At 49.2% G+C, this 121,896-nt stretch overlaps 3 protein-coding genes and 1 non-coding gene across 6 annotated transcripts; 2 read left to right on the top strand and 2 right to left on the bottom strand.

The window, feature by feature from the left end:
- Nucleotides 1–1,268: 1,268 nt before the first annotated feature.
- NPAS1 (neuronal PAS domain protein 1) lies at nucleotides 1,269–47,769 on the top strand. Of its 2 annotated transcripts, XM_060176976.1 has the most exons (12): nucleotides 1,269–1,937; nucleotides 3,205–3,392; nucleotides 3,772–4,007; nucleotides 26,194–26,267; nucleotides 26,483–26,572; nucleotides 32,424–32,598; nucleotides 33,753–33,865; nucleotides 33,962–34,119; nucleotides 40,491–40,597; nucleotides 40,869–41,016; nucleotides 41,903–41,997; nucleotides 47,031–47,769. In XM_060176976.1, exons 2-12 carry the CDS (start codon nucleotides 3,268–3,270, stop codon nucleotides 47,477–47,479), a joined length of 1,770 nt encoding a protein of 589 aa, XP_060032959.1. In that variant the 5' UTR covers nucleotides 1,269–1,937; nucleotides 3,205–3,267; the 3' UTR covers nucleotides 47,480–47,769. The 2 variants fall into 2 exon arrangements, with proteins under 2 accessions (XP_060032959.1, XP_060032967.1); XM_060176984.1 differs by lacking the exon at nucleotides 33,753–33,865 and having other exon boundaries at nucleotides 33,962–34,109.
- Nucleotides 47,756–52,446, bottom strand: TMEM160 (transmembrane protein 160). 2 transcript variants are annotated; one of them, XM_007535655.3, is made up of 3 exons: nucleotides 52,200–52,444; nucleotides 50,574–50,666; nucleotides 47,756–48,091 (listed from the first exon to the last, which is right to left on the bottom strand). In XM_007535655.3, the coding sequence occupies exons 1-3, from the start codon at nucleotides 52,405–52,407 to the stop codon at nucleotides 47,832–47,834; spliced, it is 561 nt and encodes a 186-aa protein (XP_007535717.1). In that variant the 5' UTR covers nucleotides 52,408–52,444; the 3' UTR covers nucleotides 47,756–47,831. The 2 variants fall into 2 exon arrangements, with proteins under 2 accessions (XP_007535717.1, XP_060032984.1); XM_060177001.1 differs by lacking the exon at nucleotides 50,574–50,666 and having other exon boundaries at nucleotides 52,200–52,446.
- A 2,998-nt stretch (nucleotides 52,447–55,444) lies between these two features.
- ZC3H4 (zinc finger CCCH-type containing 4) lies at nucleotides 55,445–103,493 on the bottom strand. The gene is made up of 14 exons (XM_060176929.1): nucleotides 103,282–103,493; nucleotides 81,630–81,849; nucleotides 81,200–81,310; nucleotides 76,596–76,818; nucleotides 75,109–75,260; nucleotides 72,295–72,394; nucleotides 72,073–72,212; nucleotides 71,421–71,525; nucleotides 69,920–70,031; nucleotides 69,390–69,499; nucleotides 63,193–63,545; nucleotides 62,675–63,003; nucleotides 59,601–59,852; nucleotides 55,445–58,784 (listed from the first exon to the last, which is right to left on the bottom strand). The coding sequence occupies exons 1-14, from the start codon at nucleotides 103,476–103,478 to the stop codon at nucleotides 57,262–57,264; spliced, it is 3,927 nt and encodes a 1,308-aa protein (XP_060032912.1). The 5' UTR covers nucleotides 103,479–103,493; the 3' UTR covers nucleotides 55,445–57,261.
- On the top strand, nucleotides 93,116–93,222 carry LOC132537164 (U6 spliceosomal RNA). The gene has a single exon (XR_009548627.1). It is a non-coding gene; the product is annotated as a U6 spliceosomal RNA (small nuclear RNA).
- Nucleotides 103,494–121,896: the final 18,403 nt, after the last annotated feature.

Raw genomic sequence — 121,896 nt, 5'->3', positions numbered from 1 at the left:
GCAGGTGGGGACTGGGTACTTGAACCCAGGTCCCTGCACACAGTAACATGTGCACTTAACTGGATGCACCACCATCTAGCCCTGTTCTTGGACATTTTTTATGTGCCCCCTCCCTTCCTGAGCTCAAGGACATAGGGCACTATCGTGATCCCCACTTTCCAAGTAATGAAACAAGGACCAAGGGAGCCGAGTCCTTGGTCTAACATCACCTGAGCTACTGATGCTAGAATCTGTACCCCCAACTCACTTGGGCCAAAGCCCAGTGCTCTCCTGTAACTGCCACAACCAGTGACCACACACTACCAGCAGACAACACTCCTCTGCCCACAAAACCCCACACCAAGGCCAGCAGGGCACGGGGCCGGGTAGTGGCACACCCAGGTAAAGGCACATAGTAGGAAGTGCAAGGACCCAGGTTTGAGCCTCCAGCTCCCCACCTGCAAGGGGCACATTTCACAAAAGGTGAAGTAGCTCTATAGGTGTCTCTCTTTCTCTCTCTCTCTCTCTCTCTCTCTTTAAGATTTTGTTTTTATTTATGAGAAAGATAGGAGAGAGAAAGAACCAGGCACATGTGCGATCTCTGGCACATGTGCGGCCGGGGATCGAACTCAAGACCTCATGCTTGAGAGTCCAAAGCTTTATTACTGCACCACTTCCTGGACCACTCTCATCTCTCTATCCTATACAATTAAAAAAAAAAAAAAAAGGAAAAATGACCTCCAGGAGCAGTGAATCAGTAGTGCATCCACCCAGCCGCAGTGAGAACCCTGAAGGCCAACAAACAGAGCCACTAAGGCTCTAGAGAAGCCTTGGGGGTGTGGAGCGTGTGGGGAGGGTGCCACCCCAAGCTCTTTTCTGCCCTGAAAGGGGAAAGTTTTGTCTGCTTTTTTCCAATACAATTATCACAGCCTGCACAGTGATTCTACCTGCCTGGTGGCTATTTTTATTTTTCTTTCTTCCTTTTCTGATAAAGGGGTGAGAGAGAAAGAGAGACACAGGAAGGGACCAGGCGGTGGTGCATCTGGTTAAGTAGACACATAACAGTGTGTAAGAACCTGGGTTCAAGCCCCCAGACCCCACCTGCAGGGGAAAACTTCAAGAGTGGTGCAAGAGGGCTGCAGCTGTCTCTCTGTCTCTTTCCTTCATTACCTCCCATCCCCTTTCAACTCCTCTGTCTCTATCCAGTAATAAATATAAATAAATAAATAAATAAAATTTAAAAAGAGGCATGGGCTTAGACATTAGTGCCTCGTTACAATGCACCAAGACCTGGGTTCAATCCTGCAGTGCTGCAGGCGTCTCTCTTTCTCCCTCTTTGCTTTCGATTTCTGTCTCTATCCAATAAATCAATAAATATATGAGAGAGAGAGAGAGAGAGAGAGGAGAACACTGCAGCACTGTTTCCACTGAAGCTTCCCCCACACACGCGTGGGGACAGGACTTAACCCTGGTCCTTGTGCATGGCAATGTGTGCGCTCAACCTGGTGTGCTACTGCCTGGCCTCGGTCAAAGAAATGTCTAGAACAAGTGAATTGGCGGCCTGGAGGGTGTGGGGTGCCCTCTGCTCCGTGAGGTGCTGGGCAGGCCGTGGGTTCTCGGGAAGTTCCTGTCGGTGGGGTATGGAGAGAGTGCAGCATCTGCACTGTTCCTCTCTGGGACACCCTCATCCCAGGTTCTCGCCCTGGCGGGAGAGGATCGGAGCCCCAGATGCTGCAGCCGTGCCGGCTGGGAACCCTCCACTGTGGAACTGGAGGGGAGCAGGCGCGCCAGGCTGCGCCGAGGGGCGTGGTCTGGGTGGGCGTGGTTTGCGGAAGCCCCGCCCCTCCCCGCCGCCGAGGTGCCCAGGTCCGCCCGGGGAGCCAGCGCCACAGCCCGCGCCCGCCCGCCCTGGGTCTATGGGGCCGCCCCTCCGAGCAGCCCTGCCGGTCCGCCGCCAGGTAAGTAGGCTGGGGGTCCTGCGAATGGGGGACCCCATGGGGAGGCTGGCATGGCATGGGGGTGCTGTGCGTGGGGGACCTCAAGAAACTGGTATGGGAGTCTTGTGGGTGGGGGGCCCCTAGAGGTTGACATGGGGGTCCTGCGGGTGGGGGACCCCTGGAGACGGGCAGGGGAGTCTCGCGGGTGGGGGAGCCCTGCAGGTTGGCATGGAGGTCTTGAGGATGGAGACCCCTGGAGGTTGGCAGGGGGTCCTGAGGATGGGTGGCCCCTGGAAGTTGGCAGGGGGTGTCTTGCCGGTGGGGGACCCCAGAGGTTGGCAAGGGGGTTGCAGGTGGGGGAACCTCTGGAGGTTGCCATGGGGGGGTCCTGCGTGTGGGGGACCCTCGGAGACAGTCGGCAGGGGCGCACCAAGAAGTCCCGGAACCCTCAGGAATTCTGCGGGCGAGAACTCGGGTGTGTCAGGGCGGGAGGGGGGACTGCAATGCCGGAGCGCCGGTATCCCGAGCAGTCAGTACACGGGTCCTGCAAGAAGAGGGTGAAGTGAACCCCAACCGCTCGGGGAAGCCGGTGGAGTGGGGGTGGGGGTGGGGGTGTCTGTAGATCGGAGGGTCCTGAGGGAGGGGTGACATCCTCAACTCCTAGTCCTGGAAGAAATGAAAGAAAAGGTGTCCTGGGTCTAGGGGAACAAGACAGCTGGACCCCCCCACCCCCATCCCCACCACCCGCATGTGGGGTTCATCCTGGGGTCCCCCGCCAGGTCTCCGAGGAGGAGGAATGCGTGGGCGCAGGGCGCAACCCCCCCCCGGGCTGGGAAGCGTCTTGGCCCGGGGCTGGGGGCGCGCCTCTGCGGGCTCTGGGCTTGGGGGGGTCGTGCCGGCCAGGGGGGTGCAGGGCACCCCGGGGTGCGGCGGGCAGAGCGGCCGGGCGGCTTGGGCATGCTTTGCACGCAGCCGGGCGGCCGTCGGATCCGTATGCGCGCCGCGTGGCCCATTGGTATGCGGGAGCCGGCCTGGCGCGGGCGGCGGCGGGCAGAGCGGGGGAGGCGGCGGCGGGGCACGTCCTCCGCGGGCGGAGGGCCGCCTGCACCCTGGAGCCGGCCGGGGAAACTGAGGCACGTCACGCCCAGCCCCGGCTCCCCGGCTGGGACCACCCCCCCTGCCCCCTGCCCCGCATGGGCCTCAGTTTCCACCCACCCCCCAAACCCCGCAACCTCCCCCGGCTGTGCTCCACCCACCCAGCCTGGGGCTCCTTTCCTCCCTCCCTCAGCTGCAGGCGCGGCCCGGGAGCCCCGCAGGCTGCCCTGAGCCCTCCTGAGGGCGCCCGGCGGACATGGCGACCCCCCTGCCCGGAGCCAGCGGCGAAGACCACGCCACGCGAGGGGGAGATCACGGCGGCTGCAGTGCCCCCTGGGGCTTCCTGCCCGGGCTGGCGGTCAAGGCCCCTCCGGGACCCTGGTGAGCCCGCCCTCTCTGCCCTGAATGAGGGGCACCCCCCATCCCAGTCCAGCTCCCAGCCCCCCCCCCCCCTGCTTTTTCATCTCTCCTCGCTTCCACGCCCCGCCCGAGATTCTGCCCCACCGCCCCAGACACACTCCCACTTATACCCCAGGACCCCGGTGTAGCCCTCACACCCAGGTTGGATCCCCTACCTCCAAAGTGCTGCACCTACTTCCACCGTCCAGTCCTATCCCCGAGACTCCTCCAGGAGGGGAGGCTTCTCCTTCCCCAGCCCCGCTACCAGCCCACCGAGTCAGGGCCCCTAGCTCCATTTCCGTCCCCCCCCCCCCAGCCCCCCTTCTCCTCCGCCAACACCTTCTCCACGCCGCCCGCCCAGTTTGCAGGCGCAGCGCAAGGAGAAATCCCGCAACGCGGCGCGCTCGCGGCGCGGGAAGGAGAACCTGGAGTTCTTCGAGCTGGCCAAGCTGCTCCCGCTGCCCGGGGCCATCTCCAGCCAGCTGGACAAGGCGTCCATCGTGAGGCTCAGCGTCTCCTACCTCCGCCTGCGCCGCTTCGCCGCGCTCGGGGCGCCTCCGTGGGGGCTGCGGGGTGCAGGGCCGCCCGCCAGTCTGTGTGAGTGCACGGGGGGGGGGGGCTCGCCTTGGGAGGTGGGCGGAGGGGGGTCCCTAGTTATCCAGCTCCACAGTCCAAATGCAGCACCCGGTGCGGCAATGCTCTCTACCTCAGTTTACTAGTCTGTAAAGTGGGCAAACGAGGGGTCCGGGCGGTGGCACAGCGGGGGTAAGCGCACATGGCGCCAAACACAGGCCCAGCATAAGGATCCTGGTTCGAGCTCCCGGCTCTCCACCTCTAGGGGGTGTCGCTTCACAGGCGGTGAAGCAGGTCTGCAGGTACCTATCTTTCTTTTTTTTTTTTTTTTAATTAAATTTTTTTTAAATATTTATTTATTTCCTTTTGGTTGCCCTTGTTTTTATTGTTGTTGATGTCGTCGTTGTTGGATAGGACAGAGAGAAACGGAGAGAGGAGGGGAAGACAGAGGGGGAGAGAAAGATAGACACCTGCAGACCTGCTTCACTGCCTGTGAAGCGACCCCCCTGCAGGTGTAGAGCCGGAGGCTCGAACCCGGGTTCTTACGCTGGTCCTTGCGCTTTATGCCACGTGCGCTTAACCCGCTGCGTTACCACCAACTCCTGGTGCCTGTCTTTCTCTCCCCCTCTCTGTTTTCCCCTCCTCTCTCCATTTCTCTCTGTCCTATCCAACAGCAGCAAGAACAACAATAACAATAACAACAAGGGCAACAAAAACAGGGAAGGGGGAATGGCTTCCAGGAACAGTGGATTCATAATGCAAGCACCAAGCTCCTGGAGGCAAAAAAAAAAAAAAATGTACCCTCAATTTATAAAGCCAGGACTCAGCTTCTGGACTGACTATGCCCCCTCCCCACTCACAGCTCAAGATCCTGGGCCTTGGGGTCAGTGTGGAGCCGTGGTAACAATAGGGCATGAGTTTGAGACCCCCTAGGTTCAGTCCCCAGCACCACTGGAGAAAGAGAGAGAGAGACAGAGGGAGAGAGAGAGAGAGAGAGAGAGAGAGACAGATTACCGTGTATAAAGGGACCTGGAGTTCAAGCCCCCAGTTCCCATCCATAATGGGGGTCTGCAATGCTGCAGGTATTTCTGTCTCTCCCTCTCTATCTCCCCATTTCCTCTCAGTTTCTCTCTGTCTCTACCCAATAGATTATAAATTAAATAAATAATTTTTTTAAATAGGGCTGCAGAGATAGCACAATGGTTCTGCAAAAAGACTCTTATATCTGAGGCCTGAACATACCAGGTTCAATCCCCAGCACCACTGTAAGCCAGAGCAAAGCAGTGCTCTGGTTAAAAAACAAAAATGAAACAATGTGGTCTGGGAGTTGGCAAGTGTGTCAAGCATGAGGTCCTGAGTTCAATCCCCAGCAGCACATGTACCAGAGTGATGTCTGGTTCTTTCTCTCTCTCCTTCTCTCTTCCGCGTTGCAGCCCGACACTGTCCTTCTCATTAACAAATACAATCTTTAAAAAATAAAATAAAAATGAAATAATAAACTAAAATGACTAAATCTTGAGAGAAAGAAGAGGACTGAGAAGCTAGCAGAGTGACTGTACAAAAGACTTGGCTCCAAGGTCCCAGGTTTAAACCCAGCACCATCATAAGCCAGAGCTGATCAGGGCTCTGAAAAAGAAAGAAAAGAAAGGAGCAAAAACAGGCGATGGTGCACCTGACAGAGTACACATTACCATGCTGAAGGACCTGAGTTCAAGGCCCTACTCCCCACCTGCAGGGGGGGCACTGCTGGAGCGGTGAAGCAGTACTGTAGGTGTCTCTCTTTCTCTCTCCCTCTCTATCTCTCGCTCCCCTCTCATTTCTCTCTGTCTCTACAAAAAATAAATAAGTTCTAAGAAAAGAAAAAAAAAAGGAGAGAAGGAAAGAGAAAGGCAGGAGGGAGGGAGGAAAGAAGAAAAAGGAAAAAGAACCCAGGGGAGTGCCAGATGGTGGGACACCTGGTTGAACACTCACTTTACAGTGAGCAAGGACCAGGGTTCAAGCCTCTGATCCCCACCTGCAGGGGCAAAGCCTCATGAGTGGTGAAGCAGGGCTGCAGGTGTCTCTCTGTCTCTCTCCCTCTCTATTGCCCCCTCCTCCCTCAATTTCTGTCTCTACCCAATAATAAATAAATATTTAGGTGGGTAGATAGCATAATGGTTATGCAAAGAGACTCTCCTGTCTGAGGCTTCAAAGTCCCAGGTTCAATCCCCCATACCACTATAAACCAGAGCTGATTTAAAAGAAAGTAAAATAAACTAGATTTAAAAAAAAGATTTTGTTTATTGGTGGCCAAGTGATGGTGCACCTGGTTAAGCGTTCACATTAATTACAGTGCTCAAGGATCCAGGTTTAAGCCCACAAGCAGGAGTCTCTCTGTCTCTCTCTTTCTCTATCTATCTCTCTATCTTCTCCTCCCCTCTCAATTTCTTTCTGTCTCTATCCAATAATAAATAAATAAAATATTTATTTTATTTATTAAATAAATTTATTAAATATATTTTATATAAATAAAAATTTAATATAAAATATAAAATTTTAATATAAAAATATAAAATTTTATATTAATAAAATTTATTAAAATATAAATTTATATAAATAAAATAGTTTTTATTTGTTAATGAGAAAGATGAGGGGCCGGGCGGTAGCACACTGGGTTAAGTGCACATAGTACAAAGTACAAGAACCTGCACAAGGATCCAGGTTCGATCTCCCCTCTGCAGGGGGGTTGCCTCTAAAGCAGAGAAGCAGGTCTGCAGGTGTATGTTTTTTTCTCTCCCTCTCTATCTCCCCCTCCCCTCTCAATTTCTCTCTATCCTATCCAATAAACTGGGGGGGGGGCAGGGAATGGCTGTCAGGAGCAGTGGATTCATAGTGCAGGCACTGAGACCCAGTGACAACACTGTAAGCAGAAAGCGCAGTGGGTTAAGCGCACGTGGCGCAAAGCACAAGGACCGGCATAAGGATCCCAGTTGGAGCTCCCGGCACTCCACCTGCAGTAGGGGGTCACCTCACAAGCAGTGAAGCAGGTCTACAGGTGTTTGTCTTTCTCTACCCCTCTCTGTCTTCCCGTCCTCTCTGGATTTCTCTCTGTCCTATCCTACAACAATAATAACAAGTGATAAACAACAGTGGCAACAAAAGGGAAAAAATAGCTTCCAGGAGCAGTGGATTCGTAGTGTAGGCACCGAGCCCCAGCAATAACCCTGGAGGCAAAATAAATGAATGAAGAAAGAAAGAAAGAAAGAAAGAAAGAAAGAAAGAAAGAAAGAAAGAAGAGAAAGAACCAGATGTCACTTTGGTACATGAGCTTCCAAGGATTGAACTCATGCTTAAGAGTTCAAAGCTTTATCCACGGCACCATCTCCCAGACCACAAACCAGTACGTTTTTTTTATCTCTACACCCCCACATTTGTAGCAACAAGAACCCCAACACCTAAGCCCCCCAAAACACAGGAGATCAGGGCTGTGGTGACACCACAGGGAACAGAGCCCAAGAATCTGAATCGGGTCTAAAGGGCAAGAGATGCTCCCCCACCCAAAACTAAAGGTCCCCAAAGAGCCCCCAAGGAGGATGACAAGTGGTGGCGCACCTGGTTAAGCACACACATCACAGTGTGCAAGGACTTGGGTTCAAGCCCCTGGTCCCCACCTGCAGAGGGAAAAGCTTCACAGGTGGTGAAGCAGGGCTGCAGGTGTCTTGTCTCTTTCCCTCTCTATTGCCCCCTCCCCTCTTAATTTCTCTTTTTCTATCCAATAATAAATAAAGTTTTTTTTAGGTGTCTGGGCGGTAGCACAGTGGGTTAAGCACACGTGGCACAAAGCACAGGGACTGGCATAAGGATCCTGGTTTGAGCCCTCAGCGTCCCATCTGCAGGGGGGGTCGCTTTGCAGGCGGTGAAGCAGGTCTGCAGATGTCTATCTTTCTCTCCCCCTCTCTGTCTTTCCCCTCCTCTCTCGATTTCTCTCTGTCCTATCCAACAACAAGAACAGCTACAACAATAACAAGTGCAACAAAATGGGGAAAATGGCCTCCAGGAGCAGCGGATTCGTGGTACAGGCACCAAGCCTCAGCAATAACCTGGGATATATATTTTAAGTTTAAAAAAAGAGCCCTGAAGGACTCTGGAGTCTGAATTCTCAGTTGGGGAGAGGGGGTAGCAGACAGTATGTTGGAACAGCAAGACTGAGAGTTTCAGAATCTCCTGTCAGGGTCCTGTCCCAGCTGGAACCCTAGCTGGTGGTCATGCCTCCCTGTGAGTGTTTGGAAAACTGGGAGCAGGTATCTGAAGACCCAGGGAGTGTGTGGTGTGGAGATGGAGATTCACTAGCTCACCTGGTAGAACAGACAGTTTCCCAGGCGTGAGCAACCAGGTCCAAGCCCTTCAGCCACCACATGGGAGCACCGAGCAGAGGAAGCTTCATGAGTGATGTAACAGTGCTGGGGTGTCTCTCCTCTTTGCTCTGTCTCTCACTATCTTTTTAAAAAATGTTTTAGTATTTATTTATTTATTCCCTTTTGTTGCCCTTATTGTTTTATTGTTGTAGTTATTGTTGTTGTTGTTGTTGATGTCGTCATTGTTGGATAGGACAGAGAGAAATGGAGAGAGGAGGGGAAGACAGAGGGGGAGAGAAAGACAGACACCTGCAGACCTGCTTCACCGCCTGTGAAGTGACTCCCCTGCAGTGGGGAGCCAGGGGCTTCAACCGGGATCCTTCCTCCGGTCCTTGCACTTTGCGTCATGTGTGCTTAACCCACTGCACTATCACCTGACTCCCTGTCTGTCACTATCCAAACAAAAGAAAAGGAAAGGAGGGGTGGTCTGGGAGGTGGCGCAGTGATAAAGCTTTGGGCTCTCAAGCATGAGGTCCCAAGTTTGATCCCTGGCAGCACATGTGCCAGAGTGATATCTAGTTATTTCTCTCTCCTCTTTTATTTAAAAAATGTTTCACTTTTTAAAAAAATTTTTATTTATTTACTCCCTTTTGTTGCCCTTGTTGTTGTTTTATTGTTGTACTTATTATTGTTGTTGTTGATGTCGTCGTTGTTGGATAGGACAGAGAGAAATGGAGAGAGGAGGGGAAGACAGAGAGGGGGAGAGAAAGATAGACACCTGCAGACCTGCTTCACCACTTGTGAAGCGACGCCCCTGCAGGTGGGGAGCCGGGGGCTTGAACCCGGATCCTTATGCTGGTCCTTGCACTTGGTGCCACGTGCACTTAGCCCGCTATGCTACCGCCTGACTCCCTCATTTTTTTTAAGGTGTTTTTTTTAAATCTTTATTTATATATTGGACAGAGACAGCCAGAAATTGAGAGAGAAGGGGGTGATAGGCAGGGAGAAAGACAGAGAGAGATCTGCAGCCCTGTTTCACCACTCACAAAGCTTTCCTTTTGCAGGTGGGGACCAAGGGCTCAAACCGGGATCTTTGCACACTGTAACATGTACGCTCAGCCAGGTGCCCCATGACTGTGGATATTAAGCACTCCAAGTTTAGTGCTGTTCGGAACCCTGACCATAGAACAGGAAGCCAGCTAGCTAGCAGGCAGGAGAGACAGCATAACAGTTGTACAAAGAGACTCTCATTCCTGAGGTTCCAAGGTCCAGGGTTCAATCCCACGCACCACAATAAAGCCAAAGCTGTTTAGCACTCTGACAAAATATTGGGTTGTTGGGGTGGGGGTGCCAAAGTGGTGGTTGAGTACACGTGTCACAGTGCACAAGGACCTGGGTTTGAGCCCCCAGTCCTCACTTTTAGGGGGAAAGCTTTGTGAGTGGTGAAGCAAGGCTGCAGGTGTCTCTCTGTCTCTCTCCCTCTGTCTTCTTCTTCTTTTTTTTTTTTTTAAGAAAGAAGCATTTTGGGTAGGGGTAGATAGCATAAAGGTTATGCAGAGACTCTCATGCCTGAAGCTCCAAAGTCCCACACCACCATAAACCAGAGCTGAGCAGTGCTGGGGTAATAAAAATAAATAAATAGGGAGTTGGGCAGTAGCACAGCAGGTTAAGCGCAGGTGGAGCTATGCACAAGGACCGGCATAAGGACCCCGGTTCGAGCCCCCGGCTCCCCACCTGCAGGGGAATTGCTTCACAGGCAGTGAAGCAGGTCTGCAGTCTTTCTCTCCCCCTCTCTGTCTTCCCCTCCTCGCTCCATTTCTCTCTGTCCTATCCAATAACTACAACAATAAAACAACAAAGGCAACAAAAGGGAATAGATAAATAAATATTTAAATAAATATATATATATATATATATATATAGAGAGAGAGAGAGAGAGAGACATCTGCAACACTGCTTTACCACTAGCAAAGCTTTCCTGCTGAAGGTGGGGGCCAGGGCCTAAAACCTGGGTCTTTGTGCATTGTAACATGTGCATTCAACCAGGTGTGCCACCACCACCACCACCACCCCCATCTCCCTCTATCCTCTCAGTTTCTGGCTGTCTCTATCCAATACATAACAATAAGGATAATTTACATTTTTAAAAAATATACTGGCCTGTCAGAAAAGTCATGAGGCATTTTGGCATAGAAAAAAAGAGAGTTGGGCAGAGGGTAGATAGCATAATGGTTGTGCAAACAGACTCTCATTTCTGAGGTCCCAGGTTCAATCCCCTCCACACCACCATAAGCCAGAGCTGAACAGTGCTCTAGGAGAGAGAGAGAGAGAGAGAGAGAGAGAGAGAGAGAGAGAGAGAAGGAGAAGGAGGAGGAGGAGGAGGGATAGGAAGAGCAGGAGAAGAAGAAGGAGAAGAAAAGAAAGAAAAGTAGAGAATAGAGAGAAATCCGCACAACTTTTCTGATGACTCAATAAGAAAAACAAACGAATGAATGAAGCCAGGTAGTGAAAATCTCTGATCTGGACAGAATGACAGGCTCTGTTCCCAGCCACCCAGATACCATCTGTGGGGAAATGAACAAAGAAACATGCCCCAGAACATGTCAGGATATAGACTCTGTGAAACCAACTTACAGGTGCCCACCTGCTTCTGTTCTTCTTCAGACCTTAGTGTGATGGCTGCAAAGGCGGGTTCTGACTTCCCTTTAGAATCCGGTCTCAGCTGGCCTAAACAGGGCACCCTAGAGTAGCAGCAGAAGGCTTACCCCTTTGGGTGGGAGTCAAAGGGCTCCAATTCCCTTCCTACCCCAGGTCCCCCAGAGAAGAGGGTGTGTGGGGAGTGGGGGGTGGGGGAGAAAATAGCATTGATTAAACTTGCAATAAATCACCATTTAAATTTAAATAATGCGGCTTCCCAGGCGGTAATTAGGCGAATTGACTGGCGCCAGAGAATGCGGCATTAGCACCCTGATTACAGCCATTACCACGAACAACATGTGCGTGTCGGGGATAAACATCTTGTCTATTGTCCCCAGGCAGGAGGGAGGGAGGGAGGGAGGGGAAGTGGAGCGCCCAGAGAACCCCAGTATCCTGCCTCCCTCACCCCCCGCCCCCACACACACCGACTACCAGGATAGACTATCCCAGTGGGGAAGTGGCGGGTTTCGAAATCAAAAAGATGGGAGGTGTGTGTGTGTGTGTGTGTGTGTGTGTGTGTGTGTGTGTGTGTGTGTGTGTAGAAATATGGGGGCAGCAGGGTGCCAGGCGGTAGAGCAGCGGGTTAAGCTCACGTGGTACAAAGCGCAAGGACCAGCATAAGGATCCTGGTTCGAGCCCTCCACTGCCCACCTGCAGGGGGGTTGCTTCACAGGCAGTGAAGCAGGTCTGCAGGTGTCTATCTTTCTCTCCCCCCTGTCTTCTCCTCCTCTCTCGATTTCTCGCTGTTCTAACAACAACAGCAATGGCAACAATAACATTAACAACAACAAGGGTAACAAAACTGGGAAAAAAGGCCTCCAGGAGCAGTGGATTTGTAGTGCAGGCACCGAGTTCCAGCAATAACGCTGGAGGCAAAAAAAAAGAAAGAAAAAAAAAAAAAGGAAACAAAGAAAAATATGGAGGCAGCAGAGCAGATTTCATGAGATCCCCCCTGTACCTCTCCCCCAAGACTGGGAAGTTGGGAGGGTGCTCTTTCTCCCAACAAGGATCCCCCCAACAAGAGACCCAGCACTTGGTGGTATAGATGACAGTTTCTCTTTTTAATCTTCTCATTTTATTTATTATTGGATAAAGACAGAGAGAAATTTAGAGGGGAGGGTTAGATGGCAAGAGACAGAGAGACACCTGCAGCCCTGCTTCACCATTTGTAAAGCTTTTCCCCCTGTAGGTGGGGAACAGGGACTTGAACTCAGGTCTTTGCGAACTATAATGTGTGTGCTCAAGCAGAGGCACTACCACCTTCACTAAGTATCCTCACTAAGTCCAGAGAGCCAAGCCAAACCCACACCACACACACCTCCTCAGTCCCACCTCAGGGCCTTTGGGTGCTCCAGGAGAAACGCCCTTGCTCGGGATGGCAGCTTTGCAAGCAGGCCTTCCCTGGTCAACTCTGGTAAACACCCCTGTCTCAGTGCTCCCTGCCTTCTTTTCCCTTTTTTGTTTCTTTGTTTCATTGCATTTAATTATCTTCACCTGACAGTATATCAATATACACTCTTTCTTTCTTTCTCTCTCTCTCTTTCTTTTTTTTTTGCCTCCAGGGTTATTGCTGGGGCTCGGTGCCTGCACCATGAATCCACTGCTCCTGGAAGCCATTTTTCTCCCTTTTGTTGCCCTTGTTGTTGTAGCTTTGCTGTGGTTATTATTGTTGTTGATGTCGTTTGTTGTTGGATAGGACAGAGAGAAATCGAGAGAGGAGGAGAAGACAGAGAGGGGGAGAGAAAGACAGACACCTGCAGACCTGCTTCACCGCCTGTGAAGTGACTCCCCTGCAGGTGGGGAGCCGGGGGCTCAAACCAGGGTCCTTACTCCCGTCCTTGAGCTTTGTGCCATGTGCGCTTAACCTGCTGCGCTACCGCCTGACCCCCCCCCCTTTCTTTTTGCCTCCAGGGTTATCACTGGGCTCAGTGCTGGCACTAGGACTCCACTATTCGTGGTGGTCATTCTTTCATTTTATTTGATAGGACAGAGAGAAATTGAGAAAAGAGAGGGAGATAGAAAGGGAAACAGAGACTTGCAGATCTGCTTTACCGCTTGTGAAGCATCCCCCCCGCAGCTGGGGAGCGGAGGCTCAAACCCAGATTCTTGCACATGTCTCTGTGCTTAGTACTCTGTGTGCTTCTCCTGGTGCACCACCACCAGGCCCCCTCAGTGTATATATACCTATCTGTGATGCTGGGGGTCAAACCCAGAGGCTCATTCATGCTTGTGCTATGAAGGGACAGCAGGTGCAAAGGCCCCGAGGCAGGCAGGAACTATCTTGTTAGCTGCCTTCCTCAATGAGGCCAGGAGCCTGGGGAGGAGTGGGCCAGGCAGACTGGGGGGGGGGGGGGTCAGCCTGAGTGAGTAGGGAGGGTAGACTGGGGCCCAAGCCAGGCAGGGGTAGAGATTCAGGCAGGAAGGGACCTGCCTAGACTCAATCAGGTGATGTAGTGAGAGTGTAGGGAAAGAGATGTCAAAGTCAATGGCAAGATACTTCCTGGAAGGAGAGAAGTGCCAACAAGGTTTTCAGGCATTACTGAAGAAGGCAAGAGTGCTAGAGGCTGTGCCAGGGAGTTCTGTGTAATCACAGCCCAAGATACTTATCCAGAGGGGCTGGGTGGTGGCACGCTGGGTTGAGTGCACAAATGTGCAAAGGACCTAAGTTCAAGCCCCCTGTCCTTACCTGCAGGGGGGGAGCTTCACAAACAGTGAAGCAGGGTCATAGATTTCTGTCTCTATCCTCCCCCTCTCTATCCTCCACCCCTCTCGATATCTCTCTGACTCTTTTATCTAATAAATAAAATATATATTTTTTAATATTTATTTTATTTATTTATTCCCTTTTGTTGCCCTTGTTTTATTGTTGTAGTTATTATTGTTGTTGTCATTGTTGGATAGGACAGAGAGAAATGGAGAGAGGAGGGGAAGACAGAGAGGAGAGAAAGATAGACACCTGCAGACCTGCTTCACCGCCTGTGAAGCAACTCCCCTGCAGGTGGGGAGCCGGAGTTCGAACCGGGATCCTTATGCCGGTCCTTGTGCTTTGAGCCACCTGCGCTTAACCCGCTGCACTACAGCCCGACTCCCATAAATGAAATATTATTTTTAAAATATATATTTACCCAGATGACCTGACACCTGTATTTCTTTTATTTATTTATTTATTTATTTATTTAATTTATTCCCTTTTTGTTGCCCTTGTTGTTTTATTGTTGTGGTTATTATAGTTGTCATCCTTGTTGGATAGGACAGAGAGAAATGGAGTGAGGAGGGGAAGACAGAGAGGGGGAATAGAAAGACAGACACCTGCAGACCTGCTTCACCGCCTGTGAAGCGACTCCCCTTGCAGGGGCAGGTGGGGAGCCGGGGCTTAAACCGGGATCCTTATGCCGGTCCTTGTGCTTAACCCACTGCGCTACAGCCGGACTCCCACACCTGTATTTCTTAGAACAAGTCTGGGACCGAGCATGTGATGGTCTTGATTGAACAATGGCATGGGGCAAGAAGAAAACTCTCCCAATAGAACACATGTGTTTTGTTTTGTTTCGCCTCCAGGGTTATTGACGGGGCTTGGCACCTACACTATGTACGAATCCACTGCTCCTGGAGGCCATTTTCCCCCCATTTTTGTTGCCCTTGTTGTTACCCTTACTGTTGGTGTTATTATTGTTGTCATTGCCCAGGGAAGTGCGGTTGGCATCATGTTAGCACCTGGAACCTGGTGGCTGGTGGCTGAAAAAAAGAGTTAACATATAAAGCCAAACAAATTGTTGGCTAATCATGAACCTAAAGGCTGGAATAGTTCAGCTGAAGAGCTGGGGGGAGGGAGGGTTGTCTCCATTTTGTAGATAGTTAGTAGGTTTATTTTAGTTATATTCCAAAGAGCCCATGACTATACTGGTTTTTTTATTTTTATTTTTCCTGGGTCTGACATCTGATATGCAGGTGGATCCAAGTTATTGTTTGAGGAAATGATGTCATGGCTGGAGAAAGGACCAGAAAGCTGGATCAGGGATGAGAGTAGCTCCCAAATATGGGAAAGGTTTATAAATATTCTACCAGATGTGACATTGCCTGGTCCCAATTTGATTTATTTATGTATTAACGTAAGAATAAGAACCAGAGAGCTGGGGAGACAGCATAATGGCAATGCAAAAAGACTCTCATGCCTGAGGCTCTGAGGTCCCAAGATCATTGCCCTGCATTAGTCAGAGCTGAGCAGGGCTCTGACAAACAAACAAACAAACAAACAAACAGCAGAGCCGCACTCTGGCACATGTGGTGTCAGGACTGAACTGAGAACCTCATGTTTTTACGCCCAGTGTTTTATCCACTGTGCCACTTCCCTGGCCTCAGAACACACGTCCTGTAGCATGTAAGGCCCTGGGTTTGAGCCCTGGCACCACATGCAACAACCAGGGGACTCCATGGATAGTGGAGCAGCCCTGCGGTATCTCTCCTTGTTCTGTGTCTATCTTTCCCTCTCCTTCTCAAAAATATATGGAATAGAAACTGGGTCCTGGGGCCGGGCGGTGGCGCACCTGGTTAAGCACATATATTACAGTGCGCAAGGACCTGGGTTCAAGCTTTCCCCACCTGCTGAGGGAAAGCTTCACGAATGGTGAAGCAGGTTTGCAGGTGTTTCTCTCTTTCTTTCTCTATAACCCTCCTCCCCTCTCAATTTCTCTCTGTCTTTATCCAACAATAAATAAATAAAGAGTTTAAAAAATGAGAGATTCCAATACTATAAAAAGAAGGAGGAAAGAAAGAAAGAAAGATAGATAGATAGAAAAGGAAGGGAAGGGAAGGGAAGGGAAGGGAAGGGAAGGGAAGGGAAGGGAAGGGAAGGGAAAGGAAAGGAAAGGAAAGGAAAGGAAAGGAAAGGAAAGGAAAGGAAAGGAAAGGAAAGGAGGGGCGGGCAGTGACTCGCCGGGTTAAGCACAGACCCAGAGGCTACTCTGCAGTATCATGCATGCAGGAGGGACTGGACTTATATCTCAGCATAAAAGGAGAAAAATAAGGGGGCAGGCAGCGGTACACTCAGGTGACCACATATGTTACAGAGCCCAAGGACCTGGGTTCAAGCCCCTGCCTCCCACCAGCAAAAGGAAGTTTCATGAGTGGTGATGCAAGCATGCAGGCGTCTCTCTCTCCATCTCCTTCTCCCCTCTCAAAATTTCTCTGTCCTACCCAATAAAAATAGGGAGGAAAAAAAGTGAACATGGCTGCAGGGATCACTGGATTCATCCTGCAGGCACCGAGCCCCAGTGATAACCCTTGTGGGGAAAACAAATTAATATTTAAATGTTTTTCTAAAAATAAAACAACAACGACGACATCAATCATAACTACAACAATAAAACAACAAGGGCAATAAAAGGGAATAAATCAATAAATATAAAAAATAAACAAAATCTTTATAAAAAATTAAAAGATGAGGGGCTAGCTGGTGGCACACCTGGTTGAGTGCACATATTACAATGCGTGGGGACCCAGGTTCAAGCCCCCAATCCCCACCTGCAGAGGGGAAGCTTTATGAGTGATGAAGTAATTCCCTCCCCCTCTCTCTCTCTCCCTTCCTCTTGACTTCTAGATGTCTCTATCCAATAAATAAAGATAATAAAAAAGATGGCAAACAAATAAATTGGCATGGTGGTCCAGGTGGTGGCGCACCAGATTAAGCAATACATACTACAAAGTCGAGCCCCCACCCCCCACATTCAGGGGGATGTTTCACAAGCAGTGAAGCAGGTCCTACAGGTGTCTCTCTTTCTCTCTTCCTCTCTATCTCCCCCTTCTCTCTCAATTTCTCTCTATCCTATCCAATAAAATGAAAAATGGCTGCAAGAAGCAGTGGATTTATAGTGCAGGCACCAAGCCCCAGCAATAACCCTGGAGGCAAAAAAAAAAAAAAAAAAAAAAACAACCGCAAAAATTGGCATATCTGAGGAACCAGGTACCTATTGTGTACCTGACTGTGGTGTTTTACACAGCAACCCAGTCTTTCTCTCTCTCTCTCTCTCCTTCACTACATTCACTACAAGATACATTTACTTATGAGAGAAGGAAAGAGTGTGTGTGTGAGAGAGAAGATGAACCAGATCTTCACGCTGGTACTCATGCTTTATAGAGTTAAATGCCTTATCCACTGAGCCACCTCCCTGGACACTCAGGTGAGCTGCTGGTCCCACCGCCCCATCCCCACCCCTGGGTCCTCCCTTGAATGTTGACAACTACTGGAACAGCCAGGTGCTAAGAAAACAGCCAGGTGCTAAAATGAGTGGAGGTAGATAACATAGCATAATGCTTACGCAAAGAGACTCTCATACCTGAGGCTCCAAAGTCCCAGGTTCAATCCCACCACCACTAGCCAGAGCTGAGCAGTGCTCTGGTAAAAGGGAAAAAAAAAACCAAAAAACTCAGCCAGTGTTTAGTGATTTAGTGAGTGACGGAACAGGCCCCAGAGTTGTGGAAGGCCACTTGCCGGTTTTGGGGTTAACAGGAGTTGAGGCATGAGGTAGGGAAGGGCCTGGGGCAACAGAGAAAGCAGAGGAGACTGTAAGTAGCTTCAATCAGTGACAGGAAAAGAACCCATGGAGCCCCCCCCACCCCAGGAGACAGAACCAGTGAGGTAGGGGATGGGGACAGCAAGTGGCTGTGAACCCTCCCCCTCCCCCTCCGCAGATCCCACCTAGTACCCGTGAACGCTGCTAATTGCAGCCGTTCTGACCTGGGCTGATCCCCGGGGAGGGAAAAAGAAGGAATTAGCAGAAATGACAGGGGAAAATTGCAACAATTAGCAGGCGGCATTGTTCCCGCCTGTCACCCGGCTGCGTCTCCTGGGAGGGGTCCCCATCCACAGCCCCCTCCTCCGGGTTCGCGTTCAGGAAGCTCGGGGCGGGAGCGGCGAGGGGATCCGGGCTCTGAGCTGCAGGGAGGGTTGGGGGCTCGTCTGGGGGGAGGGGCTGGGAGGCGGGGCCTGGCCACAGCTGGGGAGGGGGCGGGGCTCGGCCGCCTGGTGTTTTGATGGTCTGGAAATCACAATAGTAATCACGCCATTAATCCCGATCGCACTCCCCGCTTGCGAGCACCTGCTGAGCACCAGGCCTGCGCTGGGCTGGGTTTCTGGGTTCAGCTCACTGAATGCTCACCCAGTGGGAGGAAACTGAGGCACAGAGAGGGGAAGGGAGGGGCCCCAGGGAGGCAGGAGGCGCCAGGTTTCCACACCAGCTGGGCCCTTCGACCTAGGGAGTCTGGAGCATAGGAGCACGGGGTCCCTTAGGGGAGAAGGTGTCACTCCCTTCTGTCTTCACTTCGGCGCCATTTGGCTTCAGTTTGTGGGGGCTGGATCAGGGCTCTTGAGTCGGTTTCTTTCTTTTTTAATATCTTATTTTAAATTTAATTAATTACTTTATTTTCCCTTTTGTTGCCCTTGTTTTTTATAGTTGTTGTCGTTATTGTTGTTATTGATGTTGTTGTAGGATAGGGCAGAGAGAAGTGGAGAGAGGAGGGGAAGACAGAGAGGGGGAGAGAAAGACAGACACCTGCAGACCTGCTTCACCACCTGTGAAACGACTCCCCTGCAGGTAGGGAGTTGGGGTCTCGAACCAGGATCCTTAGGCTGGTCCTTGTGCTTTGCACCACGTGCACTTAACCCACTGTGCTACCGCCCGACTCCCCTTTTTAATATTTTTATTTATTGTTGGATAGAGACACAGAGAAATTTAGAAATGGAGGAGATAGGGAAAGAGACAGAGGAACATCTGCAGTCCTGTTTTACCACTCATGAAGCTTCACCTCTGCAGGTGGGGACCAGGGGCTTGTGCACTTAACCAGGTGCACCACCACCTGGGACCCTCTGAGTCTCTGTTTCTTTTTTTATATTTATTTTATTTATTTAGTCCCTTTTGTTGCCCTTGTTTTTTTTTTATTGTTGTAGTTATTATTATTGTTGTTGTCGGATAGGACAGAGAGAAATGGAGAGAGGAGGAGAAGACAGAGAGGAGGAGAGAAAGACAGACACCTGCAGACCTGCTTCACCGCCTGTGAAGCGACTCCCCTGCAGATGGGGAGCCGGGGTTCGAACCGGGATCCTTGTGCTTTGCGCCACCTGCGCTTAACCCGCTGCGCTACAGCCCGACTCCCGAGTCTCTGTTTCTATCTTATCGAACACTAATCCTTCTGCCGCTGTCTTTTCCTGTATCTCTCTCTGCCTGTCTCCTTTTTCTGTCTCATTTTTTCTTTTCTTAAAACAAACCATTTAATTAATTAATTAATTAATTAATTTTGAATAGAGAGAGAAATTGAGAGGGAAGGAGGATATAGAGAGGGAGACACCCGCAGCCCTGCTTCACTGCGCTTGAAGCTTCCCCCTGCAAGGGGGCTTCAGGGGGCTTGAACTGGGGTCATGTGCGTGCATGTCAGGAGTGCTACCGCCCAACCCCCTCTTCTCATTCTTTCTCTCTCTGACTTTTCTCTCTCTGTGTGTCCCAATCTCTCTGTGTCTATATGCTTTTGTAAGCGCTGCTGAACTATGGCTTACTGTGGTGCTGGCACCTTCGGTGTCTCTGGCAATATGACTTTTTTTTTTTTTTTTTTGCTTCCAGGGTTATTGCTGGGGCTCGGTGCCTGCACTGGGAATCCACTGCTCCTGGAGGCCATTTTTTCCCTTTTGTAGCTCTTGTTTATCATTGTTGCTATTATTATTGTCGTTGCTGTTGCTGTCATTGTTGCTGGATAGGACAGAGAGAGGAGGGGAAGACAGAGAGAGGGAGAGAAAGACACCTGCAGACCTGCTTCACCACCCATGAGGTGACCCCTCTGCAGGTGGGGAGCCGAGGGCTGGAACCGGGATCCTTATACCGGTCCTTGTGCTTTGTGCCATGTGTGCTTACCCGCTGCGCTACCGCCCGGCCCCTGGCATAAGCCTTTTTGCATAGCCATTATGCTATGTCCCCAGCCTTGTCCTTTCTCTTAATTTTTAAAAAATTAAAAAATATATTTATTTATTCCCTTTTGTTGCCCTTGTTATATTGTAGTTATTGTTATTGATGTCATCATTGTTGGATAAGACAGAGAGAAATGGAGAGAGGAGAAGAAGACAGAGGGGGGAAAGAAAGACACTTGCAGACCTACTTCACTGCTTGTGAAGTGACTCCCCTGCAGGTGGGGACCAGGGGCTTGAACCTGGGTCCTTGTGCATTGTAAGATGTGCATTCAACCAGGTGCACCACCACCTGGCCCCTTATTCTTCCTTTCTGAAGATTTACATTGGGGGAGGCCAGTAGGGCCGTGGGTTAAGCGCACATGGATCAAAGCTCAAGGGCCGGCATAAGGATCCTAGTTCCAGCCCCCAGCTCCTCACTTGCAGGGGGGTCACTTCACAAGCGGTGAAGCAGGTCTGCAGGTGTCTTATCTTTCCTCTTCTCTGGCTACCCCTCCTCTCTCCATTTCTCTCTGTCCTATCCAACAACAGGAGCTATGACAACAATAACAATAACTACAATAAGTGCAACAACAAGGGCAACAAAATGGGGGAAAAATGGCCTCCTGGAGCGATGGCTTCGTGGTGCAGGCACTGAGCCCCAGCAATAACCCTAGAGGCAAAAAAAAAAAAATTATATATTTTTTTATGAGAGAGAGTAAAAAGGAAGACAGAACCAGAGCATCACTGGCACATGCAATGCCAGGAATTGAACTCGGGACCTCACACTTGAGAGTCCAACACTTTATCCACTTCCTGAACCATGCCAGATTGTTTCCTGCAGAGGCCACATGCAAATATGCGTGCGTAAACACACACACACACACACACACACTTCCATTCTCAACATGGGAAGCTTCCAATTCCTCCACATTTATTTTCTCCAGCACTTCTTTGCTTTTTGTTTTAACCATCCTAGTGGGGGTGAAGTGGTCTCCCATTGTGGTTCCGATTTGCATTTTGCTAATGACTAATGCTGTGGAAACTCTTTTCATGTGTTTATTGGCCATTTGTATCTCTTCTTTGGAGAAATGTCTATTCAAGTCCTTTTCCTCCTTCTGTGAATTGGTTGTGTATCCTTTTGTTTGTGAGCTGTGAACATCCCTCATGTCCCATTCTCTATTCCTTCATATATTTCTCTGTCTCTCTCTGCCATTTATTTACTTTAAAAAATATTTTATTTATTTTATTTTTACCAGAGCATTGCTGGGACCTCAGAGCCACAGGCATGAAAGTCTACGGCATATCCATTATGCTGTAGCCCCGGCCCTTATTTATTTCCAAGATTGATTTATTTATTGGTTGAGTGCATGTTACCATGTGCAAGGACCTGGGTTCGAGCCCCTACTCCCCACTTGCAGAGGGGAGACTTCATGAGCAGTGAAAGACTGTAGATGTCCCTCTGCCTCTCTCCTCTATCTACCCCTTCCCTCTCAATTTCTCTTTCTCTCTCTTTTAAACACTCACCCCAACTTAGGTTCTTTATTATTATTATTATTATTATTATTATTGGCTAGAGACGAGAAATTGAGAGGGGAGGGGCCAGGTGGCGGTGCATCTGGTTGAGCACATCTGTTACAATGTGCAAGGACCCTGGTTCGAGCCTCCAGTCCCCACCTGCAGGGGGAAGCTTTGCAAGTGGTGGAACAGTGCTGCAGGTGTCCTCTGACTCTCTCCCTATCCTACCCTTTCCTTCTAGATTTCTGGCTATCTCAATCCAATAAATAAATTTTTTAGAAAAATTAATATAAAGGGGAGTTGGGCAGTAGCATAGCAGGTTAAACACAGGTGGCGCAAAGTCCAAGGACCGGCGTAAAGACCCCGGTTTAAGCCTTTGGCGCCCCACCTGCAGGGGGGAGTCGCTTCACAGGTGGAGAAGCAGGTCTGCAGGTGTCTGTCTTTCTCTCCCCCTCTGTGTCTTCCCCTCCTCTCTCCATTTCTCTCTGTCCTATCTAATAACGATGACATTAACAACAACAACAATAACTACAACAACAATAAAAAAAACAAGGGCAACAAAAGGGAAAATAAATATAATTAAAAAAATAATAATAAAAAGGAGCGGGGGATAGAGTGAGAGAGACAGAGAGAGAGAGAGACATCTGTAGCCCTGTTTCACCACTTGTGAAGCTTTCCCCTTGCAGGTGGGGATCATGGGCTTGAACCAATGTCTTTGCGCACTCTAGTGTATGTGCTTAACCAGATGTGGCAGCACCTGCCCCCCCCATTTCTCTCTATGAAATTAAAAAAAAAAAAAAAAAAGCCACCAGGATTCCTTGTACTGGCGTTGAGTCCCAACTGTTGTTTTCGCCGGGCTATGTTGTTTTCGCCGGGCTGAGCTTCACAGGCGGGTAACAGACGACCAGGGACTCATGGTTGAGCTGTAGGCAGTATCTCTTTATCCATGCAGGACGCAGCACAATCTAAGCTGAGCTAAGCTAAACTAACCACTACACACAACAATCTTGTCCTTATAAATATACTAGCCCAGTAGGGTGGGAACAGGATGCGACGCAGAGAGGGTGGAGAGAAAAGTGACTGGTGAAAATCAGTGTGAGACAAGGAGAGGGGGCGGAGCAAAAACATATCATGAACCAGTGGGGATTGAACCAATGCCCTGCAGTGGTTATGTAAATAGAATACAGTGGTTATGTAAATAGAATACAGTGTTAAGCAGGGGGTATTAAACCAATGAAACAGAAGGGGTCTCATAAATACCAACACCAGCAATAATCCTTGTGGGGAAAAAATTATGTTGAGGTGACAGCCTAACTCACCTGGGTGGTGTGCCTGTTGTGTCCTGCCTGTAACCCAAGTTCAAGCCTGGCCCACACTGCACTGGATGTAAGTGCTGCGGTTTCTGTCCCTGTCTCTGTGTGCCTCTCTCAAAATACTAACTCTGAGCAGTGGAGCTACAGTGACCACAAAAAAGCAAGATTATTTATTTATTTGTTGATTGATTGATTGATCGATTGCCTCCAGCTGGGGTTCGGTGCCTGCACTACGAATCCACTGCTCCTGGAGGCCATTTTTTCACCCTTTTGTTGCCCTTCTTGTTGTAGCCTCGTTGTGGTTATTATTATTGCCATTGTTGATGTTGTTTGTTGTTGGATAGGATAGAGAGAAATGGAGAGAGGAGGGGAAGACAGAGAGGGGGAGAGAAAGATAGACATTTGCAGACCCCCCCAAAAATGGGGTATTTCTGCAAAGATAAAAACACATCTATTCAATTTTTCATAGCACTGAATTCTTTTTATTTATTTATTAGATAGAGATAAAGAGCAATTTAGAAGGGAGAGGATGATAGAGAGGGAGAGAGACAGAGAGACCCCTGCAGCCCTGCTTAACCCCTTGTGAAGTTTTCCTCTTGCAGGTGGGGGCCCAGGGCTTGAACCTGGGTGCTTGTACATGGCAACATGTGCACTCAACCACCTGGCCAATAGCACTGAATTTTTTTTTTTTTGCTGTTGTTTCCTACTCCATTTTTAAAATTTTTATTAGTGACTTAATATTGATTTACAAAATTATAAGATCATGGGTATATTTTCACCATCACCTGAGTTCTGTGTCCCTTTCCTTCCATTAGAAACTGTAGTAATTGTACAGGGGTAGATAGCATAATGGTTCTTCTTCTAGCGTTTGCCCTTCTTCCGTAGCCAGTCAACAGCATCAGGTTGAAAGGTGTCAGGAGCTGCTTGTTGCTGGCTTTGAAAGTGACTGGGATCTATGTGGATTCAGTCGGCTAGGAAGGATCGTCAGTTTCCCCAATGAATGGGTACTCACGGGACGCACCACGAGAGAAGGTCGATCCAATGCATCCCAGCATAATGGTTATGCAAACAATCTCCCATGCCTGAGGCTCTAAAGTCCCAGGTTCAATCCCCTGCACCACTAAAACCAGAGCTGAGCAGTGCTCTGGTAAAAAAAAAAAAAAAAAAAAAAAAAAAAGATACTGCAGTAATTCTCCCAAGGTCACAGATAGATAAAGGTTGGCTATTATTTCTATAACTATTTATCTATACTTATATATGTATATGCCCATTTTTTTCTATGGCGCTGCCTACTTTTCCACTCTTAAGTCATACTCTGAGTGTTTTTCCTTTTTTTTTTTTTTTCCTTTCCCCTATTCTCTCTCCGGGTCTTGATAGAATTGGAGTTCAGAGACCTCTGGTCATCTTCTCCTAACATTTACTCCTCTGGGAGTACCAAAATACTTTTTTTATTTCCTCCAGTGTTACCGATGGGGCTTGGTTTAATTATTATGAATCCACTGCTCCTGGAGGATTTTTTTTTTTTTTGACTTCAGGGTTATTGCTGGGGCTCAGTGCCTGCACCATAGACACCGCTCCTGGATGCCATGTTATTTCCCCCTTTTGTTGCCCTTGTTGTTGTAGCCTTGTTGTGGCCATTATTTTTTTTGTTGATGTCGTCATTGTTGGATAGGACAGAGAGAAATGGAGAGAGGAGGGGAAGACAGAGAGGGGGAGAGAAAGACAGACACCTGCAGACCTGATTCACCGCCTGTGAAGCGTCGCCCCTGCAGGTGGGGAGCCGGGGGCTCCAACCCGGATCCCTACGCGGGTCCTTGCACAGGTCCCTGCGCCATCGCCTGACCCCCCCCCCCCAGGCCATTTTTACCCCATTCTATTGGATAGGACAGAGAGAACTTGAGAGGGGAGAGAAAGACAGATAGGAAGAGAGAAAGATAGACACCTGCAGAACTGCTTCACCACCTGTGAAGCAAACCCCCTGCAGGTGGGGAGCTATTGTACTTTAAGCTGGTGCGCCACTGCCTGCCCCCTCCCCCAATTTTTTGTTGTTGTTTTTTTGTCGGATAGAAACAGAGAGGAGTTGAGAGGGGAAGGCAGAGAGGGAGAGAGACAGCGACACCTGCAGCCCTGATTCACCGCTTGAGAAGCTTTCCCCTGCAGGTGGGACCATGGGCTTGAACCTGCAACTTTGAGCACTGCAGTGTGTGTGCTTAATCAGGTGTGCCACTGCCTGCTCCCCACCAAAAAAAAATTCTTTATGAGGTACAGAAGGTGGGAATTCTGGGTTCTGTAATTGCTTCTCCGCTGGACATGGGCATTGGCACCCCAACTTGTTTCTATCTTTCCCTAGTGACCACTGAATTTTTTTTTCCCTCCAGGGTTATTGCTGGGCTCGGTGCCTGCACCATGAATCCACCGCTCCTGGAGGCCATTTTTCCCCCTTTTGTTGCCCTTGTTGTTGTAGCCTCGTTGTGGTTATTATTATTACCATTGTTGATGTTGTTTGTTGTTGGATAGGACAGAGAGAAATGGAGAGAGGAAGGGAAGACAGAGAGGGGGAGAGAAAGACACCTGCAGACCTGCTTCACCGCCTGTGAAGCGACTCCCCTGCAGGTGGGGAGCCGGGGGCTCGAACCGGGATCCTTATGCCGGTCCTTGTGCTTTGTGCCACATGCGCTTAACCCACTGCGCTACCGCCCGCCCCCGACCACTGAATTTTTTAAAAAAATATTTTAGAGGGCTGGGTGGTAGTGCAGTGGGTTAAGTGCAGGTGGCGCAAAGAGCAAGGACTGGCTAAAGGATCCAGGTTTGAGCCTCCAGCTCCCTATCTGCAGGGGGTCGCTTCACAAACAATGAGGCAGGTCTGCAGGTGTCTCTTTCTCTCCCCTTCTCTGTCTCCCCCACCTCAATTTCTCTCTGTCCTATCCAACAACAACAGCTATAACAACAATAAGAACTACAACAAAGGCAAGAAAATGGGGAAAAATGGCCTCTAGGAGCAGTGGATTCATAGTGCAGGCGCCAAACCCCAGCGATAACCCTGGAGGCAATATATATATATATATATATATATATAATTTATTTTATCTTAATAAGAAAGACAAACAGACAGATATATATATTTGTCCCCCGGCTCCCCACCTTCAGGAGAGTCACCCCTTCGGGCAGTGAAGCAGGTCTGCAGGTGTCTTTCTCTCCCCCTCTCTGTCTTCCCCTCCTCTCTCCATGTCTCTCTGTCCTATACAACAACGACGACACCAATAACAACAATAATAGCTACAACAATAAAACAACAAGGGCAACAAAAGGGAATAAATAAATATTTTTTTAAATAGATTTGTAAACTGGCTCCCTGAGGACTTTCCCATGAGGCCTGAGGTGAGCCAGGCCCCCCCACCCTGTCTTACACTCCCTCTCTCCAGCCCCCAGCCGCTGTGCCTCCGTGGCCCAGGTCTCCGAAGTCTTCGAGCAGCACCTGGGCGGACACATCTTGCAGGTGAGGCCCTTTCCCCGCTCCTGCTCCTTCCTGCCACCTGGTGGCCGCTCCCAGAAGTACACCCGTCTCTCCATTCACTGGGGTGTATGGGAACCCGAGACCAAAAGTTGGGCGGGTTTCCCCACCTCCTTGCCTGCTCCCCTCTCCCCAACAATCCACCCGCGGCGGAAGCCCAGTTGTCAGCGCTCCTTTCCTCCCTCATCTCTCTCCTCTAGTCCCTGGATGGCTTCGTGTTTGCCTTGAGCCAGGAAGGAAAGTTCCTCTACATCTCAGAGACGGTCTCTATCTACCTGGGCCTCTCACAGGTAAGGGCCCCGCACCTCCCCGGCTGGCTGGCCCGTGGCCACCCATTCTCTTTCCAGGCCTCACCGTTCCGGCACTGCAGGGCGGGCTCTGTTTCCCAACGGGTGTTCCAAGGAACCCCATGTGGCACCCGAAACAGCTCATCCTCAAAGTGGAGGGGGGAGGAGGTCAATAAAAGTCACAGGACAGGGGCCAGGAGGTGGAGCACCTGGTTAAGGCTTACAACACAGTGCACAAGGACACAGGTTCAAGCTCCTAGTCCCCACCTGCCGCGGGAAAACTTCAGGAGTGGTGAACAGGGTTGCAGGTATGTGTCTCTTGCCGTATCTTCCCCTCCTGTCTCAATTTCTCTGTATATACATATCCAATAATTAATCTATTAAAATTTAATTTAAAAAGTCACAGAGGCCGGGCGGTAGCGCAGCAGGTTAAGCGCACATGGTGCGAAGTGCAACGATCAGTGTAAGGATCCCGGTTTGAGTCCCCCGCTCCCCACCTGCAGGGGGGTCGCTACACAAACGGTGAAGCAGGTCTGCAGGTGTCTATCTTTCTCTCTTCTGTCTTCCCCTCCTCTCTCTGTCTTCCCTTCCTCTCTCCATTTCTCTCTGTCCTATTCTACAACAATGACATCAATAACAATAATAACAGTAACCACAACGATAAAACAACCAGGGCAACAAAAGGGGAAAAAATAGCCTCCAGGAGCAGTGGATTCATGGTGCAGGCACCGAACCCCAGCAATAACCCTGAAGGCAAATTAATTAATTAATTAAAAAAATAAAGGGCAGGGGTACGGTAGATAGCATAATGTTTATGCAAACAGATTCTCATGCCTGAGGCTCTGAAGTCCCAGATTCAGTCCCCTGCACCACCATAAACCAGAGGTGAGCAGTGTTCTGGTTAAAAGAAGAAAAAAAAATGTATGTCACAGGTCAGGGGTTGGAGAGCTAGCTCAAGGGGCAGGGTGTCTGCATTGCCGTGTACATGACCCAGATTCAGCCCCAGTGCTGCACAGGAGGTGCTGTGAAATAGAAGAAAGTTTAGTGTTGTGTGCTGTGGTGTTTCCCTGTGTGTGTGTGTGTGTGTGTGTGTGTGTGTGTGTGTGTGTGTGTGTGTGTGTCTTTCTGTCTGTCTGTCTCTATCATCAGAGCACCATTCAGCTCTGGCTTAAGGTAGTGCTGGGGATTGAACCTGGAACTTTAGAGCCTCAGGAAAGAAAGTCTCCTTGCATAACTATTTGTAGCATTTTTTCTATTCTCCTAAAAAATGTGCTTGGGATCTTGATGGGGATAGCATTAAATTTGTAGATGGCTCTGGGTAATATATTCATTTTGATGATGTTAATTCTTCCAACCCATGAGCATGGAATATCTTTCCACTTCTTTGTGTCTTTTTCAATTTCTTTGAGTAGTGACTCATAATTTTCAGTATACAAGTCTTTCACTTCTTTGGTTAGGTTTATTCCTAGATATTTTATTGTTTTTTTTGCTATAGAAAAAGGAACTGATTTCTGGATTTCAATTTCTTCTAACTTAGTGTTTGCATAGAGGAATGCCACTGACTTTTGAATGTTAATTTTATAGCCTGACACATTACTGTATTGCCTGATGATTTCCAAAAGCTTCTTGCTAGATTCCTTAGGTTTTTCCATGTATACTATCATGTCATCTGCAAATAAGGAGAGTTTGACTTCTTCTCTTCCAATCTGTATTCCTTTAATTCCTTGCTCCTGCCTGATTGCTATGGCAAGAACTTCCAACACTATGTTGAATAGTAATGGTGATAGTGGGCAGCCCTGTCTAGTACCTGATCTGAGGGGAAATGCTTCCAGTTTTTCACCATTGAGTATGATGTTGGCTGTAGGTTTGCTATATATAGACTCCACTATCTTCAGGAATTTTCCATCTATTCCTATTTTTTGTAGTGTTTTGATCATAAAGGGATGTTGTATTTTGTCAAAGGCTTTCTCTGCATCTATTGATATGACCATGTGGTTTTTGGTCTTGCTTTTGTTGATGTGGTGGATCACATTGATTGATTTACGTATATTAAACCAACCTTGCATGCCTGGGATAAACCCCACTTGGTCATGATGAACAATTTTTTTGATATACTGCTGTATCCGGTTGGCTAGAATTTTGTTCAATATTTTCGCATCTATGTTCATCAGAGATATTGGTCTGTAGTTTTCTTTTTTGCTTGTGTCCCTGTCTGCTTTTGGTATCAGGGTGATGTTGGCTTCATAGAAGCTGGCAGGGAGTATTCCAGTGTCTTCAATCTTCTGGAAGACTTTTAAAAGTAGAGGTATTAGTTCTTCTTTGAAAGTTTTGTAGAATTCATTTGTAAAACCATCTGGTCCAGGACTTTTATTTTTGGGAAGATTTTTGATAACTGTTTCAATTTCATTAGCTGTGATGGGCCTGTTCATGTTATCCACTTCCTCTTTACTTAGTTTTGGAAGTTGGTAGGTATCTAGGAAGTTATTCATTTCTTCCAGGTTCTCTAGCTTGGTGGCATATAGTTGTTCATAGAAGCCTCGCATGATATGTTGAATTTCTGCAGTGTCTGTTGTGATATCTCCTCTTTCATTTACTATCCGATTTATTTGGGTCTTCTCCCTTTTTTGTTTTGTGAGTCTGGCTAAAGGTTTGTCGATTTTGTTTACTCTTTCGAAGAACCAACATTTACTTTCATTGATCTTTTGTATGGTTTTCCTATTCTCAATGTTATTTATTTCTGCCCTAACTTTAGTGATTTCTGTCCTTCTGGTTGCTTTAGGGTTCCTTTGTTGTTCTTCTTCTAGGTCTTTAAGATGTGCAATCAGGCTGTTTATTTGTGCCTTTTCTTGTTTCCTAATGTGTGCTTGTATAGCTATGAACTTCCCTCTTAGGACTGCTTTAGCTGTGTCCCAAATATTTTGATAGCTTGTGTCTTCATTTTCATTGAACTCTCGAAACATTTTGATTTCTTCCTTGATTTCCTCTTTGACCCAGAAGTTGTTAAGAAGTGTACTGTTGAGCTTCCACATTTTGGCACTGTTACTAATCTTTTGTTGATTGTTAAGTGTTAGTTTAATTCCACTGTGGTCTGAGAAGATGCTTGGGATGATTTCAGTGCTCTTGAATAGGCTGATGCTGTCTTTGTGGCCTAACATATGGTCTATCCTTGAGAATGATCCATGTGGATTTGAGTAAAATGTGTATTCCAGTTTCTTGGGATGAATGACTCTGAAAATGTCCAATAGTTCTAGTTTATCTATCTCTTCATTTAGCTCCCTTATGTCTTTACTGATTTTCTTCCTGGATGATCTGTCAAGTTGAGAGAGTGGGGTGTTGAAGTCCCCTACTATGATTGTGTTACTGTTAATATATTGCTGTAGCTCTTTCAGTAGAAGTTTGATGTATTTAGATGGCTTCTCATTGGGTGCATAGATATTAATAATTGTTAAGTCCTCTTGATTGACTGATCCTCTGAGCATTAAGTAGTGTCCATTCCTATCTTTTTTAATCTTATCTATTTTAAAGTCTATCATGTCAGATATGAGAATAGCTGTTCCTGCCCTTTTTTGTGGGCCATTGGCTTGAATGATAGTTTTCCATCCTTTCACTTTAAGTCTGTGTTTGTCTTGTTGCGTTAGGTGAGTTTCCTGTAGACAACATATTGTTGGGTTGTGTTTTCTGATCCATCTTCCTACTCTGTGTCTTTTAATAGGTGAATTCAGGCCATTCACATTTATTGATATCAAAGATTGAAGATATTTTAACGCCATTCTTGTAGAGTTTTAGAGTGTTTTGATATATGTTCTATTTGTGGTGGTCTGGTTGTTTATAGGAAACCTTTCAGAACTTCTTTCAAGGCAGGCTTGGTGATGGTTGCTTCCTTCAACTGTTGCTTGTCTGAGAAGGTTTTGATGCTTCCATCTAGTCTGAATGACAATCTAGCAGGATATAGTATTCTTGGCTGAAAGCCTTTCTCATTGAGCACTCGATAGATATCTTGCCATTCTCTTCTGGCCTGTAGTGTTTGTATGGAGAAGTCTGCTGCTAATCTTATGGGTTTTCCTTTGTAGGTGACTCTTTGTTTTTCTCTTGCAGCCTTGAGGATCCTTTCTTTATCCTTATTCCTTTCCAATCTAAGTATGACATGTCTTGGTGTCTTTAGGTCTGTGTTAATTCTGTTTGGGACCCTCTGGGCTTCTTGAATCTTTATGTCTTTGGTGTTGTCTAGACTAGAGAAATTTTCAGCTATTATGGCCTGGAGAACGCTTTCTTCCTCCCCTTCTCTTTCTTCCTCTGGTAAGCCAATAATGCGTATATTGTTTCTTTTGAAGTCATCCCATAGGACTCTGTTGTTGTTTTCAGCATGTCTTAATCTCTTTTTGAGATCTCTTACTTCTTTTTTAGTTGTCTCTAATTCATCCTCAATCTTGCTAATTCTGTCTTCAGCCTCATTGATTCTATTCTCTCTGCCCTCTACTGCTTTCTGGAGTTCATCTATTTTGTTGCCCTGCTCTGATACTGTTTTAGCTTGTTCAGCTAGTTGCCTTCTTAGCTCAGCAATTTCAGCTTTCAGCTCTCTAATAACCATGAGATTATTAGAATTTTCTTCCATATTCTCATTTGTTGTTCCTGCAGTTCTGATTACAATTTTTTCAAATTCTTTACTCACTCCTGTTATTATTTCCTTAGCTAATGTTTGGATGTTGAACTCGTTGTTTTGTGCTTCGCCCTCTGGAGGACTTTTAGCTGGACTCTTGTCCTGGTTCGAGTCTCCATTATTTTTTCTTGTTGTTTTAACCATTTTATATAAGTTATATGAGTTGGAGTTCAGTGGTGTAAAAGCCTTTTTTTTTTTTCCCCTGTAGGCTATGGTAGCCTGAGGGCTTTTAAACTATCAATAGGCTTCTTGGCTTAATCAATGACTCCTGACCAAGAGATAAAGCAGGGTGTGGCAGAGATAATCCAGTGGTTATGCAAAGAGACTTTCACAGCCCTTCAGCTATGCCACCGAGGTGTAGGTCTTCTCCTGAGTTTCCCGGTTAGATCTCTGTCCCCTGGTGTCCCTCCCTGTTGCTGCTCCAGATTCTGAGGGTAGTAGCAATGGAGACTCAGAGTTGTACTTGGTGAGTCTCTGGGGAGTCCTTTCCTCCCTTCAGCTGTCCCCTTGTTGGTGGAGCAGACTGGAGGTGGTGTCTCCACTGACAAACTGTCGAACTGTTAGCAGTCACTTAATCTCTCCTTAGGCCCCTCTCTCCTCTCTGTCACCAGCCACGCGTGTTTGTACTCACGGGTGATTTACTGGGTGTCTTGTTTCGGTCCGGGTGGTCTCCTTTGGTATTCCTAGTTGATCCGGGAGAGGAGAGGAGAGGAGAGGAGAGGAGAGGAGAGGAGAGGAGAGGAGAGGAGAGAAAGCGATCTGCTGCTCGTAGCTCCGCTTCCGGAAGTCCGGGAATAAATATTTTTAAAATAATAAAAAATAAAATATATATTAATCTATATGGGGGGTGGGCAGTGGCACAGTTTAACCCACACATCACCGTGTGCAAGGATCTGCGTTCAAGCCCCCGGTACTCACCTGCAGGGGGGAAGCTGCCCCAGCGGTGAGGGCAGTGCCGCAGATGCTTCTGTCTCATCCTCCTCCCCTAGTGATTCTGCAAAAGGCTTTCATGCCCGACGATTTGAGGTCCAAGGTTAAATCCCCCGTACCACCATTTATCCAGAGCTGATGATTAGTTCCAAGGCTAAGTAAATAAACAAAAAAATGTTACAAAAAAATCAGAACACAAGTCCACTGGCAGAGATGCTGCAAATCAGGCGGCTCACCGGTGCCTGCACTTCCCTCCATCGCCGGCAGGTGGAGCTGACGGGCAGCAGCGTCTTTGACTACATCCATCCCGGGGACCACTCGGAGGTGCTGGAGCAGCTGGGGCTGCGCACGCGGGTGCTCGGGCCCCCCACGCCGCCCTCCGTCCCCTCCTCCTCTTCGTCTTCCTCCTCCTCCTCTTCGCTCACGGACACTCCTGACATTGGTAACCCCAAGGACCTGGAGGAGTAGATCAGGGTCTCAACTCATCGCCTTAGGGTCCTACAAAGCTCCTTTTTATTTAATTTATTTTTTTAAGTTTTCTTTTTAATTTTTATTTTCCCTTTTGTTGCCGTTTTTTTTTTTTTTGCCTCCAGGGTTATTGCTGGGGTTCAGTGCCTGCACCATGAATCCACTGCCCTGGAGGTTTTATCATTTTTTTTCCCTTTTGTAGCCCTTTTTTTTAATTGTTGTGGTTATTGTTATTGTTGTTACTGATGTTGTTGTTGTTAGATAGGACAGAGAGAAATGGAGAGAGGAGGGGAAGACAGAGAGGAGGAGAGAAAGATAGACACCTGGAGACCTGCTTCACCGCCTGTGAAGCGACTCCCCTGCAGGTGGGGAGCTGGGGCCTTGAGCCGGGATCCTTATGCCGGTCCTTGCGCTTTGCACCATGTGCACTTAACCCGCTGCGCAACCGGCCCTTGTTTTTCATTGTTGTTGTAGTTATTATTGTTGTTATTATTGATGTCATTGTTAGATAGGACAGAGAGAAATGGAGAGAGAAGGGGAAGACAGAGAGGGGGAGAGAAAGACAGACACCTGTAGACCTGCTTCACCGCCTGTGAAGCAACTCCCCTGCAGGTGGAGAGCAGGAGCTCTAACCGGGATCCTTCCTCCTGTCCTTGCGTTTTGCACCACGTGTGCTTAATCGGCTGCGCTACCGCCAGACTACGATTTTATTTTTTTTTAATATTTATTTATTTTTGAAAGGATGAGAACCAGAGATAAAGTTCACAGTCCAGTGTGTGTGTGTGTGTGTGTGTGTGTGTGTGTGTGTGTGTGTGTGGTGTGTGGTGGGGAGGGGTGGCTGACCTGTTCCCAGTGTTGTCCCCAGATCTGATCAGTGCTGGGGTGCAGGCATTTGACCCAGCCAAGAGGCCAGGGAGGGCTTCCTGGAGGAGGAGACATTTGATCTGAGACTTAGGGAGGGAAACTCACAGCGCTAACAGCAGGAGGCAGTTCTTGCCAGTCTGACACCTGGTGAGAAAGGCCCAGCTGGCTATGGCCTAACCCCGGCTGGGCCAAGCCTGCTGTACAGGATGTGGGTCTGTATGTCCCCTCCAGGAGTCCCTAAACCTCTTCCACTCTCTGCTGCAGAGCTCAGCTCCACCGGCCCTCCCTCCTCCCGGGCCCAAGAGTGCTCCTTCTTTGTCCGCATGAAATCCACCCTCACCAAGAGGGGGCTGCACGTCAAGGCCTCGGGGTACAAGGTAGGGCGTCAACTGCTGGACCACTGAGGCCTTACAGGTGTGTGTGTGTGTGGGGGGTCAGTGTGCTGCATTCCTGCCCCACTGCCACCACCGCAGGTCATCCATGTGACTGGGCGCCTCCGGGCACACGCACTGGGGCTGGTGGCCTTGGGCCACACGCTGCCCCCCGCCCCGCTGGCCGAGCTGCCCCTTCACGGACACGCCATCGTTTTCCGCCTCAACCTGGGGCTCACCATCCTTGCTTGTGAGAGCAGGTACCCGGGGGTGGGGGCCGAGGAGGGTGGAGAGGCACCCAGGGGCAGCCTGGGGGCTGGGGGTGCTGGTGGGGAGGGGGCTTTGGAAATGGGAGAGGGGCTGGTTCCTGAGGGCCACGGCCTCTCCCAGGTTCCCTTCTGCAGAGACTGCCCCTGCCCATTCCTTTTCTGCTTTCTGGTGGGCATCCCTTAAAGGGGAAGGAGATTAAATAGTGAAAGGGGGGATAGGGAGAAAGCATAATATCTGTGCAAAGAGACTGTCAGGCCTGAGGCTCCTAAGCTCCAGGTTCAATCCCCAGCAACACCATAATCCAGAGCTGAACAGTGCTCTGGTAAAAAAAAAAAAAAAAAAAGGGGGGGGGGACCAAGTGGTGGTGCACCTAGTTAAGTACAGGTATTACAGTGCATAAGTACACAGGTTCAAGCCCCTGGCCCCACATGCACAGGGAAAGCTTCAGAAGTGGTGAAGTAAGGCTGCAAGTGTCTCTCTGTCTCTTTACCTCTCTGTCTCCCCCTCTTTCTGTCTCTATCCAATAATACATTAAAAAAATGTTTAGGGGCCAGGTGGTGGCACACTTGGTTGAGCACACATGTTACAGTGCAAAAGGACCCAGGTTCAAGCCCCTGGTTCCCACCTGTAAGGGGAAAGCTTCATGAGTGGTGAAGCAGGGCAGGGCTGCAAGTGTATCTCTGTTTCTCTTCCTCTCTATCTTCCCCTCCCCTCTCGATTTCTGGCTGTCTCTATCCAATACATAAAGATAATATTAAATAAAAAAGAGTTTAAATTTTTTAAAAAAAATTTAGAGAAATATGAGAGTCAGGCAGTAGCGCAGCAGGTTAAGCGCAGGTGGTGCAAAGCACAAGGACCGGCGGAAGGATCCCGGTTCGAGCTGCAGGGGAGTCGCTTCACAAGCGGTGAAGCAGGTCTACAGGTGTCTGTCTTTCTTCCCCCCCCCCCCCCCCGGTCTTCCCCTCCTCTCTCCATTTCTCTCTGTCCTATCCAACGATGACATCAACAACAACAATAACTATAACAGTAAAACAACAAGGGCAACAAAAGGGAATAAATAATATTAAAGAGGGAAAGAAAAAGACAAGAGCCCCCCCTTCCACCATATTGGCTGCACTCTCCAGGCCCCCCCAAACCCACCCAATGGTACCATCTGCCTGAATTTCCTAGTCACCCTAGAAGGTAAACTTTTAAAACTATTATTATTATTTTTTATCAGAACACTGCTCAGCTCTGGTTTATGGTGGTGCGGGGGATTGAACCTGGGCTTTGGAACCTCAGGCAAGAGAGTCTCTTTGCACAACCATTATGCTATGTCCCCTCCTTTTTTTTTTTTTTTTTTGCCTCCAGGGTTCGGATAGGGCTCAAGCCTGCACTACAAATCCACTGCTCCTGGAGGCCATTTTTTTCCGATTTTGTTGCCCTTGTTGTTATTATTGCTGTTGGGTAGGTCAGAGATAAGTCGAGAGAAGGGGAAGACAGAGAGGGGGACAAAAAGATAAACACATGCAGACCTGCCTCACAGCTTCTGAAGTGACCCCCTTGCAGGTGGGGAGCCGGGGGCTCGAAGCAGGATCCTTATGCCAGTCCTTGCCCTTCGCGCCATATGTTCTTAACCCACTACACTACCGCCTGTTTCTCCACCTTTTTTTTTTTTTAACCAGAGCACTATTCAGCTCTAGTTTATGGGGGTGCTGAGGATTGAGCTTCAGAAATGAAAGTCTTTTTTTTTTTTTTTTTGCCTCCAGGGTTATTGTCAGGGCTCAGTGCCTGCACCATGAATCCACTGCTCCTTTCCCTTTTGTTACCCTGGTTGTTTTACCATTGTTGTGGTTATTATTATCGTTGTTATTGATGTCATTGTTGTTGGATAGGACAGAGAGAAATGGAGAGAGGAGGGGAAGACAGAGACGGGGAAAGAAAGATAGACACACCTGCAGATCCGCTTCACCGCCTGTGAAGCATCTCCCTTGCAGGTGGGGAGCCAGAGGCTCGAACCGTGATCCTTCAGCCGGTCCTTGTGCTTTGCGTCACGTGCACTTAACCCACTACACTACCACACAACCCCCGAAAGTCTTTTGCAATACCATTAGGCTGTCTCCTCAGCTCCAAAGCTTATTTCTCTTTCTATTTATTTATTTATTTATTTATTTATTATTAGATACAGACGAGAGAAATTGAGAGAGAAGGGGAGATAAAGAGGGAGAAAGAGAGAGGGACACCTACAGCCCTGCTTCACCTCTCATGAAGCTTTCCATCTGCAGGTGGGGGCCAGGGTCTCGAACTCAGGTCCTTACGCACTGTGATGTGAGCACTTACCTAACCAGGTGCACCACATCTTGGCTCCTTATTTCATTCTTTTTTTTTTGTAACTATTTTTTATTCTTTTCTTCTTTTTCGTTTCATTTATTTATCAGATAAATAAAAATTGGGAGAGGAGGGACAGATGGAGAGGGAGATAGACACCTGCAGCCCTGCTTCACCACTTGTGAAGCTTTCCCACTACAGGTGGGGACCAGGGAACCTGGGTCCTTGAACACTGTAGTATTGCATTTAACCAGGTGCACCACAGCCTGTCCCCTTAACTATTTTTTAAAATCCTTTTTTAAATTTTATTATTTATTTATTTATTATTGGATAGAGACTGAGAGAAATTGAGAGGGGAGGGAAAGATCAAGAGGGAGACAGAGACACCTGCAGCCCTGCTTCACCACTCGTGAAGCTTTCCCCTGCAGGTGGGGACAGGGGCTTGAACCTGGCTCTTTATGCACTGTAATGTGAGCATTTAACCAGGTGCAACACCACCTGGCCCTGGCTTATTTTCTTTATTAATAAAAAAGAACGTGGTTTGGGAGGTGGCGCAGTGACTAAGGCATTAAGACTCTCAAGCATGAGGTCCTGAGTTCAATCCCCAGCAGCACATGTACCAGAGTGATGTCTGGTTCTTTTTCTCCTCTTATCATTCCAATAAGAAAATAAATAGGGGAGTCGGGCTGTAGCGCAGCGGGTTAAGCGCAGGTGGCACTAAGCGCAAGGACCGGTGTAAGGATCCAGGTTCCATCCCCCGGCTCCCCACCTGCTGGGGAGTCGCTTCACAGGTGGTGAAGCAGGTCTGCAGGTGTCTTTCTCTCCCCCTCTCTGTCTTCCCCTCCTCTCTCCATTTCTCTCTGTCCTACCCAACGACTGCAATAATAACAACAATAAAAAAAAACAAGAACAACAAATGGGAATAAATAAATATAAAAAAATTTAAAAAAAAAACAAAGATTAAGAAAAATAGGGAGTCAGGCAGTAATGCTGCAGGTTAAGCGCACGTGGCACAAAGTGCAAGGACCGGCACAAGGATCGTGTTTCGAGCCCCAGCTCCCCACCTGCAGGGGAGTCCCTTCACAGGCGGTGAAGCAGGTCTGCAAGTGTCTGTCTTTCTCTCCTCCTCTCTGTTTTCCCTTCCTCTCTCCATTTCTCTCTGTCCTATTCAACTACAACAATAACTACAACAATAATAAAAAACAAGGGCAGGGAGTCAGGCGGTAGCGCAGCGGGTTAAGCGCAGGCGGCGCTAAGTGCAAGGACCGCTGTAAGGATCCCAGTTCGAGCCCCCGGCTCCCCACCTGCAGGGGAGTCGCTTCACAGGCGGTGAAGCAGGTCTGCAGGTGTCTATCTTTCTCTCCCCCTCTCTGTCTTCCCCTCCTCTCTCCATTTCTCTCAGTCCTGTCCAACAATAACGACAGCAATAATAACTACAACAATAAAAAAAAAAAAAAAAAGCCAACAGGGAGTCGGGCTGTAGCGCAGCGGGTTAAGCACAGGTGGCGCAAAGCACAAGGACCGGCATAAGGATCCCGGTTCGAACCCCGGCTCCCCACCTGCAGGGGAGTCGCTTCACAGGCGGTGAAGCAGGTCTGCAGGTGTCTTTCTCTCCCCCTCTCTGTCTTCCCTTCCTCTCTCCATTTCTCTCTGTCCTATTCAACTACAACAATAATAAAAAACAAGGGCAGGGAGTCGGGCGGTAGCGCAGCGGGTTAAGCGCAGGCGGCGCTAAGTGCAAGGACTAGCGTAGGGATCCCAGTTCGAGCCCCCGGCTCCCCACCTGCAGGGGAGTCGCTTCACAGGCAGTGAAGCAGGTCTGCAGGTGTCTGTCTTTCTTTTTTAAAAAAAAATTTTTTTTTATATATTTATTTTATTTATTTATTCCCTTTTGTTGCCCTTGTTGTTTTATTGTTGTAGTTATTATTGTTTTTGTCGTTGTTGGATAGGACAGAGAAAAATGGAGAGAGGAGGGGAAGACAGAGAGGGGGAGAGAAAGATAGACACCTGCAGACCTGCTTCACCGCCTGTGAAGCGACTCCCCTGCAGGTGGGGATCCTTATGCCGGTCCTTGTGCTTTGCGCCACCTGCGTTTAGCCCGCTGCACTATAGCCCGACTCCCAGGTGTCTGTCTTTCTATCCTCCTCTCTGTCTTACCCTCCTCTCTCCATTTCTCTCTGTCCTATCCAACAACGACAGCAATAGTAACTACAACAATAAAAAAAAAAAAGGGCAACAAAAGGGAAAATAAATAAATAAAATTGGAGCCCAGGAGAAGTGGAGTTGTGCAGACACCAAGCTCAAACCAATATCCCTAGTAGCAAATAATAAGTTAATTAAAATCTGAAGAAAAAAAAGACTTTGGGGTGCCACGTGGTGGTGCACGTTACAGTGCTCAAAGACCCAGGTTCGCGCCCCCAGTCTCCCGTGCAGAAGGAAAGCTTCTCAAGTGGTGAAGCAGGGCTACAGGGCTATCTCCCCATCTTCTCAATTTCTGGCTGCCTCTATCCAATCAATAAATAAAGATTTTTTTAAAAATAAGGGGGTCGGGCTGTAGTGCAACGGGTTAAGCTTCACACATGGTGTGAAGCACAAGGACCTTCATGGGGGTCGCTTCACAGGCAATGAAGCAGGTCTGCAGGTGTCTCTCTTTCTCTCCTCCTCTCTGTCTTCCCCTCCTCTCTCCATTTCTGTTCTACCCAACATCAATAACAACAATCATAACCACAACAACAATAAAATAACAAAGGCAACAAAAGGGGGGGAAATAGCCTCCAGAAGCTGTGGATTCATGGTGCAGGCACTGAGCCCCAGCAATAACTCTGGAGGCAAATAAATAAATTAGACTTTGGGGGTCACATGGGGGCTCAGCAGGTTAAGTGCACATAACAAGGACCCACACAAGGATGCAGGTTTGAGCCCCCGTCTTACCGGCTGCAGGGAGGATGCTTTGCACGCAGTGAAGCAGGTCTGCAGATGTCTATCTTCCTTTCTCCTTCTCTATCTTCCCCTCCTCTCAATTTCTCTCTGTCCTATCCAATAAAATGGAAAAATTGGCCACCAGGAGCAGTGAGTTTGTAGTGCTGGCACTGAGTCCCAGTAATAACCCTGGATGAAAAAAAAAAAAAAAGCCTTACTGGGGCCAGGTGACAGCACACACAGTAGGCTGCACACTACAATGTGTGAAGTCCTGGCTTTGAGATCCTGGCACCACATGGGAGCACCATGCAAAGGGGAAACTTCACAGCTGATGGAACAGTGCTGTGGGGTCTCTCCTCCTTTTCTTCTGTTTCTTTCTCACCCTCTATGAAAAAGAAAAACAAAAAAACAGGCAGTGGCCCAGTGGATAAAGCCTTGGACTCTCAAGCATGAAGTCCTGAATTCAAGCCTTGGCATCTCATATACCAGAGCAATGCTCTGGTTCTCTCTTGCTCTCTCATGAATTAATAAATAAAATGTTAAAAGAAAAAAAAAGTCGGGGTGGGGGTTGCTGGGAGGTGGCAAACCTCGTTAAGTGCATTTAGTACCATACCCAGGAACCTGGGTCTGAGCCCCTGGTCCCCATCCTGCAGGGGGGAAGCTTCACGAGGGGGGGGGAAGCTTCACGAGGGGGGAAAGCTTCACGATCGGTGAAGCAGGGCTACAGTTATCTTTCTCCCTCTCTATCTCACCCTCCCTTCTCAAGTTTCTCTCTGTCCTACTGAATAAAATAGAGAAAAAAACTAAGTCCACTGAGGATGGTGGGACTGTGCAGGTACAAGGTTCCAGCGATAACCCCGGAAAAAATTTTTTTTTCATTAATGAGAAAAGGCAGGACATGGGCAATGCACACCCTGTGCTCCAGCTGCTGACCTGGCCACCCCCACCCCCACCCAAGCTGGCAAAGGAACATTATACCTCCCACCCACTCCACCAAGAGGGAAACTGAGGCCCCAGTGCTCTAGGGTTTGGGCCCTAGATGATTCCAGTTCCACGCCTGCCTCATTCCTCCCTCCCCATGGCCTGGGGATCCCCGCTCCCCTCCTCTCTCTCTCTCTGTGGCCCCCATCCTCAGAGTCAGTGACCACATGGACCTGGGGCCCTCGGAGCTCGTGGGGCGCAGCTGCTACCAGTTCATCCACGGACAGGACGCCGCCAGGATCCGCCAGAGCCACCTGGACCGTGAGGACCCCAGCACCACCCCCTTACCCCAAACTGGACCCCTGGGCTGACCTGCCAATCCTGCTGGCCATGCCCCAAGTTCACCCAATCAGGAGAGGCAACAAAGAGACCCTCATGGCGGGTGGGGTCTGCACTCACCCTCGGTCGAGCAGGTGTATCCATGCCTCAGTCTCTCTGACTCTGGTTTCTACCTCTCTCTTGGCTCCATCTCCCCTCACCTCTGTTGTGGCCCTGCTGACCGCCCCCCCCTCCATGCCCTGGCTGGGCACAGTGCTGGACAAGGGCCAGGTGGTGACCAGCTACTACCGCTGGCTGCAGAGGGCTGGGGGCTTTGTGTGGCTACAGTCTGTGGCCACTGTGGCCGTGAACGGGAAGAGCCCCGCGGAACGCCATGTGCTGTGGGTCAGCTATGTGCTCAGGTGAGACAACACCTCCAGGACTCTATGGGACACCATGAACGGTATCAAGGGGGAGGGTCTAGGCAGTAGAGCCATGCTGAGGGGCCACCATAGAAGAGAAATTGAGGGAGTCGGGTGGTGGGGGAGCGGGTAAGCGCACGTGGTGCAAAGCTCAAGGATCGGAGTAAGAATCCCGGTTCGAGCCCCCAGGTCCCCACCAGCTCAGCAGTAGCTTCACAAGCAACAAAGCCGGTCTGCAGGTGTCTCTCTTTCTCACCCCTCTCTGACTTCCCCTCCTCTCTCCATTTCTCTCTGTCCTATCCAACAACGACAACAATAATAACTATAACAATAAAAAAACAAGGGCAACAAAAGGGAATAAATAAATAAATGAAATAAATAAATAAAAATAAGAGAAATTGAGCCGGGGAGGTGGAGTGCATAGGTGAGAGCCTGATTTTGATCCCTGGTGAAAGGGAAGGAGAAAGGGAGGGGGTGGTAGTGTTAAGCACATATATCACCAGGAACAAGAATCCAGGTTCAAGCCCCTGGTCTCCACACACAAGGGGGAAGGAATACATCAGGAATGGTGGAGCAGGGATGTCAGTGTCTCTCTTTCTATCTTCCTTTTCCCTCTCCATTTCTCTGTTCTAACAAGAAAGAGAATCAGAGGGTAGACAGCATCATGGTTATGCAAAGAGACTCTCATGCCTGAGGCTCCAAAGTCCCAGGTTCAGTACCCTGCACCACCATAAGCCAGAGCTGAGCAGTGCTCTGGTAAAAATAAATAAACTAAATAAATAAATATGAGAGAGAGCAGCCCCAGAGGTGGCTGTGTGTGTATGGAGGTGGGGGTGGCAGGATAAGGCCATCTTCCTTGTCCCAGCCCCATCTGCCTTGTTCCCAGCCAAGCCGAGAGTGGCCACACACCCCTGGACGCCTTTCAGCTCCCAGCCAGCATGGCCCAGGACGACACATCCAGCCCAGAGCCTGCAGCCACAGGTAAACCCCACCTATACCCCCCACACTGCTAGAAGCTTCCCTGTGCTCCAGATCCAGTGTTACTGGCTTCGTGTAGCTATTTTCATACTCGGGAAATGCTTCAGCCAACAGAGAAGTGGATTTCCAAGCCCTCAGCTCTGGGTTTGAGCCCTGGCATCCCATGATGGGGTGGTGCTCTGGGCTCTCTCTCAGGAAATTAACAATTTTATTTCATTTTATTTAATTGTTCCCTTTTGTTGCTCTTGTTGTTTATTGTTGTTGTAGTTATTGTTGTTATTGCTGTCATTGCTGGATAGGACAGAGAGATGGAGAGAGGAGGGGAAGACAGAGAGGGGGAAAGACAAGACACCTGCAGACCTGCTTCACCACTTGTGAATCAACTCCCCTGGAGGTGGGGAGCTGGGGGCTCAAACCAGGATCCTTGTCAGTCCATGCACTTTCTGCCATATGCACTTAACCTGCTGCCCCACCGCCCGGCTCTCCCCATTTTATTATTTTTTTTAATATTTATTTTTCCCTTTTGTTGCCTTTTTTTTCAAATTGTTATAGTTATTGTTGTTGTTATTGATGCCATCATCATTGGATAGGAAAGAGAGAAATGGAGAGAGGAGGGGAAGACAGAGGGGGGGAGAGAAAGATAGACACCTGCAGACCTGCTTCACCACCTGTGAAGTGACTCCCCTGCGGGTGGGGGGTTGGGGGCTCAAACCAGGATCCTTGTGTCATTCCATGCACTTTCCACCATATGCGCTTAACCCGCTGCCCCACTGCCCGGCTACCCCCATTATATTATTATTTTATTTTTTATATTTATTTTTCCCTTTTTTGCCCTTGTTTTTTTTTATTATTTTATTTATTATTGTTGTTGTTATTGATGTCATCATTGTTAGATAGGACAGAGAGAAATGGAGAGAGGAGGGGAAGACAGAGAGGGGGAGAGAAAGACAGACACCTGCAGACCTGCTTCACCGCCTGTGAAGCGACTCCCCTGCAGGTGGGGAGCCGGGGGCTTGAACCGAGATCTTTACGCCAGTCCTTGTGCTTCGCGCCATGTGTACTTGACCCGCCTTGCTACCGCCCGACTCCTATTTTTTTGTTTTATTTTGTTGCCACTAGGGTTACTGCTGGTGCTTGGTGCCTGCATGAGGAATTCACTGATCCCGGTGGAATGCTCATTTTCCTTCTTTTAAAAAATTTTTTTATTTACTAATATTTTATTTATTTAATGGATAGAGACAGAGAGAAATTGAAAGAGAATGGGAGACAGAGAGTAAAAGAGACAGTTGCAGCACTGCCTTGCCATTCATGAAGCTTCCCCCCTGAAATGGGGGTATGGGGACTTGAACCCGGGTCCTTGCTCATTGTAACATGTGTACTCAACCTGGCCTGACATTGTCTGACCCCATTCTCTCCCCTTCCCCCTCTTTTGCTTTCTGTTATTTTATTGTCACCAGAGTTCTAGCTGGGGCTCAATGCCAGCACCCCCCCCCCCCATTTTTATTAGAGAGGATAGACAGAATTTGAGAGGAGAGGGGGAAAACAGAGGAAGAGAGAAAGTGAAACACTTGCAGACATGCTTCACCACTCATGAAGCGTCTCCCTGCAGATGGGAGTGGAGGCTCAAATTGTGCAAGGTCAGATGTGTGCTCACCCCTTTTCTTCCTTTCAAAGAGAGACTGAGAGATAGAGGGAAAGAAGGAGAAACCTGCAGCACTGCTCTACCACTGTTAAAGCTTCCCCTCTGCAGGTGGGGATGGGGACTTGAACTCGGGTCCTGATGCATGGTAACCGGTGTGCTCCACCAGGTGTGCCACAGCCCAGTTCCAGAAAGTTTATTTTTATTTTCCCTTTTGTTGCCCTTGTTTTTTTATTGTTGTTGTAGTTATTATTGTTGTTACTGTCATTGTTGCTGGATAGGACAGAGAGAAATGGAGAGAGGAGGGGAGACAGGGGAAGAGAAAGACAGACACCTGCAGACCTGCTTCACCACCTGTGAAGCGACTCCTCTGCAGGTGGGGAGCCAGGGGCTCGAACCGGGATCCTTATGGTCCTTATGCTTCATTCCAAGTGCACTTCACACTCCCCCTTTAATATTTTAAAATATTTATTTCCTTTTGTTGCCCTTGTTATTTTATTGTTGTAGTGATTGTTGTTGTTATTGATGTTGTTGTTGGATTGAACAGAGAGAAATGGAGAGAGGAGGGAAAGACAGAGAGGGGGAGAAAGATAGACACTTGCAGACCTGCTTCACCACTTGTGAAGCGACTCCCCTGCAGGTGGGGAGCCAGGGGCTCAAACCGGGATCCTTATGCCGGTCCTTGCGCTTTGTGCCAGAGCACTGCTCAGCTCTGGCTTACAGTGGTGCAGGGGATTGAACCTGGGACTTTGGAGTCTCAGGTATGAGAGTCTGTTTGCATAACCATTATGCTATCTACCCTCTGCCCTTCCTTCCCCCCCCCCCCAATTTTTAAATTTTTTTCTATTTTCCTTTTGTTGCCCTTGTTTTTTATTATTATTTTATTATTGTTGTTGTTATTGATGTCGTCATTGTTAGATAGGACAGAGAGAAATGGAGAGAGGAGGGGAAGGCAGAGAGGGGGAGAGAAAGACACCTGCCGACCTGCTTCTCTGCCTGTGAAGCAACTCCCCTGCAGGTGGGGAGCCGGGGCTCGAACCGGGATCCTTATGCTGGTTCTTGCACTTTGCGCCACATGCGCTTAACCTGCTGCGCTACCGCCCGACTCCCTTCTGGTTGCATTCTTTGGGTACACCATGAGCTAAAAGAACATATAACAAACTCGGGCTGCATACACATGCTACAGTGACTAAGGACCCAGGTTCAAGCCCCCACTCCCCACCTGCAGGAGGGAAGCTTTACAAGTGGTGAAGCAGGACTGCAGGTGTCTCTTTTATTTCCCCTTCATTCTCAATTTCTCTGTCTATATAAAAAAATACTAAAGTCCGGCGGTAGCACATCGGGTTAAGCACATGTGGTACAAACAACAAGGACCAGCCTTAGGATCCCACTTCAAGCCCTCGGCTCCCTCCCTGCAGTGAAGCAGGTCTGCAAGTGTCTGTCTTTCTCTTCCCGTCTTCCCCCTCCTCTCTCCATGTCTCTGTCCTATCCAACGACAACATCAATAACAACAATAATAATAATTACAACAAGGGCAGCAAAAGGGAATAAATAAATATTAAAAGAATACTAAAGTCAGGCTGTAGTGCAGCGGGTTAAGCGCATGTGGCACAAAGCACAAGGACCAGAATAAGGATCCCCACCTGCAGGGGTGTCGCTTCACAGGCAGTGAAGCAGGTCTGCAGGTGTCTATCTTTCTCTCCCCCTCTGTCTTCCATCTCCTCTCCATTTCTCTGTCCTATCCAACAACAACATCAATAACAACAATAATAATTACAAGGGCAACAAAAGGGAATATTAAAAAAAAAAAAATCTAAAGTCAGGCAGTAGCACAGCAGGTTAAGTGCATGTGGTGCAAAGCACAAGGACCAGCATATGGATCCCCACCTGCAAGGGAGTAGCTTGACAGGCGGTGAAGCAGGTCTGCAGGTGTCTATTTTTCTCTCCCCCGTCTTCCCCTCCTCTCTCCATTTCTCTCTGTCCTATCCAACAAAGGGTGACATCAATAACAACAACAACAATAAAACAAGGGCAACAAAATGGAATAAATAATATTAAATTTTTTTCTTTAATATTTATTTTCCCTTTTGTTGCCCTTGTTTTTTATTGTTGTTGTAGTTATTGTTGTTGTTATTCACGTCATCATTGTTGGATATGACACAGAGAATGGAGAGAGAGAGGAGGCGAAGACAGAGAGGGGGAGAGAAGGATAGACACCTGCAGACCTGCTTCACCACCTGTGAAGCAACTTCTCCTGCAGGTGGGGAGCCGGGGCTCAAACCTAGATCTTTACGGCAGTCCTTGCGCTTTGCCCAACTCCCCAAAAAATTGTTTTTTAAAAAATACTAAAACAAAGAGGGGAAAATAAATAAATCAGGGGTGTGGGGATAGATGACATAATGGTTATGCAAAGAGACTCTGGGGTCTGAGGCTCCAAAGTCCCAGATTCAATCCCCCACACCAACATAAGCCAGAGATGAGCAGTATTCTGTTTAATATATATATCAGGCCAGCCAGTTAGCCAGTTAGAATCACACATGAAAGCAGCTCTAGGTTCACTCCTGGGTCTGGGGGGGGTGGGGGGGGGCGGGGAGAAAGCAGCATTCAGGGTTAGAGAGACAGCATAGTGGTTCTGCAAAAAGACTCTCATGCCTGGGGCTCCAAAGTCCCAGGTTCAATCTCTGGCACTACCATAAACCCATAAACCAGAGCTGAGCAGTGCTCTGGAAAAAAATAAATAAAAGTAGAGTCCTCTCCTCAGACACCACAGTTCTCACCCCATTGAAGGCTCTCAGGACCCTGAGCATACAGGAACATGTTCCCTTTTTCTTTTAATATTTATTTTTTTATTCCCTTTTGTTGCCCTTGTTGTTTTATTGTTGTAGTTATTATTGTTGTTGGTATTAATGTAGAGAGAAATGGAGAGAGGAGGGGAAGACAGAGAGGGGGAGAGAAAGATACTTGAAGACCTGCTTTACCACCTGTGAAGTGACTCCCCTGCAGGTGGGGAGCCGGGGGATCGAACCAGGATCTTTAAGTCAGTCCTTGCTTTTTGCGCCACCCGAGCTTAACCCACTGAGCTACCACCCGACTCCCAACATGTTCCTTTTTAATGGAAGAAAGTTCTAGCGAACTTGTGAGTCTGGACTGTGCTTTGACACACTCTGACACTGGGGCCAAGGCTTATGTTGGGGATGTTGTGTGTGTGTGTGTGTGTGTGTTTGGGGGGATGTTAAGTAGCACCCCAGCTTCCAGCTCCCAGGTGCACCCCCTTCCTCTGTTATAACATTTGTAACATTCCCAGATGCCACCAGACCAGTCCTGGTCACATAACCACAGGGCATAAGTTGCCCCAGTAGAAACCAAGCCCCTATGGTACCCCCATCTCCTGCTCCAGAGCCCCAGCCACCAGTGCCAGAAAAGCAGGCTGCTCCTCAGGACAAGGACAAGGCCCCCCAGAGCCGAGCCAAACGCATCAAAGTGGAGGCAGCCACCCAGGAGACGAAGGGGGCTGAGGACAGTGAGGATGAGGAGGAGCCACCCAGGCCAGAGTTCACGTCTGTCATCCGGGCTGGGGGCCTGAAGCAGGACCTGGTGCCGCCCTGGGGTCTGGGGGTCCCAGGAGCACCGTCACCTTCCCTCCTCCACCCAGGCTTCCTGCCCCCCATGGTGCGGGGCCTGTGCACACCTGGTGCCATCCGATATGGCCCCACGGAGCTGGGCCTCATGTACCCCCACCTGCAGAGGCTGGGTCCTGGGCCCCCCCTCCCGGATACCTTCTACCCCACCCTGGGCCTGCCCTTCCCTGCATCCCCGGGCACCAGGGTGCAGCGGAAGGGGGACTGATGCGGGGGGGAGCCCCCCGCTGAGCTGGACTCTGGAATATGGGGGTGAGGGTGGGCAAGGGGGCGGGGGTTGTCTGCCCAGTGGCCCATCTGGAGAATAAACACCTGCTTGCCCCCCACACACACTCTGGACTTAGTTTCTGGGTGCTTAGAGGTCCTGTCTCCGGATTCTGGGTGGTATCACCTGACATGGAGAGGCCCATCCCCACCCCATCCCCTCTTCTCCCACCCCCTTCCCACCATCATCAGCAACAGGAACCATCACTCGAACCATGGAGCCAGGGTAGGGTCAGGTTTAATGTCCAGGTCCTCAGACCCTCGGGCCGGCTGCGCCAGGGTCCAGCTGCTCACACTCACTCCGGGGGTGGGCGGCCCGCCTCGTCGGGGCCATCGGCTGGGCCCTCGTCCTCCGGCACCAGCTCCACGTCCAGCTCCAGCTGGCCCATGTAGAGGCCCACGGCACAAGCCCACAGCAGCCCGGCGGCCAGCACAGCACCTACGCCTGCCGCCGCACCCCCCAGAGACAGCTGCATGGGTCCTCGCAGTGCCGCCAGGCCCACCATGTAGGAGGCACCGCCCCACACCACGCACAGGCCGCCCAGCAAGAAGAAACCTGTGGGGAAAGGAGCTAGGTCAGCCCAGGGGCACTGAGCACAAATACAAAAAAAAAAAAAAAAAAAGGAAAGGTGGGGTGTGGACAGCATAATGGTTCTGCAAAAGAGTCTCATGCGCACAGGGGTCCATAGCACTAATGGTGATGCAAACAGACTCTCATGCCTGAGGCTCTGGGGTCCCAGTTTCATTCCCCAGCACCACCATCAGCCAGAGCTGCTGTGGTCTTTCTCTCAATTAAAATCAATAAAATTGGCAGGTGTGTAGATAGCATAATGGTTATGCAAACAGACTCTCATGCCTGAGGCTCCAAAGTCTCAGGTTCAGTGCCCTGCACCACCATAAACCAGAGCTGAGCAGTGCTCTAGTAAAAAGAAAAAAAGAAAAAACAAGTTTAAAATCAATAAAATAAGTGGCACACCTGGTTAAGTGTACATATGCCCAAGGACCCGGCTTCAAACACCAGTCCCCACCTGCAGGGGAAAGCTTCACAAGCAGTGAAAGAGGTCTACAGGTGTCTCTCGGACTCTCCCTCTATCCCCTCTCCCTCTCAATTTCTGTCATATCAAATTTAAAAAGTTTTAAAAAGCACTTTAAAAAAAGTCATTAAAATATATTTTAAAAAGAGGGAGGGGCCGGGCAGTAGCGCAGCAGGTTAAGCACACCCAGCGCAAAGCACAAGGGCCAGCTTAAGCATCCCAGCTCATGACCCCAGTTCCCCACCTGCAGGGAGGTCACTTCACAGGTTGTGAAGCAGGTCTGCAGGTGTCTATCTTTCTCTAGCCCTCTCTATCTTCCCCTCCCCTCTCGACTTCTCTCTGTCCTATCCAACAGCAGCAACAACAAGGGCAACTAAAATGGGAAAAATGGCCTCCAGGAGCAGTGGATTCCTAATGCAGGCACCGAGCCCCAGTGATAATCCTGGAGGGAAAAAAAAAAAAAAAAAAAAAGAGGGACAGGGGTAGATAGGATAATGGCTATGCAAACTGACTCTCATGCCTGAGGCTCTGTCAAGTCCTAGGTTCAATCTGCCACTCCACCAGCCAGAGCTGAGCAGTGCAGCTCTGGTAAAAATAAATAAATAAATAAAATAAATAAATAGAAGAGGATGAGAAGGAAGATAGCCAAGTGGGTGGTGCCTCTGCCGGGCCGTGTGCACAGAGTCCAAGTTTGGGCCCCTCAGCACACACACACACACACGCACACGCGCGCGCGCGCGCGCGCACGCGCACACGCACACACACACACGCACACACACGCACAGTTTGAGCCCCTCATCACACACACGCACACGCACATGCACAGTTTGAGCCCCTCATCACACACACACACACACGCACACGCACACACGCACAGTTTGAGCCCCTCATCACACACACACACGCACACACACACACACACACGCACAGTTTGAGCCCCTCATCACACACACACACACGCACAGTTTGAGCCCCTCATCACACACACACACACACGCACAGTTTGAGCCCCTCATCACACACACACACACACACACACGCACAGTTTGAGCCCCTCATCACACACACACACACACGCACAGTTTGAGCCCCTCATCACACACACACACACACACACGCACACACACACACACGCACAGTTTGAGCCCCTCATCACACACACACACACACACACACGCACAGTTTGAGCCCCTCATCACACACACACACACACACGCACACGCACACGCGCACACGCACACGCACAGTTTGAGCCCCTCATCACACACACACACACACACACACACACACACGCAGTTTGAGCCCCTCATCACACACACACACACACACACGCACAGTTTGAGCCCCTCATCACACACACACACGCACACACACACGCACACGCACAGTTTGAGCCCCTCATCACACACACACACGCACACGCACACGCACAGTTTGAGCCCCTCATCACACACACACACACACACACACACGCACAGTTTGAGCCCCTCATCACACACACACACACACACACACACGCACAGTTTGAGCCCCTCATCACACACACACACACACAGTTTGAGCCCCTCAGCACACACACACACACACACACAGTTTGAGCCCCTCAGCACACACACACACACACACACGCAGGACATAGGTAGGTCAAAACTAACATCATCACAGGGCAGAAGAGGTATAGGGCTGAAGTTTGAAAATGGGTTTGAAAACAGTGTCTGAATGTCCGGGGTCAAATGAGCAGGCAGAAAGCAAAGACAGGCTTTGAGAGATGGGAGCTAGCCCCCATCCCCTCCTCACCCCCACCCATCTTTTAAGTGAGAAAGCTGATGGGCAAGATCACCTCACTCAGGGGGGGGTCAAGTTAGTGTGTGATGGGAAAGAGTGTGATGGACTCTTGGCATGGGGTGAGGCATCCCCTGCTGGTAGAAGAACAGGGTCTACCTTTACTAGAGGGGGGAGGTTTCCATAGCCAGAGAGGGTGGGCGCAACATGGTCTATACTCACCATAGGCAGCTTCCCGCCCCATGTCACTCTGCATGAAGGAGATGACACCTATGCCTGATGCCAGGAGGCCATTTCGGAACCAGGAGAGGAAGGCTGGGGAGTGGGTGTGGGAGGGGAGAGAGGAGGAGAGTCAAGCCCTGGTCCCCATCAACCCTGAAGGTCAAATGGAGTCGATTTCCTCCTCACCTTGCTCCAAATCCCCACTTCCTCTCTGCAGGACCCCTACCCCAGAAAAACCTCTCACCCGACTCCCATTCTGAGCCCCAGTCCAGACAGCCTGCAGAAGTGAAGGAGAGGCGCTGGGGAGACATAGAGGTTCTGCAAAAAACTTTTCATGCATGAAACTGAGGTCCCGAGTTCAATTCCCAGCACCACCATCAGCCAGAGCTGAGCAGTGTTCTGGTCTTTCTCTCATTAAAATAAATTTAAAAAGGGGCGGGGGAGACAGCATAATGGTTATGCAAACAGACTCTCATGCCTGAGGCTCCTAAGTCCCAGGTTCAATCCCCCGCACCACCATAAGCCAGAGCTGAGCAGTGCTCTGGTATTTCTCTCTCTGTGTGTATTTCTCTCACTCTGCATCTCTCTCAAAAATAAAATTAATAAAAAATTTTTTTTAAAGTGTTTTAAAAAATTAATTAATTAATTAATTAAAGAGAGCCCCGGCTCCCCACCTGCAGGGGAGTCGCTTCACAGGCGGTGAAGCAGGTCTGCAGGTGTCTATCTTTCTCTCCCCCTCTGTCTTCCCCTCCTCTCTCCAATTCTCTCTGTCCTAACAACAGTGATATCAATAACAATAATAACTACAACAACAATGAAAAAAAAGGGCAACAAAAGGGAAAATAAATAAATATAAAAAATAAATTAATTAAAAAAAAACTTTTTTAAAGGAAGGTAGGTGAGAGAATCTGGGTCCCAAATTGCAGGAGCTGGGATCTGAAGACAGGAAGATACCTCCAGTCTTAAGAGGCCTTCTGCATCAATTACCCCCCCCAACCCCCCACCACTTGCTCCTCTGACCTCCTGAACTCTTGACCCATCCCAGCCTTCTCCTTGGGTTAACTCAAACGCCAGCACCTACTACCATTTGCTGGCTGGCACTGCTTTCCATTCAAGCCCTCAGTGTGGCGTTAACAGGTTAGCGGGGCGACCGCCTCGCATCCCCAGCCTCATCCTATATGGAGATGACCCTGATCAATCCAACTCGCCCCTCCCCACCCCACCCCCCCTTGCTGCCTAGATCACTTCGCGCTCCAATCCGCCGAGAGCTTTCCTTCTATTGGTCGCCCCTCGGCCAATCTGGAGCCCACCCCCCAACTTTGCCGGAGGGGGATCCACGCTCCCGCCTTCCGCAGAGCGGCCCCTCTCCAGCCACTACGCGTGTCCCACTTCGCAAGCACGGGTGCGACCCCATCGGCCTCTTGCAGTCCCTCCCGCACCCCACTCCCCGGGACCCGCACCCCCACTCTCCCCGATGGGGAGCCCCCAAGCCCTTCTCTGCAAACAGGCTGGGCTCTTGCAGCCGGCGTTTCCACGGAAGCGCTGCCCCCTCCGGAGCCGCACCCCCAGATCCCGCTTGCGGAGCCCCTCCTCCCCACCCGGGTCGACCCCAGCCCCGCTACCAACCTGTCTCATGCGCCTTCCGGAGGAGCCAGGCGTCCGCGCGGTCTAGTTCGGACACCGGGGGTGGCGAGGCCCCGGCGCGGGGGCCATGGCCGGGGGCGAAGGACCCCCGGCCGCCGCCACTCCGGGGCCGCGGAGGCGGCAGCAGCGGCCCCCGGAAGCGGAGTCGGGCCAGGCGGGCGGCCCGAGCCCACCACCAGCCTCCTCCCATGGTTCGCACTAGGGCCGCCGCGTTCCGCCCCGCCCCGTGGTCGCCTGTAGGCTGCACTGAACGTCACTCCAAAGAATCACGTCACCCATTGGCCAAGAACAAGCCACTCGGGCCCAGTGCGCAGTGCCCATTGGTCGGTGTGGCGGTGAATCCCGCCTCTGGCATCCGTGCCGGTATTGAGAATTCCACTTCACTTCAGTCAGAGGACTACGACTACCAGCGCTCATTGTCCCCGGGGAGAGTCGGTTATCAGGAGCCGTAGGCGCGATGTCTGCCGGGATATGTAGTTTTTGTTAATTCCTTTAAACCCTAAATCCAATGAACACACCCCAAACTTGGGGCGCTTTACACAGAATCTTTGCGAAATTTCGGACAGCCTAGAGGAGAAAAACATTTTTCTCACCAGTAATCCCGTCACTGAGGGAGCCAGCAATATTGTGTCTTGATTGTATTTTGAAATCTTGAACTTGGTACAAAACTTTGCAAAAATTTACTTGTAAAATATTATTTTGCAAAAGGGTAAAATGCACAGTAATTCCCTCCCTGTCCCCCGGCCCACAACTTTCAACAGTAACTAGCAGTGATGGGCAGGAGTAGATATAGCATAATGGTTATGCAAACAGACTGTTATGCCTGAGGCTCTAAAGTCCCAGGTTCAATCCTCCCACACAACCATAAGTCACAGCTGATCAGTGCTCTGGTTAAAAAAAAAAGTTCCCAGTGATGTAATATAAGAACGTTTACAAATGGGAACCTTTACAAAAGGAGATGGCTCACCCGGTAGAGCGCACAATTTACAGTGTGCAAAGACTTGTTGGAACCCTCACCACCACCACGTGGGAGCGCCATTAAAATGGTGGTGGAACCACCTGGCCCTTACAGGATAATGGTTATGCAAAAAGACTGTCGTGCCTGAGGCCCCCAAATCCTAGATTCTATCCCCTGCACTACCATAAGCCAGAGCTGAGCGGTGCTGTGATATAAATAAAAAAGAAAGAGAGGACTTGAAGTGGAATCTGCTCTGAATTAGAGGTGGTTGTTTCTCAGGGCCTGGCTGTTGCAGACGCAAGTGTGTTACTGAAATTGTTTTTTTTTTATTTATCCAGAAAAAAAAAAGTGGTGGTGGAGCAGAGCTGTGGTTTCTGTCCTGGTTCTGTCTCTGTCATTCTCTCTCCTCTGTCCTTCACCCTCTATCTTAAACTGAAAAGCAATTAGTGGGGGCCGGGTGGTGGCACACCTGGTTAAGCGCACGTTACAATGTGCAAGGAACCAGGTTGGAGCCCCTGGTCCCCACCTGCAAGGGGAAAGTTCTGCAAGTGGTGAAGCAGTGTTGCAGGTGTCTCTCTTGCCTCTCTCCCTATCACCCCTTCCCTCTTGATTCCTGGCTGTCTCTATCCAATAAATAAAAATGATAAAAAAAAAAATTTAAAGAAATTAGTGTACTGGGAGAAATGGAATGTGCAGAGCTCCAAGTTAAAACACTTGTAGCAAAGAACAAACCAATAAAATAAAAAAAAAAAAAAAAAAAAAAAAGCTCCAGGGGCCGAGCAGTGGTGCACCTGGTTGAGTGCACATGTTACAATGCTGGAGGACCCAGGTTCGAGCCCCCAGTACCCACCTGCAAGGGGAGAGCTTTGCAAGTGGTGAAGCAGGGCTACAGGTGTGTCTCTTTCCATTCTCTACCACCCCCTTCCCTCTCAATTTTTGGCTGTCTCTATCCAATAAATAAATAAAGAAAATAAAAATAAAAATTGAAAAAGTTCCACATGTGGTCCAGGAGGTGGCACAGTGATAAAGCTTTGGAGTCTCAAGCATGAGGTGCTGAATTCGATCCCAATTTTCCCCTAGCTAGTGCAGTAAAGCAAGATAAAGGAAGTAACTTGGGAAACAGCATAAGGGTTATATAAAAGACTCGCCATATATATGGCACAGGAGGCTGTGCTGAGCTTGCAAATAGGAAGTCCTGAATTTGGTCCTTGACATCACATGTGCCAGAGTGATGCTTTTTTCCCCCAGAGTTCTGCCCAGTTCTGGTTTACGTTGGTGTGAGGGACTGAACCTGGGACCTTGGAGCCTCAGCCATGAATCCCTTTGCATACAATTATGCTATGTTCGACACCCACGTGCTTTGGTTTTCTTTTTCATGAAGTAAATAGATATTCAACAAATCTAAGAAAAAAATAGGCTGGAGAGACAGTATAATGATCATGATATAGGGGCAAGTTCACAGAATGGGGTTTAGTCACCCTAGTATTTTTTTTTAATATTTATTTTATTTATTCCCTTTTGTTTCCCTTGTTGTTTTATTGTTGTAGTTATTATTGTTGTTGTCATGACTGTTGGATAGGACAGAGAGAAATGGAGGGAGGAGGGGAAGACAGAGAGGAGGAAAGATAGACACCTGCAGACCTGCTTCACCGCCTGTGAAGCGACTCCCCTGCAGGTGGGGAGCCAGGGTTCGAACCGGGATCCTTATGCCGGTCCTTGTGCTTTGCGCCACCTGCGCTTAACCCGCTGCACTACAGCCCGACTCCCCATCCTAGTATATTTTAAAATATTTATTTTCCCTTTTGTTGCCCTTGTTTTATTGTTGTAGTTATTATTGTTGTTATTGATGTCGTCATTGTTGGATATGACAGAGAGAAATGGAGAGGAGGGGAAGACAGAGTGAAAGATAAGACACCTGCAGACCTGCTTCACTCACTACCTGTGAAACGACTCCCCTGCAGGTGGGGAGCCGGGGGCTCGAACCGGGATCCTTACACCGGTCCTTGCGCTTCGCACCACATGCGCTTAACCCGCTGTGCTACCGCCAACCCCTACCCTAGTATTTCTGAATGCTGAGACCGGCCCTGAACTGGGAGCTCCTGCACCAACCACATGGGTGGTCTACTGCCATCAGGAGGCCTGGCTCCCACAGTATCATCGTGGGCACCAGCCCCACACCTCCAGGTGGTCGCCCCCTTTTTACTGTGTCCCCCACTTCACCCAGCAAGAGACGTGGAGGGAGGAGCAAGGAGAGACCACAGACACAGACTTTTTAAAATAACTGCATCCTTTAATGGCAGTAATACAATTATTGGATTAAGAGACCACAGGAGAAAGGACAGGAGACATTTCTGGAAGACAGATGTGGAGTACAAAAGGGGTGAGGGGGACAGAGCCATGCGACGATCATTGTAAAAATACAGTACGTTATATACATATTTGCACCATCAACTTTCAACTCTGAAATAGTATTTACACTTTTTAATTTTTTTTTTTTTTGTTACAATCCTGGTTAGAGAACTTTTTTTTTTTTTCCTTTTAAAAGCTCGGCCTGATGGCAAAAAATGAAAATTTCAGGTGAATTCATAGTTCTGTGAGGTTCTTAGGCTGAATATTCCAAGGAGGGGGAGGTGGTTCCAGCTTCTATTTCATCCATAGATTTCAATTTTAAAAAAGGATTTAATTATTTCTTGTTACAAAAGAAAATCCTCTCAGAGGGAAAAGAAAAAACACAGAAACCCACACAGCCACTGCGCATTTTCTGATTTATCTTACAAACATCAAGAGCGCAGGCTTGGTCTCAAGGCCAACTCTACCAGATGAAGAAAAAAAAAAAATCTTACTAATGATTGTTAAAAAATAAAAGACAAAAACCAACCTGAGACGTGCCCCCACTTCTGGCCCCAAACTCAAGGGCTATTTCTTTGCCTGGGGCGGGGGGTGGCAGGATGGTTTCAGAAGCCAAGGAAGTGGGGGGGTACAGATTTCATTATTATTGAGGTGCAGGGGCCGGGAGCTGGGCCCAGGAGGGAGGTGGGGGAATTCAGACGCACTGCCTGGGCTTGAGATGACTCGTGGGAGAGAAAGGCCCCCTGGGGAACCAGATCGACCGTAGTCCAGCTGCCCTTGGGCCAGCCTCGCCAGGCCACGTCCATGGGGTGCACCTTCTTTTGGGTCCTGGGGAGAGGTGGGATGAGGGCTGCAGACTAGAGGCCTCACCCCACATCTCAGTCCCTCACAAACTCACACGCCTCTGAACAGGGCACCTGCTTGGCTGGGCAAAAGAAAACCAAACGCATCCTAAGAGACCTGGTGCAGGAAGGTGCAAGGGGAAAGCAAAACAAACACTTTGTGCAGAGAGCTGCCCCGGCCCCGCGTGGGGAAGCAGCGGGACAGCCCCACCACGGATCCTTGAGCTGCCCCACAGGGACTGGGGCGCTCTGGCTTCTGCGGCCCAGGATGAACCCCGGAGACCGACAAGAGGGGAGCAGGGGTGCAGCCACTGTGGGGACACAGGGCAGCTAATACTGAGGAGGACCTGGCCAGCCCTCCGGGACCCACTTCCCCTGGGGTCCCCCAGTGAGGGCGGGTGAGAGGTCCATGTGCGGATCCAGGAGAGAGAAGGGGGGCAGCTGGCTTTCTCGGGCTCTTCTCCCGGCCCCGCAGGGGCCCTGGCAGTCTGCGCTTCTGAAGTGCCTTGCCTGCCTGCTCCTGGCTCACATGGGAGGGGGCCACCACTGTCCCCATGTCCTGGGGAGTGGGTGGAGGGAGGTGGGGGGGCAGCAAGCTTTGCCCAGAAAGTCCACTGGATTCCCCGCCACTAGACCAGAGGCCCAACCCTCAGCAAGTCCCTGAGCATCGGGCCTGGTGAGGAGGGGCGCCTGCTGGAAGCCCCGGCAGCACTGACCAGAACTGAAGGTGGTTATGTACAATTTATCCACGTCAAAGAAAGCACTACTTTAAAAAAAGGAAAGAGAGGAAGAAAAGAAAAGGACACCCAGACACCCCCAGGCCCCCCGCAATCCCCTCTGCTCTGATCACCCTGGGCAGGCAGCTGCGGGGAGTGTGGCTGGGTCCGGCTGAACACTACTGGCAAAAGGGAGAGGCCGTGGGGTCGAATCCTTTGAAGACATCCTTCAGGGACCCCGCGTCCTGCTCACCCTCCCGGGCCGGGCTGTTGCCGGCAAACGGGCTGCCGGAGCCCGTCTTGGGTGCTGGCTTCACGGTCCCGAAGAGCGTGGGCACAGGCAGGTTGTGAACACCGGGTTGGGGTGGGGCGCCTTCAGCTGGGGGGGTGCCAGCAGGGGTGGTGGCGGCGGCAGCCTTGGCGCGGGGCCTGTTGTAGCTGTTGTATCTGTCTGTGGGGGTGCCCCCGTCGGCACCTGGCTTGCCCGGCTCTGGCTGCTCCAGGGCTGACTTGCGCACAAAGGGAGGCTCCTTGGCCTTGGCGGCGGCGGGGCTTTTGCCATTGTTGCTGCTGCCCTCGGCACCCTTGGGCTGGGTGGCTCCTTCGGCGGCGGGTTCCGCAGCCTTGCCCCCAGCGTTGGGAGTCCTGGGGTCGTAGAGGCTGATGCCGCTCAGCACGCTGCTCTGGCCACTGCTGCTGCCCTGGCCCAGCCCGCCAGCCGCCAGAACCCGGGGGTCATAGGGAGCGGTGGCCGGGGGCGAGGACTCTCTGCCGGGGCTGGTGCTGGGCGAGGGTGGGTCGGTAGGACCGGGCTTAGCAGCCCGGGCAGAAGCGGTGGCATCGGCTGGCTTCTGCAGCCGGGGGTCAGTGGGGGCCTTGCGCACCCGAGGGTCACTTGGCTTGTCACTGGGGGTGGCTGCAGGGCCGGTGGCGTTGACAGTCTTGAGGATGCGGGAGAGTAGCTCAAAGTCGGGCAGGCTGGAGCCGGGTGCCCCTGAGTCCACGGGGGCACCAGGGCGGGGTCGGGATGTGGGGGGCCCTGAGGGGGCACCGCGATGCAGCCGGGGGTCCAGGGTGGGCATAGACTGCAGGGCAGCAGGCACAGGGGGCACCGAGTCCTGCTTGGGGATGGGCAGGGGGATGAGGTCCTCAGGGTTCCAGAGCACAGTGCGGGCAAAGCTGGGCTTGCTCAGGGTCACGTCCTTCTTGATGTGGCTGAACTGCTGCAGCTGGGAGCGAGGGTCCCGCAGCGGGTGGCCGGGCAGTGGGTCCAGGGGGATGTTGACAGCCTTCTCCCGCAGCGCCCGCTCCCCGTCCTCCTCCTCCACGGGCGGAGGCCCAGTCGCCTTGGAGCTGCTGGGGCCCACAGGGCTGGAATGAAGGCTACCTTCAGATTTGGAGGCAGGCAGGGTGCGAGCCAGCCGTGGATCTGAGGGTCCGGCATCCCCTGGACCGGATCCACTGGACACCTCGGTGGCAGCGTGGCGGGAAAGTCTGGGGTCCCGGCTGAGACGGGGGTCTGCCAGGCGACTTCCAGTAGCATGCCCCTTCTGGAGGCGGGGGTCCCCCAGCCCAGTGCCGGTCAGCTCCCCGCCAGAAGCCTGGGGCCGACTAGAGGTCTGCTGCCTCAGGGTCTTCAAGATGGAGGTGACACTGCTCCCACCCTCATCATCGTCGCTCGAGTACCAGTTCCCAGTGTCACCTGAGAGAGAGCAGAGGGGTCCCGGGTGAATAACCACGGCATTTACCAAGGTCTGTGCCCTCAGACCCCCCCCATCCCTGAGGTCCAGGGGGGCCAAGTCCTGAGTTGGCAGTCACCCCCCAAAAAACACCACACCACCACCAGCTGTGCTAAGCACTCTGTCTCGCTGTGTCCTCATAATCAACAGGAGCGGGTGTCCTAACTGCCAGCTGTGACTGACGGCCTTGGACCCCACAGACCCCTCACCGTGCTACAGCGAGCTGGAAGAACTAGCTGACCCCAAACCTGGTCCAGGCCCGACCTTCTGGGCAGCTGGGACCAGAGCCTCCAGGACAGGGCTGCCTGGGGACTCCAGCTTTAGGCTCCAGACGGCATGTGTCCGTCCTGTCACAGCAGCAGCCACCACCTGCTGGCTGCCTGTGACTGTCACTGAGCCATGCCAGCACCCACTCTGCTGGCTTCTTCCCAGGAGTGTGGTCTGGGGAAGGGAGGCCATGAGCCTCCCCCAACAGCCTCTGCTGCAAGAGGCACAAGGATCAGGTCCTGCTAGGTGCTGTCCCCTCTGGGGACTGGTTAGTCTCCCCCCACCATAGGATGGGATCAGGGGTTCTACTGAGCCCCAAGACACAGCTGGGCAGCCAGTCGCCTCCCCACCCCCCACATGCAGCAGCCCCAGCCTGCCACCCTGGCTCTCTCTGGGCAAGGGGCTTGACTCTTCTACAACTGGAGACCCCGGCACAGTGCTCCCCATGGCTCCCCAGTTCAGCGGCGCAGGGGCCTGCTCTGTGGGGACAGCCCACCCGGGAGGACACGTGCCTTCCTCATTCTCCCGGTCCTGCTTGCTGCTCTCAGCCAGCCGCCTCGCTCTCTCCTCCTCCTCCTGTTGCTTCTGCTGGATCCGCAGGTACAGGGCCCTCTGGGCCGAGGGCAGGAAGTCAGGGACACCGGCGCCCGGCTTCGGCCGGCCTGGGGGCCCTCCCTCAGGGAAGCTGTCAGGCTCCAGAGGGTGCTCGGGGAAGAGGTGCTCCCCAGGCTCCCCCGGCAGCTCTTCGTAGTGCCCGTAGTCCTCTGTGGCAGAAGAACCAAGGGTTCATGTCGGGAAGGGCTGCACAGTGCCAGCCCCATCCCCCACACCTCCGCCTGCGGCGAAGGAGGATGGCAGCTGCCCCCCCCCCGGACCCCCACTGACGGGAGCCAACACCTGGAGAGGGGTTCACAAGTGCTCATTGAGGTGACAACAGGATGACAGTTCACTCAGACATTATGACAGACAGAAAACACTCGCTCTGGGATGAGGCTCAGAAGAGGTGGTGTGGGGATTGAACCTAGCACCTTTGGCGCCTCAGGCAGGCCAGCCTCTCTGCATCACCATTATACTGTCTCCCTGTGAGAGAACACAGCACCAAAGCTTCCTTTACCCAGTACAGTGACATGCTGTGTGTCACCTGCACAGCAAGGCAGGCTGCTGCTATCCTCCCCCTCTCTTTCTGACACACACACCCCAGTAAGCGTGCATCCCATACAGATGAAGAGGAGTCTGGAGGGCATAAGGAACAAGGTGAGCTGTCTCGTCGACCCACAAAGTGTGTCAATTTCAGGGTTCCTTTGCATGAACCGGTGATGAAAAAAACACGCCTCTCGCTGTGGAGTCATCGTGTGAGCTCAAGCATGCTGGAGACTGGCATGGGAGTTGTCCCCCATGTGTAAGCTGGGGGGGGTTGTTTCGGGGGTTCTGGGCTCCTGTATGGACCTGGGTGTGGCTGTAACAAAGGGGGCAGGGCAGGCCAGGCCAGGCCGTGGGCTTCTCCACCACACCCGAGTCTAGGAGGCACAAGGCTGGGGCGCCCCTCACTCCTGGGGGACAGGCACCTCACACCTCGCTCCACAGGAGACGGGAAAGCAGGAACTCAGCCTCACGGGAGCACCACACACCCAGGACATGGCCCGTGATGCTGAGGAGGACAATCTGGAGGCCGAGGGAGAGTCGACAGTACCGTGGCCAGAGCCTTGGACATCAAAGCACAAGATCCCGAGTTTGATCCCTGGCAGGGTATGTCCCAATGATGCTCTGGTTCTCTCATTCCACTCACGTCAATAAATAATTCCTTTCTATGTGGATTCACCAACAAGTCCAATGAAACTTTTGAGGACTGGGAGGTGGTATATACAGAGGAAGTGCACCAGCCTTGCGTGTGAGGAGGGGAGTAGGGAGGAGTTTCAGGGTCCAGTCCCTGATAGCACCACTTTCCAGAGCTGAGCAGGGCTCTAGCCTCTCAGTAAACTTTTAAGAAAGTAAATTAAAGGGAGTCGGGCTGTAGCGCAGCGGGTTAAGCGCAGGTGGCTCAAAGCACAAGGACCGGCATAAGGATCCCGGTTCGAACCCCGGCTCCCCACCTGCAGGGGAGTTGCTTCACAGGCGGTGAAGCAGGTCTGCAGGTGTCTATCTTTCTCTCCTCCTCTCTGTCTTCCCCTCCTCTCTCCATTTCTCTCTGTCCTATCCCAACAATGACAATAATAATAACAACAATAAAACAACAAGGGCAACAAAAGGGAATAAATAAATAAAATAAATATTAAAAAAAAAGAAAATAAAAAAAAAGTAAATTTAAAAAAAAAAAGGAGGGGGGCAGATAGCAGAATGGTTATGTCAAAGATTCTCATGCCTAAGGCTCCAAAGTCTCAGATTCAATCCCCTGCACCACCATAAGCCAGAGCTGAGCAGTGCTCTTGTCTCTCTCTCTCTTGTTAAAACACATTAAAAAATGAATGTATGAGCAGGGAGGACTAGAAATGCTGACATCTGTGAATATTTCAGACACCAGGACCTGAGGGAAGAGCAGGTGGTCTTCTAGTCCCTGAACTACACACAGGGTGGACATGGAGGGGAATCTGCTCAGGGGCTCGCGGGTGGGGCGTGGGGCGAACAGGTCCTATCTGAGAAGGACGTGCTCCTCAGCTGCGCACTCGCGGAGAGCCACACCGCTGGACCACGCATTCACAAGCATGGATGTGGGCCAGGGAAATGGCTCAGCTTATGGTGTGCCAGGCTTCCCTCCTTGGTTCTCCTGCCCGGATTCCCAGTGCCACAAGTGGTCTCTGGGTGGTCAGTCTCCATCTCTTTCTCATATAAAATATATGTAAACCTCTCCCCAGGTGGACTGCATGAATCAGATCCTGGCTTCTCTCTAGCCCAGTCACTCTAGAGACAAATAGCAAGCTGCCTAAGGATCTTGCTCCCTGTGCCCACCAGACTCTGGGGACCCACATGGGATATATGCTTTCTGGCTCCTTTACCTCTGGGCTGAGGAACCGAGTGGGTCCTGCCACCCACTGCCACGTACTGGGGCTTCTCACTCTGTCCTTCCCCTTAAGCCACACCTGACTGCCAGTCCAAGACTGCCTCCGTAGCCCTGTCCTGACTCAGAGGCTGCACCTGTACCCGCCTCACCCTGCCTCCAAGCAGCCCACACACAGAAAACTAACACTCTCCATCAGGGCCCAGCGGAAAAGAGGCAGAGACCCCTCACCCACACTCCCTGGAGCACCCCCGCCCCCCCCCACACCTGTCAGCAGCCACCTGCCTGTGGGACAGGCCCCATCTACTATCTGGTATCCACACAGAGGAAGGGGAGGAAGGGAAGTGGCAGGGTGGGCTGGAGCAGCAGGTGGGCCCAGGAACTGTCGGAAAGGAGGCGAAGGGGCTGGCCCCACACCCACACACACACACACTCCCCAACCCTATTAGGTGCCGCAAACCACACCAGGCAACCAGAGTCCTAGCCCTGCTCTGGCCTCTGTGCTGCCTGCCAGTGACTCAGGACCCAAGGGGGGTCGGGCTCAGGCTCCTGAGACCCAACCAGGACAAAGATCAAGCTTCCGACCCAGCGTACCTGTGTCCCCTACGAGTCCGGGCTCCATCTCCATGCCCTCCTGCTGCTGGTAGAAGTTCTCGTAGAAGTTCTGTGCTGCTGGGATGGGGGGCATCATTCCAGAGTGTGGGGAGTCCCCAGGACCATAGGGCATCATTGGGGGGCCGCCAGGTCCCATGGGAGGGCCAGGGTTCATGCCAGGGCCCATGGGCATGTCGGGGTGCATGTCGGGGTGCATGTCCGGGTGCATATCAGGATGCATGTCGGGGTGCATTGGGCCCATTGGTCCGGGGGGCCCCATGTTGGGTCCAGGCCCCATTGGCCCTGGGGGTCCACCAGGTCCAGGGAACCTGTGAGGAGGAAACAGGGCCTGTGAAAAGGGCCACAGAAAGAGGGTGGCACCACACAACTTGCACAGGGGGACCCCCACATGGCTAAGCAAGCTGGAGGTTCAGACCAGGATTCCTGCAGTGCCGGGGAGATCTGGAGGTGGCCTGGCTGAGCACCAAAGACGGACCCCGGGGCCCTAAGGTACTCACCTCACACCCAGCTTCTCGGCCAGCTGCCCAGTAGGCCGCACCACGATCTCAAATAGGGAGGGGATCTTCTTGTTGTACATGTCCTGCTGCTGCTGCAGCTGCTGTGGGGACAGCGGCTCGTGCATGGGCATCTGGGGAGGCCCGGGGGGTGGGGGCGGGGGTGGAGGTGGGGGGCCGCCCTGCATGGGCCTGCCATTCGGAGAGGTGGGGGCCTGGGGCCCAGGGGGCCGAGGCGGGGTGGGCAGAAGCCCCACGCCCGGGGGCGGCTTGGGCAGGGGGTTGATGCCCTGTTTCTTCAGCTCCTCCACTTCCTTCTCGTCCTCGGCACCTGCCTCCGCGTCATTGGCCAGCATCTGGGGGGACAGAGGGCAGAAGGACAAGGGTTGGGTGGCCCTGGAGAGCAGGATTTTGAAGAAACACTAACAGCCCTGGTTGGCAAGGTGGCCCACAGGACTAGTATGAAAGAGGTCTCAAGCTCATGTCCTGATGCCACAACAGCCAAAGCTGAGCGAAACCCAGCACCCCGAGGTCCCTGCGCCAGATGGTCAACCACCACAATGCCTCTTTGGACAAAATCATGGCCTGACACCAGGACACGTCTGTTCTGCGACCAGCTCACAGAGGGGAGCCATTCACCTGCAACAGCGTGGCCCTGGGCAGTGGTGCAACAGATGAAGCCTTGGACTCTCCAGCATCACATGTGCCAGAGTAATGCTGGTTCTCTCCCTCTTTAATAAAGTCAAATCTTTATTTGTCTAAAAAGCAATGGGCCTAGAACAAATGCTACAAATGTTTATCTGGAAGCAGAAAAGACCTAGAATTGCCAAAATAAGATTCTTGAGAAGAAAGAACAGAACCAAAGGCATCACACTTCCAGATCTCAAATTGTATTATAGGGCCGTTGTCATCACAACTGCTTGGTATTGAAACATTAACAGACACACTGACCAGTGGGATAGAATTGAGAGCCCAGAAGTAAGCCCCCACACCTATGGACATCTAATGTTTGACAAAGGGGCCCAGACTATTACATGGGGAAAGCAGAGTCTCTTCAACAAATGGTGTTGGGAAAAATGGGTTGAAACATGCAGAAGAATGAAACTGAACCACTAAATTTCACCAACTACAAAAGTAGATTCCAAGTGGATCAAGGACTTGAATGTTAGACCACAAACTATCAGATACTTAGAGGAAAATATTGGCAGAACTCTTTTCCACATAAATTTTTTTTTAATATTTATTTATTTATTTTCCCTTTTGTTGCCCTTGTTGTTTTTCATTGTTGTTGTAGTTATTATTGTTGTTATCCACATAATTTTTAATGACATCTTCAATGAAACGAATCCAGTTACAAAGAAAACAAAGGCAAGCATAAACCTATGGGACTACATCAAACTAAAAAGCTTCTGTACAGCTAAAGAAACTACTACCAAAAGCAAGAGACCCCTCACAGAATGGGAGAAGATCTTTACATGCCATACATCAGATAAGAGGCTAATAACCAGAATATATAAAGTGCTTGCCAAACTCAACCACAAGAAAAAAATAATCCCATCCAAAAATGGGGGAAGGCCATGGACAGAATATTCACCACAGAAGAGATCCAAAAGGCCGAGAAACACATGAAAAAATGCTCCAAGTCTCTGACTGTCAGAGAAATGCAAATAAAGACAACAATGAGATACCACTTCACTCCTATGAGAATGTCACATCAGAAAAGGTAACAGCAGCAAATGCTGGAGAGGTTGTGGGGTCAAAGGAACCCTCCTGCACTGCTGGTGGGAATGTCAATGGGTCCAACCTCTGTGGACAACAGTCTGGAGAACTCTCAGAAGGCTAGAAATGGACCTGCCCTATGACCCTGCAATTCCTCTCCTGGGGATATATCCTAAGGAATCTAACACAACCATCCAAAAAGATCTGTGTACACATGTGTTCTTGGCAGCACGATTTATAACAGCCAAAACCTGGAAGCAACCCAGGTGTCCAACAACAGATGAGTGGCTGAGCAAGTTGTGGTCTATATACACAATGGAATACTACTCTGCTGTAAAAAATGGTGACTTCACCATTTTCAGCCGATCTTGGATAGACCTTGAAAAATTCATGTTAAGTGAAATAAGTCAGAAACAGAAGGATGAATATGGGATGATCTCACTCTCTGGCAGAAGTTGAAAAACAAGATCAGAAAAGAAAACACAAGTAGAACCCGAACTGGAACTGGCGTATTGCACCAAAGTAAAAGACTCTGGGGTGGGTGGGGGGGGAGAATACAGGTCCATGAAGGATGACAGAGGACCTAGTGGGGGTTGGACTGTTATATGGAAAACTGGGAAATGTTATGCATGTACAAACTATTGTATTTACTGTTGAATGTAAAGCATTAATTCCCCAGTAAAGAAATTTAAAAAACAAGAAATAAAAACAGGGCTACCTGCAGGGGGGAAGCATCACAAATGGTTAAGCAGCTGCAGGTGTCTCTCCCTTCTCTCCTCCCTCCCCAGGTCCCTCTCCCATTTCAGTATCTCTGTCTCTATTCAAAAAATGTATTTAAAAAATAAATTAATAAATAAATTTTAAAATGCAATGGGTTTTCAGGCAGGGACAGATAGCATAATAGCATAATGCTTATTCAAAGAAACTTTCATGCTTGAGGCTCTGAGGGACCAGGATCAATCCCCAGCACCACCACAAGCCAGAGCTGAGTAGTGCTCTGGTGGGGAAAAAAAAAAAGCAATGTGTTTTCTGTTGAACTGTCGCCACTCCTTTGAGGAGTCTGAAATTTGGGAATGCACCAGCCAGCAGAGACCCGAGAATATCCCAGCTGCTGGTTGAGTGGCTACAAGGTATCACTGAGACCACTGGCCTCGGGTTCCTGTGACTGAGGAGTTAGGTGTGACCCTCGGGAAGAGGAAGGCCCCAGGCCCCGGACATCACTTCCACAGCTTCCCCTTTGCTTCTGGGCTCTGTACCCTCATCTCTGCAGCAAAACCTCAGCCATGACAATTGCACAACCTGGGCCTGTGGTCACTGAAGGGACCCCAACAGACACCTCAACGGAGTCTCTCCCTGGCCCTTCCTCCTCCTCTGCCCAAGGGTGAGGGTGAGGGTGAGGGCTTTGAGTGCTACGGGCAGGCAACCCTGGTGGGTGCTTTTCTCTCCTTGTCATCAGAAACAATATGTGAGCCCGGGACAGCAGGATCCGAGAGGAACCGAGCCCAAGGGGGTGCTTTGCACACAGGTCAGGAGCACAGGGCACAGGACCTGGAATTGTGTGTGGGCGTGTGGTGCCTGGGGAACAGCATAGAGATGAGACAATGGGTGCTGGGGGCGCCTCAGGAGTACTTCTCAGACCCCTCATTTCGTTCATCCTCTCCTCTGCTAGAGCTACTCACCCCTGTGGGTTCTTCCCTTTCTGAGACCCTGGGGCACCCCCACCTCCTGGCGCTGCGTCACCCCTCCCAGAGCCTTCTCTGGGCTCCCACAGTTCTCTGCTTTGTCCCTCTCTAACGTCACCTGTATCTGCCAATGACCAGATCTGCCCTCATTGTCGTGTGCCCAACCCTAGGATGGTGGCTGGCACAGGCAAAGTGCTGCCACGCTACCTCCTCCTGCATCTCCTAGACTAGAGCCTGACGAGAGAATGTTCTAGAAAATGAATGTTGACACCGGGGACCAGGGACCGGGAGGTTGTGAGTGGAAGAGCTCCTTCTGGCCACACCCCTGCCCGAATGCCCTCTACACAGGCCCTGAGGCCCTCTACATCTGCCCTGCCCCACTCCCCCTGCCCCCAGCCAGCACCGGGTGCTATCCCACCTCTTATCTGCGCTGGCCTGCGCAGACCCACCAGCCCTTTACTGCTACCCCCAGGCTTCAGTCCTGGCCTGCTGCCAGTCAGGCCTCTGGTCTTATCAACCCACAGCCAGCCACAAAGACTGCTGAACCTTCCCTTCAGGACAGCTCCAAGCCCTCAGGTGACAGGCCAAATGATCAAGGTTCCGCCTCATTAAACAGGAACAACCTTGACCACAACTTCCTCCACACCCACGGAGCAGCTGCCCTGCCAGCTCTGGTGTCAGTTTCCCCTTGAGACACTGGAGACCCTTCTCATCACACAAGCTGGGGGATTGGGGGGGAGACACCTTACAGCTGCTGGAGAAATGGAGGGTGGGTCCTGCTGGGTCTACACCTCCCTCGCCAAGACTGAGGCTGACTGGTGCCTGTGGGGTCCAAGGCAAAGCCACTCACTCAGCAGGACGGCCATACCCACAGAGAAAAAAACTCATGGGAAGCCGGGTGGTGGTGAACCTGGTTAAGCACACACATCACAATGTGCAAGGAGCTGGGTTCAAGTCCCTGCTCCCCACCTAAAGGGAGAAAGCTTAGTAAGTGGTGAAGCAAGGCTGCAGGTATCCCTTTACCTCTCTCCCTATCTCCCCTCCCCCCTCAATTTCTCTACAAACACACACACCTCCAATGATAAAAATATTGGGGACGGGTGGTGGCATGGCAGGTTAAGCACAAATGGCATGAAGCACAAAGGACCAGCATTAAAGATCCCGGTTCGAGCCCCCGGCTCCCCACCTGCAGGGGGGTTGCCTTACAGGCAGTGAAGCAGGTCTGCAGGTGTCGTTCTCTCCCCCTCCTCTCTTGACTTCTCTCTGTCCTATCCAACAACAATGACAGCAACAACAAAATGGAGAAAATGGCCTCCAGAAACAGTGGCTTTATAGTGGTAGTGCAGGCACCGAGCCCCAGCGATAAGCCTGGAGACAAAAAAAAAAAAAAAAAGTAAACAGGCCAGTGGCTGTGGGGGGTAGGGGGCAGGGGCTGGAGTCAGGAGAGAGCTGGACTCTGTTCTGATGTTCTAACGGCTAGTAGAAAAGATGAGACAAGTGCTCTGAGGAGCACACTCTGAACCTCCAGCAGGGGGCAGTGCCCAGTCAGCTGCTGTTGGGCTCTTCCCACGAGGTGTGCAGAGGCCAGCACTTTTACTGCTCACCCTGGGACCTGACAAGGCTCTAGAGTCACCATAGCCAAGCCCCAATCCCAGGGTAATGGCCCTCAAGAGCCTGGGAAGGTGAGAACCTTTTCCAAAAGTAAAGTGTGGATGTTCTCTTACCTCCCTGAGCACCCCAGGCAGCCCTGGTCCCCCATCAACAGGGCAGTCCCTGCCCACTGGAGCTTTGAGGCTGGCTGCCAGACCAAGGGACTCCATCCTCTCCATTCTCAAAACACAGCTCATCCCTCAAACACGCTTTGCAGGCAAAGGTAGAGGGGCCTGCGTTTGAAAGAACACGTTCTCTTGTAAACTCGCCTCTTGGGCGTAAGTTAGGACACCAAGGACAGGAAGTGGGACTGCCCAAATCCCTGTGCCTGACCTCTCAGGGAGAACAGATACCAGGGCAAGTTTCAAATGTTGCCATGCAAATGAGGGGACCCTCCGGACACCCCAGTTGAGAAAGGACAATCCCAACACAACTCCTTCAGAGAGCCTCCAATTTCCCTATACTCTGTCTCATGAAGGATCCTTAAGACTTCGAAGAGGCCCAGGGACAGGACAGCACTAGTACACGAGAGAGATGTAGGCTCCTATTCTGCATTGTTAGGCTGAGATGAATAGCGTTCTGGCACCTAGGAGCTAAACCCCCCAGTAGAGCACATGCCTTGCTGTGTGTGAGGACCTGTCCTCGAGTCCCTGGCAACCACATGGGTGCAGTACAGAACGAGAGCTTCACGAGCAGTGTGAATGTCTCCTCCTGTCTCCCACCTGTGCTCTAAAACACAGTCTGGCAGGAGTGGTGGAATCGTGTATGCCCCAAGTCCCATCAGAAACCCTGGTGGTAAAAGTTGTGAAAAAAAGGAGAGATTTGATATTCACATTCCCATTCATAGAGAACCCGTACCAAGACTCACACATCCTAGTCTCTCTCTGGAGAGACTTTAGAAACCACTTAACAAGTCTGGTGACCCATCAGGCAACTTTCCTGTGAAGCCACACCTACTTTCCAATGAAAGTAGGAACACCTACTTTGGTCAGATAAGCCACATGTGAGACCTACTTGATTCTCTCCAAAGAGAAAACCTGAGTTTCTGTTTCCCCATACAATGCTCCAACTCTAGAAAATGCAACTGAGGAGTTGGACACAGGCCTGCACAGGAGTAGTTGGCACCCCCCACCCCCCACTGCCCATTACCTTATCCAAGAGCTCCCTTGTCTCCTCAGTCAGGGGGTCATGGGAGAACATGCAGTCCTCATCATTGACGCAGTTCCCCGTCGTGTGGTACAGCTTACACGGAAAATCACGTTCCCGGCAGATTAAGGCCAACGCTTCACCTCAGGGAACCCACCCCAGGGCAGAGCCCAGGCCCCTTTGTTTGAGTGATGAAGAAACTGGAGCCCAGATAGGGGAAGGGACTCACTCAAGGCTGCACAACAGAGTGGCAGTGGGCCCCAAGGTTCTGCAGACCCCTGCCCACCCTGCTGACCTAGGGGGTGGGAGGGAGAATCCCAGGAGTTGCCAGAGTCTACAAAGACAGCTGGGGAGAGTCTCAGAAAGTGAAACAGGCACTGCTTGAGAGTCCCCCTTGCAAATCAGCAGAATGGAGGCGTGAGGCCCAGGCAGGTGGGATGGAGGCTCGCAGCACAGGGCAGGGAGGCTCGCTGGCACAACCTAGAGGAAGGGATGTGCGCACACTCAGACCTGACGTGGGCAGCAAAGGATATCGTGCATGTAGGGGCAGTTCTCAGCACGGGCACAGAAGCCAGTGATGTAAAACTTGCACAGTTCCCGCTTCTTTGGTAGCTCGATGTCGTGGCTGAAGTTACAGTGCTCCCCCTGCAAGAGAGAGAGGTAGCGGGAAGGTCAGGCGGTGGGGCAGCAAGCCCAGGCTCAGACCTGTCTGCCAAGGGAAGCAGCACGGTCACCCATGGAGGAAAGGGCCAGGGACAGAAAGAGAGGGCACTGGGCTTGGGTCATTAGTGTATGCCACCCCCCCAACACACACACACCACTGTCTTTCCCCGCTTCTTTTGAAAGCTCCCCCTCTCCTTCCTCATATCCACTTGCTGCAGACAGCCAGTATCTGCTTTCCTAACAGGGCCTCAACTATGTTGGTTAAGGATGTGCTCAGCTGAACCACCTCCATTCCAGGACAGGGAGCAGCAGCATACCAGAGGCCCTGGTTCTATCCTGGTGCCAACATATGCTAGAACTGAGTGGTGCTCGGGGCCTTCTCTTTCATGAAAATAAAGCAAACAAATCTTACAAATGATGAAACCAAATAAATCAGCTCCATTTCCTAGCCACTTGCAGTTCTGACCAATGAGATGTAGGCAAAGGTTCCCAGAAAGGAAAACAATGTCTCAAATGTGTGTGTGTGTGTGTGTGTGTGTGTGTGTGTGTGTGTGTGTGTGTGTGTGTGTGTGTGTGTGTGTATGTTCTTTCTTATCCTAGGATGTGAGGCCAGGAAGCACAGCAGCCCCAGTGCAAAGCTGAGAAAAAGTTCACATGCTTTGGAGCAGTCTCGTACCCTCACCCCCCAACACCCACCAGACTGTCCAGAGACACAAGTCAGTACAATGAGGCTGAGTTCCCCATTATCAGCAACTCAAAGACTGGCCATGAGGAGACAGACCCAGGCAAACTACAGAGAGCAGCTCTATGCACCTTTCCCCTTTCCCTCGGGAGTGCGCTGCTCCTTCTCCTGTCTGCAGGTGCTCCAAGTTCCTAAATATAAACTGGGACTTTGACAAGGACCAGTTCACACACATCTGCACATCTGTTTGAAATGCTTATTTTTCCTAAGACAGACACAGGGGCAGCATGTCCCAGGGACGTGTCTACCAGCATCTGTCCACCTCTGAGCAAGAAGCTATCTGAGCTGACACTGGTCACACTGGCCATCTCTGGGCACAACATGCTGCTGGGACATTCAAGGCTGGTCTCATTCTCCTCACCCTGATTCTACCTGGTTAATTCCCTCTCCAACTTTTTCTCTTTCTTTCTTTCATTCTTTCTAATATTAGTGTCCAAGGAAACCCTCCCCCCTTGCTCTGGCTCCTCGCTCACTCTGACAGGAGTGAGTTAGACCTACAGGCCTCTGTTGTCAGCCGGTCATCCTACCCCCACCCAGCCTCTCCCCTAGTTACTGTGGCCTGGGTATTTCCAGAGGACCTGGGGCCCACCTGGACCCCACCCAATGACTGCAGCCTGCTGGCCCCTTACCCAGGTGCACCGTCCTTCCAAGAAGTATTTGCAGATAACTTTGCCTTTCTTGTCAGACTGTTGGTGGATCTTGTCATGGTCACCTCTCCGGTAGCTTCCACTGTCCTGTTAGGAACAGAGTGCGAATGTGGAAGAGGATGAGAAGGGTGGGGACAGCCCTGTGGGGGCTGAGACAAAGACCCTAGGCAAATGGACAGGAGACAGCAGGGACAAATATTCCTGTCTTCAGTAGCAGGAGCACGGGCCATAGTGTAACAGCAAGGCTGTGTACGGCTCAGCGCCAGTCCTTCTGGGCACAAGCCAGGACCAACTGGATAGGGAGCACCTAGAATATTCTGTACCTTAGAGACTCTTAATAGGTGCTACGAAGATGTGGCTTTAGAAACTGGGGGCTCCTGTCTGAAGTGTGACCCTGTGAGATGATCAGTATAGACTGGCCCTGTGAGGAACAGCTGATGGGCTCAGAGAACATTTCATTAAAGAAACAAAGTAACGTCTGGGGCTGGGGAGACCGTTCAGTCTGCTAAGAGTAACTGCTTGCAAGTGCTTGCATGCCGGGTTCAATCCCTGGCACCACCTGCACCAGAGCCGTGAGACAAAACCTCAGCGACTGGGCCACAAAACACCAGGTCCGAAAGGAGAGTTGACTCACGCCCATGTCCTCGTCAAAGTAGTCGTCGTCATCATTCATGCCGCCCTTGTTCATTCCTCCTCGGCTCCCGCCTCGGCCCCGGCCTCGGCCCATCCCTTTGCCTCGACCTCGGGAACCCCGGCCACGGCCCCGGTTGAGCCCTACAGAGAGAGAACTGGTCAGCCCGCAGCCATCCAGCAGCTGCCAGCAAGGACCCTTGAGGTCACTCCTAGCCCTGCCCACCTCGTCCTCCTCGTCCATCCTTGGACCGGCGGTACTGGTTCAGCTCCTTGGAGTAGTCATCATAATCCTCGTCTCCCATAGGCTCCTCACTTTCTCCATACTGCAATGACAGGGGTGGGGGGGTGGGGGAGCAGGACAAGGTCACTGGAGGGGTGACTGGCACTGCCCAACTCTACACCCCACACTTCTGCCTCTTGGGACACATGGGATGGTGTTAGAGGCTCAGAAGGGCCCAGCCTGGCCGTGTGGTGCTCCTCTTCACAAAATAGAGTGAGAGAGAGAGAGAGAGAGTGTATACATGTGTGTATGCATGTGTGCTGTTCTTCAACCCTGAGCATTAAGAGTCTGGAGAGGCAACTCAGCAGCAGAGTGCACACCTTGAAGGCCTACAGTTCTGGGTTCAAGCCCCAGCACTACATGGGAACAAGGGCAGCACCACTGCTGATGGGCCAGTGCTTTGTTCTCTATGGAAATAGCTCAGCCTGCAAGAGCACCAACTTGCCTGCCTGAGGCCCCTGAGGCAGGTTCAGTCCAGGCAGCAATTTTAAACTAATGCTGAGCAGTGCTCTGCGACTCTGTTGCTCTCTTCCTCATCTCTCATAATATTTCTTGGGTGGTGGCACACCCAGTTAAGCTCACATATCACCATGCAGAAGGATCCAGGTTCGAGCTTCCGCTCCCCACCTGCAGAGGGTCCACTTCACAAATCGTGAAGTAGGTCATAGATGTCTATCGCCCCACTCCTCTCAATTTCTATCAAGTAAATTAGAAAGGAAAAAAAAAAATGGAAAAAAGGGCCAAGAGCAACAGAATTGTATTTTAAAAAAAAAAAGCCTAAATGCACATGGTGCAAAGCGCACGGACCGGCATAAGGATGCCAGTTCGAGCCCCCGGCTTCCCACCTGCAGGAGCGTCACTTCACAGGCGGTGAAGCAGGTCTGCAGGTGTCTATCTTTTCCTCCCTCTGTCTTCCCCTCCTCTCTCCATTTCTCTCTGTCCTATCTAACAACGATGACATCAATAACAACAATAACTACAATAATAAAAAACAAGGGCAACAAAAGGGCAAATAAATACATTTTTTAAAAAACGCCTTAAAAACAAGTAATCTTTACAAATAACAGGAAAGCTGCTGGGGGGAGGGGGTTTCAACTGGCAGTGTTGAACTTGCTTGCCTGATGTTTCTAGTTCCATGCCTGGAATGGCATGTCCCAGAGTAGTGCTCTGGTTACTTACACAGGCACACAGGCACACAGGCACACACACGTGCCCGCTCTCTCTCTCTCCCTCCCTCTCTCTCTGTCTGTGTGTCATGTGAAATTCTGTGAATGGTATGTAATAAATATTAGTAAAAATCAAAGCAACAAAAAAGAAAATGGTGCAAGGCCAGGCAGTGGCACACCTGTAAAGTGTTTATATTACAATAAGCAAGGACCCAGGTTCAAGCCCTTGGTCCCCACCTACAGGGGGAAAGCTTTATGAGTGGTAAAAGAGAGCTGCAGATGTCTGTCTCTCTATCTCCCTCTCCCCTCTCAGTTTCTCTGTCTCAATCCAATAATAAAAAATATTAAAAAAAAAAAAAAAAGAGCCAGGTGGTGGCGCACCTGGTTAAGCATGCATGTTACAGTGCGCAAAGATCCAGGTTCAAGCCCCTGGTCCCCACCTGCAGGTGGAAAACTTCAGGAGTGTTGAAGCAGGGCTGCAGATGTCTCTCTGTCTCCCTTTCCATCTTACCCTCTCAATTTCTCTCTGTCCCTATACAATAATAAACAGGAGCCGGGCAGTAGTGCAGCGGTTTAAGCACATGTGATGCAAAGTGCAAGGACTGGTGTAAGGATCCCGGTTTGAGCCCCCGGCTCCCCACCTGTAGGGGAGTCACTTCACAGGTGGTGAAGCAGGTCTGCAGTTGTCTGTCTTTCTCTCCCCCTCTGTCTTCCCCGTCTCTCTCCTTTTCTCTCTGTCCTATCCAAGAACAACAACATCAGTAACAAATATAATTACAACAACAATAAAAAACAAGGGCAACAAAAATAAATAATATTTAAAATAAAAAATAATAATAATAAATAAATAAAACATAAAGAAAAGAAAGAAAAACTCTTTGGTGTATTACACCAAAGTAAGAGACTCTGGGGTGCGTGAGAGGGAGAGACCAGGTCCAAAAAGGATGATAGAGGACCTAGTTGGGGTTGTAGTTATGTGGAAAACTGAGAAATGTTATGTATAAACTATTGTATTTACTGTCGAATGTAAAACATTAATCCCCCAATAAAGAAATTAAAAAAAAAAAAAAAAAAAAAAAGAAAAACTCCTCTGGATAAAGACAAAAAAGGAAAAGAAAATGATTCAGTGGTTATATGCATGTTTAAAAAAAGAAAAGAAAGGAAACACAGCCCAGGGCAGTCACTAGGATGTCTTCACATATAATTTAGCACAATGGACAGCTGTGTGAGTGCCACAGACAAGGGCGAGGCTGGGCGCTGGCTGGGCTAGGTCCCCAGGCAGGGACAGAGTATGAGAGTGTGTGAGTGTGTTTGTGTGAACACATGAACCCCCGAGCACAAAGACAGGAAGCAATCCTACCTCACACTAGGGAAATTTGTCTCCAGGGACGGGAACTAAGTGGCTGGGGCAGCAGTGAGAGGAAGCTTTTGGTCACAGTTCACCCTCTGGTACCTTTTCATTTCTACACCATAGGGTGGTTTGTCTCCTCTATTCCTAAGACGTATGTGACTCTGCAGCTGCCCTAACATGCTTTCTCCCCACTCCGGCCCTATGGGCCACCCCCACAACCCACCGCTAGAAAACACCTACTTCCATCTCTTCCTCGTAGAAGTCTTCTTCATCGTCCGGGTGGTCTCCCATGGAGCCTCTGCCACGGCCACGGCCACCCCGGCCCATGCCTCGGCCTCGAGACCCTCCTCGGCTTCCTCGGCCCCGGTAGCCCCTGCCACGTCCTCGGCTGCCTGAATAGTGATTCAGACAGTGAGGGAGTGCCACGGGTTGGAATGGCCCTGCTGCTCATAAGTCTGCCCCGAGGTCACTTCTTCCTCCTCATCCTCAGGGAAGGCCTCCCAGCCACTCTAGGCCACCTGGTCCCCTCAATGGGGGAGTTGCAATATCCGGACACACACCTGCTCCAGTCCTCCCTATGCAGAGAGCTGAGCTGGCCACACTACAGTCGGCAGATGCTTACTTTCTTAGAGGGTGAGGGACAGAGGATGAGAGACCCACAACACTGCTCCACCACTCATGAAGCTTCCGAACCAGGCAGGCTATCCCATGTGGGGGCTAGGGGCTCAAACCTGGGTCCTTGCACATGGTAAAGTGTGTGCTCAACATGTTACCACGCCCCTGGTCTCCACCTGCAGGGGAAGCTTCACAATAGATGAAGCAGTGCAGCAGGTGTGCCTCTGCCTGTCTCCCTCCTTCCTTCTCAGCTTCTCTCTATCCCAGCAGATAAAAAATAAAGACTGAAAAGACAGCATAATGGATCTGCAAAAGACTTCTATGCCGGAGGTTTGGAGGTCCCAGGTCAATCCCGAGCACCACCATAAACCAAAGCCGAGTAGTGCTCTGGTCTCTCTGTCCTTCACTAATCAAATCAAATCAAATGAAACATTTATTATAATAATAGTAATAATAATAAACAAATGTTTTTTAAAAGTGTGTGCCATATAGAGGCAGGCATTTCTTGGCTGTCATGTGTTCTATTCCCGCTGGACAGTACTGGTCTAGAAATTAACCCCAAGAGTGCGGCCTGCCCAGGGATGGGCAGAAAGGATGGTCACATTCAGCAGACTAGGAACTGCTCAAATGAAAGATTCTCGAAGTGCTCTGGGCTGGAAAGCTCTGGCACATGGTACTAAGGAGTCAGGCTGGGCCTGCTGGTGCTCTGTCTGACCTCCAAGCTGCCCCAGGTTCCAGGATGAGGGTGTGACAGTGTTGAGGGCTGTGTCACACCTTGATAGGGAGGAGGCGGCTACTAGGGACTGGGGCGCCGGTGACCAGATACTGCCCTGAGGAATGAGGATCTGTCCCACCTTCTTCCCCATGGCCCCACAGCTGAGCAGGAAGTGAACTCCAACCAATAGCCTTGAGGAGGCTGGTCCTGACCCCCACCTGAGGCTAACTCCAAGGGCCTGCCCCGCAGTGTGCAGCTCCCTAACCCCCTCTGCTTCTGCCCTCAGCCCCCAATGACTGCCTGCCCTTTTGCCCCTTCATCCGGGAGGCCTAGCTGTCCCCCGTGCTTCTGCCAACCCCAGGCACCACATCTGCCTGGATGCCCCGTGGGCACTCACCACGGCCCCGGCCGCTGCCCTCCTTGGAGCGCCGGTACTGGTTCAGCTCCTTGGCGAAGTCATCATAGTCATCCTTGCCCACATCCTCCTCCTCGTCGCCCTCGTATTCCCCATACTGCTCGCTCTCGTAGTCATCGTACAGGCCGTAGCCCTTGCTGTCCATCTTAGAGTAGCTCTTCTTGGGCAGGGGCGCAGCGTGCGACGGGGGGTACTGCTGGTGGGACTGGCAGGCAAGGAAGAGCAGGGGGAGTCAGGCCCTGGGGCCTCAGCTGCTGGTCACCAAGGCCCCGCTATGCCCCTGAATCAAAGTCTGGGGAAAGACTGCTTCCCACCTGAGTGACAGCAGGGGTGGACAGCTCATATGGTATAGTATGGCCCACGCAATTCGACTAATGACCTACTTGGTGAACAAGTTACAAGGTCACTTCAAACACTTTCCAAAATATGCCAGTGCCAGGCTGGGGAGACAGTCTAATGGTTCTGCAAGGAGATTTCCTGCTAAGGCTCTGAGCTCCCAGATTCAGTCCCCAGCATCACCATAAACCGCAGCTGAGCAGTGTCTGGTCTCTTGCTCTCTATCTGTCTCTGTGTCTTTCATTAAAAAATAAGTATTTCTGGAGTTGGGCGGTAGCGCAGCAGGTTAAGCATACATGGCGCAAAGCCAGTAAGGACCGGCATAGGGATGAAGCCCCCGGCTCCCCACCTGCAGGGGAGTCACTTTACAAGCGGTGAGGCAGGTCTGCAGGTGTCTTTCTCTCCCCCTCTCTGTCTTCCCCATCTCTCTCCATTTCTCTCTGTCCTATCCAACGACGACATCAATAATAACAACAAAAATACAACAAGGGCAACAAACGGAAATAAATATAAAATAAATAAATATTTTTACATGTAATACTGAGTCCCTACTCCTCATCTGAAGGGGTGATGCTTAATAAGTAATGAAGAAGTACTGTGTTTGTCTCCTCTCTCCCTCTCTATCTCCTCCCACTCCCATCTCAATTTCTCTCTGTCCTACCAAAAAAGAAAAACAAAAAAACGCCCGCCAGATTCATTCAGCAGGCACCGACCCCCAGCAGATAACCCTGGTGTCAATCAAAAACAAACAAAAAAACAGCAGAGAAAACAGGATAATGGCTATGCAAAGAGACTCTCATGACAGAGGACGCGCAAAGCTCCAGGTTCAATCCCACACACCACCATAAGCCAGACCTGAGCAGTACTCTGGGAAAAAAAAAAAACCCATTATTAGATGAAAAGGGACAAGACATGCATGTCTATCTGGGGGACACTGTGATGACTACTGATGGGTAAAAGGATAAAGTGTGCTTCATTGAGATAGGAATCACCACTCAGCCAGGAAATGAGCTCTGAAACTCGGAGACGTGGAGGAAGCTACAAGCATCAGCTGGGTGAAGCAGCCTCTCCAGAAAAGCTGCCTGTTCTATGACGTGATCTCAGCAGCATGACATTCTGGATAAGGAGAAAGAATGGAGGCTGCCCGGGGAGCAGGGAAGGGTGAGGTTTCTAGAGAACTGAAAGGATCCTGTATGACAGCAAAACAGTGAACACAGGGTGTTATGCATCTGTCAAAACCCAAGAAAAGAGGATGGGTGAAGGGGACCCCCGAGCTGAGTGTTAAGTCTAGATCTGTCCACCCCCACAGGTTTGACACACAAATGCAAATATCAATAATGGGAAGTGGGTGGCACAGGAACTGTAGTACCTGCTCATTATGCATTTGTCAAAACCCAAGAAAAGGAGAGACATCTTTTTTTTTATTAATATCTTATTTATTTATTCCCTTTTGTTGCCCTTGTTGTTTTATTGTTGTAGCTATTATTGTGGTTGTTACTCATGTCGTCATTGTTGGACAGGACAGAGAGAAATGGAGAGAGGAGGGGAAGACAGAGAGGGGAAGAGAAAGACACCTGCAGACCTGCTTCACCGCCTGTGAAGCGACTCCTCTGCAGGTGGGGAGCCAGGGGCTCGAACCAGGATCCTTAAGCCGGTCCTTGCGCTTTGTGCCACGTGCGCTTAACCCGCTACGCTACTGCCCGACTCCCAAGGAGAGACATCTTTAAGAGTACTAGCTTCACAAGTGGTGAAGCAGGTCTACAGGTGTCTCCCTATTTTCCGCTCTCCTCTCAATTTCTCTGTCCTGGCTAGTAAAATAGAAGGGGGGGGGGGGGGGATGGCCACCACGAGTGGTAGATTTGTAGTGATGGCATGAGCCCCAGCAATAACCCTGATAGCAAAAACAACAAAAAAAAAAGTATTTATTATCAGGAGACTGAGAGATGGCTCACCCAGGGAGGCACATGTAACCATGAGTAATGCCCTGGTTCAAGCACCCAGCTACCACACAGGAGTTGTACTATGTATTGTGATGTCTCTCTCCCTGTAGATCCCTCTATCTATAAAAGAAAAAAAAGGAAGTGGGGAGGAAAGAGTCTGCTGGGAGTGGAGTGACCACATAGGTATTAAAACACACGATCATCCTGGTGGCATGAATAGGAGAGAGAGAGAGAGAGAAACAAAACAAAAAGACCCAGTATGCCTTATCAGAACTTGCAAAATCATGTTTGAGGGGGTGGGTGGTGGCACCTGTAGGGGTAAGTGCCACAAGTGGCCAAGCAGTGTTTGTCCCTTTCTCCATGTATGTATGTATGTATGTATGTATGTATGTATGTATGTATGTATGTATGTATTTTTACCACAGCACTGCTCAGTTCTGGTTTATGGTGGTGCTAAGGATTGAACCTGAGACTTTGGAGCCTCTGGCACTGAGAGTCTCTTCGCAGGGGGTCGGGTGGTAACACAGCGGGTTAAGCACACATGGAGCAAAACTCACAGACTGACTAAGGATCCCAGTCCGAGCCCCCGATTCCCCACCTGCTTCAGTGAAGCAGGCCTGCAGGTGTCTGTCTTTCTCTTCCCCTGTCTCCCCCTCCTCTTTCCATTTCTCTGTCCTATCCAACATCAATAACAACAATAATAATAACCACAATAATGACAAAACAACAAGGGCAACAAAAGGGAAAAAATGGCCTCCAGGTAGTGCAGGCACCTAGCCCCAGCAATAACCCTGGAGGCAAAAAAAAAAAAAAATCTCTTTGTATAGCCATTATTATCCTCTCTCCATTTCTCTCTGTGCTATCCAACATCAATAACAACAATAATCACAACAATGATAAAACAAGGGCAACAAAAGGGGAAAAATGGCCTCCAGGTGGTGCAGGCACCTAGCCCCAGCAATAACTCTGGAGGCAAAAAAAAAAAAAAGTCTTTGTATAGCCATTATACAAAAGTCTCTTTGTATAGCCATTATGCTACCTACCCACACCCTGCCCTCTCAACTGATCTATCTCTAGTCAATAAATAAATATATTATATATATATAAATATGTAAAATAGGGAGTCAGGCTGTAGCGCAGCGGGTTAAGCGCAGGTGGCGCAAAGCACAAGCACCGGCATAAGGATCCCAGTTTGAACCCCGGCTCCCCACCTGCTTCACCCACTTCACAGGCGGTGAAGCAGGTCTGCAGGTGTCTATCTTTCTCTCCCCCTCTGTCTTCCCCTCCTCTCTCCGTTTCTCTCTGTCCTATCCAACAACGACGACAATAATAACTACAACAATAAAACAACAAGGGCAACAAAAGGGAATAAATAAATAAATAAATAAATAATAATAATAATAAATAAATATGTAAAATAAAATATAAAAGTTCTTTTTTGGGGGGTCGGGCAGCAGCACAGAGGCTTAAGTGCACATGGCTCGAAGCGCAAGGACCGGCAAGGATCCCGGTTCGAGCCCCTGGCTCCCCAATTGCAAGGGGGGTCGCTTCATGGGCAGTGAAGCAGGTCCGCTGGTGTCTGTCTTTCTCTCTCCCTCTGTCTTCCTCTCCTCTCTAGATTTCTCTCACTTCTATCCCAACAATAATAGTAATAACCACAACAATGATAAACAACAAGGGCAACAAAGGGGGAAATAATAGCCTCCAGGAGCAGTGGATTCTGGTGCAAGCACTGAAGCCCAGCAATAACCTGGAGGCAAAAAAAAAAAGTTTTTTTTCCTTAAGGGTTTCGTTGGGAGATAAAAACAGTACACAAAATGATCTACTATTTTTCATGTATGTTTATGCCCAGTAACATAATAGGATTAATATTTAACTTCTGATTCCATGGCATTTCAGCTAATTTACTTCTCTTGCCAAATTTCCACATAAGGTACATTCCTGAACAGTGTGGATGAATCAGCTCCGACGGGGACAAGTCAGCATCTTTTGGAACAGTGGACATTAACACGGACTGCAGAGAGGTCCTAAGAGAGAGCCGTGGGGGAGGACAGAACTAGGGCTCCTGACTCATCTCAGACAGCGGCAGCCCAGGCTGACAGTCCAGCCCCACACAAAAGGTGCTGTGACAATGACAGAAGCTATGATGTCTCTCCCTCTCTCTCTCTCTCTCTCCAAATGAAAAGGTGGCCTGAGAGTGTGGAGATCAGACCTGTATGAGGTCCAAGCTTGCAGGGCTAACACCCTTGTCAGGGCTGTGCCAACTAGGCCCAGACTGAGCTCATGCTGGGTCACAGAGCGGGGACTCACCGGTGCATATGGGGGGCTGTACTCTCTGTACTTCCTGTGCGACTTCTCGCTGGGGCTGAAATCCGAGTCATCCGAGAAGTCAGAAAAGTCATCACTGGAAGATGCGTGGCGCTGCGGGTGACAAGGGAGTGGACTCAGTGACTGGCCTGCAGGCAGGCCTCTCTTCCAGAAACAGCCTGGGGACAAACAATGAGGCCGGTGCCAGAAGGGCTCTGTGCTCTGCCTCAACTCACCTAGGGGCATTCAGTGGCAACAGAGCATGAGCTTTAGACTCTTTAGAGAGAATTTTATCTCATTTGAGCAAGGAAGAAACAACACAATTAAGAATGCCTTCTGGCTTGACAGGCAGCTGGGCCCCAGGGCAGGGACTCTCAGTCAGGCCTCAGGCCCCAAGTCAGGCGGCCTCAGGGAAGTAACCAAAGGCACCTACTTTATGTTTGGATTTCCTCCTCTTCTTGGACCTCCTTTTCTCTTTCTCCCGCTCTTTCTTCCGTTTCCGCCTCATCCTCCTGTGAGACTTCTCCTCATCGGAATCACTATGGTGCTTCTCACTCTTCTCCTTCCGGCTCCTCTCGGGCCCTCCTGAGGTGTCCTGGGTCTCCTCGGCCCCGTCATCTTCCAGTTCCCCTTCTTCCAACTCACCATCTTCCCTACAAACCAACCCCAGAGCCAAAATGAACAGGGGGCCCTCAGGGGTGACTGGGTTGCTAGGGAGAATGGAGGGCCCTGATGAAGCAGGCGAGAGCTGCAGTCCCCATAGGGGGCCCCCAAAGTCCATGGGATCCATAGTCTCTTGCCCCGTGACCCCCATGCTCTCCCAAGAAAGGCTGTACCGGGATCTGGCCGGGGTGGGTAGGTGGGTGGGGGATGCTCTGGGACTTCAAGGTCCTGCCACGATAATCAGAACAAATGGAACCCAGGGTTCCCCAGGGCCTATTCTTCTAAGAAAGGGTCAAGCTTGTGTGATCAGATGAGCTGAGGAAATCCCCATCTTGGGACTCACAGGGCTAAATGTTGTCACAGAACTTTTCCCCGGAGTCCCACAGGCAGGAAATGTATCTGGCTCTGCTTAGAGCATTTCTGAAACTCAAGTGGACACAGAAGCTGCTACTCTCAGGGATTATGAACTAAGACCTCTCCCTAGAAGGGGTCCCAGAGCTGAAGGTGATGACTGTGGACCAGGGGAGGAGGCTTAGGTCCTGATCCAGGGGTGGCCCACAGATGCCTGACTGAGTTTATATATAATTATATTAGGGGCTGGGAGGTAGTGCAGCAGGTTAAGTGCACATGGCGTGAAGCCCAAGGACTGGTGTAGGGATCCCGGTTCAAGCCCCCAGCTCCCCACCTGCGGGGGTGGGGGTGGGGGGAGTCGCCTCACAAGTGGTGAAGCAGGTCTGCAAGTGTCTAAAATAAAATAAATATAAATAAATAAAAAAAAAAGCCAAGAAGCATTGGTCCCCAGGTTTGGAGGTCTGACCCTTTGGTAACTGCATAGCTCAGGCCAGAGGGGGGTGAGGGGAAGACAAGCACTGAGGTCTTCACGAGACCAATGAGGGGGGTATCCCCTCCCAACTCTCTGGTCTCCCACCTAACTCACCTCACCTCATTCCAGATGCCCCCCACCATCCATATTTCCTTTGACTTTGTCAACTCTCCCACACAACCCCCTCCAGTCCCCAATATGTTAAAAAAATGAGAGTGAGCTCAGGGAGACAGCTCATAGGACTCGCATCTCAGATTTTTAACCCCTGGTTAAAAATAGCCAGAGTAAAGCAGTAAAGCAGTGCTCTAGTCAAAAAAGAGAGAGAGAGAGAGAGAGAGAAAATGAGCACAAATGAAAATGAAAGCCTTGCTCTCCAAACACAGGCAGCTGCTGTCTATGGGGATATTTTAGCTCTCTGAATATCTGAGGGTGGGGCAGGGTGGGGGTAAGGGCAGGAATGGGGTCGGGAAGGGTTAGAAGCTGGAAAAAGAATCCAGTTTGTGAGCCAAACCCACAGAGACACAGTATTCACAAGTACAGAAGCCGGCTTAAAAACAGAAGAATCTGAGTTAGTTCATTCTTTCTTTTTTTCCAAAGTCCTCTCAGGCACAAGCATGGAAAAGTAAATTATGGGGGGGAGGGAGATAGCATAACGGTTATGCAGACTGTCATTCTTGAGGCTCCAAGGTCCCAGGTTCAATCCCCCACACCACCATTAGCTAGAACTGAGCAGTGCTCTGGTTTATGAAAAAAAAAAAAAAGGAAAGTACTGGTGGAAGCATACCAGAAAGTACCTCCCTCCCTGCTGGCTGAACCAGGACCCAGAAGACAAGGAAGAAAACCGGAGGAGGAAGGAAGAGCAGTGAACTCAGACCCACAAGGCTGGCCAGGGGCACGGGGGATGGGGTAGGGGTCTGCCTGGGAACCAGCTCACCAGGGGAAGTCCCCAGAAGCTTCTAAGGGGTTTTGTGAGGGAAACAACAATCCCTCAAACCTCTCCCAGGAACCTCCAGGCCCCACCTCCCTTTTGCTGGCCCCAACGTCAAGGAGACATTTTCCTGTATGACTTTTTGTTTACAACTCAAAGGGGTCCAGGCTGAGCAGCCCAGCCCATGGAAAGGCCACTGCCCACTTCACCACCTCAGATGGTTCCTTCCTCACACACCACCCACCGGGTGTCCTGGGCTGCCCTGTGGGAAGACAGCAGCATTCCTCCCTGGGTGTGGCCCAGGGCAGGGACACAGAGCAAAGCTCTCCTGGCGCACAGTCAGGCTGGGGAAACTAGTTGGGGCAGGCTTCCAAGCAGGAGAAGCCAGGCCTGGCACCGGGGAGCTACAAGAACAGAGTGTCCGTGGTGGGCACCAGGGGGCGGGGCGCTGCACCCTGGGAGAAGACAGGCAAACAGGAAGGAGCTGGGGAAGGCAGACTGGAAAGAAGCCAAAATTAAAATAAAAATCCATCACTATCCAACACTTTGGTCCTGAAAATAAAGGAAAACCCTAAGAGGGATGTGGTTGAAAATACCCAAAATGGGGAGTCGGGCGGTAGTGCAGCAGGTTAAGTGCAGGTGGCGCAAAGTGCAAGGATCCGTGTAAGGATCCCGGTTCGAGCCCCCGGTTCCCCACCTGCAGGGGAGTCACTTCACAAGCAGTAAAGCAGGTCTGCAGGTATCTATCTTTCTCTCCCCCCTGTCTTCCCCTCCTCTCTCCATTTCTCTCTGTCCTATCCAACAACAACAATACCTACAACAATAAAACAAAGGAATAAATAAATACATATTTTTTAAAAAATACCTAAAATCATGGGTGGGGATGGAGGGAACTGGAACAACAGGACCTGCCGGGGCTCCTAGAAGCCTGGGGGGGAGAGAGAGAAAAAAAAATAGCCAAAGACCCTCCTGGATGCAGGAGATGCCTGGCAGAGTGTAAGGTCTTCCTCTAGAATCTAGAATGCTCACTCCACTGCTCCACTGCTTGGCCGATCCCACATATGTCTGAACATTTTTCTGCTACAGAGAAAGAAGTCCTTGAGGGTTGGGGTTTTGGGCAGTGTCCTTGTGGGAAAATGTACAAATGATAAGGAATCTGGTCCCAAGGCAGCTTCTCAAGAGGGTGAGGACCACCAGGACCTTGTCCCTGTGCTGCTGCCTCACGCTGCCAGGGACAAAGGCAGAGGGTGCCCTACATCTCAAAAGGGAGCCCACGAGATCCAAGACCCTCCAAGCAAGAAACAAAAGCAAGCCTGTCCCTTCCCAGGGACCATCAGCAAAGCAGGAAGTACCACATTCCAGGCAACAAAATCTTAGCCACCAGGTGGCCACTAACAATCCAGGGAACACTGGGCTCAGTGAGAACATGTGGTTTTACAAAAGGGGTGCTCAGTTCTTGAAGCCTCGTGTCCCTAGAGCTGGGAAAGCTGAAAAGACAAAGGGATGTATTGTCACTGGATGGGGTGCTGGGAGGGACCCCAGGCTGGTGCCACTATGCCTGTCCAACCTCACACTCAACATTCCCAGTTAGACATCTACTTCCTTTCTTCAGAGTCTACTGAATAGAAGAAACAAAGAATTGAACTGGCTGGGGCAGAAAGTATGGGAGCGCCCAGATTTAGATGTAATCCCCCAAGAAGGGGGGGGGGAGGGCCCCACTGTGCTGATTACTTCTATCTAGACCTGCCAAGCCCTTCTGCGACAAGCTTGTGGCCAGCTGAGCAGAGGCAGCACCTGGCCTGGCAAGGGCCCAGGGATGGCTGGAGGCAGGAAAGTGGGGAGACTGGTGGGAACATGACAGGAACCTTCTGGGGCATTAAAACTCCTACTCTGCAGACCTGGTGGGCTCCTCCTCGTGAATCAAAGAAGCCCATTCTGAGGTAGGCTGGCCCCACCCCACAGCCTACAGACCTGGGCCTCATGCAGGCTTCTTTCTGGAGGCCAAGTAACTCAACCAGCTCTGCCTCTTCCCCAGCCTTTGCACCTGGAACAGAGAACCTGAGCCTTGTTTTTCTCGTGAGGGTAGCACTAAGCCTCAACAGGCTGAGAGGATTCAGGGAAAAAAAAAAAAAGAGTACGGATGAAGCCCTTGTATGGGGGTGGGGTGGGCAGACACAAAGTTCCAAACAGCAGGTCTAGGCTGTAAGAAGCAGTGAACACCAGCTCCCTCTGAATGCTTCCCAGGAAGTGCCTTCTCTTCTCTACCAAGCTGCTACTGCTGTCCCTGGGGGCTGCTGCCAACAGCATTTCCCTGGGCCTGACACAGATCCTGCTGACCTGACACATCTCCCCTCCCTCCTCCCTCTGCTGTCATCAGAGTGGCACCAAAACTAAGTGGCTGAACCACAGGAATAAACCCCCCAGGAAGGCGGGAGGGACAAAGTCCCATTGGACATAACAATAAAAAATATATATATAAAAGAAGCCTGGCGGCTCAGAGACCCTCTAGACAGGAAGTGGGTGGAAGTGGAAAGAGGCCTGGGTCCGTAGATCTAGCTGGTTTGTTAAAATAAGCATGTAAATTAAAAGAGGCAAAGGCGAGAAAACAACAAACCAAAATCAAACCAAAAAATGGAAACTCGTGGGAGCGGTGGCTGTTACCTGAAGCTCATGAGGCGGCTAGGTTAATGTGAAGGTCAGAGTCATGGTCATTAGCTGCCCAAACTCTCAACAAATGGCCTGGGTAGGCTCTGAATGACCCATTAACCAGGGACAAAGTTACGTCAATTACGAGGAGGCCCCACCTCTTCGAATGGTTAAGGCCAGGATCGCCAATGCCACCCTCAATTGAAGGATGGAAGGCACTCTCCCAAGACCTTCCCTCAACCTAAGAGGTGGTGAAGCTGCCACGGGGAGTGGGACCTCCCTGAGGGACTGTCAGAGGCAGGAAATTCTTGAAATAAACCTCTGGGTCTTGCACATGCTTTTCAGTGTCCTTACAACCTAGGTTCATCGACCAGAAACCAAGGGCAAAATGGGCTCTGGGTCTCCCTTCAACACTCTCAGGGGTGCGCACAGCTGGCTCTGTGACCTCATACCATCTCCATGGGAACGTGCCAAGCCAGCCTCACTAAACCCCTCTTCAGCCAGGTATGCTGGGGCCGGGACCCAGACACACAGAATCCAGTCTGAAGGAGGCAAGAGAAATCTGAACTCAGTCTGGCATTTATTTGTAAGTCTTTACAAAAGTGGGGGGGGGGGGCAGTGGCACACCCGATTAAGCACACATAGTACTAAGCACAAGGACCCAAGTAAGGATCCAGTTCAAGCACTTGGCTCCCCACTAGCAAGGTGGACACCTCACAAGCAGTGAAGCTGGTCTACAGGTGTGTCTACCTTTCTTTCTCGACCTCTCTCTCCTTCCTCTCTCAGTTTCTTTCTATCTTATCCAATAAAATGGATAAAATGGCCGCAAGGAACAGTAAATTTGTAGTGCCAGCAATAACCCTAAAGACAAAAAAGAAAGAAAGAAAATCACTGGGGGGAGTTGGGCGGTAGCACAGCGGGTTAAGCACAGGTGGCATGAAGCACAAAGACCGGCGTGAGGATCCAGGTTTGAGCCCCCGGCTCCCCACCTGCGGGGGAGTTGCTTCACAAGCGGTGAAGCAGGTCTGCAGGTGTGTCTTTCTCTCCCCCTCTGTCTTCCCCTCCTCTCTCCATTTCTCTCTGTTCTATCTAACAACAGCAACATCAGTAACAACAGCAATAATTACAACAACAATAAAAAGAACAAGGGCAACAAAAGGGAAAATAAATATTAAAAAAAAAGAAAAGAAAATCATTGGGCCAGCAAGATAGCTCACCTAGATAGTGCTACTGGTTTGGCCTGTGCACAACCCAGGTTTGAGCCTGGCCTCCACTGCACTAAAGTGGTGAGTTTCTCAGCAAGGTAAGAAGTTGTCGGGGTGCACAGTATGTTCATTCCCCAGAGCTGGGGAGCTCTCTTAGCAGTATAAAAGCACAGGACTTGCACCAATTCCCAGCAACACCAGGCCTCAGAGCTGAGAAGTGGTTTGGTCTCTCATAATAAATCTTACTTAAAAAAAAAAATTTTTTTTTTTCTAGTTCCCAGCAGAGAGCTAGGTAGGGACCTCCACCAGCACTCACTAAGGCCCTAAGGACCTAACAAAGTTCAAAAGCAGTAAGAAATAGTGTGGGCAGGGGTAGATAGCATAGTGGTTATGCAAAGAGACTCTCATGCCTAAGGCTCCAAAGTCCCAGGTTCAATTCCCTGCACCACCATAAGCCAGAGCTGAGCAGTGCTCTGGTTAAAAAAAGAAAAGAAATAAGCATAATGTCATACTGTATCAGTCCATGCTGAAACATTCACAAACCTGCGAGATAGGGAGATTCATCCCATTTTACAGACAAACAAATTGAGGCTCAGAGGTTGGACGTGTACCCACAGGGCCACAGCAAGCAAGAAGCAAGAGTACAGCACTGAGCTCTTGCCTTCCATTCACTAAGAAATTATCTGGAGGGATCGGGTGGTAGCGCAGCGGGTTAAGCGCACATGGCACAAAGCCCAAGGACTAACATTAAGGATCCCGATTCGAGACCCCACCTCCCCACCTGCAAGGAGGGTTTCTTCACAAGTGGTGAAGCAGGTCTGCAGGTGTCTATCTTTCTCTCCCCCTGTCTTCCCCTCCTCTCTCCATTTCTATCCTATCCAACGATATCAATAACAACAAAAATAACCACAACCATGATAAAAAAAAAAATACAACAATTAGGGCAACAAAAGGGGGGGAAAAATAGCCTCCGGGAGCAGTGGACTCATGTGGTGCAGGCACCAAGCCCCAGCAATAACCCTAGAGGCAATATATATATATATATATATATATATATATATATATATATATATATATATATCTGAGAAAGAATAACTTCCTAAACAGGGCAACTGACAAACTATTCCTGCCCTGAAATTTCTAATTGAGTGGAGGGGAAATGAGATGGGAACCAAAAAGCAGATTAGAGGGATGCTGACAATGGGTGAGTTGCTCGAATACTGTGTCCCAGTTTGAACCTTGAAGTGAAGGAAGTGGAATTCTCAGAGATAATTCCCCTGAACTACAAACTCAAGTGCTAAGCGCCAACCTGGCCCACAGCACTCAGGAATAAAATTATTGCCATGAGGAGAAAGCTAATACAGCCCTTCCAATATGCAAAGGACAGGGACTGAGACATGAGAAAATCTCACCAACAAATGTTCAGGCAATTCAGGGAGCAGGAAGCACACAGAAACTTCAAGGAGTCTAAGCAAAACAATAAAAAAAAAAAAAAAAAAAAAAAAAAAACAGGACCAGGACTCACTCCCAAGATGCACAAAAAGCAGTGCAAATCCAAGGGGAGGAAATTCCAAAGTCCTCAACTTTGGAATGGGCCGCGCAAGCACACAGACTTCCTAGGCTCAGCATTTCTGTAACATTTCAAAAAAGCTAACAAACTAAACAAATAAATAACATGAATAAAACCCCAGTGCTGGAGTAGCGGGATCTGTGTCAGAGATGTCAGTTTCTTCATCCACCTACTTGCTTCTTCCACGCCCTCTGGCTACAGTTCAGGATAAGGTTCTCTCCCTGATCCAAGCCCCTTCTGTCAGATGAAGCTCTGAAATTTGCTTCCCAACAACAGTTTAACCATTCTCTCAAGCCAATCATGCGCGGAACTGCTTAAATCTGGAAAGAGGCTGGCTCTCCTGGAAGGAAGGCCAACTTCTACCATCCTAGAGAGATATCTGATCACTTGTAAGACTTCCTCCTCCCCTGTGTGTGTATACACACGTACCCAGGCTCAGATGCACACGGCCGGAGGAAATCAACGTGTTTCTGCTCAACAGAAATTCAACCTAAGCAAAGTATTAATATTTCTTTCTCTTTTAAACCAAAGCACCCCTCAGCTCTGGTTCAGTCCAAGTTTTGCCCACAACCTCTGTGCTGTCTCCCTAGACTAACACTGGCCGCCTCCTCTTTTTTTTTTTTTTTTTTTTAATTTCTTTATTGGGGAATTAGCGTTTTACATTCAACAGTAAGTAAAATAGTTTGTACATGCATAGCATTCCTCAGTTTCCCATATAAAAATACAACCACCACTAGGTCCTCTATCATCCTTCATGGACCTGTATTCTCCCCACCCACCCACCCACCCCAGAGTCTTTTACTTTGGTGCAATATCCCTATTCCATTTCAGGTTCTACTTGTGTTTTCTTTTATGATCTTGTTTTTCAACTTCTGCCTGAGAATGAGATCATCCCATATTCATCCTTCTGTTTCTGACTTATTTCACTCAACATGAATTTTTCAAGGTCTATCCAAGAACGGCTGAAAACGGTGAAGTCACCATTTTTTACAGCTGAGTAGTATTCCATTGTGTATATATACCACAACTTGCTCAGCCACTCATCTGTTGTTGGACACCTGGGTTGCTTCCAGGTTTTGGCTATTACAAATTGTGCTGCCAAGAACATATGTGTACACAGATCTTTTTGGATGGGTGTGTTGGGTTCATTAGGATATATCCCCAGGAGAGGAATTGCAGGATCATAGGGTAGGTCCATTTATAGCCTTCTGAGAGTTCTCCAGACTGTTCTCCACAGAGGTTGGACCCAATGAAATTCCCACCAGCAGTGTAGGAGGGTTCCTTTGACCCCACAACCTCTCCAGCATTTGCTGCTATTACCTTTTCTGATGTATGACATTCTCACAGGAGTGAAGTGGTATCTCACACTGGCCTCTTCTTAATAAAGGCTAGGACCTTATTTTATGCAAGGACCCAGGTTCAAACCCCCAGTCCCCACCTGCAGGGGAAAAGCTTCACAAGTGGAGAAGCAGTGCTGCAGGTGTCTATCTGCCCTATCTTCCCCCTTCCTATCAATTTCTGGCTATATTTATCCAATAAAGAAATAAAGATAATTTTTTTAAAAATTAAAGATTTTAGGGCGAGGGTAGATAGAATAACGGTTATGCAAAGAAATTCTCATGCCGGAGGCTCCAAAGTCCTAGGTTCAATCCCCTGCACACCAGCATATGCCAGATTAAAAACAAACAATATATATATATATATATATACTTTGAAAAAAAACTACTATCATGGTCTGGGAGGTGGCGCACTAATAAGGCTTTGGACTCTCAAGCATGAGGTCCTGAGTTCGATCCCCGGCAGCACATATGCCTGGTTCTTTCTCTCTCCTCCTATCTTTCTCACTAATAAATAAATAAAATCTTTAATAAAAAAAACTACTATTATCTTTGTTTATTGAATAGAGACAGCCTGAAATTGAAAGGGAGAGACAGAGAGGGAAATAGAGAGACACCTGCAGCCCTGCTTCACCACTCATGAAGCTTTCCCCCTGCAGGTGGGGATGGGGGATTGAACCCAGATCCTTATGCACTGTAGTGTGTGCACTTAATCAGGTGCACCACCACCTGACCCTTATATACCTTTTTTTAAATCAGAGTATTGATCAGCTCTAGCTAATGGTGGTGTGAGGGAATACCACTTTTCCCCCCACAGTTCTGTTTTTTCTTTTTTTTTTTAAATTTCTTTACTGGGGAATTAATGTTTTACATTCAACAGTAAATACAATAGTTTGTACATGCATAACATTTCCCAGTTTTCCATATAACAATACAACCCCCACTAGGTCCTCTGTCATCCTTCTTGGATCTGTATTCTCCCCACCCACCTATCCCTCTTTTTTTTTTTTTTTCTAGACCAGAACACTGCTCAGTTCAGGCTTACGGTGGTGCTGGGAATTGAACCTGGGACCTCAGAGCCTCAGCCTTCAAAGGCTTTTGCATAATCATTATGCTGTCTCCCCAGCCCCAGCTGTTTTTCCAGAGCTTTTTGTTTTTTCTATTGCTCGGCTCAGATTAACGATGGTGAGGGGGGATTGAACCTGGAACTGAGGGTCTCAGGTATGAGTCTTTTTGCATAACCATTTATTCTCTGTTACTGAGCAGGCTGTGACACACACAGTAGAGCACACATGCTACTGTGCACAAGGACCTGGGTTCAAACCCCCCAGTCCCCATCTGCAGGGGGCAAGCTTCACAAATGAAGCAGGTCTGCAGATGTCTCTCTTTCTCCAGCTCTTCCCTCTCAATTTTCTGTCTCCAGAATAAATAAATAGAATTCCTTAAAATGAGCTGAGACAGCCCAGTAGGAGAGTACAGAGGACTTGTGTGCATGAGGTCCCAGGCTCAAATCCTGGCACCATACATGACAGAACTGAACAGTGACATATCTCAAAGACTTTTAAAAATACTATTAGGGCCGGGGCCAGGTGGTGGAGCACCTGGTTGAGTACACGTTATAGTGCGCAAGAACCCAGGTTCAAGCCCCCGGTCCCCACCTACAGGGAGAAAGCTTCACAAGTGGTGAAGCAGTGCTGCAGGTGTCTCTCTGTCTCTCTCCCTATCACCCCCTGCCCTCTGAATTTCTGACTGTCTCTATCCAACAGATAAAGATTTTTAAAAAATTAAAAATACTATTAGGGCTGGGGAAATGATGATGATTATACAATAAAAACCTTTCATGCCCAAGGCACCAAAGCTCCCAGGTTTGCGATCCCCAGCACCACGATAAGCCAGAGCTGATCAGTGTTCTGGTTATTTAATTAATTAGTAGTAATAAATAATTTCTGGGGGCTGAGTAGTGGCACACCTGGTTGAGCACACATGTTACAATGCACAAAGACTCGGGTTCTAGCCCCCAGCCCCCACCTCCAGGGGAAAATTTTGCAAGAGGTGAAACAGTGCTGCAGGTGTGTCTCTCTCCCTGTCTCCCCTTCGATTTCTGGCTATCACTGTCCAATACATAAACAAAGATAATAAAGCTAAAAAAAGAAAAGTTCTGGGGCCAGGTGGTGGTGCACCTGCTTAAGTGCACACACTACACTACAGTGTGCAAGGAAGGACCCAGGTTCAAGCCCCTGGTCCCCACCTGCAGGAGGAAAGCAAGAGTGGTGAAGCAGGGCTGCAAACGTCTATCTTCCTCTATCTCCCCCTCCCCTTTCAATTTCTCTCTACCTCTATCCAATAAGAAACAAAATTGTGAAAAAAAATTTTTTTTTTCCCTCCAGGGTTATTGCTGGGCTCGGTGCCTGCACCATGAATCCACCGCTCCTGGAGGCCATTTTTCCCCCTTTTTTTGTTGCCCTTGTTGTTGTAGCCTCGTTGTGGAGAGAAAGACAGACACCTGCAGACCTGCTTCACCGCGTGTGAAGCGACTCCCCTGCAGGTGGGGAGCCAGGGGCTCGAACCGGGCTCGATCCCTACACTGGTCCTTGCGCTTTGCGCCACCTGCGCTTAATCCACTGTGCTACTGCCCGATCCCCAATTTTAAAAATTTTAATTTACTTAAAAAAATTCTTACAAAAGATTGAGATTTCCTGGCATAGTTAGTCAACCAGACTCCTAAGGAGCAAAAGAGAGGCAATAGTGTGCTTGTTTCAGCAGTACATATACTGAAATTGGAAAGATACAGAGAAGATTAGCATGGCCCTTGCGTAAGGATGACACGCAAATTTGTGAAGCATTCCATATTTAAAAGGGGGGGGGCAGGCAGATAGTCACTCAGATTCCTAGGGAGAAGGTCAAAGTGGGTAGGTACTGAGGGTCTGTGCTACACACACATGCACCACCTCCATCAGCGAACACTGGGCCACTTGTCAGGGACCTCCTTCAGCACTGGGTCACTTAAAACACGGATGAGATCACTGAGAGGCTGTCCTGCGAGGCAAACTCACTCAGGGTAGTTCACCCAAGGTTTCCTTCCTAGGCCTGGCTGGTGAATCACCAAGCCGATCAAAGTGACCACCGGATGCGCCCACCCGCCCCCCAGGGACGCACCCAGGTCTGTTGCCCAGAGGCTGCAGTTCCTGGGCCTGCCCTGGTGTTCTGGACACTGGCAGAGCCTGGCCTCTGAGGAAACCTAAGCCCTGTTGTCTGCTAGGAAAATGAGGAGGGCATTATGCCAAGCCACCTGCGATAGACATTTAGCCAAGTGGCAGTCGAGTCTGGGCCCAGCTCCCCAGGGTCAGGCCATAGCAGAGACATGCTAGTTGGGATCCACATCCACACTTGGCTTCAAGAAGTCTCCGGTTACTTCTAATGAATGAAAAGCCTTGGGACTTAAAAGGGTCAAAAGTCAGGGCTTACAGCAGGGCAAATTGGCTCAGCGAGTAGAGAGCTGGACCTCAGACACCCGAGACCCCAAGGTTCAACTCCCATTTCCACACACGCCTGCCCACACATACATGAAATATGTAAATCTTAAAAAATAATAGGCGGGGGAGATAGCATAATGGTTATGCAAAAGACTCTCATGCCTGAGGCTCCTATATCCCAGGTTCAATCCCCCACACCACCATACGCCAGAGCTGAGCAGTGCTCTGGTGTTTCTCTGTGTGTGTCTCTCTCTCTGCATTTCTCTCAAAAATAAAATAAACATTTAAAAAAAAATAATAGAACACAACAAGGGCAACAAAAGGGAAACAAATGGGAGTCGGGCGGTAGTGCAGCAGGTTAAGCTCATGTGGCACAAAGCGCAAGGACCAGTGTAACCTCCGGGAGAAGTGGATTTGTGGTGCAAGCACCAAGCTCCAGCAATAACACTGGTAAAATAATAATAGTAGTGGTAGAACCACAACAATGATAAAACAAGGGCAACAAAAGGAAAAAAGTAGCCTCCAGGAGCAGTGGATACACGAGCCCCAACAATAACCCTGGAAGCAAAAATAATAATAATAATAATAATCATAGTAATCTGGGAGGCTGGTGGTGATGCACCCAGTTGAGAGCATGCTACCATGTCTCAAGCCCCCTCTTCCCACCGGCAGGGAGGAAGCTTCACAAGTAGGGAAGCAATGCTGCAGGCTGTCTTTCTCTATTCTCCCCTTCTCTTGATGTCTTTTTTACCAAAAAAGGTAAAAAAGACTGTTCAACTACGGCTCGTGGTAGTGTGATGGACTGAACCTGGACTTTGGGGAACATCAGGCATGAAAGTCTCTTTGCATAACCGTTATGCTATCTACCCCCACCCCATTTCTGTTGTTGTCTCTATCCAATAATTTTTTTTTCCAATCTGGTCTCAGTCTGGGGAAACAGTATAACGGATATGCAAGCAACTTTCCTGCCTGAGGCTCTAAGGTCCCAGGTCCAGTCCCCAGCACCACCATAAGCCAGAGCTGAGCTGTGCTCTGGTATTTCTCTCTGTATTAGTCTCTTTCTCTGATTAAAATAAAAACAAATAAAATATATAATTGAAAAAAAAAAAATCTGGTCTCAAGCTTCTACAACCACTGGAAGGAGTTGAACAGTTCAACAGACAACACTGCCCCACTCTCTTGGGATCAACAATTCTGTACTGGCTCTCACTCCTTCCACCACTGCAGCCAAAATGACAGACAGCAGCCTGTACACAGGCACGCACAGTGCTGGGCACATACACGGTGGCAGTGCAGGGGTTGGCACATACACGGTGGCAGTGCAGGGGTTGGCTGATCTTTCTTTTACACGGCCTAATCATAAAGACTTTTTTTAATGTTTACTTATTTATTTCCTTATTGTTGCCTTTGTTTTTATTATTGTTATTGTCATTATTGGCTAGGACAGAGAGAAATGGAGAGAGGAGGGGAAGACAGAGAGGGAGAGAGAAAGAGAGACACCTGCAGACCTGCTTCACCACTTGTGAGGTTCAGACTCCCCTGCAGGGAGCCGGCGGGGCTCAAGCCGGGATTCTTATGCTGGTCCTTGCGTTTTGCACCATGTGCGCTTATCCCGCCGAACTACCGCCCAACTCCCCATAAGGACTTTTGAGGGGCAGGGTGATGGGAGCACCTGGTTGCGCACACGTTACAGTGTGCAAAGACCCAGGTCCAAGCCCCCATCCCCACCTGCTGGGGGAGAGCTTCAGAAGTGGTGAAGGAGTGTTGCAGTGTCTCTCTCCCTATCATTTCCTTCCCTCTCTTCTGACTGCCTCTATCCAATAAATAATTAAATACAGAAAAATAATATAGAAAATTTAAAAACACAACAAGGGCAACAAAAGGAAATAAAATAAATATTAAAAAAAAAGAAAGAAAATTTAAAAACAATTTAGAGGCAGGATTCAGGCGGTAGTGCTGCAGGTTAAGCACATATGGCGCAAAGTGCAAGGACCCGTATAAGGATCCCAGTTAGAGCCCCCGGCTCCCCACCTGCAGGGGTCGCTTCACAGGCGGTGAAACAGGTCTACAGCTGTCCATTTTTCACTCCCCTCTCTGTCTTCCCCTCCTCTCTCCATTTCTCTGTCCTATCTAACAACGATGACATAAATAACAATTAACTACAACAGCAAAAAAGGAAAATAAATAAATATAAAAAATAAAATAAAATAAAAACTTTAGAGGCTTTGCAGACTGGAATCTCTCCCAACTACTCATTGCTGCTACTGTAACAAAAAGCAGCCAGGAAAGGCGGCATGGCTGAGTTACACAAACAGGGTCGGGAGGCTGGCTGGTTTGAAAGCTTACCCATCCTATGCTACCTACAGAGGCTGTCAAACTTGGCCTTGACCCCTATCTCCTCCTCTAACCTCCTTTTGTATTTTGTATTATTTTACTCGTTTATTTTTACCAGGGCAGTGCTGGGGGCTGAAGCTTTGGTGTCTCTGGCAGAAGAAAGTCTTTCTTCATAACCATCCCGTTGTCTCCCCACCACCACCGCCTCCCACCCATTTCGCACCAATTCTCCAACTACGTTTGCTCTCTTGCTGTACTCTGTCTTTTCTACCCTTTTCCATCTCATTTGCTTTTGACAAATCAATACAAGGACACTGAGGGCAGGCAGCACTCTGCGGCCTGAAGGGCAAGGATCACAACAGCTCCAGAAGAGCATCTGGGCACAGAGCAAGTGCTGGACACAGGCTGCCTCCACTCCCCCCAGGTGCTGTGGCTACGACAGCAGCTTTCAGCTCTGTCGGCCTCTTAGCACAGAGCCGGCACACATGTGCAGCTCGGAGAAGGCCTCCAGCAGACAATCTTTAACCTTCACGTGACAAAACACAAGAGACGCTGTCACAAACTTTCAGGAAGATAAGGAGACTGAGTCATGAGTCCCACGGGTCAGGTGGGCCTAACTCCTGACTCCCAAGACCATAGCTGTCCACCACCCAGCCAAAGCTGGACCAGCCCACTGCCTGTGTCTTAAGCTTCCCGTCTCTGGATTTATAATGGTTTCTGAGCCCACCAGGCAGTTCCTCCCCATGAATCTGCCCACCAGCCAGCCACTTAGCCTAACCTTACTATTGGTTCTGAAAGCATCTATTTTGCAGCTGGGAATCCAGGAGCTGCAGCAGTGACAGCAAACCTTTTACTGTGCAGCTAGAAAGCTGCAGCAGGCAGACCAGGCCCTGGAAAGCAATATGAAACCTGGCTGCCCAGCTGGAAATAAAGTCCTCTGGAGGGAGTAGGGCTCCTTGCACACTCTGAAAACTCCCCTGCTCCGAGAAAAGCATGAGGCCAGCCTGGCTGCTGGAAGCACAAAAAAACCTGCACTGACTCAGCCAAACTCTCCCCAAGGGATGGGAGTGTCCTGAAGCTGGGTCAGACCTTGCACATCTCTCCCGAGGAGGGAGAGAAATAAAGACAAGATGACTTGCTAAGCAGTGGATGTAAGACTGGCATCCTGCTCTCCCAGTTCTCTTGGGAGGCCCAACAAGGTGGGGAGCACTGACTCACCCTAATTGCAAAAGATGAACGAAAGGGAGGAGGGAGTCAGCTCAAGTCAAGACAGCAGGACGGCTCTCGCTAGTGTAATAACACCACAGAGCCAGTCAGAAAAAGCCCTAAGATGGCCGCCACTTCCTTCCAACCCCAATCAGCTCCTGGCTGTGCATTAAGTTAACTGCCAGAAACCCAGAGAGGAAAGAAAAACGACTTCCTTCAAAGACATGTCACACTCATTTTTCTGTGTATACTCAATTTAGAATTTCTCCCTAGCTGAGACAGCAGGAAGAGAAAGAAACCATGAGTCACTGAATGCCCAGCATCATGTGGGAGCCTAGTGGACGCCCATATGACCGCAGTGACCTTGAGGACGGACATTCTTCTCTAACAGGGCGGGGGAAGGCTGGGTCTCAATAGCCTATCTGCCTCCAAAGCCCACAGTGTTCCTTCATATCCTGTTGTCACCTACAAGGTTCAAAGGATATCCCCACCAGCTTTACAAGTAGGAGAGCTGAGTCACCAACTCAGACAAGAAAAGACCAAAGGGAAAGAGAAAAAAAAAAAAAAAGGAGAAAGGAAGGAAGGGAAAAAAATATCCAGGCCCCTGTATCCAGAGCAAGCTGGCTGAGGGAAGCAGACCGCTCTTAGCTAACAGCTAGAGTCCTGCTCTAGAATTATTCTGAGAGGGTGATGCAACTATTCCAAACCAGCCAAGAAGCCACATCTGCACTTTTTGTCATCAGTGGATCCAGAGTCAGAAATTGTTTTTAAAATGGCCAGTGTCACATCCTACTATTACTCAACTGACACACACACACACACAAAATGCAATCCATGTTTCCAAGACATAAACTACCTTCAGAAATCGAGCTTACCACCCCCAAAGGGGGGAGGGGCAGGCGGTGGTACAACTGGTGAAGTGCTCACATTACAAGGCACAAAGACCCAGTTTCAAGCCCTTGGCCCCCACCTGCAGGGGCAAAGTTCACAGGTAGTGAAGCAGGGTTGTAGGTATCTTTCTGTCTCTCTCCCTCTCTATCTCCCCATCTCCTCTCAATTCCTATTTCTATCCAATAATAAATACATTTTAAAAGGGAGGGAGGGGCTGGGAAGATAGTATAATGGTTATGCAAAGACTCTCATGCCTGAGGCTCCAATGTCACATGTTCAATCTCCAGTACCGGCATCAGCCAGAGCTGAGCAGTGCTCTGGCCTCTATCTCATTAAAATAAAATAATAAAATATTAAAAGTCTGTAGGAGAGACTAGGCCAATCAGTTTGGAAAGCCGAATTCATGAAGTCCGACATGCACTCCTCTCCTCCTCCCCCCCAACCCCCCCACAATCTGTTTTACCTTAACTTAGCCACATGAACTTTACAGGCTGCCCAAAAAGGCAGCTGTCCCCCACTCCTCCCATTAGGTTTTAATTATGAAACAGGCCTCCAACCACTGATTCCGACAGGATTCCTTCCACCAATGAGCAGACTGCTCCTTTGGGTCCTCAAATCATCAGCTTATTAAATACCCACTGCCAGAAATCTCAGAAACCATCCTCCCACCCTCCCCATCCCTCTTCCTATTGTGTTGCCAAGGTATCGGAGGCGAGGTTGGCTCCATCAGAAACATCCATTCCCCTTGCTGCATCTCATCAGTGCTTTTCCTCAGCTACTCAGCCTCCTAACCTGGTTCAGAAGCAGTCACTCTGCACCCGAAGGCAGCATCCACGGGGACCAAAATTAGGTTCTCTGGAATACTGGTTTGACCTAAAAGCTCTCCATGGAGGTTTGAAAATAGTTTCATTAGCGATTTTAGCCACAGAGGTATTGACTGTTAACTGGAGATGGTTCTGGGGACTCAGTAGCAACAAAAAGCAAGATGGAGAATTAACAGTAACTATTTCTTCCCCCATCAAGGAAGGGGGACAAAAAAAAGATCGAGAGCAAGGAGCAGAGGTGGACATACTACTAAACCAGCACAATATGAAATAGTCTACGTTCAACCGGATGGAAACTTACAAACTGAAAAAGTCAAATCATTCTCTTAACTCGCCAGGTAGTCAGCAGCTGGGAAAGCCTTCACTTCTACAGGTGCAAAATTATTTTCCCTTGGGAGCTGCCTTTCTGGCGAAGAAGCCACTGCAGAAGTTCTCTAAAATCGCTGAATTTTCTCGATTTGTCCAGAGTCAAACTTTAAACCTTCAGAACAAATCAAACCCCTACTGGATAGATGTGAATTAGAAAGCCTATTATAAGAGGGTATTTTTGAGGAGCATAAATAAAGGGATTTTTATGACCACAACATCCCTGTTTTCCTGCACACAAGTGGTTGTTTCTACTGGGAGATAGATTTATATTTACTTTCAGGTCAAACCTCTCCCCAGAAAAAAAAAAAAAAATTAAATACTAAGTGGTTAAAAATTGTTAAATCAGGGATTCTGAGTGACAGACACCTTTTTTTGTTTCTTTTTGCAACATCCATTAATTTGGATTGTAACTAATAATGGTACATCTTTTTTTTTTGGGGGGGGAGGCAGTACTGTGACATTACAAAAACAAAGACTGCTAAAATATAGTCTGACATAATTACTAGGGCTTTTTGGGTTTGATGGATGAGTTTCCTTTTGAGAAAGAGAAAACAATAAACCCTTGTGTTACTATGCCTGAGCACTTTTCAATGTTTGGGGAAATAGTCTAAAACTGAAGGATTAACTGCTCAAATTTTCACTTACCCCTCCAAATCCTATTTCCTTAACATTTCACTTTAAAACTAAGTTTAACTAAGCATCCCTCTCTCAATTTTGTAGCTCTTGAAACTTGGAAGATTCCTCTGTTAGCATCCAGTGTTGGCTCTTGGCTCCTGGAGGAGGAATTTTCACAAAGCGGGGAAGCTTCAAATAAATGCAAGTCACTTGAGGCTGACCCTGTGCACTGGAGAATGTGTTTAGTTTGTGCTTCAGACTTTTTTTTTTTTTTTTTTTGCTGCAGGAGGCTGGACTGTGTGGACATTTCTTCCTCCCACCACTGATTTTACATACTTAAGATCACCCCTTCACAGCAGTTAAGTCATGAACATTGAGAGGGAGAACAAAACTAGTGGCCCACTGAGTTGCAGGTTACATGTTCCCTCATCTGAGTGAGAGAGAGCACTGGTTTCTCATTAAGAATGGGGTGGAGGTGGAGGTGGAGGAAGAAAGAAAAAAAAAAAAAAAAGAAAGAAAGAAACAGGATTTTTTTGAAGGGGAAGAAGGCTATGTGTTAAAAGTTTTCTGTAACAAAGTACATAAGGGACCAGAGGTTGGCAAGAAGGAAGCTGGACCTTCCACGTGTTTTGTCTTTTTACGGAATAACTTATGCTTGTAAAACACATCAGAAGTAGGTGTTTGGTTCTGCAAGTCATCTCAGTTGCTGTTTTTCCCTTGTATGTGCAGGACAAGGGGGAGTGGGGTTGGAGGAAGTGTTCTCTCCACCATGACTGGGTGTGTGTAACACGTTTGCATCAACTTTTCACCATCAGGCATGTGCTTTGGAACAAAGGAACAGTGCAGACAGGCAGAGAGGATTGGGGCTTGACACAGTTTACAGATTTGGTGCTTAAACAGTACTTTACAAATGACTTGCTTAATTTAAACGTCCGTCACCTTAAGAGACGTTGGAGTATAAGCAGAGAATTGGATCTACTTGAACCACAATCTTTTGGGAGAGAGGGAGAGAACATTAGCTTGAATGCAAATATCATAGACCAAGTTCAGTAACCTTGTCTCCTATAAATGGACTCGAAGTACCCACTTTCTTCAAAGACGAAGGCTGGAGACAAAAGCAATGGACTGAAATGGAAAGAGGGACACCAAGGGCTTGGAAACAATATGGGCCTTTTGTGTCAGTTTTTGTCCTGTTACAGAAACATACTTTTCTTTTTCCCTTTGAGAAAACCGTGTCCATTTTAAGTTTCTAAAAATTTAAACATCGAAAGGATGTGCAAGACTAAAAGGGCTCAGCCGGGTTAGAATTCTGATTCGAACAGTATCAATTCACTCTCTCAAGCATGGCTTTGGTCTACAGGCGGAAGGCAGGCAGGAAAGGGACAAAAAGAGGGAGATAATTGAATTACTCAATAAAAGAGGCTACTTACCATCCCAACCCATTGTAAGACATACACTTCTGACATAAGAGAACTCCTTAGAGGTCGAATAAAGCGTGTAAGCACCTTTGAGTAATGCACCTGCCCCCAAGAGGGGGCCCGGAAGCCCAACGTGGGTTTAGCGAACAGACCTCTGCTAATCTGTTTATTTCCTGGAACTGGAGTCAGGCTGCGATGGGCTGCGGATTTCCCAGGACGATACATTTAATTAGAACAAAACAAAACCAAAAAAAAAAAAAAAAAAATTGTAAAAAGCTCACCAAACTGCTGCACTTGTGTCTCTGAATGTGGGTGGCATTTCTTTTAAAAGGCAAAGTAGGGTCTGTGAAGGAGAAAGGGGAAAGAGGAGGGAGGGCGGGGAAGGGGCAGAGGTGCCTGGCGGGGAGGCCCTGGCTCAGACCTCAGTCTCGGGGAGGGTCCTCAGCAAAGTCCCGACCATCTGTCTGTCCAGCGCCTTCTCTTCCCCCCCCTCCCCACCCCTACCCCAGACCCGCTCTCCAGCCGCCGCCTCCCCCGGGCCCACGAGGAAAGGCTGGCTGCATTCTGGACCCCCAAACCTCTGGGCGGGTGCAGGGGACACGGGGAGGCCCCCCCAGCCGCGCCCTGCCTGGCCCCTCTTATCTCTCCAGAGAAGGGCGTGAGGTGAACCCTATTTCGCACTTGATAAAAGGAAAAGGGGAGCTCCCTTTCACCCCCTGCCAAGGCCCAAAGAGAAACCTTGTTGCCCCCCCCCCAGGGATGGCGCCCAGTTTTAGCCCGAGAAAAGTAACCCCAAGACAAGGGGGGAAGAAGTAGAACCGACTTCCTTTTCCCTCCAAAGCTGGGGGCGCCAAACCTCCCCTCCACCCCCCCAAAAATGCATCACCTCCTTATGAGATGCGCCAGAACCCCCCACCCACCCCTTCTAGGGGAAAACAAGAAAGGGTCTCCAGGCCAGAAATGGGCATCAAATGGGACTGGGCCACCCCGCACACATACACGCACACCGATTTTAACCTCTAAAGACCTCCCGCCAAAAATTAAAAAAATAAAAAATAAAAGTGCCAAGACAGCACCCTCGCTCCAAGGGGGGCACCCGCACCCCCCATACTGGGAGGATGGAAGAAGGGTCACTGATCGGAAATCCCCCTCCCCACTTTCTGCTCCTAAGAGGACTGGGGTACCCCTGGCTTTCTGGCTCCTGGGAGATCACGGGTAACCTGTCCACGTAGGGGGCCCCCAGGAGAAGCCCCCCCCAATTCCAAATCCCCTCCAGGGCGGGGGAGGGGGCTGCTCCCTGTCCCCTGCCCCCCATTTCCTCCCCGCTAGGATCCAGGGGGCCCTCCCGCCCCCCCCCCACAGACCCCGTTTCCCGAGCCGGGCGAGCGGGCAGGCGGGCCCGAGGCTGCAGGCTCCGGGGCCTCCAGGACCCCCCCCCCCGGCGCCCCCTCCCCAGGGCGGGCGCGGGGGGTCCAGGGGGCGCCTCCTCACCTTCCCCTCAGCATGGCGCCCAAAAAAGACAGAGCGAGAGCGAGGGAGAGCGGGCGAGCGCCGCGAGGGGGGGGAAACGCATGAGGCCGGGAGAGAAAGCAAGCGAGAAAAGAGCGAGCGAGCGAGCGAGCGAGAGAGAGAGAGACACCCACCGACCCCGCCCTTCCTCCTCCTCCTCCTCCTCCTCCTCCGCCGCCGCCCGGCCCAACATGGCGGCCGCCCCTTCCTCCTCCTCCTCCTCCTCCTCCCCCCTCCCCGGGGACGCTGCCCCGGCCGGGCCGGGGGGCCTGACCTGTCGTCAGGGAGCGGGAGGTGGTGGTGGTGGTGGTGGTGGTGGTGGTGGTGGAGGAGGAGGTGCGGGGCGGCCGGGCAGGCGTCGGGGGGACACGGAGGAGGCGAAGGCGTTGATGGCGGCGGCGGAGACTCGGATGGCGGCGGCGGCGGAGACTCGGATGGCGGCGGCGGGGGGGTCCCGGGCGCGGCCTCCATCGTTCCTTTTGGGGGTGGGGGGGGGGTGGCGGCGGTGGCGGCGGGGACGGGGGGAGGAGGAGATGTTAATGCACGGAGAAGGGCTGCTTGGGCGTGGCGGGCAGGGCACACTTGGGCTCTGGACTCCTGAGCGGGACTAGGGATGTATAGTATAAACTCTCTTTCTCTTTCTTTCTTTTTCTTTTCCTTTTCGGTTTCGGAATCACCTCTGCACCGACCTCCGCGTAGGTCGCGCGGTCTAAGCCGCCCGCCCGCCCGCCCGCCGGCTTTGCCCGGGGCCCGGGGCTCACTCGCTACGGGCGCGGGGCCCTCATCGGGGCGAAAGCGCACCCGCACCCGCTCCCGCTCCCGCACACACACACCCCGCGGGCCCGGGGCGGGGAGACCCCGGGGTGATGGGGGGGGCACGGACACTGGTGGGTGGTTGGGTGTGATTAGCGCGGGCCGCACGCGATGGAGCAAGCGAGGGAGAGAGGAAGGAAAAAAGCCAGCGGGGTGGGTGGGGGGGGTCGGGGGAAGCGAGGGAAGGTGAAAAAAAAATAATAAAGATCAATCGAAAAGGATTTCTCGGGAGAGAGGAAACGGGTCGCGGTGAGACGGGCCGACTGTCTGCCCGGCTAAGTGCCCACGGGTGCCCGGCCCCCGCCGCAGTCAGAAATTCACACAAAATGGCGGCTCGAGCCGGAGCAACCGGGAGGCCGTGGCGGGAGGCTGGACGAGGTGGGAGGGGGCACCGGGAGGCGGAGGCCGGGTCACGTGGGGGAGAGGCGCTGCGACCGCTCGCCCGGGAGGGGACGGAAAGAGCCGAAGGGCGACAGCGAGACCCGAGGCTTGGCGGAAAGAGCCGAGACGAGTGGGGAGGGGGCCGAACCTGAGACGAACCGGAAAGAGCCGAAGGTGGTGATGGAGAAAGAATGGGATGGGACGGGCGCCGGAAAGAGCCGAAGCTCTTCGGGATCAGGGTTTTTCAAAAAAAAAAAAAAAAAAAAAAAAACAAGCCTCCGCGGAAAGAGCCGAAAGAGGCTAGGCGGGGCTAAAGGGGTTTGGTTGGAAAGGTCTGGAGGGCGGAGCAAAGGAGTGTATAAAGATTTTGAGGAATTTGCCCCAGGGCTAGCAGAAAAAAAAAAGAAGTTGATTTGATGGAGGAAGAAAAAGCCTAAAATTTTAGCTGGGAGTGGCTGGGGGGAGGGGACGAGGTGGATGCACAATCATGACCAAATTCAGCCTCCCTCATTGCAAATGCCAGACTCGATGATCCGGTTTTTCTCTGTTATAAGTAACTGAGGGGCTGGGGAGACAGCGTGATGGTTATGCAAAAGACGAATCCCCCGAGGCTCCTAAATCCCAGGTTCACTCCTTAGCACCACCAAAACCGGAGCTATATGTATCTTTCTGTCATTGAAACTAAGCGAAAGGACTTTTTTTTTTTTTTTTGCCTAGTAGGATTTAGGGCTAGCGAAATAGCTCACATGAATAGTTAGTTGGCTGCTTCCCCATGTGAGCAACAACGCTCGAAGCCCAGCTTCCTACTGCATTGAAGGGAGTTGTAGTCTCTTTCACTCTCTACATCTCTGTCACTATCTTAAAAAATAAAAGAATTTAATTCTAGATGGGAGGGTGGAAGGGAAAGGATTCAGGCTAGAGAGAAAATGCAAACCAATGCTGGAACCCTGACATAAATTTCCAGAGAAGGGGAAATTGGAGTCCAGCAGACACAGAGATGGCAGAATTAGTTCACTGGCCAATTAGTGGTGCAGATGGCAATGTTTGGGAGGAGTTTAAAAACCTAGAGTGGATGCTTGAAGTGGAGCAGAGAATAAAGCACTGGACTCTTAATCGTGAGATTAAAGCATCATAAGGGCCAGAGTAATGCTCTGCCTCCCCTCTTTATCTCATTAAATATTTTTAGAAGAGCAAAAGAGATAGCATAATGGTTATGCAAAAACTCTCATTCCTGAGGCTCCAAAGTCCCAGGTTCAATCCCCCACCCATCCAACCACCAGAAATCAGAGTTTAAACCGTGCTCTGGGAAAAATTGTTTAAAAACCTGGAGAGGAAACCACAGTGGAAGTGGTGTAGGGATAGAATGCAAAACTTGCAGGCCTAAGATCAGAAGTTCCTTCCCTGCATCATATATGCCTAAGTAATAGATACACTGTTGCATTCTCATTAAAATAGCTCCTCTGGTCAGGCACCTACCTACCTACTTTGCCATGAGTGCTACCCAACTTCAAGTCCCCAGGACACTACATGGGAGTACTTACTATGGCACTGGGGACAGCTTTGGTGCCTTGGTGTCTGTCTGTCTTTCTCTATTGCCACCACGGTGATCACTGGGGCTCGGTGGTGCTGGCACTACGAATCCACCACTTCCAGAAACCTTTTTTTTTTTTTTTTTTAATATTTATTATTGGATAGAGACAGAAAATGAGAGGCGAGGGGGAGATAGAAAGAGGGAAGGGGGGTGGGGCGGTAGTGCATCAGGATAACCACAGATAGTACAAAGTGCAAGGAACTGGGCAAGTATCCCAGTTCGGCACACAGCCCCAGCAATAACCCTAGAGGCAATAAATAAATAAGCAAACAAATAAAAGAAAGAGGGAAAGAGACAGAGGGACACCTGCAACCCTGCTTCAACACTCATGAAGCTTTCCCTCTGCAGATCTTCCTTTCTAATTATTTGATACAACAGAGAAATTGAGAGAGGACAGGGAGGTAGAGAGGGAAAGATAGGACAGCTCTAGACCTGGTTCACCACTTCTGAGGAGTCACCTACCCCCACCCACCCACCTACCCCCACCTCCACCCCGGGGCAGGTGAGGAGTGCATGCTCCATGAGCTTGGTAATATGTGTGTGTAACTGGTACATGGCCATCCACCCGCCCATTAATAAATGTCAGCTTAGTGCAGTGAAGCCCCGTGGAGGACAAAGAAATTTGGAGAGAAGGAATTTACATACCTTGTTACACACAGAGACCCAGACTTGCACTGGGTGAGTTCTGAGGATACTGGAGTAATGCTGAGGAGTCTTTCTTTCTACCTCTCTAGTTGCTGGTTGTTTTTTTTTTTTTTTTTTTGCCCTCCAGGTTATCCCTGGGGCTTGGTGCCGGCACTATGAATCCACTGCTCCTGTCAGCCGTTTTTTTTTTTCCATTTTATTGGACAGGACAGAGAGAAATTGACAGGGGAGGGGGAGATACAAAAAAAAGACAACTGCAGACCTGCTTCATTGCTTGTGAAGAGACCCCTCTGCAGATGGGAAACTGGGGACTAGAACCAGGATCCTTAGAAAGTACTTGCACTTCGTCGTACTATGTGCGCCTAACTAGGTGCACCATCATCCAGCCCTTTCTATTTTTTTAACATCTTATTTTATTTATTTATTTATTTTACCAGAGCACTGCTCAGCTGTGGTTTATGGTGGTGCAGGGGATTGAACCTGGGACTTCAGAGCCTCAGGCATGAGAGTCTGTTTGCATAACCATTGTGCTATCTACCCCTGCCCATATTTTTAATTTCTTTACTGGGGAATTAATATTTTACATTCAACAGTAAATACAATAGTTTCTACATGCATAACATTTGCCAGTTTTCCATATAACACTACAACCCTCAGTAGGTCCTCTATCATCCTTTTTGGACCTGTATTCTCCCCATCTACCCACCCCATATTTTATTTATTTTTTAATGGATAGGACTCAGAGAAATTGAGAGGGACTGGGGAGAGAAAAAATGAAACACCTGCAACCTCCTTCACTGCTTAGCCTCCTTCATTCCTCCTACAGATGAAGACCGGGGGCTTGAATCTTGGACCTTGCACTTAGTAATGTGTGCATTTAACTGGGTGTACCACTGCCCAGCCTCTATTTTTTTTTAAAGATTAATTTATTTATAAGAGAGATGAGGTGTGTGTGTGTGTGTGTGTGTGAGAGAGAGAGAGAGAGAGCGAGGGAGAGAGAGAGAGAGGGAGGGAGAGGGAGAGAGAGAGAGAGGTGGCACAGTGGGTGAAGCACTGGACTCTCAAGCATGAGTTTGATCCCTGGCAACACATGTACCATAGTGATGTCTGGTTCTTTCTCTCTCTCCTCTCATCCTTCTCATTAATAAATAAAAAGGGGGGGGGGAGGTTGGGCGGTAGTGCAGCGGGTTAAGCGCAGGTGGCGCAAAGTGCAAGCACCCACATAAGGATCCCAGTTCGAGCCTCTGGCTCCTCACCTGCAGGGGAGTCACTTCACAAGCGATGAAGTAGGTCTGCAGATGTCTATCTTTCTCCCCCCCTCTTCCCTCTCTGTCTTCCCTTTCTCTCTATCCTATCCAACAACAACGATATCAATAACAACAACAAGAACTACAACAACAATAAAAAAAATAAGGGCAACAAAAGATAAAATAAATATTTTAAAAGTTTAAAAATAAAAAAATAAAATCTTTAAAAAAAAAGGGGGCAGGACATGTTCAGCGAGGAAGCAATTACAGAAGCCAGACCTTCTACCTTCTGCAACCCTCAATGACCCTGGGTCCATGCTCCCAGAGGGATAGAGAATGGGAAAGCTATCGGGGGAGGGGGTGGGATATGGAGATTGGGCGGTGGGAATTGTGTGGAGTTGTACCCCTCCTACCCTATGGTTTTGTTAATTAATCCTTTCTTAAATTTAAAAAAAAAAAAAAAAAAAGGGGGCAGGAGTAGATAGCATAATGGTTATGCAAATAAACTCATGCCTGAGGCTCTAAAGTCCAGGTTCAATACCCCACACCACCATAAGTCAGAGATGAGCAGTGCTCTGGTAAAAAAAAAAAAAAAGGGCTGGAGTACATAGCATAATATTTATGCAAAGAGACTCCCATGCCTGAGGCTCCAAAGTACCAGGTTCAATCCCCAGCACCACCATAAGCCAGAGCTGAGCACTGCTCTGGTTAAAAAAAAAAAAAAAGAAGAAGAAGGGAGTTGGGCGGTAGTGGGTTAAGTGCAGGTGAAATAAAGCAAAGACTGGCGTAAGGATCCCGGTTCCAGCCCCCAGCTTCCCACCTGCAGGGGCGTCGCTTCACAGGCGGTGAAGCAGGTCTGCAGGTGTCTGTCTTTCTCTCCCCCTCTCTGTCTTCCCCTCCTCTCTTCATTTCTCTCTGTCCTATCCAACAACGACAACAACAATAAAACAGGGGCAACAAAAGAGAATAAATAAAAAATAAAAATAACCCCACACCTATGGACATCTAATCTTTGACAAAGGGGCCCAGACTATTACATGGGGAAAGCAGAGTCTCTTCAACAAATGGTGTTGGAAACAATGGGTTGAAACATGCAGAAGAATGAAACTGAATCACTGTATTTCACCAACTACAAAAGTAGATTCCAAGTGGATCAAGGACTTGGATGTTAGACCACAAACTATCAAATACTTAGAGGAAAATATTGGCAGAACTCTTTTCCGCATAAATTTTAAAGACATTTTCAATGAAACAAATCCAATTACAAAGAAGACTAAGGCAAGTATAAACCTATGGGACTACATCAAATTAAAAAGCTTCTTCACAGCAAAAGAAACCACTACCCAAACCAAGAGACCCCTCACAGAATGGGAGAAGATCTTTACATGTCATACATCAGATAAGAGTTTAATAACCAACATATATAAAGAGCTTGCCAGACTCAACAACAAGACAACAAATAACCCCATCCAAAAATGGGGGGAGGACATGGACAGAATATTCACCACAGAAGAGATCCAAAAGGCCGAGAAACACATGAAAAAATGCTCCAAGTCTCTGATTGTCAGAGAAATGCAAATCAAGACAACAATGAGATACCACTTCACTCCTGTGAGAATGTCATACATCAGAAAAGGTAACAGCAGCAAATGCTGGAGAGGGTGTGGGGTCAAAGGAACCCTCCTACACTGCTGGTGGGAATGTCAGTTGGTCCAACCTCTGTGGAGAACAGTCTGGAAAACTCTCAGAAGGCTAGAAATGGACCTACCCTATGACCCTGCAATTCCTCTCCTGGGGATATATCCTAAGGAACTCAACACACCCATCCAAAAAGATCTGTGTACACATATGTTCTTGGCAGCACAATTTGTAATAGCCAAAACCTGGAAGCAACCCAGGTGTCCAACAACAGATGAGTGGCTGAGCAAGTTGTGGTATATATACACAATGGAATATTACTCAGCTGTAAAAAATGGTGACTTCACCGTTTTCAGCCGATCTTGGATGGACCTTGAAAAAATCATGTTGAGTGAAATAAGTCAGAAACAGAAGGATGAATATGGGATGATCTCACTCTCAGGCAGAAGTTGAAAAACAAGATCAGAAAAGAAAACACAAGTCGAACCTGAAACGGAATTGGGATATTGTACCCAAGTAAAAGACTCTGGGGTGGGTGGGTGGGTGGGGAGAATACAGGTCCATGAAGGATGACATAGTGGGGGTTGTATTGTTAAATGGGAAACTGGGGAATGTTATGCATGTACAAACTATTGTATTTACTGTTGAATGTAAAACATTAATTCCCCAATAAAGAAATAAATTTTAAAAATAAATAAATTAATTAAATTAAATTAAAAGAAGAAAAGAAAGAGGAGAACCAGAGCATCATTCTGGCACATGCAATGCTGAGGATTGAACTCCCTGGGGCCTGGTCTGTGACATACCTGGTTGAGCACCCATGTTACCCACCATGCACAGGACCAGAGTTCAAGCCCCTGGCCCTCACCCACCTGGAAAGCTTCATGAGTGGATGAAGCAAGGCTGCAGATGTCTCTCTTTCTCTCCCTCACCTCTCAATTTTTCTCTGTCCTATTTAAAAGAGAGAAAGAAGAAAAAAAAAAAAAAGACCAGCAAGAGCAGTGGATTCAATGTACAAGCAATGAACCTCAGCAATAACCCTGGTGGTAATAAAAAGAAAGGGGTTTGGGGGTTGGTAGGTGGTGGCACACCCAGTTAAACACACATATTACAAAGCACAAGGGCCAAGGTTACAGGACCTGCTCCCCACCTGTAAGGGGTCCACTTAAGGAGCAGTGAATCAAGTCTGCAAGTGTCTCTTTCCCCCTCTCTATCTCTCCATCCTTTCTCAATTACTCTTTCCTAAATAAATAAATAAAGACAGAGATGGCTGGGGAAATAGCATAGTGGTTATGTAAAGGGCTTTCATACCTGAGGCTCCAAGCTCCCAGGTTCAGTCCTCAGTACTATCATAAATCAGAGCTGAGCAGTGTTCTGATATATCTCTTTGTATCTCACTCATTAAAATAAAATCAGTCAGGAGTTGGGCAGTAGCACACTGGGTTAAGCGCATGTGGCACAAAGTGCAAGGACCAGAGTAAGGATCCCGGTTCGAGCCCACAGCTCCCCACTTGCAGGGGAGTCACTTCACAGGCAGTGAAGTAGGTCTGCAGGTGTCTTTCTGTCCCCCTCTCTGTCTTCCCCTCCTTTCTCCATTTCTCACTATCTAACAGTGACATCAATAACAACAGCAATAACTACAACAACAATAAAAAAATTAAAACAAGGGCAACAAAAGGGAAAATAAATAAAAATTAAAAGAATTGTTAAAAAAAATAATGGAGTCGGGCAGTAGCGCAGCGGGTTAAATGACTGGTCATAAGGATACTGGTCAAGCATAAGGTTACTGGTTGAGCCCCTGGCTCCCCACCTGCAGGGGAGTTGTTTCACAGGTGGTGAAGCAGGTCTGCAGGTGTCTGTCTTTCTCTCTCCCTCTCTGCCTTCCCCCCCTCTCCATTTCTCTGTCCTATCCAACAACAGCAACATCAAAAACAACAATAATAACTACAACAATAAAACCACAAGGGCCTCAAAAGGGATATAAATAAATATTTAAAAATAATAATAATAATAAAATAAAATTAGTCAAGCCCCCGGCTCTCCACCTGCAGGGGAATCGCTTCACAGGCAGTGAAGCAGGTCTGCAGGTGTCTGTCTTTCTCTCCCTCTCTGTCTTCCTCTCTTCTCTCCATTTCTTTCTGTCCTATCCAACAATGACGACACCAATAATAACAACAATTACAACAGTGAAAAACAAGGGCAACAAAAGGGAAAATAAATAAATATAAAAAATTTAAAAATAATGATAATAAAATAAAATAAGTTTTCCAGGAGGTGGCACAGTGGATAAAGCATTGGACTCTCAACCACAAGTTCCTGAGTTCAATCCCTGGCAGTACATGTACCACAGTGATGTCTGATTCTTTCTTTCTCTCCTATCTTTCTCATGAGTACATAAATAAATTCTTTAAAAAATTAAATTAGGAAGTCAGGTGGTAGTGCAGCGGGTTAAGCGCACATGGCACGAAGCGCAAGGACCAGCTCAAGGATCCCGGTTTGAGCCCCCGGCTCCCCACCTGTAGGGGAGTCGATTCACAGGCAGTGAAGTAGGTCTATAGGTGTCTATCTTTCTCTCCCCCTCTCTGCCTTCCCCTCCTCTCTCCATTTCTCTCTGTCCTATCCAACAACGATGACATTAACAAAAACAACAATAATAACCTTAACAATAAAACAATAAGGGCGAAAAAAAGGAGTAAATAAATATTAAAAATTAAACTAAAATAATTTGAGAGTGTATGTGTGTGTTTTCCATGGTGTCTGTACAGCTTCACCCTTCCCAGCACTTTGTTGTCGTTTTTTTTTTTAACCAGAAAACTGTTCAGTTCTGGCTTATGGAGTGGTGCCGGAGAGTCTCAGGCATGAGAGTCTGTTTGTATAACCATTATGCTATCTACCCTCAGCTCCCCAGCACTTTTTTTTTCTTCCTTTTTGATAGAGTGTGAGAGAGAAGTGGAGAGGGGAAGAGAGGACAGATCCTGCAGCATCACTTTCATCTCCTGTGAATCTTTTTCTCTGTAGGTGAAGACCTAGAGGACCTGAGTCCTTGTGCATGGTAACACGTGCTCTCAACCAGGTGAGCCATCACCCAACCCCAGAGGGAAGATTTTAATCAGAACTGGAATTCCAAAGCTCAGTGTCACAGAAAGCCCAACTCTGTCTCACCCACTTTTGAAAAGAAAAAAGGTTCATTTCCCCCCTCTAATCTGTAATCAGAGGATAGAGAATCTACCATAGATCAACCTTCCCTCCAAGGAATATCAGCCCTTTTACACAGTGTCAGGGGAAAGGAGGGAGGCTAGGAGGTGGGCTCAGAGACTATCAAAGAGGGTCAAAGGCCTGCAAGTCGCACCACCAGGACCGCCAGGACCTAAGCTCCTCAAACTTCCTCCTGGAACAAAGCATTTGGTTGGTTCTGATTACTCATTATTTCAAGAGGGTAAAGGCCTGCCTGGAGTGAGAGTCCCTCAAATTGTCCTTTTGTTTCCAAATTACATTCAGTCTCAGCAAATAAAATCCTCCTTTGCAAAGATGCTTCCGGTAAGCTTCTCAAATCACACCCTCCCTCACCCCAGAGCCTCAGCCAACCATTTGTCCTTATGAGGCAAGGTTGCAGGTCCAGCACCTCCTGCTAAATTCCTTCAGCTTTCTTGACTTTCACTGTCAAAGATTTTATGAGCTCATCAGCCAGTGTCAAGCCCCAGATTGGAGAGAGCACACAGCTTTTACTATTGTTGCAGCTTTAAAAAAACAATGTTTCAGAGAGGAAAAAAATAAATAAATAAATAAATAAATAAAAGGGAGTTTCTATTGGGCAGGGGGTTGTGTAAGGTAAGACACTAAGAAGCAAAGTCCTAGGCAGAGACAATAGCTTGTTTCAGTCCTGTCAGGGCCAGCAGTCCTTAAATTCCAGGGAAAGACAAACAAAAAGCAAAACTGTGGCTTGAGAGAAACTTGGAAGCAGAGGTGCCACATCATCTATTGGTGTTTTCATTTTACTATAAAAGGAGAACACACTGGCTGGAGAGCTAGCATATGATTATGCAAAATACTTTCTTTTAAAAATATAATTCAGGGGAGTCGGGCTGTAGTGCAGCGGGCTAAGTGCAGGTGGTGCAAAGCACAAGGACCGGCATAAGGATCCCGGTTCGAACCCCGGCTCCCCACCTGCAGGGGAGTCGCTTCACAGGCGGTGAAGCAGGTCTGCAGGTGTCTCTCTTTCTCTCCTCCTCTCTGTCTTCCCCTCCTCTCTCCATTTCTCCCTGTCCTATCCAACAACGACAACAACAATAATAATAACTACAACAATAAAAACAACAAGGGCAACAAAAGGGAATAAATAAATAAAATAAATAAATATATATATAATTGAATATATATACAGGTGGTGGACACTAGGTTCCGTACCCGTTACAGTGTTCAAGGACCTGTGTTCAAGACCCCAGTCCCCACCTTCAGGAGGGAAGTTTCATGACTGGTAAAGCAGATCTGCAGATAATCTTTCTCTCTCCCTCTCTACTTCCTCCTTCCCTCTCAATTTCTGTCTGCCTTTGACCAATACATAATACAAGGGGTGTGTACCCAGCAGAGCACATTTTACCATGAATGAAGCTTCACACACAATGGAACACTGCAGCAGATGTCTCTCCTCCCCTGTGTCTTCCTCTCTTTCTCTCACCTGTATAAAAATATGGCATACACTGAGGGGACAGCTGGTGGTACACCCAGTTAAGCGCACACATTACAATGCACAAAGACTCAGCTCAAGCCCCTCATCCCCATCTGCAGAGAGAAAGCTTCACAAGTGGAAAAGAAGGGCTGCAGGTGTCTCTCTGTCTCTTTCCCTCTCTTATCTCCCTCCCCCATATCAATTTCTGTCTCTATCCAATAATAAATAAATATACTTTAAAAATACATACAATAGGGGGTCGGGCGGTGGCGCAGTGGGTTAAGCGCATGTGGCGCAAAGCACAGGGACCAGCGTAAGGATCCCGGTTCGAGCCCCCAGCTCCCCACCTGCAGGGGAGTCGCTTCACAGGCGGTGAAGCAGGTCTGCAGGTGTCTATCTTTCTCTCCCCTTCTCTGTCTTCCCCTCCTCTCTCCATTTCTCTCTGTCCTATCCAACAACGAATTGCGTCAACAAGGGCAATAATAATAACCACAACGAAGCTCCAACAAGGGCAACAAAAGGGGGAAAAAAATGGCCTCCAGGAGCGGTGGATTCATGGCGCAGGCACCGAGCCCAGCATTAACCCTGGAGGAGGAAAAAAAAATACATGCAATGAAAATAATACATATACAGAAATGCATTTAGCAATAAATAAATATGCAAACTCCTGATTTATCCACCATAAGTCAGAGTTGAGCAGTGCTCTGGTAATTTATATATAATAATTATTAATTAAACATATATATTGCATGTTATATTATAATATATATAATTCCTGATTTTTTTTTTTTTTACCAGAACACTGTCTGGCTTATGGTGGTGCGGGGGATTGAACCTGGGACGTTGGGGTCTCAGGCATGAAAGTCTGTTTGCAAAACCATTAGGCTATCTACCCTCTGCTATTTTATTTTATTTATTTATTTATTCATATATTTTTTCCAGAACACTGTTCAGTTCTGGCTTATTAAAAATACATACAATGAAAATAATACATATACAGAAATACATTTAGCAATAAATAAATATTCAAACTCCTGACTTATCCACCATAAGTCAGAGTTGAGCAGTGCTCTGGTAATGTATATATAATAATTATTGATTAAACATATATATTTTCATGTTATATTATAATATATATATAATTCCTGATTTATGAAGTTCAGAGAAGCTCCTGAAGGAGACCAGGTGGTGGCACACCTGGTTAAGTGTATACATTACAGTGTACACATTACAGTGTACACATTACAGTATATACATTACAGTGTACACATTACAGTGTATACATTACAGTGTACACATTACAGTGTATACATTACAGTATATACATTACAGTGTATACATTACAGTATACACATTACAGTGTACACATTACAGTGTATACATTACAGTGTACACATTACAGTGTACACATTACAGTGTACACATTACAGTGTATACATTACAGTGTACACATTACAGTGTATACATTACAGTGTATACATTACAGTGTACACATTACAGTGTACACATTACAGTACAAAAGGACCCAGGGACGAAACCCTGGTCCCCACCTGCAGGGGGATAGTTTCACAAGTGGTGAAGCAGGCCTGCAGGTGTCTCTCTGTCTCCCTCCCTCTCTATTTCCCCTTCCTCTCAATTTCTGACTGTCTCTAACCAATTGTGAAGCAACCTCCTTGTAGGTGGGGAGCCGGAGGCTTGAACCAGGGTCCTTACCCAGTCCTTGAGCTTTGCACCATTTACCCTTAACCCACTGCCACGGATATCTTTGCTCACCCTGTCCAACGCTTGACGTCTCGTCACCCAATCTGGTCCCCTACGCCTACACTGAACTTCTCTGTTCCAGACTCTTGGAAACAGAGTTGGCAGTCAGCTGAGGTAAAGAACAAACACCTCGTCACAGACCCCTGCAAGAGTCAACCCGGCTTTGACCTAGCACGTTATGATTGGGCCCTCCTCCATCGCTATCGAACAGGCCATGGCCTGTGCGCCGCTATGTTCCATCGCTGGGGAGCCAGAGACGACCCAAACTGCCCCTGCGGCTCCAGACAGACTATGACCCACATAGTCAACGACTGCCACCTCTCCAGATTCAAAGGAGGTCTCGAAACTTTACATCAGGCTCAACCTGACGCTGTTGACTGGCTATGGAAGAAGGGCAAACGCTAGAAGAAGAACTGCCACTGAGCTACGGCCCAGCTCTCAGAATATCAATTTTTAAATATTTTATTTATTTATTATTGGATAGAGACAGAGAAATTGAGAGGGGTGGGGGAAAGAGACAGGGAGACACATCTGCAGCACTGCTTCACCTCTTGTGAAACTTTTCCCCTCCGAGTGGGGACCACCGAGGTTTGAACCTGGGTCCTTACACACTAATGTGTGCACTTAACAAGGCGTGCCACTGCCTGGCCCTCCAGAATATCATTTTAGCACATGTGTTGCCAGGGATTGAACTCAGGACCTCATACTTGAGTGTCCAACACTATATGCATGGGACACCTCTTGGGAGGCAGGAACACCATTCTGGCTGGGGATTTTGTTCTAGCTGCTAGGGTTACTCTAAGGTAGGTCATACACCATGGAAGAGGAGGCTTTTACATGCTGGGAAGAACAGATAACCCAGGGACTGGGTGGTGATACACCTGATTGAGTGCACATGTTACAATGCACAGGGACCTAAGTTTGAGCCCTGGTCCCTCCACCTGCACGGGGAAAGCTTCACAAGTAGGGGAGCAGTGCTGCAGGTGTCTCTCTCCCTATCAGCCCCTTCCCTCTCAATTTCTGGCTGTCTCTCTCCAATAAATAAATAGATTGGAAAATAGAAGCCTGCATAGCAAGAAATATAATCCTTTTTTTTATAAAGAAACTTTTAAAAAATCTTTATTTGCTTATTGTATAGAGACAGCCAGAAATTTGAGAGGAGGAGGAAGAAGAGATAGAGAGGAAGAGTGACAGAGAAACACCTGCAGCCCTGCTTCACCACTTGTGAAGCTTTCTCCCTGTAGGCGGGGGCTGGGGGCTGGAACCCAGATCCTTGTGTGTTGTAACATGTGCGCTCAACCAGGTGTGCTACCACGTGGCCCCAAAGAAAAAAATTCTTAGGAAAAGATAAACCAGCAGCTGGCTTCCACCTCTTGAAACACCTGAGATGCAAAGAAAGAAGACACTTAGCAAAGTAAAAGACTCTGGGGTGGGGTGGGTGGGTGGGGAGAATACAGGTCCATGAAGGATAATAGAGGACCTAGTGGGGTTGTATTGTTATATGGGAAACTGGGGAATGTTACACATGTACAAACTATTGTATTTACTGTGGACTGTAAAACATTAATTCCCCAATAAAGAAAGAAAGAAAGAAAAAAAAAAAGAAGACACTGGTAGAACATCGGTAGAACACACATCGGTAGAACACACATGCTAACATGTTCAGAGACCTGGGTTCAAACCCCTGGTGCTCACCTGCAATGGGGAAGGCTTCAAGAATGGTGAAACGGGGTGGAGCGGTAGCGCAGCAGGTTAAGTGCACATGGCACAAAGTACAAGGATTGGTGTAAGGATCTCTCGGTTCGAGTCCCTGACACCCCACCTGCAGGGGGTGGGTCACTTCACAGACGGTGAATCAGGTCTGCAGGTGTCTGTCTTTCTCTCCCCATCTCTGTCTTCTCCTCCTCTCTCCATTTCTCTCTGTCCTATCCAACAACAATGACAACAATAATAACTATAACAACAATAAAAAAGCAAGGGCAACAAGAGGGGAAATTAATAAATTATATATATATATATATAATTTATTATATATATGGAACTGGGGAGACAGCATAATGATTCTGCAAGATTTTCATGCCTGAGGTTCCAAAGTTCCAGCTTCAATTCTTAGTACCACCATAAGCCAAGAGCTGAGCAGTTGTGTGGTCTTTTCCTACCTCTCTTTCTCTCTCTCTCTCTCTCATTAAAATAAATAAGATATTGGGGGTCGGGCAGTGGCGCAGTGGGTTAAGCGCAGGTGGCGCAAAGCTCAGGGACCGGCCTAAGGATCCCGGTTCGAACCCCGGCTCCCCACCTGCAGGGGAGTCGCTTCACAGGCGGTGAAGCAGGTCTGCAGGTGTCTATCTTTCTCTCCCCTTCTCTGTCTTCCCCTCCTCTCTCCATTTCTCTCTGTCCTATCCAACAACGAATTGCGTCAACAAAGGCAATAATAATAACCACAACGAAGCTCCAACAAGGGCAACAAAAGGGGGGAAAAATGGCCTCCAGGAGTGGTGGATTCATGGTGCAGGCACCGAGCCCAGCAATAACCCTGGAGGAGGAAAAAAAAAAAAAAGAAAAATAAATAAATAAGATATTTTACAAAAAGAGAGAGAGGGAGACTTGATTAGCCAGAGAGGCAGAACTGTTTGTTGGAGCCTCCTAATTGTTAACCCAATGGCTGTCTCCCCTCCTTCATCACTCCCCCACCCCCATTTTTTCTTTTTTCCTTGATGCTCCAACCCTGTATTTAGTGGGGAGATTATTTGTTAATGAAGTCCCAGTTAGCAGATCATCATCACATCTACCTGGTTCTCAAGGAGATTGATGTCGCCCTCTTGAGGATACTTTGGAAATTATTGAGGGTGATTAATGAGTGTTTTTTAGTTGTCAACTGTTTCTCAAGGGAAACATATTCACACACCCTTGGGGGTATTTTGGAAATGAGCAGGAACTTTCAGGGAACATCACAATAATGAGGTTATTACTGGCACTAGGATATATAACCAGGGGTGATAGTATGGCCTGCAATGTGATATTAGTGATGAATGAGTGATCACCAAACAAAATGAATGACAGTCCTTCAAGTCCGGAGAAACCGGGAGTTGGAAGGTAGCACAGCAGGTTAAGTGCACGTGGTGCAAAGCACAAAGACAGGAGTAAGAATCCAGGTTCGAGCCTCAGGCTCCCCACCTTCAGGGGAGTCGCTACACAAGCGATGAAGCAGGTTTGCAGGTATCTATCTTTCTATCCCCTTCTGTCTTCCCCTCCTCTCTCCATTTCTCTCTGTCCTATCCAACAACGACAACATCAGTAACAACAACAATAACTACAACAATAAAACAACAAGGGCAGCAAAAGGGAATAATAAATAAATAATAGTATGAAGAAACCTGTTTATACTAAGTTATACTCAGCTGTAATGTTGAACTTGGCTAGTCCTTTTGGAATTGTGCGCACAGCAAAGTTGTGGTAGACCCAGGAGCAGTATTCAAGATGGCGCAGACCTAGAGGTGGGGGCTGTACAACAGGGTGGATGTATTAGATGTCACTGGATTATTTGTTTCGTTTAATTTTATTAATTTATTTATTCTCAATATTTTAGTTATTTATTTTGTAAAGAGATTGAGAGGGGAGGGAGAGAAGAGAGAGAACATGTGGGGGTTGGGCAGTAGCGCAGCAGGTTAAGTGCACATGGGACAAAGCGCAAGGACAGGCATAAGGATCCTGGCTCAAGCCCCCGGCTCCCCACCTACAGGGGGGTCGCTTCATAAGTGGTGAAGCAGGTCTGCAGGTGTCTATCTTTCTCTCTCCATCTCTGTCTTCCCCTCCTTTCTCCATTTCTCTCTGTCTTATCCAACAACAATGACATCAATAACATTAATAATAACCACAATAAGGATAAAAAACAAGGGCAACAAAAGGGAAAAAAATAACCTCCAGGAGCAGTGGATTCGTGACGCAGGCACCGAGCCCCAGCAATAACCCTGGAGGCAAAAAAAACAAAAAGAGAGAGAGAAACAACAAGTGACATCGGTAGCACTGCTTCACCATTAGTGAAGCTTCCCCTCTTCAGGTAGGGCCTGGGGTTTGAACCTGGATCCTTGAGTAGGGTAACATGTGCACTCAACTTGGGTGTGTCACCACGTTGACCTGGTTCATTTAATTAATTAATTTTTTTATTTTAGACAGTCAGGAAAGATGGAGTCATATGGGCACAGAGCCCCAGTGATAATCCTGGTAGCTAAATAAAACAAACTATTGGGAGTCCAGCGGTAGCACAGCCAGTTAAGCGAGTTAAGCGCAGGTGGCCCAAAGCGCAAGGACCAGTGTAAGGATCCTGGTTTGAGCCCCCAGCTACCTACCTGCTTCACAAGCTTCACAAGCAGTGAAGTAGGTCTGCAGGTGTCTTTCTCTCCCCCTCTCTGTCTTCCCCTCCTCTATCTAACAATGATGACATCATTAACAACAATAATAATAAATACAAGGGCAACAAAAGGAAATAAATAAATATTTAAAAAAAGAATGCACATTAAAAAAAAAACTATTCGGGGACTGGGCGGTAATGCAGCAGGTTAAGCACACGTGGCTCAAAGCACAAGGACCAGCATGAGAATCCTGGTTTGAGTTCCCAGCTCCCCACCTGCGGGGGTGGGGGGTGGGGTGGTGTCACCTCACAGGCGGTGAAGCAGGTCTGGAGGCCTCTATCTTTTTCTCCCCTTCTCTGTCTTCCCCTCCTCTCTCAATTTCTCCTTCACTCTCAATTTTTCTTTCTTTCTTTCTTTCTTTCTTTCTTTCTTTCTTTCTTTCTTTCTTTCTTTCTTTCTTTCTCTCTCTCTCTCTCTCTCTCTCTCTCTTTCTTTCTCTCTCTCTTTCTTTCTTTTCCTTTTCGTTGTCCTTGTTGTTCAACATTGTTGTGGTTATTGATGTTGTTATTGTTGGATACGACAGAGAGAAGTGGAGAGAGGAGGGGGAGAGAAAGACAGACACCTGCAGACCTGCTTCACCACCTGTGAAGTGACTCCCCTGAAGGTGGGGAGCTGGGGGTTCGAACTGGGATCCTTACGCTGGTCGTTGCTCTTTGCACCATGTGCGCTTAACCCGCAGCGCCACCGCCTGACTCCCCACTGTCAATTTCTAACTGTCTCTATCAAATAATAAATTAAATTTAAAAAAAGATAAAAAAAAAAAAAAAGATAGCTTCCCAGAACCATTTTAGGGTAGTTTGCTGACATGTCTAAGCATGACTCAGTATTTTAAGAGGGCAATTCCTCTAAACAAGAACATTCTTCTAGAGTAAGATGGGGTAGATAGAATGATTATAGAAAGAGATTTACATGCCTAAGCTTCCAAAGTCCTAGGTTTAATCCCCCATGAACCAGAGCTGAGCAGTGCAGTGCTCTGGGAAAAAAACAAACAAACAAACAAACAAAAAAAAAAAACTTCTACATGACAGCCCAGCACAACCATCCAAGTAATAAAAGTAATATTATCTACTTTAATTAGACTCAGACTTCATTCAAGTCTTTTTTTTTTTTTTTGCCAGAGCACTGCTCAGCCCTGGTTTATGGTGGTGCAGGGTATTGAACCTGGGACTTTGGAGCTCCAGACATGAGAATCTCTTTACATTATGCTATGAGCTCACACACACACATGGATTATCCTACTTTTAAAAATATTTGTTATTTATTAAGAAAAGAAAGAGCAGTGGTCTGGGACTCTCAAGTGGTCTGGGACTCTCTCAAGCATGAGGTCCCGAGTTCTATCCCCGGCAGCACATGTGCCAGAGTGATGTCTGGTTCTTTCTCTCTCTCCTATCTTTCTCATAAATAAATAAAATCTTTAAAAAAAAAAAAAGAAAGAAAAGAAAGAGCAGGAGCTAGGTGGTATAGCACCTGGTTGACTGCACATGTTACAATGTACACGGACCCAGATTTAAGCTACTCGTCCCCACCTGCAGGGCGAAAGCTTTGAGAGTAGTGAAGCAGTGCTATAGGTGTCTCTTTTATCTCTCTCCTTTTTTTTTCTCCCCCTTGCCTCTCAATTTCTGGGTTATTTATTTATTTATTTGAGACAGCGAATAAAAGAGATATGAAGGATGAGAGCACTGCTCAGCTCTGGCTTATGATGGTGTGGGGGAGACTGAACCTGCAGTCTTTTTAAAAA

This window comes from Erinaceus europaeus, chromosome 2 (assembly GCF_950295315.1).
Source record: "Erinaceus europaeus chromosome 2, mEriEur2.1, whole genome shotgun sequence".
Classification (NCBI taxonomy): Eukaryota; Metazoa; Chordata; class Mammalia; order Eulipotyphla; family Erinaceidae; genus Erinaceus; species Erinaceus europaeus.
This window is presented reverse-complemented; position numbering and strand designations above follow the sequence as displayed.

Excerpts from the sequence above, each read along its gene's own strand:
- NPAS1 (XM_060176976.1), top strand. The coding sequence starts at position 3,268 with ATGGCGACCCCCCTGCCCGGAGCCAGCGGCGAAGACCACGCCACGCGA. Across the intron at positions 4,008-26,193 it reads AGGGCCGCCCGCCAGTCTGT|CCCCCAGCCGCTGTGCCTCC; the intron begins GTGAGTGCACGG and ends CCCTCTCTCCAG. Across the intron at positions 40,598-40,868 it reads CCGCCAGAGCCACCTGGACC|TGCTGGACAAGGGCCAGGTG; the intron begins GTGAGGACCCCA and ends GGCTGGGCACAG.
- ZC3H4 (XM_060176929.1), bottom strand. The coding sequence starts at position 103,478 with ATGGAGGCCGCGCCCGGGACCCCCCCGCCGCCGCCATCCGAGTCTCCG. Across the intron at positions 70,032-71,420 it reads TGGAAGGACGGTGCACCTGG|GGGGAGCACTGTAACTTCAG; the intron begins GTAAGGGGCCAG and ends TCTCTCTTGCAG. Across the intron at positions 63,004-63,192 it reads GCCGAGAAGCTGGGTGTGAG|GTTCCCTGGACCTGGTGGAC; the intron begins GTGAGTACCTTA and ends TCCTCCTCACAG.
- TMEM160 (XM_007535655.3), bottom strand. The coding sequence starts at position 52,407 with ATGGGAGGAGGCTGGTGGTGGGCTCGGGCCGCCCGCCTGGCCCGACTC. Across the intron at positions 50,667-52,199 it reads CCGGAAGGCGCATGAGACAG|CCTTCCTCTCCTGGTTCCGA; the intron begins GTTGGTAGCGGG and ends CCCACTCCCCAG. Across the intron at positions 48,092-50,573 it reads GGGGCGGGAAGCTGCCTATG|GTTTCTTCTTGCTGGGCGGC; the intron begins GTGAGTATAGAC and ends CTTTCCCCACAG.